The sequence below is a fragment of the Zootoca vivipara genome, chromosome 7 (assembly GCF_963506605.1).
Source record: "Zootoca vivipara chromosome 7, rZooViv1.1, whole genome shotgun sequence".
NCBI classification, from domain to species: domain Eukaryota; kingdom Metazoa; phylum Chordata; class Lepidosauria; order Squamata; family Lacertidae; genus Zootoca; species Zootoca vivipara.
The window spans coordinates 73,133,815-73,277,993 of record NC_083282.1 but is presented as its reverse complement, the minus strand read 5'-3'; positions in this window follow the sequence as shown (position 1 = coordinate 73,277,993).

The following is a 144,179-nucleotide window of genomic DNA, read 5'->3' as shown; positions in this document are numbered from 1 at the left end:
TATCACAATAATTCCCTTAATACAGTCTGATGTTAAACCCTTCATTATTTTCAACAGCCTTGTGCGTTCATTCTGAGTGAGTTTAGGTCCAAATGAAATGTTTCTGTGTGGATTTTACGTCTTTCCTCTTCTTCTTTATAGTCCAAACCTGTAGTCCCAAATTCCCCTATGTAAACTCACATCCTCTCATCACAAACTGGTGTTTCTGCCGAATCAGTCCAGGAGCCTTCCACTGCAGGTAGCTGCCATATCGACACACAGCCCAGATCTAATCCCCAACTATAAGGGGGAGACAGTATAGAGAACCTCCCCCTTGCATCAGAAGTAGCTCCTCCCCAAGCAGTGATGGAAGCGAGGGCTCGGAGGAGGCCAGTCAGGAAGTGGAGAGAGAGTGCCAGGGCTCTGGCAGCATGGGAGAGCCCCGGCTACACAGGAGGGAGGAGAGAGAGGGGGAAAGGGGGGAAAAGGAAAGCATGGAGCGTAGACCCTTTCCTCCGGTTCCGGAATTATGCAGGAGAAAAAAGGGGAGGAGAATCACTGTCCCAAGACTCTTATGTTGGAGGAAATCACGCAGGGGGGCAGTGCCGGATTCTGCATCGGAATGAGCAGACATGTTTTACGCACCTGTCTCACTGTAAATAGAGTGCACTAATAAAAACTGCTTAAAGACAAGCATGGGGAGCGTCGTTACTCTGGAGTAGTCGCAAGAACCCCTGACACCAACCATTTCTGAATTCAACAAACGGTTTGCTATCCAGGATTACTACAAGACTGGTTTATGAATAGGCTGGAGAGGCTGAAATTATGCTGTCAAGGAAATCTCTTTTATACACCTGTTGGGCTCAACATACAGTGCTGTGGCTCAGTGGTTGAGCATTTGCTTGGTCCCAGGTTCAATCCGTGGCATCTCCAGGCAGGACAGGAAACATTCTTTGAAGCCCTAGTGAGCCATTGCCAGCCAGTGTAGACAACATTGAACTCGGTGGACCAATGGTCTAACTCAATACAAGGCAGCTTCCAAACATTTCCATGGTTTACAGTGCTGCATACAGTGACATGGACGAGGGGAAGCATTCAAAATGAAGTGTTGCTATAACTGCACACAATAATGGGTAATTATTAACTAATTATGTGCAGGACTGAGGATAGATCACTTTCATTAACAAGCTAAATGGTGTTTGAATATATGTTTATCAAGGAAATATATACATGTTGCTTTGTTACAGTAACCAGAAGGAACAAAGGTAAGTTACAATATGTGCCTGGGCATGAGAAAAGAATGGTGTAGAGGCAACTTATACCATAGGTCAAACATGGGGTGGGAGAAAAGTTTGCCTTTGGGACACAGGAAGAACTCAGACATCCTAAGTAACAGCCCAAGCAATCCTAATCTGGGCCTAACCTCACCACTGGGGGAATTGGAGCAGGCAATTCACTGTTGCATCTATCAGTTCTTGCTCATAAAAGTTGGGTGGATTTCCCCCCCTGCATCAGGTTCAGGGTGGCCTTGCAGGGCCCCCCCAAATTGGACCCCTCTCCTGTTAATGGTTTGGCTGAGAGACAGTGACTGGTCCTAAGTCACCCATTTAGCTTCATAGCTGAGTAAAGATTTGAACCTTGATAGGGGCGCCAACTTGGGCCCTAAGTTATGGGTGCCCAGTACACATGATGTGATGTCATGACATCATGTTGTGATGTGACATCATGATGTCACATGTCCCACGGCCTCAGAACCTGACTTCCTGTAGCACCAGAAGTCAGTTTCTGGTGTCTTGCAAGGCCTTGGGCAAATCGGGTCCTCCCTGCAAGAGAGGGCACGTGTTGCGGTGGGTCCCAACAACCAGGTCTAGGTGTTGGGGCGGGGACAATTGGAGCAGCCACAACACCCTATTGGTGGTCCATCTGACAGGGTGCAATTGGGCTGAGGGCATGCCAATCAAAGAGTTAGATGGACCACTATTTAAATGCTGCACATGTCCGTAGAGAGCCTTCTTTTCCGGCACAGTGCATTGGAACGCCCGCCCACCTCTCCCTAATTTTAGGGCTTTCACTTGACCTTGCTATGCCATTGTGTGTCGTCTGCCGTTGTTACAGGGGCATGGCAGGAATTTTCCCCACTTGGCTGATTGGCTGTTGCCTTTTGGGTTTCACTTGCCACGTAGCAAATCGTCACAACTTGTAAGGTTGGTGGATAGGCTCTGGTTCATGCTAATAGGGGTGGATTGATCCCTTACCACCCTATCCACAGGTATTCCTCTTAAAGGAATCAATTGGACTTCTGGTTGGTATTCCCCCAAGCGGGGTTGTGCCCTCTCCAGAGTTCTGGGCACACATGGGGGAATCAGGGCCTGGCGGTCGTCAGGACCTCCGCCCCAGGTGTGGACCTGGCTGCTGACTCATGGTGCGCCCTGAGTCAGTGCTACCCTAGGTAGCTTTTGGAACCAGACCTTATGCAACCACTCACTTGATTTGTAATCAATAAAGTTGTGGCCTAAATTCTGCCAAAAACCAAACCAAAAATCTGAGTCATGTCTGAATTTATTTCTAGGGTCTCCACATGCAACATCTCTGAGGTCTCATGAGGCCTTTACGAGGCACTGGAAGTTGTGTTGCTAAGCACCCACAAAAATTTTGTGTGGGTGTTGGGCCCCCAGGACCCTCTATAATTGGTGCCTCTGAACCTTGATCCTCCCAACCCTCTTAAACCACTATGACTGCATTGGTCCTCGTGTACCTGTGTAAATGACTTACTAGTGTGTAAACATAAAGGTAAAGGGACCCCTGACCATCAGGTCCAGTCGTGACCGACTCTGGGGTTGTGCGCTCATCTCGCATTATTGGCCGAGGGAGCCGGCGTATAGCTTCCAGGTCATGTGGCTAGCATGACAAAGCCGCTTCTGGCAAACCAGAGCAGCACATGGAAACGCCGTTTACCTTCCCGCCTGTAGCGGTTCCTATTTATCTACTTGCATTTTGACGTGCTTTCGAACTGCTAGGTTGGCAGGAGCTGGGACCAAGCAATGGGAGCTCACCCCGTCACAGGGATTCGAACCGCTGACCTTCTGATCAGCAAGCCCTAGGCTCAGTGGTTTAACCACAGCGCCACCTGGGTCCCATAGTGTGTAAACATATAACCACATAATAAAGCTAGCTACCTCCACCTGTACCAGCAAGAAGGCTCTTTTAACTTTTGGTAGCTTGGTCAGCTCTATAGCCTTGCAAATGCATCTGAGAAATTCCCCCACATATCAGGTGCAGAGCAGGGGCCCACCCCACCTTCGTTTTTAGCCAGGAGGAAGAGCAAGGATTGGGCGAGACACATTTGGTCCCAGTGTTCAGATGCTTACCACTGTGTCTTAGACCCTTGCTATTGTGAAAGACCTCTTACAGTAGTAAATGTGTCTGGGGTCAAGGAGTGCATATGCCAGGGAGGGAGAACTTCAGGCCCTCCAGATGTTTTTGGACTTCCATCAGTCCCAGTCAGCTTGGCCATCCCAGGGACTTCAACTCCCAGGGACTATGGGAGTAATAGCCTCAGCAATAACTAGAGGGCAACATATTCTCCATCCCTGGTATATGCGTTCATCCATTTATTTAAAAGCATTTCTGAAACCATTTGGTATCTTTTAAAAGAAAAGTCTAAAGCTGTATTCAAAAATAGCATAAAAACCAGTAATACAAGATAATATATTTAAAAGGCAGGAATCCCGAAAAAAACAGGGACTAAACCTATGGGTCAGGGAAAGCCTGGGCAAATAGATTGTTTCCACGAGACATGTGCCCTTCATATTTCTTTAATTAATTACTTTGCCCACCTTTCCATACTCATAAGCTGGCATACGAAGCAATGAAATAATAATAATAAAAAATTGCAACGACAACAGCAGAAAAAGAAACAAAACAAAACAAAACACCCTACCCCAATTCCGGCATAGTACTTAGTTGAGTGGAAAGGGATGGGTTTTGTACCTTCTCTGGAAGGTCAGTTGTGAGTGGGAATGAGGAGCCTCAGGGGGGGAAGTTCACTCCACAGACTTGGGGCAATTAACACCCAGCCTCTGCTTCTTGCCATCATTTTCTTATCTTGGTACTCAAGGCAGGGCCTGAGAAGAGGATCAAAGCTAATATAGGGGACAATACACTGCTTGCTTTCAATACAATTCAGTTCCCCTTAATTTATTGTTCTTTATGGCTTCCTATAAAATGGAGTGTAGGGTTTTCTTTAAAAACAAAACAAAACAAGAGCAAGAACAAAACACCAGCTCTTCAGCAGGAGAAGGTGAATGACCTTTCAAAGGAAGCAGGCCTGCCCCCTTTTCCTCCTGTTCATACCAGGAAGGCTTGAAAAATATGATTCAGTAAAGTTATTGAGTGCTGGGCCTTCCCATTTGTCTTCAAATGGCCCTTAAGCCTCCTTCTTTTCCCCCTCCTATCGAGTTCCATCTCATTGACTTCCTATAAAGACTAATATAGAGCCACAAGCACAGAGGCATGCCTGGAATGTGATACGTGCAACCTTCAAAAGAGGCCACCAAGATCAAAGTTGGAGTCGTTCGGATGACAGGCAACAGGGAGTTGCTGTGAAGAATCGCTTGGTGAAAGTCAAAAGGCCGATACCCAGCAGATACAGGCACACAGTCAGTCGGTGAACGCGAAGCTGGATCTCTCTTCCTCCTCATTCATATACTTTGGTTTGGCACCCACTCTTGAAATATTGGGAAATGCCAGTTTCATGGAAGTAGCAAAGTTTGCCGCTAGTAAGTATTTATTTTTATTGCATTTATATCCCACTTTTTCCTCCAAGGGACATAGCTCTCCCACTCCTCATTTAATCTCCAGGACAACTCTGTAAGGTAGGTTAGGCTGAGAGTCCCATGGCCCCCACAGCCCCTCTACATGTTCGTTCAACACAAGAACCCTGCTTTTGACATCTTCCAACTCAAGTTCCAGAGCCAAAATGACTTCATGACTTTAAAATAAAGAATAAACACACACACACACACACACACACACACACACACACACACACACACACGATTATCAGAAACTTGCAGGCAGTTCCAAGGAGTAGCTGTTTTTAAATTATAAAAATGTTTTGTCACTATTTTTGATTTTACAGCTTTCTCCTTGCAAGCACCGAGTTCCTCCTGGCTTGCGAGATGTTGAACTCGATGCCAAACCAAATATCAACTCTGGGTGGAACTGCTGTAGTCACCTGTGATTTTCACACCTTCTCAAGCTCCCACACTGTCCTCAGCTTTGCTTTCAAACTGCTCTGTGCATTATTAGTTTTTCTTTTTTTAAAAAAAGAAAAAGAAAAATACATATGTGATAAAAACATCTGATGATACAGGTGCCACCATCTGCTCCATCTCCAGCTGCTGCGACTGCTTCTGTATATCAAACCTTTTCTGAATTTTCTGCAAAATCTCTAAAATCAACCAAGAGCATCTGATTAGGAATGCCATCCATTTGCCATGTTTGAACAGATAAAATTCATATAGAGGGTATCTTGGGCTCTGTCCCATGAATACAGAATTACAGAGTTGCAGAGAGGAACTTTGTAAGCCATGCTTGCTTTTCGCCTGCTCTTGAACACTTTTGCCCACAGAGATTGCCCTCTATTGCATGGCTTTTTAGGTGGTTTACCTTACCTCTTGACACATCATTCATCTAGAAGTGTGTTCTCTGAATTGGTTTTTAAATAATAATAATAAGAAATAAAAATAATTTCTGCACCCAGTTGACTCACATGGTTTGCCAAGAAAAGCAGAATCCTATGACTTGCATACATTACGCAAATTGATTCTATTTGCATAATTCCCTCTTTGTTTTGCATAATTTATCTTGCAATTTCTACCGTTTTGCATATTTCATTCTGGTTTTGCTAAGTGTGGGGAAGAGTAAGGAACTATGCAGGCGGGGGCTGAAGCCAGATCCCAGTGGCAGAACAAAAGCTTTGCATTCAGAAGTTCCCATTTTTCAATCCCTAGCATCCCTAGACTGACCTGGATAAGACTGTTGCCTGAAACCTAGATAGGCATGGCCGGTCATGCTGGCAGGTTTTGAGCTAGAGGGAACAATGGCCTGACTTGGTATAAGATCTTATCTTCTTATCACATGGCAGGACAGTTTAAAACAAAGATGCGCTCTCCCAAGTCAATAACTATATTCTCTCTCCAGAAACTAAAATTGTATCTGTTCAGCTCTCTGGCTTTGAAGCTTTCAGCAAGCATTGCTCAAACCCTTCCAAGTATCTCTTTATAGCCATGAGGGCTAGAAACATGTTTTGCATAAGAAGAGAAAGCTGAAGTTCTCCAGAAGCTGAAGACTGCAACCAATACACATTTGTAGCAGGATTTGTAGCAGACATATATCCTTGCACTCTTCTTATACAACCTTGGTTTTTGACCATGTGCTGCTCTGGTTTTCCAGAAGCGGCTTTGTCATGCTGGCCACATGACCTGGAAGCTATACGCCGGCTCCCTCGGCCAATAATGCGAGATGAGCGCACAACCCCAGAGTCGGTCACGACTGGACCTAATGGTCAGGGGTCCCTTTACCTTTACCTTTATCCTATCGCTTAATCACCTCAAGAAGGACAATTTCTTTTTATTTCCTTGGGACCAAACAGCAGTCAGAAACAGGAATGAAGCTGAAGAAAAATCCTCATTGGTAACCTGTAGCATCCAATGCAAAAAGGCACACCCTCTTCTCTCTTCTTTCCTTCCACTACGCACCAATCGGCATAAACTTCACTTTGGAGAGATAGGGGGGAAAAACCACGCCCCACATTGCAGCAGCAGATGCAAGGGTCATTTGTAAGGCTAGCTCTTCCCCAAATTTCCATACAACTCACACAAATCAAGAGGTTTTTTCTCAGATGGAGTAATCTGCCTTTCTCATCCGGCAACTTAATACAGAACAGGCATTGGTAGAAATATAGCAAACTCTGATAGTAATGTGCTACTGGAATCAATATCTTTATCTTCTGTGCTTCCATATAAAGTATCTCGAGACAGACCATTTAAAAGAACGCCATCAAACATAGAAAACCCAGCGCTTGCAGATCTCTGAAAGAAAGAACTCGAGATTGACTTCTTTAATGGCTGGTTGTGACATCACCGAAAATTTTCCAATACAATGAAACAAATCTTGCAGCACATTAAACTAGAAGTGATATCTAAGACAGTGCCTGGGTTTGTGTTGGTGCCTATATATCCAAGGTCAGAGGATTTTATATCCATTGTTAGATGGCAACTGGTAATGGTTCAGAGGTAAGCATTATTTCAATGAGAAAATATGGATGTTGTCAAATGAGCCATTTGGTGATTACACCAAATCAATTTGGTCCTTTGCTAAGAAATGATCATGTAATATTTTCCCAATAGGCTGATCACGATTAGAAGCATAGCCCCCCACATAAACGCCCCTGCTTTAGGGGGAAGAGAAGTAATCACATTCCTGGCTCATGAGGGATGCTTTTATTTAACAATGTACCTATATTTTGTCTTTTTCTTTGACTTGAATATTTGATTTAAGCCACAGAGTTCTTTGGCTAACCACCATCCATTTCAGGAGCATTTGGTGGCTAGACTGATTGATGGGAAAGGCAGGCTTTTAACAGAAGCTGCAAACAGGGACAAGAGGAGGCATTCCACCAACTACTGTATGCATTTTCCAAATGCAACTTAGGGATTCACATCAGAGCTTACTGTATGTTGGCATATGTATTCACCCTTATTTAATTTGCGTAGGCCACATGGCATTACCATTACAAAACACCAATGCTGATGCTTCCTTGTTGTAAATTTGGGTTTACCCAATACAGGGATAATCCAAACCACTAAAGTAGAGGTCACAAATGATTTGTTTTCGTGTTTTGGGGGTGGATGATCAATCAACACTTTCTGCTTACTGCCTACTACTTCCTCAAGGCTTTCATTTCTTTTCTGGCCATGCTCATAACTATTTCTGGTGTGCTACTGAAAGGAGGAGCATAATCTAATCTATCTATCTATCTATCTATCTATCTATCTATCTATCGGTGCTATCTGGGAGGCCAGGGGCCAAGGGCCCCCAAATTTTCAACAAGGGGCTGGGCCTTTCCAAAAACCCACAGCCATCTTGCATGCATACTGCATGACATGCTCAACTTAACCATGCAGTCTGGATGGCATGCTAGCATCACTCACACATGCCCCCAGTGTGTGCATGATATGTCAGCATCTCATGCGACATGCATGACTGATGTCTGCACAATGTGTGCACATGACACCAGCATGCTGCGTGGCATGCTGATGTCATTTGAGCATGTCGTTGCATGGCGCCTGCCCCCTCACTCACGAGGGAAAGGCGGTGTGCTTCTATCTATCTAGCCATCCCTCGACCCACTCACCCATCTCTTTTGATCCCTCATATTTGCACAAAACCAGAGAAAGGCACAAAGAAACCACATTAAAAATTTCTACACCAGATATTGTAGCAATCTGAAAAGTGATCACTGAGAATTTACAGTTGCTTTCATTTCTTTTCCATCCCTGCTCCTGACTCTCTTTTTTTTGCATCCCTATTAGCTCATAGTTTAAATGAATAATAGAAACTCACCCCTCCGTTCATGTCTAGAGGTTATGCCTGGATCTTCCTCTCCTTTCGGCCTGATCTAGTTGAGGTTTGCACACACTGAAAAACTGTTTCACATGTACAAAGATCCTATCATTCCGGTAGGATGGTCACTTGGGCTGCTTATCTTCCTTATTATCAGTTCCCTAGCTCAATTATTTAGAAGTGGAGGTGGGTACCTTGATTTATTATTGCCTAGAGGGAAGACCTGCCAAATCAATCACTGTGGAATCTACTTGTATTTGCTGGATATTATTTAATATTATATTAAGTTACAAAAGCAGGGGATTTTCCTTGCCAGTTGGTTGTAATGCTATTGACTGCCCCGTCAACTAAATCACACCCAGGGCCAAGTTTTCAAAAGCAGCCTAAATTTATGGCTGCCATTTTGCGCAGACAATTTGTAACAAAAGACAAACTCTGATTCTGCATGGGGAAATCAAGCAATTTGAGAGCCCTGGCTTAAGCTGTTTATGAAAGTTGATTGATATATAGCTTAAGCACAACACTAAGGATGGAACTTGAATGGCAACTTACAAATTAGACTCCTGTTTCTCATTCTGTGTCCCCTCAATAATGTGTATGGGACATTCAGAGCATAATGTGATGTCATAGCCACCATTTATTTCACGTACAAATCATGAAGCACCTTGAAGCATTTCAGAGCCTGTCTGTAATATTTTGCCCCATGTGGGACATGAACCCATGACCTTGAGATTAAGGGTGTCATGCTCTACCAACTGAGCTACTCTCACTCATGGCATCACACCATTGTAGAGTTTGAAGATACCCCCAAGATTCATCTATTCTATTCCAAACCTGTGCAAATGCTGAATCACACTAAAGCATCCCTGACAAATAAGTAGATAGGGAAAAAATTAAAACAACAACAACAACAACAATTTATTATTTATACCCCACCCATCTGGCTGGGTTTCCCCAGCCACTCTGGGTGGCTTCCAACAGAAGTATTAAAATACAATAATCTATTAAACATTAAAAGCTTCCCTAAACAGGGCTGCCTTCAGATGTCCTCTAAAAGTCTGATACCGTAGTTGTTTTTCTCTTTGGCATCTGGTGGGAGGGTGTTCCACAGGGCGGGTGCCACTACCGAGAAGGCTGGTTCCCTGTAACTTGGCTTCTCACAGCGAGGGAACCGCCAGAAGGCCCTTGGCACTGGACCTCAGTATCCGGGCAGAATGATGGAGGTGGAGACACTCCTTCAGGTATACTGGACCGAGGCCGTTTAGGGCTTTAAAGGTCAGCACCAACACTACATGCATGCAAAAAATGGCATACTATATACAAAAACTATTCACAACAAATCCAGATACTGACATGGATAGATAAAAAACAAAAAATTCCACTGTAGCAGGTGCTAAAAAAGACATTAAATAAGGCACCTGCCTTTAGTGAGGCATGGTGTGGAATGGAACTCCTGATAAGATGGTATCTACAGATTGCCGCCTCCTACAAAGCACAGTGATTGATTCAGTGTAAAAAGATGAGACATTGTAAAGAGATGAGACAATCTTTGAGGTCGCCATCACACTGTGTAAATAAAGACCCATTCACTTCTTTAACTTTCCATATCCATTTCTTTCTTTGGTGGCAGCTGCTGAAAGTATAGCTAGCCACTGCAGTTGATGTTTATGCAATGCTGCAACTCACCTCCCTATGGATTTTAGAGTTCTAGAAAGCAGTGTTATTCCCAAGGCACAGTTTACAAAAAGAGGAAGTTCCCTGTTTCAATCTGGATTGAGGAATAGGGTCCCTTGCTGGGATGCTGTTTGCTTCATCAAGTTACCTGCCAGAATACTGTGAAAACAATGGAGTGTAGAGGCCAATTCATCACATGAGGCGAAATGACAGTTTGAAGGCTTGGAAGGTCCTACTTTGGCTGCCCATCCTTCTCAGTTGGCTTCCTCTGTCCTTCTCTCCCTCCTCTTCACTCTGTGGTTAACAATTAACCCTCGGTTAATGCACAGGTTTGCTGACGGTGGCAGGAGGAAGTCCCCATGTTGCCATGTTCAGGAAGCTGTCCACAGTCGAAGATAACAATGCCTGCCTGTTCTGTCATTGAGAAGTCAGACTGCCACCTGCCTCCACTGCCTGACGCACAACTGTTCAAAGTCTTCCTTTCAAAAGCTACTCTTTCCAAGGCGATGCGTTGTTCTAATACTTGCTGACACAATGGGCTGTGGATGGGTGGGTGGGAGTCCTTTGAAGCTCATAGAGAGTTTTGATCGCTTTTGATGTCGTTGACACACTCACCGTGCTCATCATTGTTAGCACTAGCGAAGAGGACTCTTGTATCCAAACTCTGTCCCAATCCCCAAATGCTGGAGCCTGATCCAAGCAAACTGGACTCTTGGACATTGGTGTTGAACACTCAAACTGCAATAGATTCAGGTAGGTAGCCGTGTTGGTCTGGCGCAGTAGAAATATAAAAAATAAATAAAAAATTTGCCCAGTAGCACCTTAGAGACCAACTAAGTTTGTTCTTGATATGAGCTTTCGTGTGCATGCACACTTATCTGAAGAAGTGTGCATGCACACGAAAGCTCATACCAAGAACAAACTTAGTTGGTCTCTAAGGTGCTACTGGACTATTTTTTATTTTTTTTTATTTTTTCTAGTCAAACCGTAAGATGCTTTTTACTTCTTTGCCCCTTTATCCTTTACAAACCGGCGAGAAGGGAGATGTTCTCCTTATCGCCAACCTAATTGCAACTCCACTGCGGTATTCCAAATGCACTTTGCACCATAGATGTGTACAGTACAATGGCTTCATATTGACAGTCATTGTGTGAGGACAGCCAGCAGAGGATCCTGTTACAGATCAGAGGGCTGAGTTATCTTTTAACTTTAAAATAATTCCTTTTAGAGATCAGGCCTCCCACAACTGTAACCCACCAATCTGAATGCAGCCCACCAAACTGAAAGCATTTGATTTTCATTATATCCATTGTCTTAATTTAATTTACTCTTGCTTAGTACTGCACAGAATTGTTATGAGGTTTGATTTTTGTTACAAAAAGTGCTATTTCAGAGGCAGGAAATGCTTGCTGAAAAGCCCCACCTTCCACTCTTTTCGACATTTGGGCAGCTGTTTACAGCTGTTGTCCCCTATCTACTTTGGGTAGGAATGTTGGAAAATTCCAATGAAAGCATGAAGAGGAGCAGAAATGGTCATTGTTTGCTTACTTGTCTCATGTCAGGAATGGAAATAAATTCAGCAAATATGATAGCTATTCACGGTTGTCCTTGCTTTCAGTCTTTCAGTAATTGATTACATTTCCCTCTCATTTGCAGTGCATTGCCTTTGCACTGAAATGAATGCAGTGGATCAATTTAATGACAACATAATTAGCAGCCAATGGGAAGCTGCACACGCCTCCACGCTGGAAGGAGCACTGGAAATAGCGTTTGCGCATGCTTGCACCCTGGCCCACCACGGTGTCTGCGGGACCGTGAACTGGCCCAAGCCACAAAAACTTTGCCGACCCCTGCTATGGAGTATTCTTCTCTTTCTCGATATGTTCTCACTGGGGCTGATCCCAATTCATTTTGCTGCCTGAAGGACTAGATGCCATCTCCCCCAATTCCACATATAGAATTCAATTAGACTGGCCATTGAATCTTACTTTCCAGTGACAATTGCACTTCTATGTCAGGTTTTTTGATGGGGTGCCGAACAGGCTGTGTGGCGCACCAGCTCTGTCCTCCAATAGAGGGAAATGCTGCTTCTTAGCATATGCCACCTGAGGCAGTTGCTTCACTTTGCTTAATGGTAGGGCTAATCCCCTGGCTCAAAATATACCTTACTTTCCATTCATCTCAAAGCTCTATAATGAATTCCCTGGGAATCAGTGAAATCCCTCAGGGAGAGCACACAATTCAAAGAATTTGCTTTACTAATTTTCCCCAAGCGCCCTCTTGGAGGGCCCTGACCCTAAAACCACCCCATTTCACTGACACAGCCAGATGGCATGAATCCTATAGTTCCTGACATGACAGCTATATCACTTTTACAGTGCATAATTTTAGGAGATGCCGTGAGATGATGAGAGCCTGGAGGGGGAGCTGGATATGACACCACGATCTCTTTAGCTGCAAGTTTCTCACTTCATTTCTTAAATACCAGACTAATGACTTGCTGGATCTGCCAAAAATTACCCTCCATAAAATCCCAAACATCTTGGCATCTCACAGTTACTGAATAACTTACCGGCACAGTTAAAGTTCTGTGTTAAAGTTCTTATCTGCCAGGCAGGAGCAGGAGGATCACGCCAGTCCAGATTTCTACAGGGCTATTTGACTTTTTCTTTTGCTTGAATAGCCCCCCCCCCAATCTTAAAAGGAAGGCATTTCATGTGTGGTTCCACCTCCTTTGCAGCTGTTCAGATTGAGATAATCTGTAAATCATTTTCATCTAGTGGCGCTCTTGCAAAATATTAGCTAATGCCGAGTAGGAATGGATGCAGACAAATTCATGGAGGGTAAGTCTATCAAAGGCTACTACAGTCATATCTCTGGATACGAATGCTGCAGGTTGCGTATAACACGGGTTACTATCGCGCTGAACCTGAAAGTAACGGAACGGGTTACTTCCGGGTTCAGCGGTTCACGCATGTGCAGAAGCGCCAAATGACGTCATGTGCATGTGCAGAAGCGCCGAATCGTGACCCGCGTGTGCGCAGAAGCACAGGGGCTCCGGAACGGATCCTGTTCGCAACCAGAGGTACCGCTATAGTCATGATGGCTGTGTTCTACTCCCATTGTCTGAAGCAGTATGCCTTTGAATATTTGGCTGTTTAATTGGTGCTAATATTGACGTAGTGAGGAGGAGACTTAAACTTGTTATTAGTTTTTCACCTTTGGTTGGGAAAGTGCTACTGCACTCAGGTTCTTCCTACAGGCTTCCCACAGGCATCTGGTTGGCCACTGTGAGCAAATGATGCTGGACTAGATGGAGTCACTGGATCCAGCAGGACTCTCCTTATGTCAGGGGTCCCCAGACTTACCGAGCGGTGGGCCGGTGCCCGCCGCGCCGACCGCGCGGTGGGCCGGATGGCAGGGGAGTGCGCGCGCAGCGGGCCGGAGGGCGGGGGAGGGCGCGCCCGTGCGCATGCGCACACGCACACGGGCGGGAAAAAAAATCGCCGAAAATCGCTTGTGCGCATGCGTATGGGCCTCCCCCGACCTGGAAGTGCACCAGAAATGACCTCTTCCGGGTCGGGAGAGGCCCGTACGCATGCGCACAAAGGATTTTCGGCGATTTTTTGCCGATTTTTTAGATCGCCGCCGCGCCGCGCGCCGCGAGAGCGGGCGGCGGCAGCGGGCGGCGGGGGTCGTCGCGGGCCGGATTGGAAGGCCGATTGGGCCGCATCCGGCCCGGGGGCCGTAGTTTGGGGACCCCTGCCTTATGTTCTTATGCTTAGGTTATGATTTATTTACATTGCCTGCATTTTTATTGTTGTTTGATGGTTGCAAATCACCTTGAGACTTCACTGTAGAAGGTTATTAATACATAATAATAATAATAATAATAATAATAATAATAATAATAATACAGTAATGTAAGACAATTTCATTGAGTATCCAAACCCTTAAACTTCTTTGAAGTTCTAGGCACCATATTCTTAGGAGTCTTCTGTTTCACCATTCAGACTGGGGGGTGGGGGAGACACTAGGCCCAGTCACTGTGCTTGTCTCCAAATGCAATGCCTTCATGGAAAGCCACAAGGTCTGTCCGTCAGCAAAATGAATTCAGCGACCACTAGTTAATAATTGAACTAACAGGATGAGGACACCCAGGGTCTGTGCTTCAAGAACAACAAGCCTAAGACACAAGAGTGGGAGGGAAATGGGGGGGGGGAAGGCTGGGAGGAGTTCCTTGTGCTATTCGGAAACAAAAGAAACAAGACTGAAAGCAGGAGTGATGGAGCTGCTTGAGCTGATTATGGCTAGATAAGGATCCTAAAATGCTGGCTTGGCGGTTTCTGTTCCTCTGCCAAAATAACAGACAAGGGCATAAAATTTTAGATCAATCAAATGAGCGTTCGAAGACAAGCCAGAGACTTGTGGGTTCCAGGAAGCTTGAGATTTACTGAAAACCACCTTAATCCAGTTCCTTATGTGGGAAGGTAGCATTGGTATCTAGACCAGATATGCCAATAAAGGTTTGAGATTGAGCTACCATCAACATCTAGACCCATGCACTGAAGTAGAATGGAAGAAAAATAACTGAAATGGTGATAATACGTATTCTTTCTGATGGTCCCATTCTTTCTGGCTGGTAGATAAAAATATCATTTCCTTGCAGTGCCCAACCAGAAGCCTCCTGTGAGAAACCCTCAAGCTGGCCATGAGCACAACTGCACTCTGCCCATCTGTGATACCCAGCATTTGCTACCCAGAGGCATAACATATCTGACAGTGAGGCAGAGCATAGCCATTGCAGCTAGCAGCCATTGATAGACTTGCCGTCCTATCCTCTTCTAAAGCCACCCAAGGTGGTGGCCATCACTGCTTCCCTTGGGAACATGTTCCACAGTTCAACTAAGCGCTGCATGGAGAAGTGCTTTCTTTCAATGCAAAATATATACATTCGTTGCCTCTGTAAGATTCCAGATCCAATCTCCAGCTTCTTTCCAACCCTGGAGTGCCACTGTTTGTTGGAGGCCTGGGCAGACCACCAAAGCGACTCACTACAAAGTGTGGCCACATATGGATGTTTACGCCCTCCTGAAACATGGCGTGCCATCCTAGCTTGCCAACTGGTATCTCAACCAGGCACTCAGAATTTCAAAGATGAAATACACAGAAAACAAACTTGTAGCATGCACATACACACAGAGAGAGCTATAAACGCACTATGGGGTTTCTTTTAATTTTCAGTTCAGTCAGAGCTGCAGGGTTGAGCCCCTCTGAAAACGAGGCCAAACAGCAACTTCAAAACATATTTCAACACGAGCGGGTACCTTTTATCCTTTAAATATCCAAATGGCCACTTTTGCAGGCCTGTAGCCTTGGCTCGAACTTCACTTATTTTGCTTCCTTTCATCCCAGCTGCAGCTCTTCAGGATTTATCTCTATGGTTAACTTCCCCTTTCATAATATTAGCACAGTTGAAGCACTTGCTTTTCCTGTTGCAGGCAGTGATTATATAGCAAATTAACCACAAGCTGTTCAGTCCAAGTCCAGCAGTTGGAAAGATGCTCTTCTGAGTAATGGCTTGTGTAGTTGATGCTTTCATCTGTAATTTGCATGTGTAATAAATGCAGAAATTAAAAAGGGGAGGAAAAAACCACCCATATTCCTGGATCTATATATGCAAGAAAGGGCTTGAATGGGAAAGATAGGCTTCAAGAGAGAACACAAGGACCCTAGAAGTTACACAGGCTGCCAGAGGCCAACATAACTTGGTTTCTACCTAAACTGTAACGTACTTGACTATAGATATCTGTTTTCTTTACCTCCCTGCCCAAGCTGACTATGGAGATAAAATGGTGGGTCTATGAAAGATTTTGAAGGCAGACAGTACTCAGCAGGAAGATAGGAAGCTGCCTTATACCAAGTCAGACAATGAGGCTGACTAGCTTAGTACCATCAACACCTACTGGCGGGGGTTCCCCACAGATTCAGGTCTTTCTTTAGTCCTACCTGGAGATGCTAGGGATTGAACCAAGACCTTCTGCTTAAAAAGCTCAGATGCTCTACAGAGGAGCTACAGTCCTTCTCCCACAGTCCACCCAACTTTGGAGGTGACCGGAGTGCACATGTGAAATCACACACATGATGTGCACGTGTGACATCACATGGTGGGAAGAGGCTCCAAGACCTGCCGCAGGTAGGTCCAGCGAGGCCTTCACAGTTTGCTGGCTATTTGAAACAAACATCAATCCGCAGAAAACCCAATTGATTCAGCAGTAAAGCACAGGCTTTCCTAGAGAAAGTGGCGGGACAAAAGAAAAACATCTCAGACACATGCTTAGAAAATACAGGACAAATGGATGCATAGATGAGCCCTTAGTCAATATTTCCATTTAAGTATATACCAAAACCCCAATATCCCTTTCCTGGTCAGTCACCACCAGTTCAGACCACATCAGTGTAAGTACGGTTAGGATTTTGGCTCTTGAAACTTGAAAAGTGACCAATAAACTTATTATGAGAAATGAAAGCTTAGTCAAATCCTATTGCCTTTATGGTTGGCTAAGAGTTTGAGACTTGGAGTCGGACTATTGCATATAAGTGAGGCTTACAAACTGGAGGAAAGAGCTAAAATCAGAAGAAATAAGTTAGGATGGAGAATGCTGCAGAGGAACCAGACTCCAGAGACAAAAGAAACTGAACTGAAAGCAAGGAGGCTGGAAGCTGCACTGCCAATGGACTAAGATAATAATAATAATAATAATAATAATAATAATAATAATAATAATAATAATATATTTATTATTTATACCCCGCCCATCTAGCCGGGTCTCCCCAGCCACTCTGGGCAGCTTCCAACAGAAGAATAAAACACAACAATCTATTAAACATTAAAAGCCTCCCCGAACAGGGCTGCCTTCAGATGTCTTCTAAAAGTCTGGTAGTTGTTTTCCTTTTTGACATCTGTTGGGAGGGCCTCCCACAGGGCAGGCGCCACCACCGATAAGGCCCTCTGCAGATAAATGTGTTTTTGCATGCTCCTCTGATATTTGCTCTTATGGCTAACTGCTAAAACTGTTTTAAAATCTGGTTTTCTCCTAGAAAGAGTAACTGCTGCTTTTCATAACTTTTAGCACAATCTAAATTTGCTGTTGGTTTAGCTTTGTTTTCCACCCCGTGCCCTTTAAAAAAAAAAAAAATCATACCACCCAGTGCTGTGAGTTGGTTAACAGAGGCTATAGGGCTGTTTTAGCAGAGGCAGCAAGGAAATAAAGGCTTCCACTTGGTGTTAGTCATCAGGACGACAGGAGGTGCTACATTAGCTGGTTTGCTTTCCTACCCTCCTTCTCACAGTGCAGGCTACAGCAACAAGATGTACCATCGGGGAGACCTAACTTCTATAGACCTGAGGCAGGAGGCTGACACTTGAAGAATGACACAACTAGCAGCCAATTGCACGAGCTGCAGAAAGCATCTTCCTAAGCCGTACATATAAGGATACTGATTTAGCAGGGTCAGAAACCAGAAAATAAGGACTTGTTCCTGGTAAATAGAGACCATTGGAGGCTATGACTACCACCTCTGAATTCTACTGCCTCGTTGCACTGAAGGTGCAGTTTGCAACTGTAGCAGAATCTGATATTTTCTTGGCATAGGTGATAGTTCAGAAAGGTTTATGGAAGTTGATTGGGTGGCTATGACAGCAGTGTGAGACTATAACAATTGTAGCAAGTTCAGTTGGCGTACCGCAGGTGAGTGTGTACACACACACACACACACACAGGAGGAGGAGGAGGAGGAGGGCGAAAAAGATTGAATCTTACTGGAGACTAGTGAGATTCTATAAACATAATCAAAATGTAATAGAAACTTTTTGGAAATGCTGTTAGAAGGAGAAAGCATCAATCTTCATGGAACTCCACTCAACAGGCTTTCTCCAGCTAATCAATCATGGTCAAGACATGGGCTGTCCCATCTGTCTGTGCAAGGGACCAGGAGGAGATTGCTAAGTCCCTGGGCTGAAGCTACCATCTCAGTGCGAGGCAATTCATCATGCAGGAAGGGGAGGGAAAATAATGTAACACTAATAAAGTAGTCCCCCTCCCCTCCGCACGGTTTCCAATGAATTTTTAGTAAATGAGCCCACACTGTAGGGAGGGAAGGAAGGAGAAGGAAGGAAGCTAGCTGGAGAATGCTGTTTATAAGATGCACATCACTAAACAGCAACAATAACTGTCATCTGCATACAAGTTCTTGTAGCAAAGATTGAACTCGCCACTTCATCAGGTCACATTCAGGCGAGGAACAAATATATACCAAAGAGATCATGTCTTCCCACCATCATCCTGCCACGGACAAGAGGGTGGAAGTATTGAGTGTTTTCAGATGCCAGATTTCTATGGCAAACACCACAGAGTAAACAAACTTGGTGCAATCAGCACACCGCCCCCCCATACAAATAAATCTCAGCTATCTGTCCCTGCTTTCTTTCCTGCTGGGGGGGGGGGGGTCAGCCACTAATAGTATGTGCATATGCAAAGGCTATTTAAACCTTTTTGCTTTTTGCTCCACCAGGCAAAATGCCCATTTCTACTTCCTGGTTCTGGCCCCTTCAGGGGCAGATTTAGGGCAGTGTGACCGGCGCCGCTGTACTGGGCCTAGGGGGCAGCGCAGGGCACTGCAACTATGATGTGGTGGATTGAGCAGAATAGAAGGCGAGAGCTGGGTCGGTGGGGTATGTGTGCCGAAATTTGGGATTGCACAGGGCACCACTGAAATTGGACAGACCAAAGTCTGTCCCTGGTCCTTTCGGCCTGAAGTGGGCAGGCTTCAGGCTTGTGGGATCTGCTTTCTTTTTTTTGGTAGAACACCAAGACCCACCAACCAGAGCCAGGTGCTATGGGGCTTGGCTATGAGGACATGGCCTGATGTGGCTTAGGGTGAACACAATTACCGCCTGCAACTTGTGAACCATGCAGCTGGAAGTCCGCTCCCCTTCCCTGGGGGTCGGGGTTGCGGACCAGCATCCAGCCCCCCCCCCAGTGATCCAGCTGGAGGATGGAAGGACTCCTGGCCACATCATGCCCCCGGCCGTCCAATCGGCACGGCCGGGGACATAGCCAAAGGCTGTTTAAACTGTGGCACAACTTTTCCCTCCTTGCCGGATTTCCCAGCCCACCTGCCCTCTTTTTATGTGTTGCTGTGACAGTGACCTTGCTATGGACATATGTTGGCCACCATATTGATGGGGCAAGGTAGGCATTGGGTAAGGCTTTGTTTATGGGAGGTGAGGTTGTAGCCTCCACCTGCCCCTCCTCGATAAGCGTATCCTGTTAAAGGGATCCAGGGGTGTGGATCCTGTCTGAAGCCTGGTTGTGGGCTAGGGCCATGCCATGACCCATAAGGGACCCTGGGGGGTGCCCCAATCTGACATATGTTATAGGGCTCCCCCTACTAGTGGTTTACCCCTAGTGGGACTCCCTGCAGACGGGCAGAAGTCGGGATATAGTCTGGTTTCACCCAATGGCCAAACCTCTCACATCTGTAATCAATAAAGTTGTGGCCTATTTTATCCCATTAACTTAAAATATTCATGTCTGTGTGTTTATTATATAAGGGAACTATGGGGCCCAGGGCCTTAGCACACAATAAATTGTATGTACAAGAGCAAATATGCATCTGAATTACTCTCTCTCAGCCTGAGTCTGCCCATCTTACAGCTAGAGAAATCTTACAAAATGTTTCGAATACTTGAAAGCACTACACACACACACACACACACACACACACACACACACACACACACACACACTGGTACCTCTACTTATGAATAACTCTACTTACAAATGTTTCTACTTATGAATGGAGCTCCGTCCGCCATCTTGGATGCGGTTTAGATAGAATTTTTTCTACTTACGAATTTTTAGATAGGGTTGCTTCTACTTACGAATTTTTTCTCCCAATGCATTCCTATGGGATTCGATTTACAAAATTTTTCAACTTTACGAATGTGCGTTCGGAACGCATTAAATTCGTAAGTAGAGGTACCACTGCACATACATATATGTAAAGGTAAAGGTAAAGGGACCCCTGACCATTAGGTCCAGTCGTGACCGACTCTGGGGTTGCGCGCTCATCTCGCATTATTGGCCGTGGGAGCCGACGTATAGCTTCCAGGTCATATGGCCAGCATGACAAAGCCGCTTCTGGCAAACCAGAGCAGCACATGGAAACGCCGTTTACCTTCCCGCTGTAGCAGTTCCTATTTATCTACTTGCATTTTGACGTGCTTTCGAACTGCTAGGTTGGCAGGAGCTGGGACCAAGCAACGGGAGCTCACCCCGTCACAGGGATTCGAACCGCTCACCTTCTGATCAGCAAGCCCTAGGCTCAGTGGTTTAACCACAGTGCCACCTGGGTCACCTGGGTCATATATATACAATGACATTAATAAGAGCTTGCTGGACCAGACCAATGGCCCATCTATTCCAGCCTCCTGTTCTCACAGTGGCCTGCCAGCACTGGCATAGCAAGGGGGGTGCGTTAGGGGCGGACCGCCCTGGGTGCCACCCTGGAGGGGGGTGACACTCGGCACTCCCCCATGACTCCCAAGCTGAGCCTCGCCACCTGGTAAAAAGCCTTGCTCGGTGCAGCGGCTGGCTTTCTCGCTCATGGTGCCAGAATTCTCTGCTTGCAGCTGCAGGCGTGAACGGAGGATCCTCTACATGCGGCTGCAGCCGCGAGCAGAGGACCCATCATCCCAGCACCATCCTCACAGCGCTGGAGTGGCGCCGCTGGGAAACTGCTACGTAGTGCGCATGTGCGGCGTACACATACGTAGCAACACCACACATGCATGCTACGTAGCGGTTTGCCGGCAGTGCCGCTCCAGCCCCATACGTATGGTGCCAGGATCCTCTGCTTGCGGCTGCAGCTGCATGTAGAGGATCCTCCGTTCACGGCTGCAGCCGTGAGCAGAGGATCCCGGCACCATCCGTACGGTGGTGGAGTGCCGGCGGCGGCAAACCGCTACGTAGCGCGCATCTGCGGCGTCGCTTTGTACGCCACATGCATCGTACATAGCAACGCCACATATACACGCTATGTAGCGACTCACCGTCCCTGGGTGAACGTTATGTTTGCTGCTCTGGGTGCCCAAGCAGCTTCCTCCGTCACTGCCTGCCAGATGCCTGTTGTATCCAATGCTAGTTCTACTGAGACTAGGCCCGTCATAATTAATGATCATGACTAATTTAGGTCCATTAAATTAAATGGGTCTACTAAGGATAAATAACCAGGATCAGAATCCAGAATCAAACTGTATTCTCAATTCTCAATTGCAGCGTAAGCGCAAACTGTAGACGACCAGTTCACATGAAATATAAAATGATGGTTTGCCTCAGTGCAGGAACGTAGGGAGGGAATTCCTATCCAATGGGAAATGAGAGAGTCTGAAGGGCGTGTTTAATCTCGAAGTTCCTTGAAGGCTTATTCTTGCAGTACTGAACCACAATTCTCTGCTGGGTCAGAATCAAGCCAGAGTCTATTGAAAGGGAATTACAGTGATTGTTGGGTAACAACAAGGTTGTTGGGTAATGTAGTCACTTGCTTCATCTTGAGGACCTGTGCAAAATTATAAAATTTAAATACAGTAATCCATATCTTAGCTTGTGAAATTATTTAACTGCTAACTGGACTAAACTAAACCAACCAGCAAACCAACAACTTGCCCTGCTCTTGCGTATTAGACCTGCAGAAGTCAGTAGTTGAAGCTTTCCACTTCATGGATGGAGAGAAACATCACCACCTGTTAACTGCTGCAGATCAAATGGCTGTTAGAAGCACCACAAAGAACAGAGCCAGTTCAAAAGCAGCCAGCCCTATGTAGACAGACTTGCCAGAACATATCTCTATATAGGTCACTATAAAATGGTGCTGTCAAAAGACTGTGTAGAAAAAAATAATGAAACTGAATGGCATTGCCAGTGAGATGAAAGACTGATAGCGAGCACATCTTGTCCTCACAATATTGTGCTTTCTTCACCCAAAAAGATTATTTTAATCTGCATTGGTTTCCATGGGAGAGTTATGCTGGTACATAGATTTTTCCTACTGATACAAAGCAGAGGGTAAAAGTGTTTCACTTTTTGGATCTTGTCATCTATTTCTATCCCTGCAATAACAGGCAATTTGATTCTCCGGTGAATTATTGTTGACAGTATCTGATGGTATGGATCCCAACATTCAAGTACTGTATAGAATTCGGTGAGACTGGCCGCTGGATCTTATTTCAAGTCCCAGTGATGGAACAGCATCCTTCACCAACCTTGAGGGCAGCAGGCTAGCTTCCCGGGTGCAGAGCAGGCAATGTGTGGCACACACTGTTCTCTCCAACACTTCATGACCATTCTCCACTCTTCAGCATCTGCCGCATGAGACAGAAGCCTCATTCTGTCCAAGAGTAGGCAAAACACTTGTTTTCTGACCCACCATCATCTAGAGCAGTGTTTCTCAACCAGTGTGCCTCCAGATGTTTTGGGACTACAACTCCCATCATCCCTAGCTAGCAAGACCAGTGGTCAGGAATGATGGGAGTTGTAGTCCCAAAACATCTGGAGGCACACTGGTTGAGAAACACTGATCTAGAGAGCATAGGAAGCTGTCTTACACCAAGTTGGGCCATCTAGCTTAGTACCGTATTTACTCGAGTCTAATGCGCCATTGAATCTAATGCGTGCCTCAATTTTCAGAACCTTGAAAGCAAAACAAGTATTTGCTGGTGAAAGTAAATGTCCCTATCGAATCTAATGTGGACCTTAATTTCCATGATGCAATTTGGCCAGAAAAGGTGAGCATTAGATTTGAGTAAATACAATATTATCTACATTGGCTGGCAGCAGCTCCTCGTGATTTCAGGTAGGGGACAGTGTCGGCCTTACCTGGAGATGCTGATGATCAATGCTAGAAATGTTGACATTCTACATACAGAGCAGATCTCACCAGTGAGGATGTGGTGGTTTATGGGGAGGAAGTGGAGCTTGTGGACTTTCCACCTATCTGGCATCACATGCTTAGCTTCAAACATTGCTAGAGGAACATGTTCCTTCAGACCAAACCCTGGATCATTCCAAAACAGGGGGGGGGGGGTCGGTCCAGGAAACTCTTTGGTTCATTCCAGCTTCAACCCTATACATGTTTGCTTGGGAGCAAGTAGCAGGTTTTTGGACTATGATGTGCTTATTGGAATGACAGTCAAAGACAAGTGTATTGCTATCAGCTGGTTTGCTTTGTCATTTCCATGCTTTATATTCTGGTGTTCCTGGATATTGTCTTGCTTTGAAGTTTATAATAAACTGATGGGCCAGGGCAAAAGAAGTATAAAAGGAAACATAATCCTCATGAGTAAGGAGGTGGGGTAGCGTGGGGTGGGGGGAGTCAAGCTGCCGTTCAGATCAAGATGTATCCTGACAGATCAAGTTGGTGAAACCCATTAATTAGCACTTCTGGAAACAGTTGCTAAGTTAATTATTCCTTTTTCAGATGAAAGAAAGCTAATTTCTGGCATTTACATTGACAGTGACGAGCGCTAATGTTTTTAGAGTTGACATCCCTCAAGATAAATGATGTTCTGAAATGCACATCCAAACATTTTGACGGGAAGCAATTGCTGTGAGGATCCTGGAACGCCGAGGAACTTTTCTAAGGCTGCAATCTTATGCACACTTACTCGGGATGTAAGCGTCGTTGAACTGGATGGGGACTTACTTTAGAGTAAAAGGCCCTAATCCCAAATTATATGGCGAGAGACCCATTTGTCATCCCTAAACCCAAGAAAAGGCATGAAAATGTCATGTTATGCATGTCTAGCTCCCTGCCAAACCTGTGAACTTTAAAACTCCAGGCAGAGTTTCAGCTGTTCGTGATTCTGTATGAGGCATGTCACAGGACGCAGCTGCGGGAAAAGGATTGCCTGGTTGACTTCCAGCCTGTGCCAATATGGTCATGTCATTTATTGTGCATTTATTGTAATATGTATATCCTGCTGTTCTATCACAAAGGGCATTCAAGGCAGCCAGCAAGCCAAACATAAACATAAAAGCATATAAAAATAATGTGAATAGCAAGGGGCACAATCTAGCCAAAGGGAAACATTTTTCTAATCCTGCATGCTATTTTTTTTGGGGGGGGAAGGGTGGTTTGTAAATTTAAGTATATGCTGAAGTCTGCAAATCCTATTCACACAGCACACTTCACCTGGGAGTAAACTCTATGAAACTTTATTTCATTAATGAATCTCTTCCTATGAATGTCCCTGTGGAGATGGCAGTACCAAATCAGTGACGCATATCCTTCTGGCTTGTACTCTTTATAAAGACTTGAGGAATGAGCTTATCACCCCTCTTTTATTGTCCATTCCGGGTCGCCCAGCCACTGCCACACTGTCCTTTCTCTTGGCAGATCAAGATGAGCAGGTGACAGCAAAGGTTGCAAGGTTTTTAGCTGAGGCAATTAGTATAATATCCACTACTTGACTATTGATTCAGAACCCTAAAATGTATTTTATATAATCGACTTCTTATTTGTATTTCTATTCTTTGTATGTCGTATTGTTGTTTTATTGCTATGGCTGATGGCTGATGCAAATAAAGATTCATCCATCCATTCATTCATTCTTCCTATGAAGCAGCTCAAAGTGATTTAACAATAAAAGCATCAACCATCAAAACCTACTGTATATGAAACAATTCCATATATAAAAACAGTTTTGAGTCCAATGCAGTAGCCCAGAACAGCAAACTGACACAATGAAGGAGGACAGGATGGCAAACTGATACACAACTTAAAAATGAAAACAAAACAAAAACATTCTGAAACAGTTAAAGCATTCTAAGAACAATTAAAATATCTAAAAGCGGTTATGGTCAGAAGCTTTCCAATAGCAGTTAAAAACAGTTTTGTTTTTTTTAAATCCTCCATCCAATGGTCTTAGCATCCTTCACCCACCCTATACCTGAGTAAACTGGAACATTTTAAAATTCCATCTGAAAGTTAATAATGATGGAGACAGACACACCTTGCTAGGGAGGGCATTGCACAACTGGGGAAGGACCACTGGAAAAGCCCTGTCATGGGTCAGCACCAACCAGGCAGCCACTGGAGGCAGCCATAAGGCCTCATGAACTGACACAAGGTTATTAGGAGTTGTTCAAGATAGCAAAATCTGTGATGGCAAAGACTGGTGACCATATGTTAAAATGAAGGCTGAAGAAAGAGGCATGCCATCCAGTTTGCATAATAGTAACTCTATGGGACCGACTCCCATATGTGCTTAAGATTGTTGCCTAAATAAGTCCTGTTGATGAGGTGGACAAGCTATAAAGCCTCTCCTCATATGACTTTACCCTGGACCGTGCAATGATCATCTGAGGCCTTTCCTCAGGTGCCTCCTCCACCAGAGTTCTGGAGGGTGGCAACATGGAAATGGGGTGTTTTTGCGATGGCTCTCTGTTTGTGGAATGCCCTCCCCAAGGAGGTTCGCCCGGCACCTTCGTTACATATCCTTAGGCGCCAGACGAAAATGCTTCTCTTCAACCAATTGTTCAGCTGATTAACATTCTATGACTTTTAAAAATGTGTTTGTGGGAGCCGAGGTTATTGGTTTGTTTTTGTTTTATTATGTATTTTGTATTCTCATTTCGTATTTTCCTGTTGTGTTCCTGTCTTGGAATCTTTGGATGAAGGGCAGTATACAAATTTTAATAATAATAATAATAATAATAATAATAATAATAATAATAATGCTGAAAATGAATAAAAGCACTAGATCTTGGTTTCAATTCAGGAGTGAGACATTACTGGTATATGAATTTCAATATTAAGCATTTTCTTACCTCAGGCTCCTGTTGTGTGTTTGATATATCTTTCCTGAAATAAAAAGTGTAAGGTGAATTAGTGGAGAATGGAGGTGGGTGGGGATGGAAGCATTTCATTTGTTTTTCAATCAGAGTATGTAGAAGAAGTAAGACATTAGCAAGGTGACCTAAAGGACAGGATAGATGAGGGGATTTGGCCTATGGAAGACAGAATGTTGAAAATGCCAAGACTGGTCCCATAGACAGAAATATTTTTTGGTGGGTGGCCTCTACTCAACTGGAGTGGTGGTGTTATAAGGGCACGAGAAGCAGCAAATTCCTAAATACAAGCAGTCATTGAAAAGCCTTAAATGCAAGTACTGTAGCTGAGTATGACTAACGTCATGGTCTTTATTAAATAGTTTTACTGAAATAAAATAATGGCAACATGCTTATTTCTTATTGAGCTATGGGGCAGATTATTGCCAGCACGTATTTTTCCCTACTCACATCCTCATAAGCCTTATGACACATGTGTGAGAATATATGAGAACACCTCCTCCCTGGAAAACTCAGAAATAGCCTCTCGCTTGCCTGAGAAAGTTAGCCTCCTAGCTGTATTTCTGCCTAAAATTTTGTTTTTGCAAATTGTTACTTAAATGCCCTATTCATTTCCTCAGGCAATTTGCATGGGGTTTGACTTAGCTGTATAACTATGGCTACTAGTGTTGTGCTCAGGCACCAAGATTTGCCATTTGTACATCAAAAAATAAAATAAAATCTGATCTGATCTGCTTGTGATCCATTCTGTTTCATATACTGAGCAGCTCTGTAAAAAAAAAATGAAGCCCTGTCACCTCCATTCACTATAATGGGAGATCTAAAAAGAACGATGACGTTTCTGCCTTTTGGCCAAAGTGGATGGAATTTACAGGCAGAGGAACCCCTCTACAGTGGATTAAGCCTACCAAATTTCAGGCAAACAGGTTGAGGAGCCTTTCGTGGGGAAAGTAACAGGGACTCAGTTTCCTCCATAATCCAGATTCGCTTCATAATTTCGATGAGGTAGCAGGGATTTGTCTTCCGCTCTCTTATCTTAAAGTAACTAAGAGATGGCTGAGTGGTGTGTACTGTTGCTTGTCTGTTTTGAACAACTTTATGTCATGTCTTGCAGGTCTCTGGTATGCCTTAAAATATGAGAGTGTCTGGAACATTGCCTATCATTGGTGCTGGGTCCCCCGGGCCCTGGGTGCCCCATGAAATTCCCCATGAAGGGGCCAGGCACCCACAAATTTCGGCGGCAGGACCATGCATGCCTCATGGCACCCACAGTCCCGGGCACCCACGGTCACAGGGCCAAGCTGGCACTCCTGTTGCCTATGGACTTCTGAAGAGCTCTGTTTAGTTTGTTAAAGCAGAGCAATATAAGAGTTTTAAAAAACAAGACTTATTTTTTATCTTAAAAGAAATCACCTGCTGCTTTGCTTTAACAAAATACAGCAATGTTCTCTTCAGTGCTCTGCAGGCAACATTTTGGACCACACCAGTTTTTGCCCATGGCGCTGTAGAGATATAGGAAAACATATAGAACTATTCTTTACAGAAAAGTGCAAAAAAACTACAGAGTGGCATGAGACTTTGAATGCACTGATGTGGGGATTTTTGTGTTAGTTTTCCTGGTTATAAGGCCAGTGCTTTGGTCTTGGTTTCTAATGTTCCTTTTATACTGTGTTACCTGTTGCATTATGGAGCTGTGGTTAAAAATGAATAAATCAATACACTGCCACGTCCTAAATTTCATTCACACCATTGAATGTGGTGTGACACAACAGCAGACATCAGTGAACATTTTGCTGCCATCCATGAGTTTCCGTTCACCCAGGATTCACCCATAAAAATGGCGGAAAAGAACTGTATGCCAGAATGCCACTTCAGATTATATCACATGGTATGATCCATGAAAACCATGGGAAAATGACAGTGCAAAAGTGTATGGGGTTGTAAATGATTTTTTCTTCTTCTGGAAACAATTAACATGGAAATGAGTGCTAAACCTTTGCAAGATTCAGCAGCGTAGCTAGCCGCTTGGGTGCCTGGTGCAGGGGCGTGTCCTGCATCCGGGGACGGGGCAATCCACCCATGGGGGCAGAGCAAGCCTCTCTGACACTTGCAGCCTCTCTGATGCCCCCCCCCCAGCTGTTGGGCGATGGAGGGAGAGGCAGTAGGCAGACGCAAGTCCCATGCTGTTGTTTCAGACAGCGTGGAACCTGCAGGCACCTAAGCTACCACGTCACTCCTAAAACGTTTTGTGAGCCCTTTTTTAAACACCCACACACCCACACACACACCCTCCTTTTGTCACCCCCACTCAGTGATGACACCCGGGGACAGACACAACCCCCGCACCCCCTTCCTCCGCCACTGGCAAAAGATTCTGCTAGATCACCAGCAGTGGTTTTTAACATTGTATGAAAGATAACCTAAAATTCAGAAAGTATCAGGTACAGAAACATGGAGAAAATTGAATGAGGTGCTGTCTGAATGCAGCCTTTGTGGGGGCCCTGATCCCACTGGATGGGGTATTGACATTCAGGGGAAAGATCCTGAATCACACTGATGCACCTTGTTATTGATCCCACACAAGAGCCAAGACACACCCATAATGGCTACCTCAGGTTGCGAACACTGCGGGTTATGTGTTCTCAGGTTGTGCTCCGCACCGAAATCAGAATTACCGAAACAGGTTACTTCTGGGTTTTGGCACTCGTGCATGCGCAGAAACACAAAATAACATTTTGTGCATGCACAGAAGTGCCAAATCATGTCACGTGTATGCGCAGACGCGGCGCTGCGGATTGCGAATGCAGTGGGTTGTGAATGCGCCTCCCACATGAATCACATTCGCAACCTGAGGTATGACTATATGACTCTAATTTGGTCCCTACCACTGCAAATGCTTGGCAACACCATGCCAAATCTAGATCTACATTCAGATGAGTACTAGATTATCTGCATGCTTAACCCAGCTTGGCAAAAAGACGGTACTACCTTGACAGAACAGAAGCATCAGCCAAAGCATTTCTACATTGAGTCCCAGGAAATTATCAGCCTCTGTAGAAACTCTCCACTTTGCTAAGAACAGGGAGGTGGCACTCCTGAGCTAAGAGTCTTGCTGTGTGCTATGGAATGTAGATGAAACTGCATTCCACTCACACATAATTCCTGCTGTCGTATATAATACTTATTGCTTTGCAAATTGCAAGGATTATTTTCTCTTAACTGCTAGTAGTTTTAGAGGATGTAATTGGAAATAACATATTCTAACTGAATTCCAGAATGAGACACCTTATACGGAAATGCTGTGTGTGTGTGTGTGTGTGTGTGTGTGTGAGAGAGAGAGAGAGAGAGAGAGAGAGAGAGAGAGAGAGAGAGAGGAAGGATCTAAGTGGAAGAATGCTTCCAGGCAACTATTTTCATGTGGACAGCCGATTTTAGTTTTGGCTGCCTTCTCACATTCATCAAAGGTGGTCTTTATTTTTTTAAATAACAGGGTTTTTAAATAATAATAATAATAATAATAATAATAATAATAATCATCTGAGAATAATTCAAAATCCCCCTCTCTCTCATCTGTCTCTTTTGCTTACATCCTAGGAAAACAGGGTCTGCCTTGAACACTCTCTGACCCATCTATTCATGTTTTAAAAGACTGAATCAAGAATTGAAGTAAGCTGGAAAAAACAGACCAATCTCTGGCACAAGACGGTACCCTCAAGTTGATGCTGGATTCAGGGGCATAGGAAGAGGGGGATGATGGGAGCGCGCTGCCCCGGCAGCTGATCCCGGTAGGGTGCCATTGCGGCTGTCCCCATCCCCAGAACGCGCGCCACGCCCATGCGGACGGCGCCCTCTGCCCCTGGAACGCGCGCCAGCCCCGCCCCCGCCTGCTCTCTGCCCCCGGTTCTGGAGCATGAAGCTCCGCCGCTGGCTGGAGTGCAACCCCCATTATTCTTGGCCATTTTTATGCTGACTTGAATTGATGGGAATTGAAGGGCACTCTATTGGCTATCCCTGCAAAATCAGTGCAGGCAATCCTAATGATGAGCTCTGTTCTTGCTAGGGGAGGAGTTGCCAAAGTGATACCCTGCAGATGTTGCTGGACTACAGCTCCAACCATCCCTGACCCTTGGTCATGCTGGATCTGCAACCTTACAAGTTGCTATCTGCAACCTTACAAGTTGTGACCATTTGCTACGTGGCACCAGCCAATCAGCCAAGTGGGGAAAATTCCTGCTGTGCCCCTGTCCCAACGACAGACGACACACGACGGCATAGCAAGGTCAAGCGCACAAGTCCTAAAAGTAGGGAGTGGTAAGCGGGTGTTCCAATGCACGCACCAAAAGAGGAAGCTCTGGGTCACGTGTATAGGTATATATAGGTCCCTTGATCTGTTTAGCCTGCATCCCATTGGCCTGATTGAACCCTGCATCAAGGGACCTACCAACTGGGTGTTGTGGCTAACCAATCATACCCACCCACAACACAGGGTTTGGTTGCCGGGTCTCACCGCTACACGTGCCCTCTTTAAGGGACGACCCAATTTACCATGAAAAAGGCTGCATACAAATAAACGGATGATGGTGATGTGGACTTGGGAACTCACAGCAGTGGTCGGGGAACCTGTGGCCTTTCAGTTAATGTTGGACTCCAATTTCTTTCATCCCTGACTACTGACCAAGCTGTCCGGATCTCATGGAACCTGATGGGAGCTGGAGTTGAAACATCTGGAGGACCACAGGGTCCCCACCCTTGATAGCAGCTAGGACAGGCATCCCCAAACTTTGGCCCTCCAGATGTTTTGGACTACAATTCCCATCTTCCTTGACCACTGGTCCTGTTAGCTAGGGATCATGGGATTTGTAGGCCAAAACATCTGGAGGGCCGCAGTTTGGGGATGCCTGAGCTAGGATGTCAACTGGAAATCAATAAAACCACCTAACAGAATGTTACACATTATAGAACTAAAAAGAAAGAAAATTGGGAAATGGGCATTGCTCAGGTTGACATAATCCACAATACACATTATTATTAATTCTCAATCATGGATTGAGAAATTCCAAGATAACATCCTGTCTTGCTTTCTTTCTTACACTGAAAAGGAAATCAAAACAGCTTAAAATGGGATTAGATGTAAGTAGTTCCAGTAAGGCTGTAAATCTGCTTTTTGCTTCCTTGCATTTATACGAATGTGTGAAATAAAAAAAAAAATTAATACAAATGTGTATATATATATGTGTGTGTGTGCGCGCGTGTGTGTGTTGAGCTTTGTAAATTAGAAAATGCTTTTTTAAAATAAATAAATAAATAAATAAATATTTCAATGTGAAAAAGAGGTAAGGAGCATGAAGACAAGAAGACTGTGTCCAGACCTTCTATGATGATGGATGAGCCTGCTGGGAATATGGGAGGAAGGCCTACCCACTGATTTCATGCTGTTGGAGACATGTGCCCTGAATAGGGCTTACAGTGCTGTGATAACAGCTCTGCAATAAGAACCTCTAAACTCAGATTGCAAAAAAACCAACAACCCCAATACATTTGTGATCATGACTACCATTGATTTTTCAGTGATTCCTCTCTATTGTGAACAATAGAAATGGGTACTATCACACAGTTCCCTTTTTAGGACAAGTCTCTGATTACTTGCCCATGCCCATTTGAAATCAGAACATGTACCAGCCCTGCCCCAGTACATAAGAAAACTGGAAGCTCCTCCTAAGCCATCCGATGATTGGTTTGTCCACCTCAGTATTATCTTCACTAACTGACAGCTGCTGTCTAGGATTTCAGACAGGAGTCCTTCCAAGACCTTCTTTGTGATGCATTCCATCACCGAGCTACAGCTCAGCCTTTATCATCACAACTTGATTTATTGTCATGCACACCAGCTTTCAGAGTAGATGCACACCGGATGGGTACTGCAACTCTAAGCATGTTTAATGTTGCTTACTCACTGGTAAGTGTTGAGGATTGCCACCCTCAGAGGAGCTATTCCAGAGTAGGTGGTTGGAGGATTGCAGCATTATTTACTTTCTCATTAATCTATGACTTCGGCCGAGAGTTAAGTGCTGTGATCCATCATCAGCTAAAGCAAAATCCAGGACATCTATGCCCAGAGAATGAACACACACACACACACACACACACACACACACACACACCCTATATTGCAATGCTGTTGCGATATTATGAAATCCCGTGAAGCAATTTAGCCCGAGTCCTACAACTCGCCACTAAGAGAGCATACTGTAACAAATGACTCAAGGACTGCTGCCAAACAATGCATTTTTATATCTTATTAGGCAAATTAATTGCTGTTAACTACTGAGATAAAGGAGCATCTGCAAAATACTCATCATGTACTATTTTAGCATCGGAAAGGAGGAATGAAATGAAGGCTTGACAAACAGGCCTACACTGTTTATAGCACTGAGAAAGAACCATTTACATCTAGATACAACCTTGATGGCAGAAAGTGAGGAGGAATTAAAGAACCTTTTAATGAGAGTGAAAGAGGAGAGCGCAAAATATGGTCTGAAGCTCAACATAAAAAAAAACCAAGATCATGGCCACTGGTCCCATCACCTCCTGGCAAATAGAAGGGGAAGAAATGGAGGCAGTGAGAGATTTTACTTTCTTGGGCTCCTTGATCACTGCAGATGGTGACAGCAGTCACGAAATTAAAAGACACCTTCTTCTTGGGAGAAATGCAATGACAAACTTAGACAGCATCTTACAAAGCAGAGACATCACCTTGCCGACAAAGGTCCGTATAGTTAAAGCTATGGTTTTCCCAGTAGTGATGTATGGAAGTGAGAGCTGGACCATAAAGAAGGCTGATCGCCAAAGACTTGATGCTTTTGAATTATGGTGCTGGAGGAGATTTTTGAGAGTCCCATGGACTGCAAGAAGATCAAAAATATCCATTCTGAAGGAAATCAGCCCTGAGTGCTCCCTGGAAGGACAGATCCTGAAGCTGAGGCTCCAATACTTTGGCCACCTCATGAGAAGAGAAGACTCCCTGGAAAAGACACTGGTGTTGGGAAAGATTGAGGGCACTAGGAGAAGGGGGTGACAGAGGATGAGATGGTTGGACAGTGTTCTCGAAGTCACCAACATGAGTCTGACCAAACTGCGGGAGGCAGTGGAAGACAGGAGTGCCTGGCGTGCTATTATGGTCCATGGGGTCACGAAGAGTCGGTCACGACTAAACGACTAAACAACACCACCACCTAGATATAGCATACAGTAGGTCCCAGGCTGACCTGCAAACCATTCCACACCAACCATGCCCATCTTCCCCACACCTGATGTTATATTCTATAAAGTTCATAGAAACTATGTATATTTGTATCCAGACAAACATTTTGTGACCAGGGAGGAAAAGGTACTTTAACTGTTGTTGTTGTTGTTGTTGTTGTTGCTGCTGCTGCTGCTGCTGCTGTTGCTGTTGCTGCTGTTGTTGTTGTCAAGCGTTTTGAAAATTTGATTGTGTGTCTTTTTAAAAAGGTTATTATGTACACTGAACCTTTATGTTTAAAATGGATTAAAAGCATTTGAGCACATTTATTGATTGGACAGATTTATAGCCTGCCCTTCAAAACATGTATTTCTTGATTGGCTAATAGTCATAACCACACAAATGTAACGAACGGGTTGTGTAGGTCCTTTTTCTGCCTGTTCCCAAGCACCTGCCACCTAAGGCAGTAGCTTCCTTCTGCTTTATGGAAGAGCTAGCTCTGGAAACTAAATATGCAGTTTTGGCGTCTAGATACTCAACTTTCTTGCCTATGTGAGATGTCAATACACCATGTTTCCCTGCCATGTCATTCATTACTACTAGGAAAATTTTAACTTCTCATGTTCCTGCTTCATTTCCCTTTGTTTTACTGATGTGGGAACACAAGGAATTGGGATCTGGCAGCAGACTTATCGGTATCTTCAGCTGCTGTCACTTCACCATGGCAGGAAGTGGTAGAAGAAGCTTTGTTCTTTATTAAAGAAGAATGCCTTGATGCGGGATTACCAGACCACACCTCCATTTTACCCTTAAACAGAGGTGGCGTCCAAATATCAAACAAGAGATAGAATCTGGTTGCCTTCTGGCTCCTCATTTTGCAGCATGAGCACCACGATTTAAACACGACATTACTATAAATGTAAAAGGATCAGCAGAAGTGGCACAACTACCATTGCCTTCAATGGCTCTAGTTTACACTAAAATCCTTACCCCCCCCCCAAACCCTCTTCTAATTTGGTGTGAGTGGCATGCTATATGGAATTACTTTATTACTTTGATATGAATGGGAAATTATATTCTGTTCCCAGGTAATCTGCTGGCAGGCCACAACTGTGTTGTCAATCACTCATTTTCAGTTCCACCCCCGTAATTATATCCATATGGGGTTTTCCAGAAATGAATGAAAGGAAAATGGGTGGAACAGTATTGACAGCAGTGAATCCACAGCAGTAACCGAAGGAGGAATGACTGCTGCGCCGTGGAGCACAGAGAGAAGGAATGCCATGGTACACCCACATCAGCATAACCGAAAGCCTTCATCTGCCCCAGCTGAAACAAAACAGGTGTCTCCCATATTGTCTCTACAGCCACAGCAGGTGCTACAGCCTTCCAACAGTTTAACTTCACCCTCCCCCGCCAAATGTGCACTCCTCCATTGTCTCCCAAGAGAGACGGATGCCAAAAAAGTATTTGCATTGATGGCTTATTGTAATTAATGCATTGTGGTACACCAGTCCTGTTCTGGTGTTCATAACTGGGGTCAACTGAACATGTGAAGGAGGACAACAGGCATTAATGCACTAGCATCCCCATGCCATCGATAGCTGTAATAATAATAATAATAATAATAATAATAATAATAATAATAATAATAATAATAAATTCATTATTTATACCCCGCCCATCTGGCTGGGTTTCCCCAGCCACTCTGGGCGGCTTCCAACAGAAAAATAAAACACAATAATCTATTAAACATTAAAAGCCTCCCTGAACAGGGCTGCCTTCAGATGTCTTATAAAAGTCTGGTAGTTTTCCTCTTTGACATCTGTTGGGAGGGCGTTCCACAGGGCAGGCGCCACCACCGAGGAGGCCCTCTGCCTAGTTCCCTGCAACTTGGCTTCTCGCAATGAGGGAACTGCCAGAAGGCCCTTGGTGCTGGACCTCAGTGTCCAGGCAGAGCGATGGAGGTGGAGACGCTCCTTCAGGTATACTGGATGTTCCAAGGAAACTGTCTTCAGCAGGTAAATTGTCCTTCACTCACGGAAGATAAGGGTTCTAATGCACAGGGAAGCCTTTGGAAGTACAGAAGGCATCCCCATTGCCCTGAAGTACTGTCAGGCTTCAGGGAATCAGATACCTCCCCTGGTGGCAGCCCAGAATCAGAGAAACTATAAAAGTTCTTTCCAAGCAATTTATTGAATTATTCACAGAGAACGAGGAAGGAATGCAGCCATCCCTAATAATGGTGTCGCTCCAAGTAAAGTCCCACCCCCTATGTCTCCCCTATTCGACGTCACTCCTGCGTCAGTTAATCTGAGCTTTCTGCCTCTGAGCTCTCTGTTCTAGTACCCTCAATGCCTGCCTAGTCCTGGAAGAGGAAGGGAGGGGGTCAGGAATGCTTTCCAAGGACACTGAGTCTGTCAGCTGTCTCTCCCCTGGTGCTTCTTCTTCCTGCTGTTCCTCTTACAATATCCCCCAGCTTCTGCCCTCTGCAGCCTCTGAATTATGCCCTTCTGCAAACCACTGTTCTAAATCTATACTGTCTTCCTGTTCTCGGGAAGGTTCAGGAGAAGGGGGCAGGGCGGGGCGGGGCGGTCCTCACCATTCCTCCTCAGTCCAGCCCCTGACAAGAGCACACAAAGGGAACATGGATGGGATAAAGCAGGCACATTTGTTTAGTTACCTCCAATTACAAAAGCTTGAACAGGTCTTCAGTATCAACTGCATGGTATATATCTTGTTGGGGTTCTGACAGAAGAAAAATCATTTGAAGAATGGTAATAAGATATAAGAGATATATATACAGTGGTGCCTCGCTAGATGAATTTAATCCGTTCCACGGGTCTTTTCTTATAACGAAAAAATTCGTCTAGCGAATCCCATAGGAATGCATTGAATTTTTTTTGGATTTTTTTTTTGCCCATAGGAACGCACTAATTGAATTTCAATGCATTCCTATGGGAAACCGCGATTCACTAGACAAAAATGAATTCGTCTAGCGGGGCAACCTCCGCTAGAAAAAAACTTTCGTTAAGCAAAAATTTCGTTAAGCAGGGCATTCGTTAAGCGAGGCACCACTGTATAAGATACACACACACACATCACAGGATGGTTCACAACATAAAAATACAAAATGAGAACACAAGGTACATAATAAAAACAAACACAAACCAATAATCCCATAAATATATATATAGCTAGCTAAAAGGTATGGCTTTAGTTTTGCCTATGGTTCTCGAGCACATATTACTAGGCATTGACAAGTTAATTAGGCAGCCTTAGCAGTGACCATTCATTATGGCGTTAGAATGTTCTGGTCCATAGATTATTGTCTGGATAATATATGGCTCCTGGGGATACCAAGGTTGGCTCTTTATTTAATTTAGTTATTTAATAAGGTTTATATACCGCTTAATAATTAAAAAAAACCTTAGTAGTTTATATAAAATAGGATAAAAATTAATTAAAAAATAGGGATAAAAGCAGACTTTAAAAATAGCAAAGACAAAATATAGATATAATCAACAGATCTTAGAAACAAATGTGCACAATAAAATCACATGTCTGGGTAGCCATGCCTTAACAAAAACGTTTTAGCAGGCAATTGAAAACAGTACAATGAAGGTTACTGCCTAATATCAATAATGATCTCTGCTCTGCTGAGGTACCTTGCTTGATATGATACCAAATTCAAAACCAGTGCTAAAAGGCTGCCCTTCTAATAGCATGAATGCATATATTGAATGGGCACTAATTTCCTAGCCTTCCAGGCTGGTTTAACAGTCTTCTTTCTTTCCTCATTTAACTCTGTATCCCACCCACCACTTGCTTCAGAAAGCCCCAGGGCAGCTCACAGTGACGAAAAACAATAAAAAACCCTATCGGTGCTATGCAATAAAACTGATTAAAAGTAAAACAACACCCTGCAAAAGTAATATTCACAAATCTGTACTCGCAGCGGATTCCAGCAAAATATTGTTTCCCGCCTGAAGTAAAACCCACCACACCCGGAATGCTCGTTAGGACATTGAGATCTTAACTGACCTCCTGTTTGACATTTAGCAGGGTCACTTGGGGTATATGCTTGTACTGGAAGGCATCACATCCCCAAAACGGCTTGGGCATCAGCATGCTGAGCATAGATCTGAGGGCACTGTGAGAAAGCTGGATAACTTTGGTCTTGGGGGATCCAGGCCTGTTAGATGTACAGATCTGGCAACAAAGTGAGCATCAGCTTTACACCTCAGAAAACAGGCTTTTCAGGCTCTGTCACTTAAAGCTGACATAGGAGGCTTGGCCACTGTCCCAGACTAACCAGCCCAGGAGACTATGGCAAATGGGATCCCCTTGCTAGCCTGTAACATTTATTGAAAGGCCATTAGATTGTGGTGCATTGATTAGCCCACCTGCGGGGAGCTGTCAAACCCTTGAATGTGCTCTGTTTACAGACACCATCGTTCTAATGGGGATTGCATCTCCTTTTGTATAAATTGTATCTTCTCCTAGCGCTGGGCTCGGAAGCAAACAGGAAAGTGCAAGTCGTGAAGGGGTGCAAGTTCTTAAAGGTCATTCCTCTTTTGGCACAGGCAAAAGGGTCACAGTGGAGTTGCCAGACAAAGCTGTGGTATAACAACAACAACAACAACAGCAGCAGCAGCAGCAGCAAAAACAACAACATTTCCCAAACTCTAGTGCCCTCCAGGTGTTTTGGACAACAATTTCATACCCTCCATCAGGGGCGTACCCAGGATCAAAACGGGGGGGGGGGAGGGGCGGGACCAAGGCACGGGAGGGGCCACAAAGTGGGAACGTGAGCGGGGCTACGGAGCCCAGGTGAAACTGACTCTGGTCTCACCTAGGCGCCGCGAAGCTTTTTGCAGTCGGAGGCACCGGGGCTCCGCTGGCAGCACGCAGCCAGGGCGCTCGCTCTGGCCCGCTGGGCTGCCCCCGGTGCACTATGGCCAGGACCCCGGCAGAGCGCGCAGCCGTGGGCGAGAGCGGTGCTGCCGGCGGGGCTGGTGGGCAGAGGCGGAGGCGGAGCACAGCCCGGCGGAGCGCGAGTTCGGCATTCCTGCCTGCCGCGTCGCGCCCTCCAGCTTCCCGTTGCTCTCTCTGGTTCCCCGCCGCGCTTGGCCTCGCCGGAGGGCACGACGGGGAGCTGGAGGGAGGGCACGGCGCGGTGCGGTGCGGTGGACGGGAACGCCGAACTCGCACTCCGCCGGGCTGTGCTCTGCCTCCGCCTTTGCCCACTAGCCCCGCCGGCAGCGCCGCTCTCGCCCACGGCTGCGCCGGCCCTGCTTCTGGGGGGGTCAGCTGCCCCCCTGCCACGTGCTGGGTACGCCCATCCCCTCCATCATTCCTCAGATGGAAATAGAGACATTTTTCACTCACTCCAACTAACCCTCCTGAACCCCCATTTTTGTCATCCCCATGCAGAGCATTTCTTATCAGAAGAAGGGCGAGTGCCTGCACCACCACACCAATGGGACACAGAACACATCCCCTCGACTGCCCTGAGAAAACCCCTTAATCCTGATTTTATTTTATTATTTGGTCTAAGGCTGGCATTTCCAAGTAGAGTTAATACTTTGGAGAGCCATTTCCAGTCCAAGTAGACATGGACTGATAGTTGGACTCATTGGTCCAGAGGTAGCCCAGCCACAAGGCAGATGAAGCTGCTGCTTCAGGCGATAGAAGGCCCCCCAGGCTTCTCCATGGGTGACCCACCTGCCCTGCCACCTCCCCAAATGGGTTCAATCTTGCCCCAAATCTGCAGTGATGGTGGTGCAGATTCTATGCCAGTGGTGGATGGGGCAGGGTGCGTGGCAGCGGCAGAGCAGGCAGCAGGAGCAGGAGCAGGTAGGTGGCGGCAGAAATGGTGGAGGCAGCAGGGCAGAGTGGCATCTCCTGTTTTGTCTCAATTTCTGCCTAAGGGGTATGTTCCCTTCTGGGTGGGTGGGGGGGTCACATCCCAGTGATGGGTGAGGCCAGAGGCAAAAGTAGGTGGAGCAAGGAATGTAAATTTTACCTCTGTAGAGTAGGCTAGTTTCCACACACACTCATACAACCTTCTCTTTCCTTTACCCAGGATGCATTCCAGCCAGGCGAAAACACACCTGGAAAATGTGATGCAGGACTGATGAAAAGTGAAGTCTGGGAGGATGGTGTGTGGCTGGTATGAGGAGAGAGGTTTAGAGGGCCAGAGGATTCCTGTTACCAATACAAGGCATATTTCAACCTTCCTAATGGGATATACTTCAGGGATTTAGGTCTGACATAGTTATGCTTGAAGAAGGTCTTACCAGTACTTTTCTCAGGGAGTATCTTGTGTAGCATATGGTCAGGGCCGTCTTAAGCTCATCAGGCGCCCTGGTGCAGGGATCCCCCGGGTGCCCCCCACTCTTTAAAAATAATAACCTCGACCTCCAGCTCTTCCCCTCCATTAAAAAAAAAGAGGAAAGCTCTTACCTTCCCTGGAGACGCTGGGAGGCTTCCCTGGAGGCGCTCGCCACCTCCCCTGCGCCGGAAGGCCTCGGCTGAGCCGAGAGCCACAGGGCCTGGAAGGTGTCCCGGCCACTCCGTAGTTTTAAGAGAGGGAAAAGGACAGCCCTTTCCCCTCATGGCTCCCCACGCGGAGCCAGCAGGGAGAGCCCCGCTCCTGCAGTCTGGTTGCAGCCCTCCAGCCGGCAGCAGAGGCCATGGGCGCCATGGAGCCAGCGGAGAGAGCCCCAGACTGTGGGAAGGCATCCGAGCCTTCCCGCCAACAGGGATGATCCTGGCGCTGCGTTTCATTGGTAGAGCTGCTGCTATGTGGCGTCGTCTCTACCAATGAAACGCAGCACCGGGGTGAGGGATGACCCAGGCGCTGCAGAGCAGAACAGGGTCCCAGAGCCCCTGCTCCGCTCGCTTACCTCCCTGCTCTCCCCTGAGCAGAGCGGCTGGCGGAGGGAAAAGGGAGGCCACCACGCAGCTCCCCCAGTTGCTGGGGTGCCCCTGAGCGCCCAGGCGTCCTGCGCCACTAGAGTCAATGGGCGGGGCGGCCCTGCACATGCTTGTTTCTGAATGAGATCAGCTGTACTCTCTGAATCATGTTTTCCCCTGTTGAGAAGCTAATTCAAGCTTGACACACGTCGGGTTTGCTGTTTTCATTCTTGGTACTGCTGAGGCAAAGTCAAGCCAAGCCACAAGGGAAAACAGATGCAATATGTAAGCCCTAACGTGAAGTGTAGCAAATGAGTGTGATTGTAAAACAGGGAATAAATTTTTCCCCCAGCTCTCCTAAAATCTGATCTCAGTTACACCAGCATGGCAAGAATAATTCTACAAGTATATATTAAATTCTTCCAGTGGGAAAGGATGTGAAATTCAGCACAAGCTGCCATTTTGGGGTTTTTTTTTGACTAGTGGGCACCTCTGCAATTTTGAGAAAGTATCATGGCTGTGAGTCACAAAACAGCTGCTGTGGGGTGTGGCATAACACAAAATGGCTGCCATAGAGGTGTGGCACCTCTTCTTTGTTCAGATTGGTATTATCTTGGTAGCCTAAAGAACAACTTTTCCATGAAAACTGAGATGATCAGACTGCCGAATTCCCTCCCCGTTACCAAATTTCTGTATTCCCTCCACACTTTGACAGAGCTGCAGAATACACATGGCCCTGCACATGAGATCACAGAATCACAGAGTTCATGCTTTGGGAGGCATCCAATGCATGTAAAGATTTATGCTAGTGAAACAATACTTTCCACAAAATATGCTCTGGAGGGTTGAGGGGGGGGGAGTACCCCAAGGGGCAGGAGAGTGAGAGGAGGGGAAGTCCTTCCCCGCAGCTATAAATCCTTGTGCTAACAGAAGGCGTTCCTAAGCACTACATGGAATACAAGCCTCTAATTTGTTAAGGGTAACTGGTAATTGTAGCTCTGGAAGGGCTAAACTACAGTCCCCAGGATTCTATGGGTAAAAGCATGCTCTCCTAAGAGAATTTCAGGAGGCACCTTTCATACTAACTTTCAAATGTTTCTTTGAAAAAATTATTTGCTACCAGGCTTATGCAGACAATTAAGGAAAAAACATTTTCTGTAACAGTAGCAGTCACCTGGTGTTCTGTTTTAATTTTGTGTGTGGCACATTGCAAACCACTTTGGTATTTTTAATAAATCGAGATATACCAAATATTTTTCTCCCCCTCTCCCTCCCTCTCTCTCTCTCTCTCTCTCTCTCTCTCTCTCTCTCTCTCTCTCTCTCACACACACACACACACACACACACACACTGATGCCAGGCTTGTTAAAAGAGCAGAAGATTGGATAGAAGAAACCACAGCTGCATCCTCTCCATCTTTGCCCATGAATGTAAAAAGCGATGATCTTCAGGATGCAAAATGGCAACCATGGCTAGCGAGCCACTGCTATACTGAATTTATCTTTTTGCATGATATTTCCACACATGATGAAATGTTCTCTTTGGGGAAAGAATGGCTTTTAAATTCCCCCTCTTCTTAAGAGACTAGAGGATAAAGGTTGAAGCTGATTACATTTCCCGGTAACTTGAGCTTCCTATCTGTAACTGAATTGGCTTCTGCTATGCTGAAAGGATCAACCGGGCAGAAAAGAGCAAGGGGAAGAAACATGAGCTTCCAAATGTACTTAGGATGGCCGTACTTTGCAAAGAGAAATCAGAAACTGTTCGAATGCATTTAATATGGTCATAATTCCAGGTCCTATGTATGATCTGTTGCAGCGAGGCAGAAGTGTGCTTAAGTTCTTTGCGGGGAGAAGAATGAAGAAGGGGGCTGGTGGGAAATGAACTGGCTGGTGCGGAACATCTAATTGTTTTAATCATGCTTGATACTAAACTGTGAAAGTGTAATTAACTTAAGAAGTCAGTCAAGAACAATTAATAACTGCAGCGCTACTGGGGTAATTTAAATAGGAGCTGGGAGGACATAAGAATGACCGACACACCAGGTTGCTGGAGATTGCGACGGGTGGGTGGGTAGTTAGCTGACAAAATTTTGGGAGTACTTTTTAGGAGTTAAAAACTTTCATTTCAGTTCAAACTGATAACATGTTTTTGGGTGTGTTTTTTAAAAGTAGACACAGCATGAATTTAACCCCTGATACAGCTACAATTCTATGATCCTATATGGATTCCGATTACATTACTTATTATCTGTGCATACTTTGTACACCAGAGTCAAGTTATCTCATGGGGTCCCCCCCCTCCCACTTAATAATGTAGCACTTTGGAAAAGCAGTTACAACGTATATTTGTTGAACGTGCATTTTTGATAAGTGTCACACTGCAACATGGGACTTGCAGCAATTATAGTGCGGAACAACCGAATGGTTTTGCATCCCAGTGGGAAACAGAAGCCGAAGAGCTGCTGGTGTTAAGTGCATGTCTGAGCAAGAGGCCTGTGGGAGGCCCGTGTGTGAATGGGTCATAAGTACCATATATATATATATCTAACAGCTGAAACTGATGTAGGATGCTTTTATTTGCATGAGCCCTAAAAAATATAATGAGAACACAGATTGGCTAGATAGAGTGTTGCTGCAAAATGAAAGCACGGAACTTCCCAAACAAATGTGCAGCCTTTAATTAAAATATAAGGAAGGACAGCAAACTTTGGGAGGGCGTCTTTGAACATGATGCATTCACAAGAAAGAACATAAAATATGAAAACAGAAGATGGGTCTGTTCAATTAGGCCAATGGCCCATCTAGTCCAATGTCCTGTTCTCATTGCGGCCAACCCAGATATCTATAGGCAGTGCTTTCCCCCCTTAAATAAACGTTTAGGGGTTACTCTCATTTCCCTACTCGTATTGAAATACAGCCCCTCAAGGAGGCCAAACTTAGATTCACAAAATGTTTAGGGGTATGCGTATCCCTGCATCCCCCCAGAAAAAAGCACTGCCTATAAGAAATGTGGAAGCAGGCCCTGGGCTCCCCACTTGGGATTCCAAGCATTCAGAAGCCTGTCTCCATCAATGAAGGTAGAACATAGGCAACATAGCTAGTAGTCATTAAAAGCCTTATCTTTCAAGGCTCTTTTGAAGCTATCCAAGTTGGTCGCCATCACTAATTCTTGTGCGAGAAGCTCCGGCACCTTATTTCTTTAATTACATTTATATACCACCTTTTGGGATGCGGGTGGTGCTGTGGGTTAAACCACAGAGCCTATGGCTTGCCGATCACAAGGATGGCGGTTCGAATCCCCACAACGGGGTGAGCTCCCGTTGCTCAGTCCCAGCTCCTGCCAACCTAGCAGTTCAAAAACATGTCAAAGTGCAAGTAGATAAATAGGTACCGCTACAGCGGGAAGGTAAACAGTGTTTCCGTGTGCTGCTCTGGTTCGCCAGAAGCGGCTTTGTCATGCTGGCCACATGACCTGGAAGTTGTACGCTGGCTCCCTCAGCCAATAACGCGAGATGAGCGCCGCAACCCCAGAGTCGGTCACGACTGGACCTAATAGTCAGGGGTCCCTTTACCTTTACTTTACCACCTTTTACTCCAAGTAGTTCAGGGTGGTGTGCATACTTTATCCTCACAACAACCCTGTGAGGTAGGTTAGGCTGGGAGAAAGTGACGGGCCCAAGGTCACCAGTGAGCTTCATCGCTGAGTGGAGATTTGAACCCAGGCCTTCCAGGTCCTAGCCCATCCCTCTAACCACTACACCATACTGGTTCTCACGACAGAATAGAAGAAAGGTGTATTCACATCGGAAGTACTCAGAAGCAATGTATGGCATCAGGGGCAGCACATACAATCCTCATACTCAAGCCACTGCATCTTCTATTTGTCCTAGCAGGAAGAGGGAGGAATAAGAATTGCAAGTCCCCTTATAACTCTTATTTGCCCCTCCTCTCTCACAAACCTCTTTTCCCACACACCCCACATGCCTCAGTTTCCCCCCCTCTACCTGGATAGGCTGCTGCTTTTGCCTCTTTGCAGTGCTCTGGACCATGAAATGAAACAAAACAGCAAGCCCCAACCACAAGAAAACAGTTCATAACCAAAGCCCTGCCAAATGGAATTCTCCACACCCATCACGGGCTCCACAGAAGCTTCAAAATGTTCCTTCCTTCAGTCACCTGGTCCAGATAATGACTCCTTTACAATTCTGCTCTGAAGTTCAAGAGATGCCATCAAGCTATTCTTGAAAACGGCAGACAGAAACCAAACAAAAACAGATCCCAGATGGAAGAATCTTATACCTTGACACTCTGAATATCTCTGGGGTATGGGTGCAATAGATGACCATTCTTCAAAATGTTATCTATTGCAGCTATAATTTTACATGGAAAGCTTGCCAAATTCTCCATGACTGGTATGCATCCCTTCCTTTGGGGCCTTGACATATATCTGTGGGGTGGCTTAAAGTATACAAAGCACTTCCTTGCACATGTTACATTGCACATAAGTATTGCACATGTATCACCTCATATTCTTATTTTATTTAACAGAATTTACATACCACTTGATTGCAGTAGAAACTCACTGATCAGACTCAGGTCAACCTCACAGGGTTGTTGTTACCAGGTGTTGGACCAGGGTGGGGGCAAAAGAGTTGCTGCACTGAGTTCCTTGAAGGATGGGCACAATATAAATAAACGATTCTCTCTGGGACGAGATATGTCATTTTGATCCTTCTCACATTTTCTAGAGACGTTTCTCAGCAAAAAGTGGGCAGGATTGTTTTCAAACAACAAAGATGCTCTTCTCTGTTGCTGCCTCTTCTCTCCCTCAACCTTTCTCTCTCTCTTTCGCCCCACAATTTTTGATTTTGATTCTCCCTCACTGACAGCTCCTGCCTGGAAGCCTAGGCTGGGGGCTTGGTGGGAGGGAAGACAGGACAGAAGGACGAGGCAAAGTGGAAACATTCTTTGACTAAGTGGGCATTAAATGTAGTCTAACAAGCAAGTGATGCCGTGTGACTGGAGAGAGGCCGAAAGTTAAAAAGAAAGAAAGAAGCTTTTTTCAATATGAGCATTCATGTAGTTTTGACAGCAGCAATTTATCACCACCATGAATGGAGGGCTTTTGCTTCCACCGCTGAAAGGCAGGCTGGTTAAACTTTTACCTGCCTCTCCGAATGGGGTGGATGAAGAAGGGCTGACCACTCAATCCTGTGATGTGCCTTTTTGAGGAGGCAGGCAGGCAAGCAGGGGGGACTGTGGAGGAGGAAGGGCGCTCCGTCCCCGAAACAGCTTGTGCCCATCTGTTCTGGACAGAAAGAAACTGTGACAAGGGGCAAGAGGAGGAGGGGAAGGGGAGCACATTTCCTGAGGCCTGGAATGCTGTTGGCATTCTGTGGGAGGGCAGCAGAAATTGATTGACTATAGATAGCAGCAGTGAACAGAGCTCAATAGGGATGGGTAGAAGGCAGTGAATATCCCTGGAGTTTCAGAAACGTATTTGGCAGGAATATGGCTGGGGATGTGGGCAGAAGGCACATAAATAAGCTTCAGTCAGCTGCATGAAGTTCTGCTTGTGTGCATGTGTGGTGGAAGAAAAATCCAACCATTTGTTAGTTCATTTACAGGTGTACGGTGAAAAAAGGTAAAAGGAAAAGGACCCGTGGATGGTTAAGTCCAGTCAAAGGCGATTATGGGGTTGCGGCGTTCATCTCGCTTTCAGGCCAAGGGAGCCGGCATTTGTCCACAGACAAGGTCATGTGGCTGGCATGACTAAACAGCTTCTGATGCAACGGAACACCATTCCCCCACTCTGGTCCAGAGCACACAGAAACGCTGTTTACCTTCCCGCAGCAGCGCTACTTTTTATCTACTCGCGGGCCACACACTGACTTGTCATGTGGGGAAGGGGAGCGAGGACAAAATTTGATGTCCCCTCCCCAGCCCTCGCTGGGCTTTGGGAAAGAGGGACGAGGCTCTGGCAGGGTCCTAGAGCCTTCTTCCCAAAGCTGGGAAAGCGCCAACTAGCTTTGGGAAGGAGACAAGAGGACTCGAGGATCTTGTCAGAGCCCTCACAACTCCTTCCCAAAGCTCAGCACCTCACTTACCCAGCTTTGGGAAAGCAGTGCAAGGGCTGGGAGGGGTGTCAAATGTTGCTGAGGGCCGCTAAAATGCCTCAAGGGCCACATGGACCATTCTGATTTTAGCCCCTACTTAGCTAAACCCCACTTAGCTTTCCACACCTCCTCCTCCTGCTTTCTCTCAAGATTATACAGCTTTTACAATTAATGATCACTTTTTTATTTTATTGTGACTTGTATTCCTCTTCCTTGTCTGTTCCAGATTTTGACACCCCGCTTTTAAATTCTTCATTTGTCTACGTAATATCAAGCCAAACAATTGACATTTTAGGAATAAATGATATAAACATGATTCTATGAGGAGGATTTTCTTTTTTCTTTTTAATGTGGATGACTGGTTTGCAGATTATATCACTTAAGTTTATTAAGTTTTTTTGTATTTTCCTTTAAATGTTTTATTCTTAGAAACATCTATGGAATATGATTGAGAGGTAGTATAATTTTTTACAAACAAACAAACAAATAACTAGGCTGATTGTTGACATTTTGGAATAAATAAAATTATAACCTCAGAGAGGAGAATTTTGGGGCAACCTTCTGGAAGAGGTTGTAAAGAAAGTGTGAATACAGATCAGTGTATATATTTGTGTAATATTGTATGGCTTTTGCTCTCTTAGGAAGCATCTCACAGACCATCAAGAGTTGGCCTACCCGAGTGTAATTTAGACCAATAAGAGTATTAAACTTTGGCCATGGTTTTCAATATGTAATCTTCAAAAAGATGTTCTGGGTCACCATCATGGCTGAAACGTCATCCTCCTGAACAAGTCACATGAAGACCAGAGGGAGCTGGACACTTTGATCCTTCTGAATCAGTAGCAGAACCCTAAGAGGACCAAGTTTGACTTCCTTATCCTCATAATTTGTCACATCATAGTCCCTGGGGACTATAGCATGGGGTTCCCCAAGCCTGATGCCCTCCAAAACATCAGCCCTAGCAAACACAATGAGCCAGATATTTGCTGTTAACTTAACAAATACTATTATTTATTTTAAGACCTTCCTTGTTAAAAATTTAGAAGAGCATCAGATTATACTGGGAAACCGCTTTGGAAATGTAGATGGCTCTAAATAACGCTCCCCGTGACCCAGCCCTCAAATCCTATGGTGCGTTATAAGTCTGTAGGAAGGTTCCCCCCCCCCCGCCATTAATTGGAGATCTTCAGAGTCTGAAATAGCATTTCTCTTTCCCTTTCCCCATTCTTTATTTCATTATCCCCAGTTCGGTACACATCACTGCAATAGGAAGCAGACTGGTTAGCTACGTTGAGAATTATTTAAATTAGGGAGGGATATATGGGTAGTTAAAGACCCAGTCTTCTATTCTTCTCTAATTATGTATCAAATTGCGGTCAAATTATACCCAAATGTAAAAGTAGGGGTCAACCTTGAATTTTGCAGAGGGAATTGGTAGGAGGGAGGTGGAACAGAACAGGTGGCACTAGTGGACTTGAACTAATGCAATATGAAAGCCAACCACACTATTAAGAAAAGAAAAACCCTCCTTTGATGCCACTTTGTTCTGACAAAGTGTCTCAGGCAGCAATTTTATACAGCCTTACCTGGGAGTAAGCCCCATTAAACTCAACTGGTTTTCCTGCTGAGTAGACATCCATAGGATTACACCGTGAGACTCCCAGGTTGCCTGAGCTTGTTGTTATGTTTCTGTTGTTCTTCTGGCTCTTCAATATAGATGCATGTTTAACAGAAATGAAAGGCATGCAGTGAAACAATATTCGTGCAGAAAAGAGTCGGGGATGTGTGAGTTTTCATCCTTGGTGTCCAATGCATGCATTCAGTGCAAAGGAAATAAATGTATATACTTATCTTATTTTAATTATTAGGAGGGAGAAGAAGAAAATCAGGCACAGGCAATGCCTCTGAAACACAAGAAGAGAAATTTGGGGAAGAATAACGAAGGAGAACTAGGCTACATAGTGGAACTTTTACAGCTGGCTGGCCTAAAGCAATGGCATTGGGAACCTTGGTGAGAATTATTTTTGATATGAGCTGAATGGGTGAAAGTTGGGTTGGGCTGGATCAAGCAACATGTTGGGAGTTCAACACTACATGTGCACCGTATATTTTAAAGCGCCATCCAACTCTGTATCTACACGAGGGAGGCACATATTTCACCTTGTATCTGCACCTATTTTTTTAGCTAGTGTATTTTTGGAGAGTTGAAGTCACAGAGCCCCTAATAATAATAATAATAATAATAATAATAATAATAATAATAATAATAATAATACAGTGGTACTGAAAGTAATGGAAAGTGGATTAATCCATTCCAGACAGGTCCGCGGAGTACTTAAACTGAAAGTACTCAAACCGGAGCATACTTAAACTGAGGTATGACTGTAATAATAATAATAATAATAATAATAATAATAATAATAATAATAATAATAATAATTTATACCCCACTCATCTGGGGTATAAATGGGACATACCTCATCTGGAAATGTGAGAAGTTCAGTAGGTAGCTATGTTGGTCTGACACAGTAGAAATATACAAAAAAAATTAAAAATTGTCCAGTAGCACCTTAGAGACCAACTAAGTTTGTTCTTGGTATGAGCTTTTGTGTGCATGCACACGAAACAAACTTAGTTGGTCTCTAAGGTGCTTCTGGACAATTTTTAAAATATATTTCTATTGAATCATTCCAATTCACCTTGTAATTCAAGGTACACACAGATTCAATGCTAGAGCGAGAGAGCGCATTGCATCGCTGCTGTTGTGTACAATTGTTTGAAATATTGAAGGTTTTGTATAAAATTTGAAAGAGATCATTTCCATCCCTAAATTAACATTTTTACCCTAGATTTGTTTCTCTTTCTTTTCTTCCTAGGGATGTGCGTGGATGTACAACAGAACCAGCTCTCCATTGAATTGAACTTGCCTTACAGCATTGTATGAGGTGCCCTGTGTGTTTCTCAGGTTGCTAAAACTTGCAGAAGCTGCAGTGGAAGATGGACAGGGAGACATGGTGTCTCAAATGAGAAGTTTATATGGCAAAAAAGTGCAATTCACTTGAAGAGCATGGGATGCATCAAAAAGGCTCAGTCTCTTTCGTACAAAATATTGAGCTTTCTTGGGACCTCTGCATCCTACAAACATGCACATGCAATGTTAATAATTTCTTTGCAGAACATGGTGTGATAACAGCAACTCTGAAAGTGGGACAGGCAAACTCTCATCACACTTCTGGGGTGTTCATCATAATGAACTGCTGGTGGTGAGAATTATGTTGATTTATTCCTAGGTGTGGGACATGAACCCAGCTCCTATCTTTCCATTGAATCTCTTTATAGCAAGCTGACATGAAAAGCTTAATGCAATGGACCAAATCTGACATATTTTCCATTTCTACTTGTATCCCTTCAACTTTCTTAGCCTCCTTATTTCTTAATCCTTACCTTGTCTCAAACTTTTGAAATCTTGAACAAAATGGGCAAGCTTTAAAAACGCATTTGTCCAAATTTTGCAGCCTTGCAACACTAAGTGTATGAGCAATGGCCACAGAATCATAAAGTCAGAGAATTGTAGAGTTGGAAGGGACCCCAAGGGTCATCCAGTCCAACCCTCTGCAATGCAGGAATCTCAGCTAAAGCATCCATGACAGATGGCCCTCACAACTCTGCTTAAAAAGCTCCAAGGAAGGAGAGTCCACCACCTCTCTTGGAAGTCTGCTTTGTTCCACTGTCAAAAGAGCTCCTACTGTCAGAAAGTTCTTCCTGTTGCTTAGTCGGAATCACCTTCCTTGTAACTTGAATCCATTGGTTCGGAAGAAGGCCCAGTTGGCACTGATTGGCCAGCCGAGCCCTCTGCCAGGAAGAGGCACACCCAAAAGTCCACTGGACTGGCCAGTCAACCATACCCCTGCCCACCTCGCTGGATTGCTCCAAGGCCCGTGGTCAGACCGCAAAACTGCCCACCATCAAGGTAAGCGGACTATACAAATACCTGCAAAAATGGGAGTAAACTAAGAGAACAGATGTGCTCTTGAAAACATCAGATCCCACACAATCTGCACCTAACAAAGTGGGAGCAACAACAAAATGTTATGGGTACACTCTCTTGAGAGCAAAGGTTGGCTGGAGTACCCCGTGGCATGTTTGCTGCTGTAGGGTCTTGACTAACAGGTACCCAGAGGCAGAAAACAGAAAGTAATGCAGTTTTAATTATGCCTTTGATTTATCAGGTGCAAAACTGATGTGAAATTGTTTTTTGTTTTGTCTTTGGCTAGGTACATATGACCTCCTTCCACCAAGAATCATAGGAACTGTGCTTTACCATTCACAGGGCTGCAATTTTGAACATCTTTAACAAACTACAATTCCCAGGATTATTTGGAGGAAGTCATGTGCTTTAAAAGTCCTTTAAATGTATGGTGTGTACACCACATTTGCCCTCTGGTATACCAAGAGTCAATTTGAGAAGCCTCCTGGTCTTTCAGAATTTGGGGTCTGGGCTTGACTCCCTTTTCTTATGCTACAAAAGCAGAGGTTCCAAAGGGGGAGAGGAAAAAAAAAACATTTGCATCCAATCCACTGAGCATTTTTAACTGCTGAAACTAGTAGACCAAATGAGTTTATTAGATTATCATTGCGGAAGTTAATAAAGAATTAATTTCTCTTCGTGTGACATCCAGAGGCAGTTATTTCAGTGCCCTGTCCATTTACACAAAGCCAAGTATTTGTCAAGTGTCAAACTCAATTCCCATGACCCATGCCTCTTCAATAATTCTAGATTAGGGGTAGCCTTAAATGACATTACAAAAATTTTATTCCAGGATGCATTGACCTCCCGGGACTACTCAGGAATTTCAGGTTCGTGAAGGTTATACAGTCAGCAAAAGCATGCTGGATAAAAGATCTGAAATGAAGGAGACTTCTTACGTGCAGTATATTTTGGGCAGTGGAAAAGATCATATAGGAAGACAAAGACAGAGACTTCTCTTAGGATGTACTGTATTTAGATCTATTTTCCTCCTTGGAAAATGATACAGTTAATGCCATCTGCATTGCAAAAACTCCAGTTGGCTTTATGGAGTTTCTATGTTCTCCGACAAAGCAAATGTATTTATGCAGCATCTCATTCTGGCTCATTCTCTCTTTAGGGGAAAAAGAGAGAAGGCAGAATGAAGCCATCAATATCTGTCATGGGAACTAAGGGCTGTAAAACATCACTACTCTTAAGAGATGGGGGGAATGGGGTTGGAATCCCCCCCCAGATTCCCCCCTCTAAAATGCAGATAAACAATAAGAGTTTTTCTAAGAACTTTTAAAACTTAGCTGTATGCACAGATGAAATATGCTCTACTGATGACTTTAAACCTGGTGGTCAGTAGATTTCTGATAGGGTTAAAGTGGCATTTCCTCTTCCCTACCTCCACTTCTTGGAGCTAGCTCATCTCTTTCTCTGGGATATTCTAGATCGGAGAAAGGGAGACGTCTGCAGCCTGGGGGTCTTATTACCTTCTGGTCATGGGGGCCATATGACAGAGGTGGCCATAATCAGTATCAAAAGTGGGCAGAAAAACTCATGTAAGTTTTGCCGTTGCTGGTTTCAACAGGCACCCACCTCCTCTCTCTATCCTCCATCTAGATGAGGAAGTGGCACTGCCAGTATTCAAGGACACATGATACAGTCAATCAAAAACACTTGGGGCACAGAGGAGGGCCAGTGAGGGATGTGGCTTTCAGAGAGTTCCAAGCAGTGGCGTAGCATGGGGAGGCCCCAGGGGGTCTGTGGCCCTGGGCGCAAAATTCTGAAGGGGAGCAACCATGCTCCCCCATAAAGGTGCCGGCTTCCTAGGGGATTCCCACCCTGGTGAAAGCGGCAGAGCAGCCCAGGCTCAGGGTGAGCAGGAACAGATGGAGGGAGGTGGGCAAGAAGCGACTCCAGCGTGGGCCTCAGCCTGGTGCTCCTCTTCTAGGCATCAGGGGGATTCCATTTACCAAGCTACATGCCGGCCAGCCAGGCTTCCCCTGTGCGGGCAGGCAGGCAGCACCGCGTGGACCAGCTTGGCTCCGGGAGTGGGCACTCCAACGGCATCGGCGGCTTGCCCAGGTGCCAGCAACCCATGCTATGCCACTGGTTCCAAGGGCCACATAGATAGGTCTGTGTTGGTTTGCCCCCTTCTAAGTTTCTTCCAAAGTCACCCACTTCCTTAGCATAAAAAGATACAAACATTTGCTAAGTTAAAAATGATTTACTTGCAGATTCATGTGCTTTTCCATACAGCAGCTAGAAAAATACAGGCAGTTAAACTTAGGTTTCAAAAAGTGATAAATGTTTCTATAGAAGCACAAAGGTGGCTTGCTAAAACCATATGGTCTGGGCTTGGAGCAACCAGCCCAGACATCCTTACTGGTTGCTTTATACAGTGGAAATCCCTTCATGCATTGATTAGAGTTAAGCATATTGGCTCTATGAGGCTGATTTATCCCACAGCCTGGAGAGCTTCATTTGTCTCTTGGGATTGAGGTTCCTCAACCTTGTCCTAGATGGTCACAACTTCAGATAAGTTCTTGTGTGAGTACTGATGTAAGTAAAATAGTCTCAGTGTAGGAAAACAAAAAAGGAGTGGGTGGTTAGGCCAGACTCAGACATATCCACTTGAAAAAATAAGTGGAATAATTATAGGTCCAATTGAAAAGAAGCAGGGTAGCATCCCATCCATCCCATTTGGGCACTGGATGGGAAAGTTTGGCACTAAAGGATTTAGAGTAATGGCAGCATGTTCTTAGTCTGTGTGCTGTATAGACTACTGGCAATTAGAGGTTGTGTGCCTTTGATGTCACCACGGGGCTTATTCAACCCCTCTGTCTGCCATTGGTTTAGCTGCTCTGATGTCAGTGGGGCTTTGAAAGCAGGAATGTCAAGTCTGTCTGTCTTACCACTGGTTTAACTCCCAGCTCTGCACCGGGAGAGCTGTTCATTGTAGGTCTAAGCAAATGAGAGTATGGTAGTAAGAGTGGCTTGAGTCCTTAGGAAATTTGATGCAGAATGAGCAACTTAAAAAGAAATATTATGTAAGGCAGGACCCTGGTTGTTGTTGTTTAGTCATTTAGTCGTGTCTGACTCTTCATGACCCCATGGACCAGAGCATGCCAGGCACTCCAGTCTTCCACTGTCTCGCACAGTTTGGTCAAATTCATGTCCAACCATCTCGTTCTCTGTTGCCCCCTTCTCCTTGTGCCCTCAATCTTTTCCAACATCAGGGTCTTTTCCAGGGAGTCTTCTCTTCTCATGAGGTGGCCAAAGTATTGGAGCCTCAGCTTCAGGATCTATCCTTCCAGCGAGCTACCAGGACCCTGGTAGCACCATCTGATTCATTCCACGCACCCCTCCTGCACTGGGCTCATTCTGAGGCAGAACATACTTACTTATTAAATCTATATACCACACCTTCCTCCAATAGAGCACTGTATCTTCAGAATGCTTAAAAACCCAAGGAGTCTATTAAGATAACATTCCTCAGTCATTGAGCACCCACTTAAGTCAATTGAGGAACAAACCCTTTTCCATCGCAGTACCCTCTCATAGTGGAATAAGTCTAAACACCATTCAGTACCTCATAATGTGCAAGGTAGCAAAATTTCCTTACTATACGGCTCTGTGTATCTCTCTAAGCCTGTTTTGTGGTTTCCCAATCCCTCTGGAACAGATCTGGTGAGGATTGTGGGGGGAGAGAGGAGAGAGAAGAAGTCCTGCTATGCAAGTGGAAATCCTTGTGCTGACAGGACAAGGGAGTTGGATACTGTAAAATAATTTTGCAAACCAACAGTGCCACATAGCTATTTTTGTAGATTCTTTTTCCTGTGCCATATGCTTCCCACAACAGGTAAGCAAAGCTCTCTAGGAAGTTCTTTGCACTCTCTGAATGTTACACATTATATCTCCTCATGGATTTAACATGATTCTTGTAACAGGAAGATGTGGACTTCAATCCCTGCCAAAGAGAGATCCTTGGAACTTTTAATGTGCTCATTTACATGATACTGCTATACATTTAAATGCTTCCATGTGCATACATTGACATTATTTTATTTCAAGGTTATATGAAAATGTGAAATAAGATTGTAATGTGTACGAACAGGTGCTAAGCAACAGACCCCTTCAAGTAGGGTAGTGCTGAATTAAGATTTAAATGGACAATGTCAAGCAATTTTTTTATCGCTATTAATTTTTCATTCCAGCAAATTATTTTCTTTTACTCACACGGATGTTTCTCCTTCTCAGGCAGGTAATATCAGCTTCTCTTGAATTGTGAATGATGTTAACACGGCTGAGATTTTAGGGGTCAATGATATACACTAAAAGTATGTGGGCAAGAATCTTTTATTTGAATATTACAGAGATTTTCTCCCCTGGAACTTCTGGTACTTCTTAGCATCCATAGCAAAATCAAACATGTTTTCAATGTGTTGGATAGTTAGGATGACTAAGAAATGTATGCTCAGGGAAGCCTTCGTAGATCTAAAAGGAGGGAGGGAGTCGGCATGGCAAACTGGGAACATGTGTGAGAGTGGGCGGGTGTTCTGATTGTATTGGCCTAATAATTTATCCAGAGACAAGACTGAAATACACTTTGACTGGTGCAAAGTGATAGTGAGTTTCATGGTGAAAAAGAGCACCACACTGACTTGAGGCCAGACAGACTCAACTATAAAATAATGCGTTGGGACTGTACCCAACTATTGGTTCCCACCAGTGCAAACATTTATGTTTCCACTATGGAACGTCTCCCCCTGTACTCACCTTGTACTGACTCCCCCAATCTGCTCCCGATGGTTTGGAGAACCCCTAGAACAACTTTAGGAGGTGCTGATGGGGAGTGTTAATTGGATACCCACCAATGGATTCAGGGGTGATTGCTTGACAGGGCAGTGCCACAGAGTGGCCCTCCTGACAGTAGTGTCACTGCAGGGTGGTGATGAAATTGGGACTACATGAATGCAGCGACAGAGTCAGTCTGTTGCTTCTGCTGGTGCAGCATCATAGCCCTGTCCCATTCGGGTATGCTACAGCCATTTTCACACAATAATGCTGTTTACCGGAGGTATTATGTACATTTGTTCACACGCTAGCAACATGAGCAGGCACCTCTCTATGCATATACTGCAACAACAACAACAACAACAACAACAACAACACCCCACCCATCTGGCTTGGTTTCCCCAGCCACTCTGGGTGGCTTACAGTACATATAAAAATGTAATAAATTAAACGTCAGACATTAAAAGCTGGTATCCTCATGCATATATTTATGGAGGCACATTGCAGACATTGGAATGAATATGTGCCTAGCTATCCAAAGCCCTTCATATGGTCATTGAATGCACAGAGCACTGATGAACTGAATAGAATATCTGTGTAGAATCAAATGGAGAGCAGCAGGGGATGAGGGATGGGAATGTGCCCAGCAGTTGCACACTGACTTCCATTTGTTGACTGGATCTCCTGAACAGGCTCCAAAAATGTAGAGTATAGATTATCTAGCTACAGCCTCTATAAGCAGAGTTTTTATGCAGATGGGCTGTGCTCAGAAGGCCCAGTCAACACACAGAAGTCAAGGGTGAGGCCAGTGGATTCAATCCCACCCCCTTTGGTCCATTAATTCTGCATGCATTTGTTGTGCAAAAAAAGGACTTCTGCAGGCCTTCTTTGCCAAATGTCTTCAGCAAAAAAAAAAAAAGCTTGCTTCCTCCATGTAACCATTACATAGGCATAGCTGCCAAGTTATCCCTTATTTTAAGGGATTTTCCCTTATGCTGAATAGGCTTCCTCGCGAGAAAAGGGAAAACTTGGCAGCTATGTACATAGGGAACTGCAGGCCTTCTGAAAACAGGCAAAGTGGAACTCACACACTAACCTTTTCCCTTCACCCATGGGAGAGATACAAGGCATTTCACCTTTGTGATTTATAACACAGTTAAGCCTCTCTGTTCTGGTTTCTTTGTCTCTTTTGTCTCACCAGAAAATGATCTGTTAGTGAGTGCCATTTTCTTAAGTGGACAGGAGCATAGAAGTAGATCTAGGGTTCCCTCAAGTTTAACAGATTTTGAAACTGATTCTGGAGATAGGACCTGTGTATGACGGTGGGACTGGAGTTCAGATTTCTGCAATGAGAGTGCCTGGTTGGGATAGGCTTCATTTCCTTCTGCCTCTGGGTGTTAGGTTAGAGCCGATAACTAATGAGGCTCAGCTGTCGGACTTGGCTGATAGCCCGGAACTGGAAGGGAGGCTTGCTTTGATAAAGGAACTGGCTGGGAGGGGTGAGCAAATGGCAGGAATAACTCAAACCTCAGAAGAGAGTTTGTCCGAGTCTGGTCCTAGTTCTTTAAAGTTACAGGAACGTAGGAGGGGAGGGTTACAGGATAAGAGGAAATGGCAATTACAGAGAGAGAGGCAGAGGGCGTTGTTCGAGCGTAGGAATAAAAGGAGGTGGACTCACGCTAGAGAGCTAGATGAGTCATCATCTGATTAACTAGTGGTCTTGAGCAGGAAGTTGCAGTCTTTCTTGTGGTTACTTGCCTTTGTTTTGTCTATTTGGAATAAAACTCACTATTTACACACAGACTGTGTGCTAGCCATTGCTGTTGCTTACAGCATGACTCATCTAACTTGCTGCTGAAGGGGAAGCATGTGGATTTAAGCAAGAATGGAAGAAAAGGGGAAGCAGCAACCGGCTGGGGATTTATCAGTCGGCGCAACAGCAATGGAGATGAAGTTAGAAGATAATACTGAAGCTCTCTGGGCAGAGAACCAAGAGTTGAAGGCAAGATTAGCACGGCTGGAAGGAGTGACCTCAGAACAAGCAAGACAACTCTCTGACTTATCTGGCAGGCAAGTGGCAAAGAATTTTGTTCCCCTTCCCCCACGTTTTAGTGGGAGCGGTGCAGAGTATGATTCATTTCGGGCTTCCTGCTTGTATTATTTAAGGCTTAAGGGAGAAGAATACAGAGATGATGATGCCAGAGTGGCCCTGGTGGTGGGGCTTTTGGAAGGGAAGGCGCGGCAGTGTATTGCCCCTTACCTAATGTCTAATGACCGAGTGCTCACTAACTTATCAGCCTTCTTGAAGCTTCTGGATAGCATGTTCAGGAATCCTGCACAAGAAGCAGAGTGGGAACAGGAGTTCTTGAGCCTTAAGCAAGGAAAGGGAACTGTAGCACAGTTCTGGTCCTCTTTTGTGAGACTTGCTAGACAACTAGGCTGGGAAGGAAAGGCCTTGGTTGGATTGTTTAAGGCGGGACTCAGTGAAGAGATTCGGGTGGAGTTGGCAAAAAATCCTGGGTTGAAGACCTTGGAAGAGGTGGCACAAGTCGCCTTGCAACTAGACCTGAGGTTCCAATCGCTGGACAGGTTGCGTAGGGGCCAAGGAAGGTCAGAGAGCCGCAGGACATTTGTGCCCTTAGAGCTGCCGGATTCACGAAGGGTGGAGGAAGAAGCACCCATGCAACGTAGTTCTATCAGAAGGGGTACAACACCTAGTATTACACACGCTGAGAGAGAGAGAAGGTGGAGAGATCGGTTGTGCCTTATCTGCGGCTCCCCCAATCACATGGCTCGTCAGTGTACTGTAGGAAGAAACCGAGGTGCGCTGTCTGGCACAAATGTAACAACACCTGGAGAGGGCATAGTGGAGCAGTCGGGAAACGAGATGACCCAGCCCGTTCTGGAGGCCTCGGGTTGGGGGAAAAGAGACCCAAAGGGCTTCCACCTGGACCGATCTTACCAGTAATTACAGCATTCGCAATGCTACGACTCCCAGATGGAAGGGGCGAGCGTGTGGAAGTTCTTATTGATTCTGGAGCCTCGACTGATTTTATAGACATGGACTTGGTGAGCAGGTTGGGAATAGAGACACAGTCATTGGAAGAACCTTTAGAAGTTAGAACAATTGATGGTAGAGTGTTGCTGTCTGGCTGTGTGTCAGAGGCCACAATGCCAATTGGTCTAGAACTGCCGGGACACCGAGAGGTCATTGCATTCCATATCACCAGGTTGAACTCCTACCCCGTGGTTTTGGGGATGAGTTGGCTATCCCGTCATGATCCGATGATCTCCTGGGGCCAGAGATCGATGACCTTTTCGTCAGTGTATTGCCGACTACATTGTTTGGGAATCAGGGCGGAGAAGAATGGTGAGGCCAATGGTACGCCAGACTGTGGTCCGCTCACTGGGGAAGAGAGACAAATACCCCCACAGTATAAGTCTTTTAGAGACGTATTCTGCGAGAAGGAGGCAGATCGGTTACCACCGCATCGCCAGTACGATTGCAAAATAGATCTGGTGCCAGGGGCTGAGATACCCGCCAGCCGTATCTACGCTATGTCAGAAGTGGAGTTGGCAGAACTGAGGGAGTTCCTGCGAAAAAATTTGGAACGGGGTTTCATACGGCCTACCAAGACTCCGGGAGGAGCTCCAATTTTCTTTGTGGATAAGAAGAACACTTCTGAGAAAAGACTTGTAGTTGATTACAGGAAGATCAACCAGCGCATGATTCCCAGTCGTTACCCGTTGCCACGAATTGGGGATTTGCTGGAAAGATTACGGTCGGCTAAAATTTTTACAAAACTGGACTTGAGGGGGGCATATAATTTGATACGAGTAAGAGAGGGAGATGAATGGAAGACGGCCTTTAACACCAGGTACGGCACATTTGAATATCTTGTCATGCCGTTTGGACTACAGTCGGGCACGGCCACCTTTCAGGCATTTATTAATTACGTGTTGTCCGACTTGTTGGATCGTTCGGTCCTTGCTTATTTAGATGACCTATTAATCTACTCGGAGAGTCTGGAAGAACACGTACAACATGTGAAGGAAGTGTTAGAGCGTCTAAGAGAACATCGATTGTACGCTAAGTTGGAGAAATGCCACTTTCACGTAACAGAAGTGGAGTTCTTAGGCTATAGAATCACCCCAGAGGGGGTGCACATGGATCCAGCAAAGGTTCAAGCAGTAGTGTCATGGCAAAGACCCAAGACTCGAAAAGATGTACAAAGATTCTTGGGGTTTGCCAATTACTATCGGAAGTTTATACCAAGGTACTCAGGCCTTACAGCACCGATAACAGATTGTTTGAAAGGCAAAAAGGCGTTTAAATGGACTGAGGAAGCCCAAAGGGCGTTTGAGAGACTTAAGAACTTGTTTGTAGAGGAAAGATACTTGGCTCATCCAGACCCGTACAAGCCGATGGTCGTGGAAACCGATGCTTCGGACAAAGCCATTGGGGCGGTGCTTCTCCAGGAAGATGACAAAGGGGAACTGAGACCATGTGCCTTTCACTCAAGGAAATTAAACTCGTCAGAACAAAATTATACTATATGGGAGAGAGAGTTGTTGGCAATAAAGGATGCTCTACAAACTTGGCGACATTTCTTGGAAGGGGCGCAGCATCAGGTGGAGGTACGCACTGATCATAAAAACCTAGAGTACTGGCAGACGGCTCGTCAATTGAACCAACGACAGATTAGGTGGGCGCAATTCTTTGCCAGGTTCAATTTCCGGATTAAGTATGTGTCTAGTGCTCAGAATCAGCGGGCGGACGCATTGTCCCGAAAACCGGAGTATTCCGAAATAGAGACCGGGTTAGAACGGAGATTGATCCTGAGCCCCGAACAACTGCAGCTAGCAACAACGACGGCATTAGAACGGTCAGACTTTCTCCAACAAACGCAGAAGGATGGGTTCGCTCAAGAGAAGAGGAAGGCAATACGTAAGGGGGAAGTCCAAGGGAAGGAGTTTACTGAGAGAGGAGGGCTGCTGTACAAGGGGGAAGCTCTCTATGTGCCAGAGGGAGAGCTTCGTGCGAGGGTGCTGAGACAATGCCATGACAGTCCAACAGCAGGACATTTTGGGCAGTGGAAGACGGAACGTCTGGTATCAAGGGATTTTTGGTGGCCACGGATGCAGGAGGAGGTCAAGGAGTATGTCCGGGCATGTGAAGTGTGCCAACGGTCCAAAAGACCTCGCGAAACACCAGCCGGGCTACTTCAACCACTGCCCACACCACAAGCACCGTGGGAAGGCATTGCTATGGACTTTATCACTGATTTGCCCGAGTCGCAGAAACAGACAGTGGTTTGGGTGGTAGTAGATCTGTTCTCCAAGATGGCACACTTTGTTCCTTGCAAGAAATTACCGTCGGCACAGGAGACCGCGCAACTCTTCATAGAACATGTGTTCAAATTGCATGGATTGCCGCAGAAGATTGTGTCTGATAGGGGAACGCAGTTTACCTCCCAGTTTTGGAGGAGACTGATGCAATTGCTGAAGGTGGAGGTGTGCCTCTCATCGGCTCGGCATCCTCAGACAAACGGAGAGGCCGAACGGACGAACGCGACGTTGCAACAGTACCTACGTTGTTACGTGAATTATCAACAGGATGACTGGGTTGGGAAACTAGCGTTGGCTGAGTTTGCTTATAATAATGCTGTGCATGCTTCTACACAGCAGACGCCATTTTTTGCCTGCCATGGGCGACATCCACGGGTGTTTCCAGGTCAGGGAGATGGACTGGCAGTGCCTGCAGCTGAACAGTTCGCAGAAGAAATGGAAGCGTTGCACAGTATTCTGCGAGAACAGCTAGAAAAAGCGAAGGCTCTGTATAAGGCAGAAGCTGATAAACACCGGCAAGTGGGCAAGGAGATAAGGGTAGGGGACCAAGTTTGGCTATCCACTAAAGATTGGCCGAGCAAGGGACGTTGTAAGAAGTTACTGCCGCAACGGGTAGGGCCATTCGAAGTGTTGGAACAAATAAATCCTGTTTCATATAAGTTACGTTTACCGACTTCAATGAAGATGTATCCGGTGTTCCATCGGTCACTCTTATCGCCAGTAACGCCAAGACACCGGTATCAGAAGAGGAAGGAGCCACCACCTTTGCCCATCTGGGTGGAGGGTGAACCGGAATATGAAGTGGTTCAGCTATTGGACTCTCGTAGAAGGGGCAGGGGGGTACAGTATTTGGTGGCTTGGAAAGGGTACGGACCAGAGGAGAACTCATGGGTGAATGCGAGTGATATACATGCATCTAGGCTGCAGAGAGAGTTTCACCATAGGTACCCTAATAAACCCAAACCCCGGGGTTGGGTAGAGGAGCAGGCAGAACAGGCAGACTGGGAAGCTGAAGTGAATGGTGGGTTTGAAGAGGAGGAAGAAGTAGAAGAGTCGCAACCGGGTTGCAGTTATTGGGGAAGTGAAGAGGGAGAATGGTGGGAGGTATCTCATAACGCCCCAAGTAAGGAAGTGCGGAGGCGGGAGGAAGGAGAGGAGGCCCCTAGAGGGGGGGGATGATGTTAGGTTAGAGCCGATAACTAATGAGGCTCAGCTGTCGGACTTGGCTGATAGCCCGGAACTGGAAGGGAGGCTTGCTTTGATAAAGGAACTGGCTGGGAGGGGTGAGCAAATGGCAGGAATAACTCAAACCTCAGAAGAGAGTTTGTCCGAGTCTGGTCCTAGTTCTTTAAAGTTACAGGAACGTAGGAGGGGAGGGTTACAGGATAAGAGGAAATGGCAATTACAGAGAGAGAGGCAGAGGGCGTTGTTCGAGCGTAGGAATAAAAGGAGGTGGACTCACGCTAGAGAGCTAGATGAGTCATCATCTGATTAACTAGTGGTCTTGAGCAGGAAGTTGCAGTCTTTCTTGTGGTTACTTGCCTTTGTTTTGTCTATTTGGAATAAAACTCACTATTTACACACAGACTGTGTGCTAGCCATTGCTGTTGCTTACAGCGGGTTGGGCCTTGCCACTCCTTGCTGCAGGGCAGCCTGACTCATCATAGAACCATAGAGTTGGAAGGGACCCAAGCCTCATCTAGTCTAACCCCTTGCAATGCAGGAATCCTGCCCACAGCTATCCCTGGGTGGGCTCAAACCAGCAACCTTCTGTTTAACAGCCAGACCCTCCAACCCATTGCACTGGGAGGCTTCTGCATCTTTGCTGCCATTCGCATATCTGAACTGCCAGTGAAATAAACATAAATATTAAAGTAATGATTGTACCAGTGGATGGAAGCATTCCTTTCCAGGTAATCATAGAGCAATGCTTCTCAGAGATAACACCAGTCCCATTTGTAGCAATAAAACAGCTAGCGCATTTGCAAAGCTAAGCAGGGTCCGGTATGGTTTCAGATTGGATGGGACACCGCATGTTGAGATTCCTGCATTGCAGGGAGCTGCAATGCAAGAGGACCCTTTCAACTCTACAATTCTATGATTCTATGAAAACCAGAATGGGTGGGTGACATTTCCTTCATTGTCACTTCCTAATGGAGCACAGCAGGGTGGAAAAAGACATGGATGAGGAGGGCTGACATCTAAGTTGATGCATCTGCAAAGAGGGAAGCCTCTTGAGAGTCGCTGTGTTGTGTTACAGGCCCCCATGGAGCATGTATCCTGTGTAGCAGTTAAACATTAACAAGTTCTAGTTGAGCCTGAAGGCAATGGACAGAATTTGGAAGGCAGATCAATCTGCTTAGGTTGTGTGTGTGTGTGTGTGTGTGTGCGCGCGCACACACACACACACACACATTGGTGAAAATGCTGGAAAAGACTATGGCGAAAGACTAAAAGATCTTAAATATCAAGATCTTTGCTACAGATGGTGTCTTCATCATGGCGTGTCTTTTATTGTTTTTGGCATCCAACTTTTCCATTGCTGTTTGGTCTATGGATTCATCCCAAGTTTGGAATGACCCAATGGAGAATATTTGTCTCTGGTCATCTTCTTCCTGTCTCTAGAGGCTGAGTCTCTGATGAATGGTTCTTATAGCCTGATATAAAAAAAAATTCTACTTAACAGTTTTAGTGTGTTTGTATGGTTCTCCCCCCCCCCCCAGTTAAGATAAATTAGACAAGCTAATGAGACTGATTAGTCCTTAGCTATGACCTTTGGCCTTTAGGATGTACTTTGAGCTAATAGAGAGAATGGGGATTATGAGCTGCGATAATGTGCTTGTGTTGGCCTTTTAAAGGAAAACACATTTATTGCTACTTAGAGGAAATTGATCTAATTGTGCTGGAAGCATTTCTGCAGACAGAACATGGAATTTTTATTAAGTAGGTGACTCAAGTTCAGCCAAGATAGCTGGACTTGAAATAGGACCAAGATATTTTTAAAAGATTTCATATGGAAATCTTCCTTTCCAACTGCTAACGAGCTTCTCTTGATCACTCTTTGATATGATCCTCGCTATGTGGCATATTCTGCTTTGTGTTTCTTTCTTCTGCAGGAAAAGCCAGCTGCCTGGTGACTTTGGCTAATAGGCTTTTAAAATGCAAGCATCATACTAAGAAAATTAACCTTTTAATTCTTCTTTGAGACTGAAAAGCAAAGTCATGCTGTTTTAAAGGAATGCTGAATTAGGAACATAACTGTAACTGGGAATGAGCACATAACATAAGCGGCACACAAAGGAAATGGAGCCAACAAACTATTCTGCAGCCTTATAAGCTATCAGCACCACTTTTTCAAGAGTTCCTGAATTTCCTGATGCGATGGTGGGGGTCACTGGCATTGGCCAGACCCTGCTTTACAGTTGGGTTTATAGAGAATCAATGGTCTCCTGTCTCCAGGGGGAAAGACTCTCTTTACATGGGCACTTCCTGCAAATTACTGTGCTAATTTTGACCTCATTCTACCTGAGGGCACCACACATATGTAGCTGAGCCACAGTCTATTGCTTTGTTGGCAGTGGCAATTAGGAAGATCCCTTTCACTTTCTTCTTCTCACCAGGGATTCCTGAGTCCTTACGGCTTGCTGTTCCTGGCACACAAGGCCTATAACATACCCAGGCATGTCAGCATGTTGGCATTGACGGCTTCATGCTGTGAAGCAATCTATGAACAAACAAACAAACAAACAAACAAATAAGTTTGTTGCTTTGTGATGTCACCTTAATTTATATTTACTCTTTATGGGGATACCATGACACCGAAAAAGTACAATATATCACCCCTCTCATATTGATCAAATAAGAATCTGTTATATGTTTACTCAGCCAACAGCCAATACCCGCAGATTCCAGTTGTGCCACTATAGAAGTATCCAGGTCTGAGAAGGAGACGGCAGTGGGCATGGAGGGGTGTGTGGAGGGAGAGACCACAATTAGGCACAAAGGCAATCAAAAATAAACTATAAAATACATGAATCGGAGAACATTAGGACAAATTAATGGACTACATGAAAAGTGATTCCTTAAGGATATTTTCAAAGTTTTATTAAATGCTTCAAAGCTCCCAAAGGACTTTAATTGCACACAGAGAAGAATGGTCTGGATGGCCGCAATAAATAGTGCTAGGATTTCTTTCAGCATCATGGAGGCAGATGCTGTAACAAGCCGTGCTCAGTAATTTTTCTGGACGCCTTTTTGTTCAAGAACAAATCAGAATTAGGTACATGGTTGTCTGCATCATACAAGGATTTTGCCGTGGAGGGTGTCTCTATGTGTAGAAGATTCAATGTTTCATTTATATGTTCCCTTCTCCAAGCGACGGGATGCTTAGGTAGGGTTGCCATATTTCAAAAAGTGAAAATCTGGGCACAATGCTAGTTCCTCTGCCAACAGAGACAAAATAGATTTTAGATGCCAGCCTGGCGAGTAAGTGTGGTTCAAGGTATATTCCAGATGCTTAAAACAATGAGTTTCTTTTTTATTCCATTCATTTCACAGGATTTATAGACCACTTGATTGTAATTATACCTCCTGCTGTAGACCATGGATGGCTAACAACCAGTTTCCCCCTCCCCAAGTAATAATTTGTTTGGGGAGGCTTTTAATGTTTAATGGATTGTTTTATTTTGCTTTTCTGTTGGAAGCCGCCCAGAGTGGCTGGGGAGACCCAGCCAGATGGGCGGGGTATAAATAATAATAATAATAATAATAATAATAATAATAATGGTAATAATAATTTTGTTATTTATACCCCACCCATCTGGCTGGGTTGGCCCAGAAACTCTGGGGGGCTTCCATACCCAGGTCAAAACAAACTCTCAGCTCACCCACAGAATTCTCACAATGAGAAGATGTGCTATGCCTCCATAGTCAGTTTATGGGAATCACAGGAGGGGAAATAACAACAACAAAATGTGCCAAGAAGTTTTTCTATAGGATAGCTGCTGTGTGTCTCAGCCCCTGTGGCCATCTTAGCTTATGACTTTGCAAATACACATATATATGTGTGATTAGGGCACTGTCAACCAATTATGCAGTGGAAAAAGAAATGGAGATGTAATAGGAGGAGTTTGAGGTCCACTGAAGCCTTTAAGGATCTCTGAAGCAGAGATGGGGATAGTAGCTGAGTGATGGGATCAAAGAAAGTAGAGTTAGACTGACTTTATGTTATCAGGGATGTTTCCTCACTCAGCCGAGATTTGGTTATCTGTTGACATAGATTTTTGTTGTTGTTTAGTCGTTCAGTCAAGTCCGACTCTTCGTGACCCCATGGACCAGAACACGCCAGGCACTCCTGTTTTCCACTGCCTCCTGCAGTTTGGTCAAACTCACGTCAGTAGCTTCGAGAACACTGTCCAACCATCTCATCCTCTGTCGTCCCCATCTCCTTGTGCCCTCAATCTTTCCTAACATCAGGGTCTTTTCCAGGGAGTCTTCTCTTCTCATGAGGTGGGCACAGTATTGGAGCCTCAGCTTCAGGATCTGCCCTTCCAGTGAGCACTCAGGGCTGATTTCCTTCAGAATGGATAGGTTGACATAGATACTCATTCACAAGTATTGCGTCAATCTTCATTCCCTTGATCTGCAACTACTACTACTACTATTACTACTACTACTAGAACAACAACAAAACACACACAGTCATTTCATATAAGCATCAGTGATAAAACCTTTGTTTTGTCCAGGTAAAAGGTCTTTCATATCCCCCCCTTCCCCTTTACTCAACTATATTGAGTCCTCCATGACCTTTAGCTTTAACGTGAGATATTTCAGGAAAGACATTATAAGCCTTCACATTATCTAACCTTCTCCTCTGAGCTTAACTAGGCAGAAGATACCCTCTGGATGGCAGTAAATCAAGTGGACTTACATCAGGCAGGGTTGATGTTGCTTGAAATTCTTGCATCAGTGCTCAAGAGAGGCAGAATGAAAGAATGATATGGGTAAGACCTGGTCAGTGTTCTGGTCCTCAAGGTACCATTTGAGTTGCAAAATTATCACTCAGCATGGATTGAACTGGAGATTTCAAAAGAAGACAGTAGACATTTTTCGGTAAGATACTTGGAGTTGGTTTGAAGCAGAACGTACAAGAGGTTCTCATTCTGACTATCCAGATCTGTTGAGGATTTCAGCCCCTGCAGATTCTGTGCCTGCTTCACATGGTTGAGAGATGGGTCTGAGGTACCATTTCAAGGTGTGAGTGAATGGAGGGGACCAGTGCTCAGTGGTAAAGCACATGCTCTGCACATAGATGGTCTTAGACTTAATCTTCCGCCTCTTTACCATGCAGAGCTATGTGCTCTGATCTTCCTTGCTGAATTGGAGCAAATACTTTAAAGTGAAGTTCTGGTTTTTTCTTTTTCTTTTCCCCCTTTCTCTCTTTTGCTGGTATATCTTTGTTCTTTTAATTTCTTTTTCAACTTTGTATTTTTGTAAGCTCTTACCCCCCCCTTTTTTCATATATATTAAAAAAGATAAGGGACCCCTGACAGTTAAGTCCAGTCGTGAATGACTCTGGGGTTGCGGCGCTCATCTCGCTTTACTGGCCGAGGGAGCCGGCATTTGTCCACAGATAGTTTTTCTGGGTCATGTGGCCAGCATGACTAAGCCGCTTTTGGCAAAACCAGAGCAGTGCACGAAAATGCCGTTTACCTTCCCGCCGGAGCGGTACCTATTTATCTACTTGCACTTTGATGTGCTTTCGAACTGCTAGGTTGGCAGGAGCTGGGACCAAACAACGGGAGCTCACCCCGTCACATGGATTCGAACTGCTGACCTTCCGATTGGCAAGCCCAAGCCTCAGTGGTTTACACCACAGTGCCACCCACTTCATATATATTAATGTAACTTTAATTTCATAATTCATTTAAATGTATTCTTCATTGTATGTATGTAATAAATAATAATACAAAATAAAAAAATAAAAATAAAGGGAAGTCCTGGCAAATATTTTCAATGGAAGGTTAAGGGCAGCCCTGGTAAATGCCAGGTGATTGCTGAGTCATTCCAAAAAAGTGCCATGATGCTTGCTGGTGCTTGTGGTAAGCAAGACTCTGTAAGGGGTACCTAGGCTATGGAGACTACTTTTGCATCATCAATAAAGAAGAAATGCATCACTGCCCTCCAAAATATAAAAATAGGCAGATGTGCATATAATTGTGTGTGTACACACACACTATAGCATTTGATTAATTTGATCCAGTGTCAGTTATTTCCTCTGCATTTTATGATTTTATGATGTTTTAATGATTTTACTGTTCACCATCATTTTTGTATAAGATGGAAGTTAATAAATACTCTTGAATAAAATATGCATGGATGCAAATATGGTGGGAAGGACTATGACCAGGCCAACCTCAAGCCCCTTGCTGCATTCCCTTGTTATGGCTCTTGATATTTAGACCAGTCTCGGGACAGATCCGCACCATACATCCAACATGTATTGAAAGCATGCAACTTCCCCCAAAGAATTGTGGGAACCGTAGTTTGTTAAGGGAATGGTAGCTCTGTAATGGGGCTACTACAGTTCCCAGGATTCTTTTACAGGGTGGCGGTGGGAATTGTGTGCTTTAAACATTTATTGGGGTGATTTAAATACATGGAGTGGATCTGCTCATGGGGATGGGCAGCCCATCAAATGGAGATCTGTCCCTTTGCAAAGTAGGTCACACGATCCCACCTTGTCAGTAAAGTCCGGCATGCTATAACCTTTTAACATTGTCTATGCTTATAGCACACTGGAGCCCTGGGACAGGGAGAGGGGAACTTTGAAAAGATAAATATCTGAAAGCACCAACTGCTGCAGTCATTGCTGGTCTGCCTAAGAGCTTCCTGTGTGCAAGGAGGGATCAATCTGCAGAGACAGGTTTACTGATGGGAAGTAAAAACAAATGTGGTTGCCGCTGGGATCACAAAGAACAGAGCAAACATTGAGCAACTGCTTCCTCTCATGAGTGGCAGAAGCAAGGGCTGCATTGTTAGGCTTAAATCCAGCATTAAACCCCAGCTTTTGTCACAGCAGGAACTACTCCATGGCAGGAACATTCTTCTCAACTGCATGTTCCATTTCGCTGGGATCTTTACACAAAGAGTAAAGGCCAGCGTCACAGACTATGACCCGTTCAGCTCCTAGGATTATGTGGGGTTTATATCTAGCTAGCCAGAAAGTCTAGTTTTCCCACTACCCTTCCCCCCACAAGCTATATGATTGACCATTTATTTATGGACTACTAATAATGATAAAATGAGAAGAACATAAAAATAAACATAATCTGTTGCCATATGGGTTGGATTTTTTGCCCTTAGTGTCCAGTGGCTCTGGTTCTTCCCAGGACCACCTGGAATTTAAGCACTGTTGATCCTAGAAATGGTGTCCTCCCTCAAAGAGGGAGACCTGGAGGACTGACCTACTGTGTTGTGGGTGGGTAAGGTTGGTCAACCACAACACCCAATTGGTAGGTACCTCGAAGTTGGGTTCAATCTGGCCAATGGGGCACAGTCCAAACGGATTGAGGGACCTATATATGCCCATGCATGTGACCCAGAGCTTCCTCTTTCGGTGTGTGCATTCGGAACACCCACCCACCTCTTTTAGGGCTTTTGTGCTTGACCTTGCTTTGCCGTCGTGTGTCGACTGCTGTTGGGACAGGCGCACGGCAGGAATTTTCCCCACTTGGCTGATTGGCTGTTGCCATTTGAGTTTCGCCTGCTGCATAGCAAATCGTCACAACTTGTAAGGTTGCGGATAAGCTTTGGTTCAGGTGATAGGGATTGGAGAACGCTCTCGCCATCCCTATGTGAAGGGTATTCTGTTAAAGGAAACCAGGGACTCAAATGGTTTGGTCAACCCCTGAGAGGGGGTTGTGCCCGTTCCTGAGTCCAGGGGGACATCTGGGTGGCAGACATAGTCTGTTCCCGGCTTTTCGCCTATCCAGGTGTTCCCCCTTGGCTGACCTATGCTGGTGCCCTGGGTCAGCACTACCTGCAATGGTGCAAGGAGCTAGTCAAACCAGAGCCTATGCAACCACTCACTTTCTGTAGTCAATAAAGTTGTGGCCTAAATTCTGCCAAAAACCAAACTAAAATTTGAGTCAAGTGTGAATTTATTCAGGGGGGGGGGAAGATCTCTGGGTCTGAACACACAAAAGGAAGCAACACTAATTTTTAGGTAGCAAGGGGTTCCTGGTAATAAGAGCAAACTACACTTCAGTTGTCTTGTCAAACTAAGATTTTTATTCTCCCCCCCCCTGATTTCACCAAATATAGTCTATCTCCCTCGCTTTCCACCCAACTTCCTCTTCCCCCAAGCTCCCTAATGAATTGAATTCTAGAGCATATACCCAAGTCAGATGTGATAAAGCACTAGGCGTTTCCGCAGTGCCGTAAATGCTAGCATGGCCTCCAACGGGTTAATTCATTACGGTCCATTGTCCAGTCGACTTTGTAGCTGGCAGCAGATTGGAGCCGACTGGAACGGATGAAGTGGGGATGAAAAATGAGCAGAGCCTTGGTTTGCATTAAATATTTAATATTCTCTCAGTGGGAGGTGTCAGGGAAAGGACCATATAATAAATACGACGAGAGACAATTCCATCATTGAACTCGTCTGTTAATGACCTCATTTGCTTTGACAGAAACATTACAAATGCAGGGTCTCTCCCCCCCCCCCCGTTGCTGCCCCAAGCCTGTTCAGGAGACTGCATTCCAATTTTAAAGCTCGGCCCATTCTTCAGCCATGTGGAATTCCACTAATTCTCTCATTTTTTCATGGCTCAAAGAGAGCTGCTCGGGGCAAGGGGGTAAACATCAGCAGCAGAAGTAGGTTCAGGATTGTGCTGGAACGCCCCTTTCTAGTTCTGCTTGTGTACCTACCATTTTGGGCATCGATAGCACAAGAAGTCTACTTAGGCCGCAATTCTCACCATGTCTTCTGAGACACAAGCCCCACTAAATTCGGTGGGGCTTACTCCCAGGTAAGGAACTCCTCTGCAGATTTAGAACAGGGCCAGAAGAGGACTTGATAGTCCCACTTCTATACTCTTGTGAACACAACTCTTGAGGGGTTGTTGGGTGAGTTGGAAGGTTATTGGCAAGGTTCAGGGTCGGAAGAGACAGAGATAGGGGATGATGAGTACATAAAGGATGGAGAGACATGGATGCAGCAGGTAACTAGATCAGCCTCTCTATATTTATTTGTCTGTATCAGGAGTAAATGGTGTGGTGGCATGATGGTGGTCATCTGAGCTCTGCTTGGTCACATTGCTGCTTACCAGGAGGTAGAGAGGAAGGGGTAAGGTGATGGCAGGGTTGGTGCAGGACAAACACATCGGTGGAGTCAGTCTGGCTCTCCTGACAGTGAATTTGTGCTGCACTGACCTTTCTGCCTTTCTGCCCCTTCAGTTTCCTCATAAGCAGCAGTGACACAACATACTGAAAGCCAAGCGAGAATCTGTGTGTGTGCCCAGCACTCCATTTCAAGGGCTTGGGGCAGCTTAGAGCTACTTTAAAATGCATGTTTTACAGGGAAATGTCTGAAATCTGGTGAATCCCAATATTCATGTGCATTTTCTGTATCATAAATATCTTGATATAGACAGAAGACACACCTCAGGTTACTGATCCAAATGCTTCTGAATGACACATCCACAAATGCACAAATTTCCTTCAAATGTTACAGAAATAATTCACAATGGCTATGTAGGCATTCATATTTTGTACAATACACAAAGAAACCTCAAGTGTTTTTGTGATGTCCTGCATGGCCCATTCATTTTTGCTTTTTAAATAATGTTTTTATTTATTTTTCATGGTACAATAGATCCATTTTGAGAAAATGTTGCAACAGTAAACAACAAACAACTTGTCCTGATATAATTACAGATTTTTGTCATGCTATGTAATAAAGTTTCATTTGATTACTCTAAAAGATCACACCACATTTTCCCATGAGTGCAGGGTAGATTCCTGCTACAGTCTAAACAATTTATGTATTCAATAAAGATTTGCCGTATGTTACAAAAGGAATAGGGATTGTGTTTGCCCTTTGTTGCTCTGACCCAGGCATCCCCAAACTGTGGCCCTCCAGATGTTTTGGCCTACAACTCCCATGATCCCTAGCTAACAGGACCAGTGGTCGGGGAAGATGGGAATTGTAGTCCAAAGCACCTGGAGGGCCGAAGTTTGGGGATGCCTGCTCTGACCTGATACAGTCATGTATGTTAATTTCTCAGCCAATGCTATAGTATTGACCATACTCTGATGTACCAAGAATCAATGGTAAGCCAAATGCTAGTTTCCCAACATCTGGCTATCTCCATATGGGCAGCTGTCAATAGAAAGCATGCTCCATTTTTTGACATGCTTTCAGTTTCTGGAAAGAAGCCTGAATGAAGTGTATAGGTGTCTTTTATGACAGTTATGTCATTCATATAAAAGGTGCAGGTTGTCTCCAGGCTGTCACTATGCTCTGGGAGGGATTCAATTGCATACCGGAAATATAGGTTTGCACAATTAAAGTGGATTAAAGTGCTCTGTCATCCTAGTGCAAGAAATACACACACACACACACACACACACACACACACACACACACACACACACAGCAACACTCTTTTTGCAGTTAGGAAAGTAATGGGGAAATACATTGTAAAGTGTGGGATGAATGAATTGTTAAGGTGAGGCATATAAACACCCCACAAGGAAATCAGGATAAATGCTCAATAGCAACCGAACACCATCAAACCTCTGCATATGTTTTCTGCAAACAAATCGGGCTGGATGCTCAATCTATAGGTTATCTGGAGGAGCCTAGTATTACACACTCCAAGGCTTCAGGAGAAAGTGGGCTAGCAATTTAAATAACTCTTAAGTTTTAGAAAACATTTTCTCCCTCATTTATTTTACAGCATCTTCCAACCCCAGAATTAAGCTTGGTTAACTCAAATTTTGAGGTTTCATAAATTCAAAAGTTTGAAATGAGAGTGTGACAAATTTCATCCTTTGTCCCTTTATGAGAAGCAGAGATTTGGTTGGAGACAGAGAAAGAACAAAGCAATCCATGCAGATCAAACAGACAGCAGAAAAGTCAGGAACAAAGAGAAGGAGATGAAAAAGGCCTAAAGCTCTGACTGCACTTCTAGAAAGGGAATCCTCATCCTGTTGCACTGACTATAATTTGTAGTCACGAATGACTGCAGTAACTGCTATAAGAGGGCTTCTGAGGATCTAGTCATCTTCATGGTATTTAATCTCAATGTGCCACTTCTATGGATTTAAGAAGCCATTATGTTCTCTTCCAACCCCTGTTTGTCACATGCAGCACTGTTTCTGTTCCACTGCAGTCCAGTTTCTGATTAAAACTAGCTTATTCATCTCACTGACCACTGTGGCAGAATTTCACAGAATTACGTAACTCCATAGCATTCATTTCAGTGCAAAGGAAGCACAGTGCAAATGCGGGGCAGCGAATACCATCAATTATGAATCATTTGAGCACTGAAAACAACAGCAGCAGCAGCAGATACCAGTTGTATGCGCTAGATTGATTTCCATTCCAGATGTGGGACAGATAGTTCTTTCTGCTCCCATTTCTGACATCCCTTGTCACTTCACACTCCTATGGATATCATCACTGGCTTATGATGTGAACAGTCATAGGCCCAAGTCACACAAAACCCGCACCTCTTTTTCCTGCCCTTTTGTCCCAGTTGTATTGTTAACCTCAACTGGGTTCTTCAAAACAACAGAGCATTCCAAGAATCGAAATGTCATGGAAAACCACATTGTTACCATAACATTTCCACAAGGGGAGATGCTGCTGTGCATTAAAGCACCCACCTGGGGGAAAAACTCAGGTCCTACAAAAGATTTGGGAGACCATCATGTTATATGAGGTACAAGGCATGCTTTTTAACAAAGGGAGGCTGTTCAATAACAAGAAAACAGGGTGATAAAGTATTGGCATAGCTTCCAAGTTATCCCTTTTTAAAAGGGATTTTCCCTTATGCTGAATAGGCTTCCTCGCGAGAAAAGGGAAAACTTGGCAGCTATGAGTATTGGACCCTGCCAATGCAAAAATAGATGTTGAAACAGTGCTATATTGATATACAGTGGTACCTCGGTTTAAGTACACAATTGGTTCCGGAAGTCTGTACTTAACCTGAAGCGTACTTAACCTGAAGCAAACTTTCCCATTGAAAGTAAATTAATCCATTCCAGACGGTCCGCGAAGTACTTAAACTGAAGCGTACTTAACCTGAAGCGAACTTTCCCATTGAAAGTAATGGAAAGTGGATTAATCCGTTCCAGATGGGTCTGCGGAGTATTCAACCTGAAGCGTACTTAACCTGAAGTATGAGTGTAATTGGTTCCGGAAGTCCGTAGTTAACCTGAAGCGAACTTAACCTGAAGCGAACTTTCCCATTGAAAGTAATGGAAAGTGGATTAATCCATTCCAGACGGGTCCGTGGAGTACTTAAACTGAAAGTACTCAAACCGAAGCGTACTTAAACCGAGGTATGACTGTATCACAGAATCCTTAAAACCACAAACACAAAAACACACACACACACACACAACATAAATCCCTTGCTCTTTATAAGGAAGTGAAGGGCTGAAGTCCTTCAGAATCTTGAACAACAGGATAAGAAAACGTGAGGTGGAAATGATCCCTCTTGTTGCCTCCTCTTTGGCAAAAACCCTCCTCTTTCCTCTGCCTGAACTGAGGTACTGAGATGTACAACTAATTTCTATTAATTTAACTCTATTAACGATGAGATATCATCTCTTCACTCTGCAGGAGGACAATCAAAAGGATTTAATGCTATGCTGCTCCTTTCATGACCCTGCAATTTGGGACACAGCCACAGCAAAAACTCCAACCGTCAGCCACCAGCTAGCTTGCAACCTGCCCATGATTCCTCCAGTTTTTCTGGCTGATGGTAACAAGGGGATGCTGCATGTTTATACCCTGCACAGCTTTTGCAAAAGGATGCACATTTCAATCACATTATTGTGCCAGATAAATCAGGATGGCACACACTGCCTTCATGTTATCATCGTAACAACCATGTGAGGCAGAAGAAGTTTAGGGGTCAGTCCTCTCCATTTACTGGGACCTCAGACTCTCTCACTGTTTCATTCCCAAATAGAAATGAATGAGAAATAAATCAAATAAAACAAATTGGAGTTGGGGGGGGCAGAGGCAAGGAATGAATTTTCACACAGAACTCATTTGCTTGGATTCCTGATGTTTTTCATAACTAAAAAGAATTAAATGAATGGGGCTCATTTGTTTCATTTCCCATTCATTTTAAAAATGAATTAACACCTCTGCCCAACTCTCCTTCATCTAAGTCCAGCAGTTTCTACTCCATCATGCTGGCTTCTCCGTGCAGTGGAAGAAGTTTTGGAAATAAACCAATGAGAAAAAAAAGATTTGGGCAGGGGGTGGGTGGGTGGGCAGAGGGAATGAAACATTTGGAGGAAACATTAAAATAAGCCTTTCCATTGAGGCCTGCAGTTGCTGTTTAGGAGCCCCCAGTGCTTTTTTTGGGGGTAAGATTAGGGGGACATTAGCTCTTATGCCCTGGCCAAATGCCCACTTGGGAAATTAATTCGGTTATTGCCTCTGAGGTCTCAGCTGGATATTTTTGTGTTCCTCACATTCCATTCTCTAATCCTGTGTGGTATCACTATGTGCTTCGGAGAAAGCTCCCAGGCTCGGCATTAAGAGGTGGCCACATCTCAGTGGTAGACAACATGATTAACTTTTATATATTGAGCAAAGTATTTTGAACTTAGCTAGCTGTTGTGACCACTAATGAGACCGGGTAAAAGGTGGTTGGATTTTTTTTAAAAAAAATTATCGGGATGGAAGAGAGCTCTCCTGTAAATGTTAGATTCACACCCTTTGCTCAGCGATGGATGACTCTTCGAAGTTTCACTCTGCTCGAAGTTGAAGCTGCCATATGGTGTTCATTTGAAATAACCACACAGTCCTATTCCTTGAAGTGGTTGATCTAGTAAAAAATGAATGGGCATCCATGGGCCACATCTTCTGTTATACAAATGGACAGAGGGAATGTTCCACTCAATGACTTCTATTAGGTATTAGGAGTTACAGCACACTCTGAAAACTCCATTCCATGTGAGTGATGCTGCTCAAGAGCTCTCCTGCAAACAGTAAGTGCAGGCCATCCTCACACTTCCCACACTTCCATGTAAGCAAATGCTGAGTTAAAAGGCTCCACTGAATGAGGTCTGCTTCCCTGTTTGGCTTTGCCCCTTTCGGGCGTTCAGGAAGTCTCCTTTCTTCACACAAGAGTTGCAACTCTCTGGACACCCAGGACTTTTCTCTTAGCCTGTATCTTGCTTTAGAGGAACACCTACCAGCCCCTCTGGTATTACCCTCCTTCATTCCTCCAGAGCTCCTTTTATAGAAAGATCTAAAGCAGGCATCCCCAAACTTCGGCCCCCCAGATGTTTTGAACTACAATTCCCATCATCCCTGACCGCTGGTCCTCTTAGCTAGGGATCATGGGAGTTGTAGGCCAAAACATCTGGAGGGCCGCAGTTTGGGGATGCCTCATCTAAAGGATTTTCAAAGCTGTTCCGCACAGCTGCAGTCAACTCCAGCTGTTTTCTAGCTGCAGCCTCTGTGGAACGGCGCCCTGCTTGAGCTTCTGCATTATATTTGGAAGGAAGTACCACTGCTATTGAGAGATTTATTCTTTTGCATATAGGACTGCAGGATTCATCAGCTTTTTTTCTTTCTTTCTTTTGCATATCAGGCTGCTCTACACTGACAGGAGCAATTCTGGTAATGCCATGTAGTCTAGAGTAATGCCTTAGGTTTTATGCACACCTGCAGGGACAAATAGGGTTGTGATCAGACCCTGATCGTGACTGTTTTGAAAGTGAAGTGGGGAAGTCTCTAGTCTTCACCGGCTTCAGAGAGTAAATGCAGGTAAGAAGCATTAAGAGGTTGGGAAGTGAACTTATGAAATAGTGTAATTATTTTATTTGAAGGTTATTTTGAAAATATTTGGAAAATTACACAAACACACACACACAGCCACACACACACACACAGCCACACACACACACACACACACACACACACACACACACAGCATTCAGTATCTTGCGGGGTGAAAATACTATGGAAAATATTAATGAAAATAACCTGTTGTGCTCCTGAAATTGTATACTGATCTGACATGTAGAGAGGACCTCCTCCATCATTTGCAATACTGTTTTTCAATACAACATCTGAATCCCCACGTTATCCTTTGAACAAGCAATGGTTTCTGTGGTCTAGAACAATTTGTGACCTATCGAATTGAATGGCACACAAGCCACATACTGTGGCCTTTGAAGTATTTGACTGCCCATTCCATCCCCCCCCCCATTCCACAGGGCTAGAATTAACTGAGGTTTCATGAGACTTCTCTGGCTTGGTGGATCACAAGTTGAGCAGGGCAGCACATTACTGTTTTTGAATGACCTCCCCCCCCCGCAAAAACAAAAACAACAATACTCAGTTTCTACAAATGAATTATGAATCCTACTAGTCTGTGAATGATTGCCCTGTTCTTCCTAGAACTCACACAGTGCGTGGATTGCAGATATATGCTTTCAGTTCAGAAAAGAAACACCATTCATTTAGCAAAGCTATTACACAAATTTTAGCTCTGCCAGAATACATCTCAGTGGTCTCACAAAATTAGACTGCATCGTCATATAATTTAATTTCTTGATTTGCCTCTGGCTGGTGGTTTAACGACTGGTTTCTGAAATGTGTGTGTGTGCGCGTACACACACACACACACACACACACGTATGCATTAACATATTTTCTTTTGAAACTGTATGAGGCTTTTCTAAAAAGTAATGGATTTTTCTCCCCTTGCACCCCCCCGCCCCCAAATCTGGGCCAAACGTATTCAAATTGTAACTCAGTTAAGTTAGAAGATCCCTATCGTCTCAGCAGGGAATCCCACCCCTTTATTCCACAAATCAGCATCCTTTTTATTTGACTTTCTGATGTCCAAAGTTAAAGGGATCCTTTTTTCCTTAAGTTTAACTCTGACGCTGATGTTGCATTGCTCTTTGATAGCTAAGAACACAAGGGCTGGTTTCAGGAGCGACTGAAAACTTCATCAGGAAGGGAAAAAAGAGGGAGGAGGAGGGGAACTGGCAGAAAGTGATACTGTTGAAACAACTCTTTGAAATTTTCCAAATGATGTTTGATGTGCCAGTTCCTTAAAGCTGAAGCAATACCTTTAGCATCAAACGTGTCTTTTTAGGGGCCGTGGGCACAAGCAAGGAAGCAAGGAAATGTAATAGCAATTTGTGTGTGTTTGTGATGTGCAAAAGGAATGAGTTTAATATTAGCCTTGTAATGGTTCCGACGGCAACATCTTTTAAAATGTATTTAACAGGATTTAGACGAGATGCTTTAATACCTTTTGCTGGTCTGGGTGAGCACTCTGTTTTTTTATTCCAAAAGAACAGCTGAGAAGAAAGAAAAAGAAAACAACCGACAGATCAAAACAGATGGATTACTTTAAAAAAAATAACCCCCATATATAAAGCAAGAGCTAGAATTAGAACCTCTGTTTGTGGAAGGGCACAGTCGAAGTGTAAATTATAAAGACAAGTTCAAGCCCATCTCTGTTCTTTAGGCTGCTATGCACAACGTCTTTCATATAGGAATGAGGAGTAACGTTATGTCCGCTTACTTTGATTTTTTTCTGCTCAATATGTTAGGCCTCCATTTCGAGGTCATAAGAAGTTCTCACAGGCTCTGAAACTGAGTGAGAGATGAAAGTTCAGCCTTGTTTCTCAGATCTCTCTATTCCTCCCCCCCCTCTGGTGAATGTGACCATTTTGGGCATGTGCTTCCCCTGTGTTAAACTGAAAGTTCAATTAATCCTGCACTAAACATTTTGTGCGCCTGCAAGGGACAGGGCCTTTTTGTGGTGGCACCCTGGCTATGGAGCCACTTTCCCTGGGAGACTTGCCTGGAACAATCTCTGAGGGTTTTTCCCATGCTAGTTTGTTTACTCAAACTTTTTAAATAACTTATCTGGTAAGGGGCTCCCATTTTAATTTTTTTTTAATAACCACAAATCTGTGGTTTCAGTAATTGGGGTTGTGGTGAGCTTTGTTTGGGCACACATTCTTATTATTATTACTATTTATTTATTATTGAATTTATATACTGCCTTATACCCGGAGGTTTCAGGGTGGTTCACAGAATAAAATCAAAATATGAAACCACAAAATAAAAACAACAAGCCAATAACCCCAAATTTTAAAAGGGCATAGGATCTCAATCAAATCAAAGGCCTGGTTGAAAAGGAATGTTTTTGCCTGGTGCCTAAAGGTGTATAATGAAGGCGCCAGCCGAACTTCCTTGGGGAGAGCATTCCACAGACGGGGAGCCACTGCAGAGAAGGCCCTTTCTCATGTTGCCGCATCAGAGCTCTGATATCAGTAGATGCACAAATGAAGTTGCTTTCCACTTCCATGACATGCTTCTGAAACAAGAGTGGCTGGGAAGGAATATATGCCTGTCCTAGTGCAGATCTGTCTATCTATCTTCCCCATTTCATTGGAAACAATGGGAGGGAAATTGTTAAAAACAAACGGAGTAGGAAATCGTAAAGAAGGTAAATTGGGTCCTCCATAACACGAGGGCATGTGTTGCGGTGCGACCTGGCAACCAGACCCAGTGTTGTGGGTGGGAGCGTTTGGATAGCCACAACACCCTATTGGAGGTCCCTCGAAGCTGGGAGCAATCAGACCAATGGTATGCCAGCTAAAGTACATCGAGGGACCTCTATTTAAGCCCATGCACATGTCCCTGGGCTTCCTCTTTTGGGCTCTGCGCATTGGAGCACCCGCCCACCTCTCCCTATATTTAGGGCTTGCGCTTGACCTTCATGTGTCGCCTGTCGTTGGGACAGGGGCACGGCAGGAATTTTCCCCACTTGGCTGATTGGCTGGTGCCATTTGGGTTTCGCCTGCCGCTTAGCAAATCGTTCACAACTTGTAAGGTTGTGGATAGGCTCTGGTTCAAGTTGATGGGGTGGCAGAAGGGTCTCAACATCCCTATGAGTTGGGTATTCCGCTAAAGCAATCCACGAACTCCTGGTTGGTCTTCCCTGTGAGTGAGGGGTTGTGCCCTGAGCCTGAGTTCAGGGGACATCTGGGTGGAGGACTAGCAGGGCCCCTGCTTTCAATTTTCCCAGGTGTTCACCCAAGGCTGACCTATGGTTGGTGCCCAGGGTCAGTGCTGCCTGCATGGGTGCAGGGAGCTAGTCGAACCAGAGCCTATGCAACCACTCACTTGATTGTAATCAATAAAGTTGTGGCCTAAATTCTGCCAAAAACCAAACCAAAGATTTGAGTCTTGTCTGAATTTATTTCGGGGGGTGGTTAAAAAGTCTCCACACGCAAAATGAAGGTCCTACTGCCTTGCTTCCTTGGGCCTCATAGAGTTCTGGATTTGGTTGCTTGTCCACCTTCACTCCCCTTCCCCTGGTTTGGTTTGCTCTACTGATTGTGTACAGCAGCTCAGATGTCCTTTGGTGGTCACCACCCACTTAGCCTCTGATGATGAAGGTGCCCAGAGATGCCCTGCAACTTGACTTATGTTTGAGAGTGACCTCTAGCAAAAGTCCTCTGGTGAGCTCCCTTATATGCTGGATTCCTTCTTCTGCTTGGGTTAGCCCAGTAGTGGCACCACTCACTCACCATTGAGCTTGGAGCTACCATGTTAGTTTTCCCCACACTGTGGAGCGAAGCTTCACTGGGAGCATTGTGAGAAGTTAAAATGGCGGCTCTCAAGGGACCTCAGGAGGCCCTGTTAGGGTGCTGGGGTCCCGGTAGCTATCTATGAGTGCCACATCATGACACTAGAGTGTTAATGGGCCGAACCTAGATCTGTGACTGTCTTTCTGCATTTTTCATAACACTTTGTACGCTGTAATGGAAGACTAACACTTTTTTGACTTCTTAGATGCCTGGGCACCAATGCTACGCAGCAAATTATCATAATAAATATGCTTTCTGATAATAAATATGATTTTTTAAATCTATTTTTTAAAAAAGGCTTCCTGTAATTTACTGGGCTACCCTTTCAAAGTGTTAAACCATTCATAGCTTTATGACTACATATTAATCTGCTCATTTATTGCTTTGTAAGGCTATTTTGACAAAAGTTCATTATCAAGACTGCTAAATGCTTTTAAAGCATTGATTGGAGAAATTATTGCATCATCGTGATAGACACAGTGTGTGAAGATGGATAGCGTGGCCTGGACTGGCTGAAATTTCCCCCCTTTTAATTGGATCGATCCCCAGAATAAACGAAGTTTAATTGAATTTAGAGGAAAATTGAGCAGTTGTTTTCAAGTCTCTGTCAATAGGCATTATTTCAATTACATGATGATGTGCAGTGCAGAGAGTTTGCAAACAGACAAGAGTGGACACAGAGGCTGCCCGCTAAACATGATCTTCACACTGAGTGTGTTTTACTTGACCTTTCCAGGATGGTATCAGTTTCCCAAAAGCAGATCGTTAAGAGAAAACGCCGGCCACTCAAATGATTTTGCTAATGCTGGGATAGCAAGGGAGAGCTGCATTTATGACTGAAGCCGGAAGAAGGAAATGGAATGGAAATGGGCAGCAATTGCTCAGTTGCCCCAGTTTTCTCCCCCAGTCCCTGATTGTAAACTTTTAGCAACTTAAATCTTAGGGCTGTGAACCCGATGTTTGTAAACAACAGCCATTTTGCAAGCAATGCAAGGCAAACACATGAGCAGAGTCATGACCAAACCACATGGCCATGCTATTACAAAACTTAGGCACCACCTTGTAGAGAAGGAGAAATGGAAACCAGAGAGAGAGAGAGAGAGAGAGAGAGAGAGAGAGAGAGAGAGAGAGAGAGAGAGAGAGAAACCATTGCCCATCCAGACGTTATTATCTGCATATCAATTACTGTATGGTAAGGGGACGCAGGTGGCGCTGTGGGTTAAACCACAGAGCCTAGGGCTTGCTGATCAGAAGGTTGGTGGTTCGAATCCCTGCAACAGGGTGAGCTCCTGTTGCTCGGTCCCAGCTCCTGCCAACCTAGCAGTTGAAAGCACGTCAAAGTGCAAGTAGATAAATAGGTAGTGCTCCAGCAGAAAGGTAAACGGCGTTTCCGTGTGCTGCTCTGGTTCACCAGAAGCGGCTGTGTCATGCTGGCCACATGGCCTGGAAGCTGTATGCCAGCTCCCTCGGCCAATAACACGAGATGAGTGCCGCAACCCCAGAGTCAGTCACGACTGGACCTAATGGTCAGGGGTCCCTTTACCTTTACCTACCCAGTTAGTTTTGCCACAACCTGATGATTACTGGTTTCTGGTAACACAGGAGCAGGCTTTTTCATTGGTTTCATTGGTTGCCAGTGTTATGGAATACTCTTCTTGGTGAAATATAAGAGGTCCCATCACTATTGGCATCTTACCGGCTCTGAAAACACACCTCCTGGGCCAACACTTGCTTCCATCTTTTCTTTTCTGTTTTAATTATGATGCTTTTTTACAGGTTTGTGTTATTGTACATTTTAATTATGGGTGTTTAAAATATTTTGATGCAGATATATATTTATATACTCGGTTTTACAACTTAGAAGCTATTTTGGCAGGTAGATCGATTGATTCAACACCTTTATTGGCATATATATAAAATATAAAACAAAGACAAAACATACAAAACATATAGGCCATTAGTATAAATAGTGACTCTACATCATACAGAAATAATGGAGAGCAGGAGGAGGAAAAGGCACACAAGGGATCCCCAGCTATCATTGTTGAAGGCTAGATGTAGGTAGATGATAATGATGAAGATGAAAGGGGGATGACATCACAGAGGCAGGCTCCATCCCTACCTGGCCCTACCATTAGGCAAAGTAAATTAGAAGCTAGGGAGCTGGGAGTGGCAGTATGATATTGGATGGCAAGGATGTGAGAGCTATGCATAAACTGCCCTGCACCCCTAAGCTAGCCTGCTGACCTTACGTGTGGTGGTGGTGGTGGAGGATGCTGTTGCATTGCCGGTGCTGAAGTGAGACTTCTATACATGGAAGGAGAAGTGGTGGATGAAAAGTACCATTTTCTCCTTTGCCCCAGGTAGCAAAATGTCTTTGACTAGCCTTTGGGGCCATCGGTAGTGCCATGTAGAGATGACTGCCTTTAAAAAAAAACCCTCTCTGTGTGTGTTTGTGTGTGAATCCATTAGCATTCATCAAAGAGAATGCCACAGTCACTTCCTTTAGTGCTGGAGACTTCAGCACATAGGCAAATGCCGCCGAGGCCCCATTGTTACAGATTTGTTAGTTATTCGTTTTAACTGCACTGATCCTAATGAATTCATTTGGTATTCATTGCCTGTCACACGCACTTCTGTAAGTCTTCAGCTCTAATTTGGGACAATTAAAATGAAGTGTTAGTGAGCAATATTTCCCCTGCATTGCACAGGCTATAACATCCCCCTCCTGACACACACACACACACACACACACACACACACACACACACACACATATCCCACACAAACAGAGAGGAAAGTGGGGCGCTTGGAGGTTTGCGCGCTACATACTGCTGATGCTTAGGAAGTGATCTTGCAGCATGATATAAGGAGTTTAAGGAATTAATACAGCAGAGATAATATTCATGGGTCAGTGTGCCATGCTGGCCTGTAGATTTGTCTAGATTAGGCCCCGGGAGCAGCTAATTGAAAAAAGTACCTGTATCAGCTTCGCTTTAAAACAATAAGCAGATCTTTGCCTTGAGGGTGAAGTGGACGAAGAAGCTGTGTAAATGTAAGCGAGGCATTTGTCACACACATCACAGTCCCTGTTGTAAATGAGATAATCTTTCATAATTTCTGGGGTGTGTGGGGGGGAAAGCAAATTATTTAAATAACTAAATCCACACATATGTGTAAAGGGAAAAAAATTATGTCCTTTGGAAAGCACAAATGAAACACAATTCCTCAGTGTGTTCCAGTTAATTATCGTTTGCTGTGTGTCTGGCATCAAAGCTTTAGTAGCATGGAGGGGACCATTCCTTCATCACAATACCACTTTCAGGATTCATTTATCTTGTCTTTTAGACTAATTATCCCTGAATTCACCAGTAGGCTGTCACACTTGCATTCTACAATAAATGTAGTTTTAAATCAGCGGCTTACTGTGTTGCAATTGGTACAAGCCACCCTCGCATTGTATCTAACTGGAGCTATTCATCTGTGATCACAACACTAAAGGGAGAACAACAACATTGCCGCTTGTATGAATGATCATGCTTATTTATATGCAAATACGTCTGACAAATCAATAATGTATGATTTAGCTGTTCAGCGTGCATTAGTGGAAGTGCTGGCAGTCCTGGGTGGCCGCCGTAAGCAGAACGCCGGCCACCTCCCTCCCTCCTCCCATTTATACATGTCCCCCCAGACAAGGGTTTGAAAAATGGACTGTGTCCTCCAGAGCCAAATGCCTGCACAGAATGACCTAGAGCCCCTTTGTCAGCCACGTGGTCACTAGAGGTTGGCAAGGTGGCAGTTTTCTGCACTGGGAGAAGGGAGGCGGAGGAGAACGCCAGACTCGGTGGAAAGAAGGCTGCTTGGCATGAAACTTTGGAGCTGAGATGGAACAGGGAATATCCCCTGCCAAGAAGCATCTTGATGATAAATGGCCTGAGATGTCGGCACAACGCTGAGAGCTGTGTGAGTGACAATGACTGCGAAGAGAAACAGCTCAAGTGCCAGGGGAGGGTGGATTAAGTGTGGGAAGAAGGAACAGTTCCTGGCTTTTTGAATCTGCAGCACTTACTTGCTGGTTGGGACCAGACTAAGGATGCATTTGCACATGGCAATTTGTTCTATTTCCCTGTTTCCATGATGCAGTAAAAAGTTGCAAAAGCCACTTCTGGAAAACCAATGGAATGCAATGCAGGTTTAGTGCTGATTTCAATGTTGTTTGATTTGGGGAAAAAAAAATCTGTTTGTAGCCCCCTTAAACTGGAAAATTGTAGGAGTAAGGCCTTGCTAATAACAAGGCCAGTGGAAGTGATGATATTCCAGCTGAACTATTTAAAATTTTAAAAGATGATGCTGTTAAGGTGCTACACCCAATATGCCAGCAAGTTTGGAAAACTCAGCAATGGCCAGAGGATTGGAGAAGATCAGTCTACATCCCAATTCCAAAGAAGGGCAGTGCCAAAGAATGCTCCAACTACCGCACAATTGCGCTCATTTCACACGCTAGCAAGGTTATGCTTAAAATTCTACAAGGCAGGCTTAGGCAGTATGTGGACCGAGAACTCCCAGAAGTGCAAGCTGGATTTCGAAAGGGCAGAGGAACCAGAGACCAAATAGCAAACATACGCTGGATTATGGAGAAAGCTAGAGAGTTCCAGAAAAACGTCTACTTCTGCTTCATTGACTATGCAAAAGCCTTTGACTGTGTCGACCACAGCAAACTATGGCAAGTTCTTAAAGAAATGGGAGTGCCTGATCACCTCATCTGTCTCCTGAGAAATCTCTATGTGGGACAAGAAGCTACAGTTAGAACTGGATATGGAACAACTGATTGGTTCAAAATTGGGAAAGGAGTACGACAAGGTTGTATATTGTCTCCCTGCTTATTTAACTTATATGCAGAATTCATCATGCGAAAGGCTGGACTAGATGAATCCCAAGCCGGAATTAAGATTGCCGGAAGAAATATCAACAACCTCAGATATGCAGATGACACAACCTTGATGGCAGAAAGCGAGGAGGAATTAAAGAACCTTTTAATGAGGGTGAAAGAGGAGAGCGCAAAATATGGTCTGAAGCTCAACATCAAAAAAACCAAGATCATGGCCACTGGTCCCATCACCTCCTGGCAAATAGAAGGGGAAGAAATGGAGGCAGTGAGAGATTTTACTTTCTTGGGCTCCTTGATCACTGCAGATGGTGACAGCAGTCACGAAATTAAAAGACGCCTGCTTCTTGGGAGAAAAGCAATGACAAACCTAGACAGCATCTTAAAAAGCAGAGACATCACTTTGCCGACAAAGGTCCGTATAGTTAAAGCTATGGTTTTCCCAGTAGTGATGTATGGAAGTGAGAGCTGGACCATAAAGAAGGCTGATCGTCGAAGAATTGATGCTTTTGAATTATGGTGCTGGAGGAGACTCTTGAGAGTCCCATGGACTGCTAGAAGATCAAACCTATCTATTCTTAAGGAAATCAGCCCTGAGTGCTCCCTGGAAGGACAGATCGTGAAGCTGAGGCTCCAATACTTTGGCCACCTCATGAGAAGAGAAGAATCCTTGGAAAAGACCCTGATGTTGGGAAAGATTGAGGGCACTAGGAGAAGGGGACGACAGAGGACGAGATGGTTGGACAGTGTTCTCGAAGCTACGAACATGAGTTTGACCAAACTGCGGGAGGCAGTGCAAGACAGGAGTGCCTGGCGTGCTATGGTCCATGGGGTCACGAAGAGTCGGACACGACTAAACGACTAAACAACAACAAGGGCAGTTTATTGGCACATAGTTCTTTCCTGCTGTTTGTGTGTGGGAATCAGAGGGAAACAGAAGCATCCATGTGCAGAAAGGGTAGGGCAGTATTTTTTTTTAATATTGTATTTATTTATATCCCAACTTTTCCCCAGACCCAGACTCAAGGCAGCTTACAGATAAAATAGAAACAGCTAAAAACATTGTGGGGGACACACACCAATAATTATGAAGCAATTAAACACTAATAGAAATAAAACTGTGTGTGTATGTGTAATAAGATACAAACAGCAGCAGTAGCAGCAGAAACAACAACACAGCACCCACCCTTTTCTTTAAAACAGTCCATTCCCAAAAGCCTGTTGGAACAAGAAAGTCTTCACCTGATGATGGAAGGACAAGCCAGTCTCACTTTTCTAGGCAAGGGGTTCTAGAATCAAAGCAGCCACCGAGATGGCCCTCTCTCTACCAACCATACCTGTGAAGGTGGCAAGACTGAGGGAAGGGTTCTGGGAAGGTTAATTCGAACAATGTTTTCCAAATGATGCTTTTTGTTGTCTCACACTAAGCCCACTGGTGGGAATGAAATCAAGCACAACATACTAGTATATCAGACAAAAAGCTACAGTTTCGTGACACAGCAGGTACCGTAGTGTGAAAGGAGCATGAGAGACAGAAACAGGACAGAATCTCTAGCATTATGCTCAGGAAAATTCACACAATATTCCCCACATCTGAATGCAGCCGAAGGCATTTTGCTGCCTGAGGCGGAACAGCAAATTGGATCCCACTCCTGACTCCCAAGTCAAGGTACATACCAGTAGCCAAGACTGGCTTCTTTATTGTAGCTCCAGTTTTCCTGCTGGGGGGTGAAAAAGAGAATCTTCAGGAATAGCCAACCAGAGAGGAGGGGAAAGTATTTTCAATGTGTGGATTTGACTGTGTGTGTGTGTGAGAGTATGAACACTGGTGTAACGTGGAAAAGATGGGGTTACATTGTTTTGGCAACTGAGATACAGTATCTCGCAAGCACCTCCCCCCCAGGTGTACAAATACTGTAGTAATAAATAGCATACATTTTGGTGCCCTTTCATAATGCTCAAAATTAGTGCTGTGGCAAAAATTTAGAAAAAAAAGAAGTTGTATCATAAGATTATCAAAGGGGAGATAAAAATTTGGTGAAATCCTAATGGGTGGGGTTCAGGATTGGAACTTTGGGGGACTTCTCTTACTTTTGAGGTGACCAAGACTATTGGTAGTGCCCTTTCTTTGCCCATATCTGCAAGACTCTTTTGCCCGACGTGGGGCTCAAACCCACAGCCCTGAAATTAAGAGTCTCATGGTCTACCAACTGAGCTATCTCAGGAATTAGAGAAAGAGAGAAAGCAGTACCCTACTGTCAGGGTGTGTGTGTGTGTGTGTGTGTGTGTGTGTGAGAGAGAGAGAGAGAGAGAGATATCACACCCCATTAGAATATAAACCAGTGCTATATACATCTGGCCACCTAACTGTAGAGAATCCAGTGCCTGCAGTTTGTGAACTCATCCAGAGTGCAGCCAAAGCAAAAACAATAATCTTGGCATAAAGGGTGATGGGTAAGGGCTCAGGCAGAAGCAGCAGGGAAGGTGGGGGGGGGAGAGAGATAGAGTAACTTTAATGGCCTGTGTGAATTGTCAAGGAAACCCTCTGCAGACTTCAGCATCTTGGCTCCATCTCCCTCTGACACAGGAGCGACATTTATAGGTCATAACTCTGAGAAGCAGTCGGTCTCCCTGGCACTATTATGCTTAAATGTGAAGAGCTTCATCTGCTGACTATCACAGTGGAAAAGGCAACTTGAGCAGTTAAAGTACCACTTCAGGAGGATCCCTGTGGAGAGAATGAAATGAGTGAGAAAGAGGGAAAGAATAATGAAGCGTTCTCAGGCCTCGGTTCTTTCGCTGGATTAGGTCCCCCACCCCACCCCCAGTTTAACATTCATCTCATTTTTATTTCTGCTCTGTATCTGTGCAGTCAGATGGTATAATTGAATCCACCAATATGTTCATAACTACCTAGAGGCATAGCCCCTCGAAGTTGGCATCCTCCCTTCTGAAGGATAAGGCTACCAGTGGCTACTTGCAATGTTCTCCCTCTGCTGCCGGAGGCTGCATGTTTCTGGATCCCAGTTGCTGGGGATTGCAAGGGGGAGGGGAGAGTGCAGCCACGCTCAGATCTTCTTTGTGGGCTTCCCGTGGACATCTGGTGGACCCCAGCAAGGCCAGGCTGCTGTTTCAGAAATCAAGCTTGGCTTCAAGAAAACTCCAAACTGTGTGTCTAGAATAGATGGTGCAGTTCAGTAGGCCATGGGGGCTTAGGTTGCAGGAAGGAACTAGAAATGATGGAAGCTGTTACTATATGATGTAGTTATGTCTGCCACAAAGGACAGACATAACTGTCCTTTTCTGCTGGCCTGAAAAGGAAATGAGACAAATTCGTGGAGGAGACTACCAGTGGCTTCTACCCACCATGGAGGAGACTACCAGTGGCTTCTACCCACCATGGCTGTATATTACCTCCAGGATCGGAAACAGCATGCTTCTGAAGCACTAGGTGTTGGGGATCCCCAGTGGATGAGTGCTATTGTTTTCATGTCCTACTTGTGGATTTCCCATAGTCATCTGCTACACTATTGATGTGGGGTAACAGAATTATCAACTAAATAGGCATTTGCTCTGATCCAACAACACTCTTCCATCGACGTCCATTTCATTTATCAATTGCTTCCCATGAGGCATCCCAAACGGATCTACAATATAATAAGAACACAGAAAAAAAAACATATATAAAATCTATTTAAACAACTGCATATATGAAAACAAATATATTATACTCTCTCACGCACACGGACACACGTTAAAACACCCACACCCACACAACCACCCCACAACAGGACACAAATAAAATCAGTTCACCTATTGGGATAAAGATCTGCATTTAGGAAGCTTGCTGGAAGAGGAATGTTGAAACAACATGTTCCTTATAGGTTTATCGTGATCGTGTCATGTTTCCTTCTCAGTGGGTGGGTAAAGGGTTAAGCACCCACTCCCATCTGCTATTTTTCTTCTTCACATCATGCCTTCCCTCCAGCTATCTGGAGAAATTCTGCTCTGAGAACCTTATCAGTCTGGCCCTCTGCATGTTTACTCAGAAGAGAGACTCAATGGTTATCCATGGGTCTTACTCCCAGCTAAGTGTCCACAGGGCTGCAACCTCAGTACAGCAGAGCTGAACACTGCCCTATCACATTGGCATGGCAGTGCCATCAAAACACCCTTTTCTTGGTGGTTGATTCCATTCTCTGCTGTGTCCTCTCCACTATAATGTACTAGTCACTACATGGATCAGGATTATCACATTGTGAGTCTCGAAACAAACACATTATGTTCAAATCTTTTGAACTTTAGTTTGTCCCCCTCACAGAGCTACACTTCCCAGCACACTAAAAAAACTACAGGGCCCAGGATTCCTTGGGAGAAAGGAAATCCTTGCAATGTATGTTGTGTACCTCGTATCCTTTGGCACCTTGCTCAGTGGGACTTACTTCTGAGCAGGAATGCACATGTTGCATTGCAAGCCATATTTCCACTATTTTGCCACCTCTACAGCTTGTGCTCTGCCCTGTTTGTGGGGATCAATTAGGCATTTCCATTTTATTTGCTCCCCCTACTTTTATTTTAACCATACTGCCCTGCCCATATGTCAGTTACAGACAATCAAGACTACATATCCCAGCATGCTCAACAAGAGTCCTCCCACTCCTCTCTGTGATCATAGGAAAGGAATTTGTTTCCATTCGTTAATAAAATGCAGCTTCAGACAAGAAGTCCTGCGCAGTTTGTTTTTATTAGTGGTGACAAAGCACCTAGGAATGGGGAAATGTGTATACATTACCCTGGCTTTGGGGAAGGGTTTTGCTGAGCTCATGCATGCGCATAATTTCCCAGCCTTGTGCATATAAACAGATAGGAGGTTCAGCAAAAACCTAAGATTAGGGATCTGGCTTCTGCAGGGTGCTTTGCAGTATGAAATATTAAAAGTGCAATGTCCTTTCCTGTTCATATTTCTTCATATTCACTTCGTCTGCTCAATTGATATGTAAATAAAGCGGGCCACCAGTCTACAAACCGCAGCTACCCTGCATTATTTAAGCATTGGAGGCGATGCTTCATCCGTTATGTGGCTCATTGGTGGAGTCCTGCTGAGTATTTGGCAATAAAGCCTCAGAGTGCCTCATCAGAAACAGCAGTTGGTCCAGGGGAAGTTCATTTATGCATGAAATATTCACAGAGCAACAATGCAAACCTTAAACATCAGTAATTGTTGGGTTTCTATTGCCGCTAACGAGTGTCTCTAAATTATTGTAAAAGATGGGCCAATTTACAAATTACATATATTTGTCATGCTTTTGTACCTTTAGTGAACTAACCGCAATGCTGATAGCAGTTTTCTTTTTCTCAAATGTACATACATTTGCCGAGCCTACAGGCTGCAGAAGGGAAGGGTGGGTGCTGGGCTGCCTTGCGAGGGAAAGGATGGGTAGCACATTAAAAGGTTTGTTGACACTGGTGACTTAGCCGTGAGCAGAGTTGCCACCCGGTCACAGCCAAAATGCCAACCCAGCCACTCAGAGATAATGGAAGATTAATCTCTCGGAAATAAATTATCCTTGCTATCGTGATTCCTTAATTGTATGATTTTTCCTAGGCCCCACTTCTAGTCCTCCTGGATTATAAGTGGTGGAGCTAGGAGGTTTGCTTATTTAATCTGAACGCTTGCTATATACCCTGTTTCTCCGAAAATAAGACGTAGCCATAAAATAAGCCATAGCAGGATTTTTAAGCATTCAAGTAATATAAGCCATATCCTGAAAATAAGCCAGGGGTCCCCAAACTACGGCCCCCGGGCCGGATGCGGCCCAATCGGCCTCCCAATCCGGCCCGTGACGCCCCCCGCCGCCCGCTGCCGCCGCCCGCTCTTACGGTGCGCGGCGCGGCGACGATCTTAAAAATCGGCAAAAAATCGCCGAAAATCCTTTGTGTGCATGCGTATGGGCCTCTCCCGACCCAGAAGAGGTCATTTCCGATGCACTTCCGGGTCGGGGGAGGCCCATACGCATGCGCACAAGCGATTTTCGGCGATTTCCCCCCGCCCGTGTGCGTGTGCGCATGCGCACGGGCGCACAGTCCCCTGCCCTCCGGCCCGCCGCGCGGTCGGTGCGGCGGGCACCGGCCCACTGCGCGGTAAGTCTGGGGACCCCTGAAATAAGCCATAATGATAGGCAGTTTAACCTTGTAGATTAAACTGTACCATACTTAATAAAAAAATAAGACATCCCCTGAAAATAAGCCATAGTGTTGTTGTTTTTTGAGGAAAAATAAATGTAAGACGGTGTCTTATTTTCGGAGAAACACGGTAGCAGTGGTGAAAAACCTTTTAGAGACCAAGTGCCCAAACGGCAAAGTGCCGAAAGTTTTTGAGCTTTGGCTCCCCAAGGTTTTGAGTTGGCTCTCTCTCAGGCTGCTGCAATGGGGAGGACGGAGCAGCCCTGAGGTCTGGTGAGCAGCGGCGGCCAGGAGGAGAGGGAGAGCCCCCACCCCAGCCAGCCAGCCCAACAGCCGCGGCTGCCTGCCTGCCTGCTCCCCGCCTGCGATCCCGGCGTGATCTTCCCCATCTTCCTTCCTCCTTCTGGCAACATTGCCGCAGCTAAGGGGTAGGTAAGGCTGGGTTGGGCCAGGCATGCAGGGAGGCGGCGGGCGCAGGTGCCCTCCTAGCCCAGGCAGGTCAGGCCCATGGGAGGTGAGGGGCCTGCGGAGGATTGGAGCTGGGGGGCAACAGAAGGGAATGGGCAAGGCCTGGCTGGAGAGGGGAGCTGGAAACTAGCACTGAAAAAAGTGCAGGAAAAAAATCACAAGGGTCAAATAACGAATGCTGTTACGCCCAATCAGAAGCAACCACTGCCAATTGAAAAACAGACCAATCACCAGCTACCAGCAAAAAAAAGAAGTTCCAGTTCTGGGTTTAAGCAGTGGATGCACGCAGTAGCATGGGGAGGAGCGGGAGCACAAATGGGGGGGGGACCCTGTGTGGATGGGCTGATGGTGCGTGTGCCAGCAGTGAGGGCTCCGCGTGCCCACTCTGGCACACGTGCCATAGGTTTGCCACCGCTGCTATATACTATATACTGTTTTGGGCCAACACTTGCTTCCTTCTTTTCTGTTCTAAATTTCAGGTGGGAATTCTATTGCCCTCTGGCATAGCGTACTTTTCTACATGTGACAATACTGAATGATGGCAGCAGACGACAACTTCAATTGCTTGTGGGGTAGGCAACAGGAAGTTTCACCATTTGGGATGAACGCTGTTTGTTGAGACGATTTGTAGATCTGCTTGGTGGAGAGAGGGAAAATAGTCATCTGCAGGTTGGTAGGTAGCTATGTATTCATTTATTGAAGTATTTAAAATCCACACTTTTATAAAAGCATAGCAAGGATTATACAAGATTATAATAGCATCAGTAAAAATATCAATAGAAAACCAGCAAATTCTGTTTGGGTAAAATGAAAAAAAGAGAGATCATATTGCAAAGGCCTGTCTAAACAATACAGTTTTCAGGATATGTCTAAAAGAATGTCTAGCCTCTATGGGTAAGACGGCCCTGCGAAAAACAAGAGATCAATTGGGACATGAATTTGTATATGGTTTGCACGCACACACATAGAAGCAATTACTATGATTTCAATAGAAATGCAATACATTTCACCCTAGGTTCTCAGGCATAGCTTGATATTGTTGGTTTGTTTATTTAGTTGTTTGCTTGTTTGTTTATTACTGGAGATGCTGGGTAAAGAATCTGAGATCTTTTACGTGTAACCCATGCACTCTACCTCGGTGCTATGGCTTTGGGTACAGCCAGCTACGACCACAGTCTGATCACAACAACAGACAGAAGGAAACAGCTTGGATTAAGGAGAAAGAGCAAATGAATGAAGTTTTGCAAACAGCATGCAATGGTTATTCAGACATTAATGACAATAAAAGCAAGCTACTCCAAACCCTCCAACTGAGCCTCTCCCCCACTTTTCATTAACAAAATTAATTCTGTTAGCAAGTTCTCAAGCCGTTCTCTTTTTGTTTTTGAGCATTTGCCCTGGCTCCAGGTTTCTATATGACTTGTTTTATGATGTTTTCTTGAAAGTTCAGAAAATTAAATCTTTTCCAGTTTCTGAAATGCACATGATGGATGTGTTTTGGGATTCAAATCAAGGGTAGGAGAAGGCTTCTTTAAATTATTAGCTTGGCTTCTCTCCACCATCCAGCCGCTCTGTTAATTAAACAGCGGACATATGTTAAGGCTGTTTTACAAGCATCTGGAAAGAAAAATTAACATTTTTTTATCACTGTCAGAGTAATTTCTTAACTGTATGTATAAGTGGACAATATGAAAATTGGGTTCATTAAAAAGTTAGGGGAGCTTACATTAATTATAACGCTGGCCTCGTAACATGAGAGATTGGGACCATGACTGTGCTGTGGGTTATCTTGCCTTTTCAACAGGGCAGAGTCTGGCCATATAGATAACAGCCCGGCTAGTTGTGTGATGCACAGCACTGTCGATTCATTCAGAGGGGCTTACTGCAAAATAAGTGTTCAGAGGATTGCAGCCTCAGTGCTAAGCCAGAATTTTGGAAAGTAGTAGAAATAATTAGGCAGTGTCAAGTTTAAATTAAATGTGATTCCCTCTTAAAAAATTACTAAAGAAAACTAAAATGCAATTCACACTAAAATATTTAAATACTTAAATCAGTCAGTCAGTCAATCAAGCAATCATGAAGCAAATAGCAAAAAGCACAGCAACAAACCAACCATAGCTGCCAAGTTTTCCCTTTTCTCGCGAGGAAGCCTATTCAGCATAAGGGAAAATCCCTTTAAAAAAGGGATAACTTGGCAGCTATGAAACCAACTAAAAGCTGCACAGAACACAGTGGATTGATTGATTGATTAAACAGAGCATTCAAAGCCATACATGGCAGAAAGGAAGAAATTGGTGCAAAAACTGAAGCACCCAATAGATTGTAATCAAACAGCCTGAGAGAACAAGAAATGCTTTACCTGGTGCCTTAAACAACCACCTTCAGACACCCAGCCAATCTTTATGAGGAGGGCATTCCATAAGCGTTGTGCCATCGCCAAAAAGACCCTTTCCCGTTTAGCCACCCACCTCACTTCATTAGCTGGAGAAGGGCATCCAAAGAAGATCTCAAGGTCCAGGCAGGCAAGGATGGGCAAAGACAAGTCTTCAGGTGATGCGCCTCCAAGCTTAAAAGATTAAAACCTGCACTTTGAATTGGGCACGGACATGGACTGGAAGCTACTCCCAGCTCATTGTCTGGGACTCACTGCTGGGACTTAAACCATCTCCCCCAGAGGGTTGCTGCAGTGAAGAATGAGAGAATTATTCTATGCCCAAGCAACTGCCTTCACATCCTGCTTGTATGTTTCCCAGAGGCCACTGTTTTGGAGATGAACTAGATGGACTTTCCAATCCAGCAGAGTTTTCCCAATGTGTTTCATCACTAGTGGGTGCACTCTCAAGTGATAACACTATAATGAAATGACGTTAGTAGCCTTCCTTCCCCAAATGACCATCGAAGAAATAAATAGTTAGGAGTGGCACGCCCTGATAGACTGTATGGTGCATTTTCTCATACTGGCATTCTCAAACTGATGTATTAGGCCCATTCATACTTTCCAGAACTCCCCATGTGCGACTGCTAATCATGACAATATGTTATATATCAGCGAGGCGATATCCAATTCCTAATTTTCTTGAGTGATGAGACATACCTGCTTCTCCAGCTGGAGAGAATCATGTTCACAGTCCCTAATGAAAGAACTGAATGGAGCTTAGAGCCTCTGCACAGTATTGCTCTGTAATGGGCTGTGAAATTTCAAGACTTAGTGCCAAATCCTGCTTGACGTGAGTCACACATAGAATCCAACCACAGTCAACAAGGCTGTGCGTGTCAAAAAGAGCGATGACCTAAAGGAGACTGGAGGTAATTTTGACTCTTTTCTGTTGACACCAGGCAACTATTGGCTGTGCCTGAGGAGAGTGCTTATCGCGTCCATCGGCATTATGCGAAGGGAGTAAGATTAAAGAATCATTAAGGGCAATGGTTCTTGGATTCCTTCCCTATACATAGTACCCAAAGAGTTGTAATAAAAAACAACAACAATTGAACACTGTTATGGAACTCTGTGTTAGATGTTCCCTTGCTATATGGAGACCGGAGCCAGCTTGAGACACTTTGCTGAGGGTGTCTGTTGGCTCTGCTGTGCCTCCACAGTTGGAGGCACTAATGCATGGGTAGGCAAATTAGGGCCCGGGGGCCAGATCCAGCAAAATCGCCTTCTAAATCTGGCCCGTGGACAGTCTGGGAATGTTTTGACATGAGTAGAATGTGTCCTTTTATTTAAAATGCACCTCTGGGTTATTTGTGGGGCATAGGAATTCGTTCATTCCACACACACACACACACACACACACACACACACACACACACACACAAATATAGTCCGGCCCCCCACAAGGTCTGAGGGACAGTGGACCAGCCCCCTGCTGAAAAAGTTTGCTGACCCCTGCACTAATGCTTCTGAATACCAGTTGATGGAAACCACAGGAGGGGAGAGTGCTTTTTCTGCTGAAATCCTGCTTGTGGGTTCCCTAAGGGCATTTGGTTGGCCACCGTGACAACAGGATGCTGGATTTAGATGGGTCATCGTCCTGATCCAGCAGGCTCTTCTTATGTCCTTATGGATGGAATTTGTTCCCTGACTTCATAGTACAGCGTAGGAGCAGGTGCAGGATTGGGCCCTACATGAACATAAACATTGACCAAGCTTGGTTAAACACGACGTGTAATGGTGCCCAAGTGCAAGCTGTTAAAATAATGAATGCCCAAAGATAGATTGTTCCATGAATTAATCTAGGGCCCTTGGTGATATCACGAAGCATTGGGGCTCTAGTCTCCCAGTTTGCAATTTCATCAGACGTGCGCTCCCACCCCCACCCACAATACAATCCATCCTTCTCCCTATCCATTACCTTAAATGTGATACTAAATTATCAGAGAAAATCTATGTAAGTCATTTCAACATTTTATGCTTGCAAATTAATGTTTTTTTAAAAGATGTCTTAATCAGAAACGTTTTTTTTTTCATTTAAAGAAATTATTACAAGACTAAAGCTTCAGCCCCTGAGATTTAAGCTGCCATATTAAATTTTGGTTCCCATAGACTGGATTTCTTTTAATAGCAATGTGAATGAGATTCAAGAATCTGAGCCATGCCTCACCTCATAGAGTTAACTGATTAACATGGGTAATTTATTTAATGAAGTGATACTGTGGGCTTTGAGAGGGCTGCTCTCTTCCAATCAACTGCAAAAGTACAGTTATCTATCACTCTGGTGGATTATTCTGAAATTACGGATGTTTATGTGTTATGCTGCCATGACCACAGTGTTTCTTTGAAAAAATATCATTGTACGTTTCTCAGAAGTGTTGCTTTTGCTTTTGTCTTCTCTAGGATGAAGGGCAGCATACCAATTTAATAAATAAATAAATAAATAAATAAATAAATAAATATTATGAGAGTTGTAGTCAATCACTCTCTGGACAGCCCCATGTTGGCTACCCCTACAAGTTTGCAGAGGATCTTTTTAGCATGGAAATGTATCTACAACGATACATGCTCCAATTAGCTTTTAAAGTTTTCTTCTTCTTCACTTATTATCCATAAATTGGTGGTACTGTGAAGCTACTGGTCTGTATTACAACATGCTTTGCAGGGGAGCTTGGCATTTTTAAAGTAATACTACACCTTTGAATTTTAACATGTAAACAGCATTGGAATAATATTACACTGAAAGGCAGGTTATACATTTTTTTTTTTAAAAAAATATTTAACTCTCTTATGTATAAGTTTGGAAAATATATGGGTTGTTTCCCAGCAAAAGCTTACTCTGAAATAAGTACCGGCACCCATAGCTTGTTTCCTTTTGGTGGTCAATGTATCATGAAAACGGTTCTTTGTGGCTCCTGGGGTGTGTCTGTGCCCTAAAGTCTGCAAAGGAGAAAAGCATGGATGTAGCTAATGTGCAATTGCTCTGTAGCGAATGGGTAACATAAGAACATAATGCTGGATCAGACCAAGGCTCCATAGAGTCCAGCATCCTGTTCCAATCTGTACACAACCAGATGCTTGCAGGAAACCCACAAGGCTGGGCATATATGCAATATCCATACTTCAGCGATAGCACAAGCTTTGCATGGAGAAGGTCCAGGGCTTGGTCACTGGTATCTCCAGACAAAGCTGGGAAATACTCCTTTTCTGAAACCCTAGGGTGCTGCTTCCAGTAAATGTAGTCAGCAGGGGCGTAGTGAGCTGCCACGACACCTGGGGTGGCAAATTGCCATGCACCCGGGTGGGCACGGTGTCGCTATGTAACGATGCATTCGTCGTTACGTGGCAGGGTATCGCCGCCCCCTGCGCCTCCAAAGCTGCATGCCTCACCCCAGCTACAAACTCCAGGTGAAAAGCCCGCTCAGTGCGGCGGGATGCTGCACATGAGTTGTTATGTGGCGGGGTATCACCGCTCTCCTGTGTCTCCAAAGCTGCGCGCCTCCAGCTACAAAACTCCAGGTAAAAAGCCCGCTTTTACCTGGAGTTTGTAGCTGGAGCGAAGCGCGCGGCTTTGGAGGAGCTGATCGCGGGGTGGGGGCGTGGCCCCAAGTGACACCCCCTGCAGGGCGGTGCCCGGGGCATACCACCCCGCTTGTTCCGCCCCTGGTAGTCAGTACTGAGCTAGATGGCCTGATTTAGTATACGGCAGTTTTTGAGACCTCTCCTGATGTTGCCCGTCTCCTCCAGCAGCTGATACTCAAGAGGGTTACTGGTACATTTAGCTATCATGTCTAGTAGCCACTCTCTAAATCCCTTTTCAAGCCATCCGAGTGTGAGACATATTGTGGCATTGAACCCATAAGTTAATTGTTGGTTGGGTGAAAAGCACTTTCCTCCTACCTTTCTGGGAATCACAAATGAAGAGAGTCCTCTTGCGCTCAGGTCCTCCTTGCAGGCATCCCTTGGGCATCTAGTTGGTCACTATGGGAACAAGAGGTAGGACTGGATGGGTCTTTGGCCTGATTTAGCAGGCCTCTTATCTTCTTATGGTAATCAGAATGCCTGCAGAAGGCTTAGAATATGTTCATTTCCTCCCTCTAAATTAAAAAGTTCCCAAAGGCCCAGTCTCCTCTTCGTGTGTGAATTCTGTTTGATATATCGTTTTGATTTATTTTGTATTGCACTTAACCTATACTTTTTATATTGTTTTGAGATTCCTTTATCCTCTGTTTATTTCCATATTGTATACTGTATTTATTTTTTCGTACTGGTTTTGTACATGGTTTTGATATACTTTCATATGGTATTAGACCTCTACATTGTACAATGTTCCAACATTCTGTTCCACTGTATTTCTTCCCCCTATGTTCTGTACATCGCTTTGAGATTCTTCCGAATACAAAGCAATTAAAAACTTTTCTAAATAAATAAATAAATATATTCCTTCTCCTGCACCCTCTCCAGCTGTACAAATTCCATCCTGAGATGGGAAATACACAGTATTTCAAATGTTACTGTATTTCAGATTCATAAAAAAGCATTGTGACGCAGGCCATATTGTGGAATGTTCAGTCTCTTCTACAATACAGTAGAGGACAGGAAGAAAGTATGAGATTTTTTTTTTTTGGTATGGCTTAGAAAATACTTTCTCTGTCACACTCTTTGACTTTTTGTGTTAATGAAACCATCCGTCACACCTCTTGATGACAGATGTCTAAATGTCCAAATCGTACACACCATAGAGAAGTATGCGTTTTGACAGCCTGAATCAAGTGTCTTAAGAGACTGAGAGGACTTCAGAAGTGAATGGAATGAACAGATGTTGCAAGCCTTTCCTCCTGATTCAGTCTGCTGCAATGCAGGAGGTAGAAATGTGTTTGGAGGACCATGGGAAATAAAGGGCTGCTTTCTAGCACCCAACACTTGTGAATCCCAGGATAATTTTGATTTTAAGTACACCTTTTATAGATCAATTTGGCTGAATGGTACTACAAGCTAAATGAAGCAAAAGAGCAATTGAAGAATCCTTGCAAACAATATAATGTGTCACTTAAACAGCTATAACCCAGCAAGTGGAAAGTGGAACTCTTGTTGAAAATTGGAAGCTGGCTATAGTTCATATTTAGCCATATTTAGCATTTTGTTTGGCTAAACAAAAGGAAATTTCAATAGCAATACAAGTGCATAGAAAAACCTGCCACACCGACTGAGCAGCGCAGAAACCTCGAGCTCCGAGGTTTCTGGCTGCGTGGAGGAGGGGGGGATTCCGTGGGAGCGACACGGCTCCCCAAAACCCCCCAGATCGAGTGTTCCGGGGGTGTGGATTGCTCAGCAGTGCCCCGGAGCGATTCGTCCGCTGCCCGGTAAGCTCCCTGGAGTCCCGAGAGCCGACGAAGTGGAAGTCGCGGGAGCCATTTTGAGCCCAATGCTACCTCCACAGAGCGAAGCTCCGAGCCGACAGCCTGTAAGTGGAGGATTCTTCCATTTAAAAAGAAGAGATTTGGACTGAGTAAGTGAAAAATTTATGAATCGGACTTAGAAATTGGCTATGGGATGAGACTTAAAAGGGAAGTCGGTCTCCCCATTTGAGTGCTGGATGATGCAGTAAAGTTGTGAAATGCCCAAAAATTGGCTTTAAAATCTTTCCCCAAAGCAGAGTAAGGGGGAGAGTTGAACTGTGTTTGGATCTCTGCAAAGGACTGTGTTTTGACAAGAGGAAACCCCTCTAGAAATTGGAGTCGGGTCAAAGGAAGGATCGGCTAGCCGCCATTATGTCGTCACAATAGAAAGGAATGTGCTTGCTTATTAGAGACTGAGAGCTACCGACAGGGGAAAGAGGACACAATAAAAGTTAAAAAATTTTTTTTGAAGGCTGCTCAGTATTGAATTTAAGATTGAATATTAGGAGGAAGATTAAAGAAATAGAAGTTGGAACCAGTTTGGACGTGACTTTATCCTTTTAAGTTTTGAAAATAAAGACAACAACAACACCATTTCCGGCTCTGTCACACTCATGGAAATGGAGAACAATAACAGGATGGAGGAGAAGGTTCTGGATCTTGAGGAGGAAAATATACTTTGGGACTTAATTTTTTGGGGGAAATGGAAATGAAAGAGGAGATGCTCAACCCTAATGGAAAAACAACAACTCTAGAAGAGAAGATTGCTGAACCAACAGAAATGAACTTTGAATTAGTAGATTTGAACTTTGGAAAATATAAGGAAGAAGAAGAAGAAAAGAAAGAAAGAAAGAAAGAAAGAAAGAAAGAAAGAAAGAAGAAGAAGAAGAAGAAGAAGAAGAAGAAGAAGAAGAAGAAGAAGAAGAAGAGGAAGAAGAGAGGGAAATTACTGTTCCACCGGTGGGAGGGGAGGAACAGGAATTGGTTTTGACTCAAAAGCCCCCTAAAAAGGGAAAATTAGAAAGGTTGCCACCCCAGTGAGAGATGGGGGGAAGGATGCAGGTTGGGGACAGAAAGAAAAGGGGATTGAAGATAAAGAGTTGGGAATGCAGCAGTGGAGGAAGAGGGTTGAGCAAGGGTTGGACTGGGACAGAGTAAGAGTGGGGTGAAGGTGGAATATTGGCTTAATTTTTATTGAATTAAAGACGTTTTATTAAAGACGGTCTGAACCTGAAAAGTTTTAAGGAGCTAGCTGAAATCTCTGGAGACATCGATTCCAAGGGAAGGGGGGTTGAATTATTTCTAAAGATGGGATAACATAAAAAAAAGATATAGAAAATGATGTATGGATATTTTTGTATGGATATTATATGGATATTTCATGATGTAATATAGGAGATGGAATTAAAATGAGAAAGATTTTTGCAAGGATAAATGTTTAAGAATTAAGTTTTCAATTATAAGATATGATGTAAAATTAAGATATTTGGAAACTGCAAAATTTAGTTATCAAAAATGAACTCAAGAGGGTGATGCGAGGAATTCCGCAGTGTTAAGAAATAAGATTTGATATTGGAGAGTGTATTTTCCCCCCCATTTCTTTGGTTTTTTTAAAAATATTTTTCCTTTTTTCCCTTTTTTCTTTTCTTGTATTGTGGTATAAAATCAATAAAAATATTTATATATAAAAAAAGAAAAACCTGCTGCAAGCACAGTTTTAGATGACACCCATGCATTCTGGAAACAAAAGCGACACCTATTCAGTATGTGTGGATGCACATGCATGGCTGCAAAAGCTGAACCCGGTTACAAAAGTTCCACCTGTACTAGGCTGGGAAAGGTTATAGATAAATGGAAGGACATATTCATTGCATACAGATAGCCATAGATTCAGTTGCATAATAAGCTGCTTTTGAGCCAGACACTGGTCCATTACTGGGTCAGAAGAAGAAGAAGAAGAAGAAGAGGAGGAGGAGGAAGAGGAGGAAGAGGAGGAGGATGGACTTGAAATCCCGCTTTTCACTCCCCTGTAGGCAGGCATCCCCAAACTTCAGCCCTCCAGATGTTTTGGACTACAGTTCCCATCATCCCTGACCACTGGTCCTGTTAGCTAGGGATCATGGGAGCTGTAGGCCAAAACATCTGGAGGGCAGCAGTTTGGGGATGCCTGCCTTAAGGAGTCTCAAAGCGGCTAACAATCTCCTTTCCCTTCCTCCCCCACAACAAACACTCTGTGAGGTGAGTGAGGCTGAGAGACTTCAAAGAAGCAGCTGCATGTGGAGGAGGAGTGGGGACGGGAACCCAGTTCACCAGATTACGAGTCTACCACTCTTAACCACTACACCATGCTGGCTCTCATTACTGACAATGGCTCCCCAATGTTTCAATAAGGGGCATTCCTGAAGATGCTAAGGGCTGGACCTGAGACCTTCTGTGGGCAAAACAGATGCTCTGCCACTGAACTATGATTAATATTTCAAGTGGCTCCTTATAAATGGGCAGTTGCATCCAACATGGTGCCATCCAGATACTGAGGATGCAACTCACATCACTGACCATTGACCACACTGGCTGGAGCTGATGGGTGCTGCAGTGCAGCAACACCTGGAGGGCACAATTTTAGCTACCCCACACTTTACTCTGATTTTTACAGGCTATTTCAGGTTACTTAAGGTAAGCAGCCTTCCATCCAGCACTAGACACAACCTCTTCCCTGTCCCCTTCTTTTTTCCTTCAAGGATAATAAAATGTTTCTGTGATGCCTCTTGGAAGTGAGTAAAAATAGCCAGCCATTACTCCAACAGCCTTACTGCTGGTGAAGGGAAAATGTCATCTCTGCGTTTGTTGTCAAGGAATGGAAGAATTGTTTTGGGTCTTTCCCAGTCTTAATTGGAGACATCGGGGATTGAACCTGGGGCATTGTGAATGCAAAACAGATGCTCTGCCACTAAGCTGTATCTGTGTGGCCAAAAGAATGTCAGTTGGGGGACCTGGAGACCTTGTTGTCCGAGATCATAAAGAGCCTTTGTCAACTGGGATAAGCGAGATGGGATTTGAGGTCTGGCAGATGTAACAGTCTTGGAATGTAAGGAATAGAGGAACACAAGAAGCAGGCTTATATTGAGTCAGACCAATGGCCCATCTTTCCCAGTATGGCCTTGTCCAACTGGCAGTAGCATTCTGGGGCTTCTGACTGGAATCTTCCTACCCAGTGCTTTTTTTTTCTGGGAGGAGGGATACGCATACCCCTAAACATTTTGTGAATCTACGTTTGGCCTTATTGAGGGGCATTATTTCAATACGAGTAGGAAAATGAGAGCACCCCTAAACTTTTTTTTTAAAAAAAAGCACTGTTCCTACCCAACCTGAAGTTGCTGAATTCAAGACCTTCTGCATGCATGTTCTAACATTAAGCTCTGACGCTTCCAATTATTTCCATGGCAGTGAAGTATTTTCAGGGTGTGGACTGGCATCATTCACTCAGGCTGGTCATTGGTCACTTTGGGACGGGAAGAACTATTAAAGTCTTCTGGTGTGGTGGATTTAAGGGAGCACAATTAGTTTGGTTGCACTGGGCATGGAGCCCCAGAGTCATTGCAGGAGCCTCCACAACTATTATGTAGCATGGAAGACACAAGGCTGGGGCGCCAAATTTTGCATCCTCCTGCATGATCTCTGTCAGTTGGGGCGAAGCCTCTCATGGGCAGGTGTTGAGTACAGATGTGGTCACATGGAAATAGAATTTCAAAATGAGTTTTAGGGGAAACTACTGGGCTAGGCGCTAAATTTGATCCTGGTGACCCTATTATCTATGATGAGGACTGGGTGTGCTCCCTCCCAACTGTGTCCCAGAAGGCAAATCTTTTACTTTGCTGAAATATGTTAGAACCACTAGAACCAAGGCTGCCTCTATCTGCATACTCCATCTTGAGCTCTGTTTCATGCTAAAGTGTGATGGAATCTCAGTATTGTTTTCTTTATTACCTAGTTCAATGGATCCTTGATTGGAACTTTCTCTCTTACTGGATTCTTTTCGATACCAGCATAATTAAAATAATACAATATATCTAGGGATAATTTCCTTAAAAAGAGTCACCAGAATATAGAGCTAATCACTTTAATATCTGAAGTATTCATCTGCAATCTCAATTTGCTCCGAGTCCAGCAGCTGCATTAGTTGAGATAATTCTGTCAGTGAATGCTGTTTGTACCCAGAACATGCCTACTAAATTTGTTAAAGAATACCCCAGACTAACGCATCATTACACTCACAAAGTCATCTATCTTTTACTTCAGATTAATTCTTTTTTTCCTCTCTCTCTCTTCACCTCCTCCATAAATCCTGGTGCACTTAATTAATTTCAGTTCCAGTGTAAGGTCCATAATACAGAATTGTTCAAGCAAACACAAAATTAATTATTCTATTTACGGCCTTCTCATTGAAAGGAGCATTTCATCTTTCATAATTACATTTTGGAACGTCCAATTATGAATTCAGGCTTCTGCTATTTTGCATAGCGTGATTGTACACAAGTGTCTCAATGCCGATGAGAACCAAGATTTGGGCCTTACATTTTATTCCAATTAGGCTAAAATCACATACAGTTTCAGTCTGTTCTTTTCTTTCTTTATTATTTTTTTAAAAAAACCTTTTTCAGAAGGCTTTCCAGAGAGACTTTATTAGACTCAAGTTATGGAAATGCATGAGCAAAGGTGAGTTCATATTCGTCATCCAAATATCTTTGTTGCTAGCATGAAAAATAAGTATTTGGCTGTTGTTTTAATATCTCCCAGAGTCACAACAACATTGGTCAACTTCTCTTGACTTATACACTATTCTGAAGTGTACATTAGGACAAATATGACATTGCCCCCAACCATTGCCCATGCTAGGTAGGGCAATGAGAATCCAAGAAAATTGAGAGGGCTGTACTTTATCTATCCCTGCATTTAGTCATACATCCACATTGAGCTAGAAGGCTGGCTACAAAGCCTGTATGCTATACAGTATTCCTGATAGAGATTGGTGATTCAATTGATGGCTGTCCTCTGATGTCTAAAGTAGGACACATGGCTACCTTAGCTACAGTGCAATGTAAAGCCAATATAAATGCTATATATTTCCTCAGTAAATTATTTTGGACATGCACATGTACATGCATGCAAATAGATGGAAAATGATACGGTGAGGATTGATTTATGCAACAAAAGGATAGCTAATTAGATCTACAGCCATACAATAGGCAATGATGACAAACCAATCCTACCAAAAATGGGGGGGAAAACAGTAGCCAGCTTTATGCAAAAACATTTCATACCGGAACCATGCCAAAGATGATAGGTGTTTAGAGATACTCGTATTAGGCAAATTTTAAACGAAACCTTTGATGTGCTTGTAAGAATACCCAGCCTTCTAAGGGAACAAGGTATCTTGTGTTGGACTACTTGGGCAATTCCTTCATCAGCTTCTTAGGGTGGAATTCTCTGCAGAGGCCCCAAACGACATGTTTGCATTCCTTCAGAAAGGCTCACACGTGTATACGATGTGTCATCTTACAAATCTCTGCAGAGGAGAGTGAAGCAAGTGGTGTAGTTTTTGTCAGCCAGGTCATGGAGTCTATGCCATTCATTTGGCAACAAGGCCCAATATAGGGCAGCTGCTTGCAATCTAGATGAAGATCAGAGTCTAGTCCCTGGTGAAACAATGAAAAAGCCAGATAAATACATTTTATTGCACTAGCTAGACACTAGCCCTTTTTAGAGATAACACAAATTTAGCCCTATGTGCACTAGGCTTGTGCATGCTTCCCAAGCCCCTCTTCTTTTCCAGGGCAGCTACAAGGAGGAAACCAGGAACTGTCATTTCTTGTTTTAAATAACAGCTTTTATATATATCCATACTTGGGGTGTGGCTGGAGACTGTTTAGTCCCCCCCCCTTATATGCATGTGTGGTTCCCAGGTGGTCACCCACCCACACTGACCCGACTCACATAGCTGCCAAGTTATCCCTTTTTTTAAGGGATTATCCCTTATGCTGAATAGGCTTCCTCACGAGAAAAGGGAAAACTTGGCAGCTATGCCAACTCAGAACTGCTTAGCTTTTGCAAGGCCATGGCTTCATGTGCCTTCAGACAGTAACCTTGTGTTCAGTTTAAGTGCTTTCAACCTACGCTATTTCTTTGTATTTCATAGCCTTCATCAACAATAGTCATTCAATAAGAACATGAGATAAACTCTGCCGAGTCAAGCCAAAGGCCCATTTAATCCAGCATCTTCTTGACACAGTAGCCACCAACCAGATGCGGATGGGAAGCCTGGAAACAGAACCAGAGTGCAACAGTGCTCTCCCCCTTTTGCGATTCCCAACAACTACCTGCAATAGTGGAGAGTAGGGGTGGGAAATCTATAATATGATGATGTTGCAAAGTGGGGAAATGAGCTTAAAATTCTAGTTTGGTCCTATGAATATTGGGTTACAAATAGTCTGGTCTTGCTAAGGGGCTCTATATGAAGAATAAATATAGATAGAAAAGAATTGTTCTCTCTCTCATTTTTATTAAATCTTCTCTTTTACAATTTAGAATATTCATTTAAACATGACTTCCCTTCTCATTCAATAGTTCATTTTGCATATCATAAATCCCTGCATATTCTATATAAACTAAACCATTCAGTGTTCCATTTTTACATAATGTACATTAATACATTATTACAAAACTTATTTATACTGTTGAATTTATCTTAATGCTGTCAGTGTTTTCAAATGACAATTTCCCCCCATATATTCAGTAAGCATTTTCCAATCTTCTATAAACACATGTTCTTCTTGTTCTTTTATTCTATATGTTAAGTCCACAAGCTGCACATATTCCATCAGCTTAAGTTGCCATTCTTCTTTAGTTGGAACCTCCCTTGTTTTCTATTTTTGGGCTAACAAAACACGGGCCACAGTAGTGGCATACATAAGTAACATTTTTTGACACCTGGGAATTTCCGTCTGAATTATCCCTAACAAGAAGAAACTTGAGATGCAAAACAAAAATTCTTTGTTTGTTTTTAAAGTACTTTTAAACTTTTTTTTTCATTATGGATTATTTTCCAATACTTTTACCCTTTTACAGGTCCACCACATATGAAAGAATGTTCCCTCAACCTCATTGCATCTCTCCATTTTTCTACATCTATCTCTTCCAAAATGTTCGTAAGGGTAGTACTTGTACTTTGTCATAGAATGTAAAAGACAACATATTAGAGTCCATTAGAGCTGGTTCTAAATGAAGAGTTGTCCTTGTTACTCATGGCTCTTCTCCCATGGTTCAACAATAGTTCTGAGAGGGAGAGGACCACATCGTTACCTCTGCCACCTGATTAACTTAATTTCATTGATTTGAATGGATTTTCTCCGAGTATGACTTAGTCCAGGCACCCCTAAACTTCGGCCCTCCAGATGTTTTGGACTAAAATTCCCATCTTCCCCAACCACTGGTCCTGTTAGCTAGGGATCATGGGAGTTGTAGGCCAAAACATCTGGAGGGCCGCAGTTTGGGGGTGCCTGACTTAGTCCAATACCCTATGTCTTTATAGCAATGGTGGGGAACCTATGGCTCTGCAGAAGCTATTGGGGAGCAAAACCCATCAGCCCCAGCCAGCATGGCTAATGGTCAGGAATGATAGCAGTTGCTGTCCAGCACCATCTGACCACAGGATCAGCATCCCTGTTACAGCCAGGGCTGTAGCTAGGGGGTGGTGAGGTGGGCCCTCGCCAGGGGCGCAGGCAGTGGGGGGGGGGGCACAAAATCAGCTAAAAATATGTCCGTAAATATAAATATCAATTATTGCCTCATAAGAAATGGCTTTAAATAGAGGGTGAATTGAATGGGTGGGGGTGGAGGTGGGGGTTGGAGGAGAGGCAGAAAGAAGAGCTAATTTGTCCGTGGTTAGGGGGCGCAATCTGGATGGTTCTGCCAGGGGTGCAAGATCACCTAGTTACGGCTCTGGTAACAGCAGCATATCACTTAGGTAGTCCCTTTGTTTCACAATATGCAGATACATAGAAAATACTATAATGCTCTGCCATGTTTCCTTTGCATCAAGAACCATCATTATTTTGTCCAAGAAGATCTCATGATCTGTTCATAAAAAAGACATTTGAAAAAGAAAAGAAAGAGCTACAAAAAAACAACAACCCAATTCTTTAATCAGTGTTCTCAGCATGCCCTCACACATAGCCTGAGTGCCATTTGCTCCAAGTGGATAATTGGTTAATTTTGTCCATGTTGGAATCTTTGCCCTGTTCCACCTGGCAGGTTTGCTTTTATTTACTGATTTGCTGTTAATTGAAGAGGCTGTTGGGGATTTGGAGGTGAACAGGGAGCTTGTAGGTTGGAGCTACCAGAAAATGAACAGAATGGACCTTTGAATGGTTACAATGTAGCCTTGTTAATTTATTAGAAGCAAATGTCACGTCCTCCTGGTCAACAGAAGAGGAGCATTGAAGAGAGGTTTCGCTGATTAGTTCTCTGAACACGTAAGGTGCCTTTACGTTAGCTAGGAAAGATTTAGAGGAGAATAAACCACAAATCAAGTTAGGAAATATTAAGGCAAAGTGTTAGATGCATGAGCCTTGTTCAAAAACGTTACGCGAATGGTGTGTGTGTGTGTGTGTGTGTGTGTGTGTGTGTATTTGTGATGATCCTATGTGTTCATTCCAAGTTCTGAAAGAGCAACCACACATATCAACTGTATGCATGGAGGGTTTTCTCCATGCAGGATCCCTGGAAAAGCACAGCTCCCACTGACATAAAATCCTCAGTGTATACTGTGCTGCCCCCCACCCTACATTGAGTTTATTAATCTATTTTCCTTGCATTTCCAAAAAGCTGAGTGTAGCTTCTTATATTCCTCAGTAACTGCTGAGGGTTCATTTTAATTGGGGAAGGCATATAAATACCCCTTAAGCAAATCAGGAGAAAGGCAAGATATATGCACTTTGCCATTTAAGCTCCCCACAAACAAATCGGAATGAATGCTCAGTAAAGACCGGAAACAATCGAACCTCTGCATAAGATTTGTGCAAGCAAATCAGGATGGAATGCTCAATAAAAATGTCATCTCTGGAGGAGCCCAGAGAGGGCTGATTGAGACTAAGGAATTGTTAACTGGCTTGGATTCTAATCTGAGAAGAATACTCCCTCTCCCCTTAAGGCTTTTATGAACCCTTAGAGTTTGTTTCTGAGCCTGCACCCAGATAACTTTGCCATCATCTCTAATGAAGATATTCCCTACAAGCAGACTAACTAAGCTCAGTGTGCCCTGCCACAAAGTTCATTGCAACGCAAGCATTTTTCAACAGTCTTTCTGGGTGGAAAATAAGACTTAAAGTGAACCAACCCTTGCTCCTCCCAACCAATTTTGAAGAAGTCATGCCTCCAGACTTTGAGAATAACCCATTTCAGCAATTCTGTTCTACTTGTCTATATGACTAATCTCTGTCGTGCACAGGTAGAACTGTGCCTAAGAGCAGTTTGCAAAATTCCAGAGAGAAATGTTGTATTGCTGATTATTATTTTTAAAGCAAACACTGGGTTTTCATGTTTTTAAAAGCTTGTTGTTTGGTTGAGAAATCCCCAATGGGCACCTTATTATTTGTCATATAAGGATAATATTTCAATTACAGGGAACCTGCAGAAGCTACTGAGATATACAAGGAGCTGCATTGGGCTTTTTTGGGGGGGGGATGCCAAGAAATCATAAGAATAGAGTGCCAATATGAAGTACTGCATAATAAATAGTAGTTAAGCAAGAATCGCCTGGCCTTTACGTTTTAACTTGAGAGGAAAGAAGAAACTTGAGATGCAAAACAAATGATAAATACCTGGTACAATGTGTGCTTTGAACCTTGTTGCTCAAGCCGTATCCATATTTGAAAGTCAGTCCCATTGAATAGGAATGGGGCTTTGGGTTGATTCACACCAAAAATCTGCTCAAAATGCAGTGGGTCATATAATTGCTTTACCGCTTCACCATCTCAGGGTTTTCAAGGCACATGGACAAATTTAGCAGGTCACAGCAAAGGATTTCAATGATGGCATCCTAAGACGTCCACCTCCACTGAAAACTCAGGTACAATAAATGTAAACATTGTCTCCCTTACTGGGTGTCCTCAAAATGGTTTCCCCAGTACAACAACAATGGAACCAACAACATTGGTTCCCACTTCAACTTACTACTGATGCTGCTTTTAGGATGATATTTTCCAACAACAGGTGCAAGACGTGAATGACCAGGAGGTGTGGGGGGGTGAGAGAGAACACAACCTTCCAATTAAGGCATTCTGTTTAATTGCATTGGGGAGGGGAGCAGGGCCATGCTTGGTTTCCCCACCACCACCACCACCAACTTCCATTGTATTCCTGTTTTCCCCTTCCGTGTGTTGGAGGGCAAATGTCAGAAACAGGAAGTCTGCTGGACTCACTACAGTTCAGAACCCAGATCACATAGGTTTCTCCACTGAAGATGGAGGTCAGTGAGCATGATTGGAATCAAGTGTGACCAAGCGCTGTAACGGGATGAGAATGCCTTCATAATGGTCACACTTTCTATTGTTCCTGCACCAAATATTCCTTAACAGCCAAAAGAGTACAGAGACCACCTATAGTTGGTACCCCAACAAAGGGGGCGAGGACTTATCTAAGTCCTATGTCGATGTTGAGTTCTTCTAAGCAAGATGCTTCAGGGACTGCACTGATCTTGCTTTACGAAAATATCACTCATTTTGCACCTGTATGAAAATGGGCATCCCGACCATCACCCCAGAGTGGTATCCAGTATCAAAATTAGAGTGGGGAACTTGAAGTCTATGAATATTTGTCTTGTCAATAAGAGTTGTCTATAGACAAAACCCTTTACTTGTCTGCTTTCTCTACCATGTTTCCCTCTTAATTCATTTTCAGTCTTTAATGTACTGTTGTTTAGCTTCCTCTCCCATTAGGCCCTGTAATGTGCTCCGATTGCCTTCAGCTTGACTGCACTTAATAGCCAGCGTAAATAGAACTTAGTGTAGCATGCACTAACATCTCTATCCATTGTCCGGAGATTAAATACATGCCACAAATGGTTTACGCACCATCAGCTCCGAGCCCCAGTTTCATAGCTACCAACCAAAAGAGGATATTAAATTAATTTGCAGGTTGCTTTAGCAAATCCTAACAAAAGGGGGGCGAAAGAAAAGCTGGAGGTCATTATGCATATAATAGCCATCAATCACAGAGAGGGGTGGGAAATGATAATGGCGGGCCATTATAGTTGGACAGGTGTGCACAGGAGTTAGTTCTTCTATGACTGGCACAGGCCAAAGATTAATGGGGTTAACGAGAGAGGAATGCGGCTTACCATTCACATGTGCCTAAGAGCAAGGCAAAAGGGCAGTGGTATGGCATAACATAACATAACATAACATAACATAACATAACATAACATAACATAACATAACATAACATAACATAACATAACAACATAACATAACATAACATAACAACAACACAACATAAAACATAACATAACATAACATAACAGATATGCCTGGTCCAGAGTCCTTGTGCTTAACCCTTTATGATACTTGAACTGGGCTGGGGAGACAGAAACAGGAGAGCACAAAAAGGAGCAGGGGATGAGTAGACTTAGAGAAAGTTACAGTATGAGTCTCCAAAAGCTAAGCAGTATTTTAATCTAGTTTTAAACCCCATGCATGCCTTCTCAAAAGTGAGGCCCACCAGTGTTCAGTGAGGGTTACTCCCAGAAAAGTATGTTTCAGGTATTTATTTATTTATTTAAATATATTTCTTTCACACCTCTGGGGAGGCGAGTCCTCACATGGCCTCTTACAATAAAAATGCTGAAAAGTGGACAAATACACAACAGCAGAGAAGCAACATATGTAGGAAGGAGCATTCTGATCGTTCTAATCTAAAACATTCTTTAAAAGTTAAATATTTATTACTGACAACTTGGGAACCAAAACAAAAAACAAAACAGTGATGTTTTGAAATAAGTGGTTAAAATTTGAATGCTCCACTCTGCCATCTTGATTCAAAATGGCATCCAGTTGTATCCAAACATAGACAAAAACTCATTGTCTCACGAACCTTCCTGCACAATTTGGTTTTATTTTACCCACCCACCTCTTCTAACAGCAAAGAAACCATTCTCCACCTTAGTGGTGAAAATAATCCATGCCACTTTGCCGTATACTCTGCTACATAGCCAGTATCTCTTTAGCTTTCATGCCTATTACTGTAGAATTCTGTCAATGCTTATTCAGGCAAATTTGCCATGCTTCCTGAGTAGCAAGAATTGTCTTACAGCCTGCCTTGCACTTTGAATGTGTGTCGCCTTCCATTTTCCATCCAATCATCTATAGAAAGCTTTCCATAGGTGATCTTTTTTCCATAGATGACCTTTTTCAAAAAATGGCATCCACTTGCCTCAGTGATAATTCCATTGGGCAACCCTGACACTTTAATACAGTTTGCTTGTCCTCTTCCAGATTACAGGGGCCCATAGAGGGTGCCATGACTGAGGGGACACACACACACACCACAATCCTGGAGCAGTACACTGTGTGTTTGCTTGTTTTGTATCTGTTTCTATGTGTGTGTTTCTGTGTGTGTCCATCGTGCTAATGTGTTGTCATTCTTGAAAGCTACATGTTGTTGTTGTTTAAAAAGTTCCTCCTGGGAGGCTGTCTCTTCTGTGTTGGAGGTTGCCACTGCCACTAGATTTGGATTTATGCCCTTTACGCCAAAGCAGCATAAATCCAGTTCTCATTTCAGGGTCTTCTTCTTCTTCTTCTTCTTCTTCTTCTTCTTCTTCTTCTTCTTCTTCTTCTTCTTCTTCTTCTTCTTCGCAAATGGTTTTGTGGGCAAAGGGAGGGCTTGACACGGAGTGGTCTGGGGGAAGTGAAGGCGGCAATAGGAAATAGTGTGGAGGGGACATGTCGGCAATCAATCCCTCTGGCTGACTGTTGCACACTCCGGAACAATAGATGATCACTCTTCATTATAGCAGTCTGAATGTGTGTTACTCTGCTGGTTCCTTTCCTTACATTATCAGATCAATAGAGCCTTAATTGCTGAAGAAAGGGAGTACCGTACACAATCACAACACAATGGTTTAATCACTTGGATGCTTGAAGTTAATTTCAGGCAGTTAATTTTTCACTGATGTTCTCATTCCACCAGGGCTGGCTTGCCTTCTTGAGCCAAACAGGTGGCACACAGGACCTTCAGATAAAGGCAGTTTATTAATAGCTTTTGACAAAATCACTTGGGCCAGTTGCCAGTGGGGGACACATACATGTACACAAACACACACTCAAGGACCAAAAGGGTCTAATACTCTGCCCACTGATGTTTTGTGGAGCTCCGCATTCAGGTTGTGTTGACTCTATTCCCATACCATTAAAAAAGATGTCAAACGGAATCTAAATATTCCCCACAGGAAAATTTCGTCTACCCATTGTGTACCTTAAGATCTGATTCCAATTAGCTGGCTGTAACAGTACGGCAAAGTGCTGCTCAGGGGAAGGGAAGGGAATATATTTGAAGAACCTCCACCCTCCAAACACGTTTTCTTTTCTTTTTTTACTATGTCTCATCACCGCTAAGGGGGGCGGAATAGACATTTTAGGGAAAGAATAGACAGCAAATTGTTGTGTGAAATACTTCCTGTCACCACAAACAAACAAACAAACAAACAAACAAATAATTCCGGACATGCCATTTTGGAAGGAGGAAAAAAAAATCCCTTGTGCTTCAGACCACATATAATTAGAGTTGCACACTGCCCCAATCTCTGAGCAGTGCAAAATTCCAGGGGTTCCAGGTACTTATTCAGGGTTTGTGTTTCCTTTCAGGAATGAGGCACAGTGGGGACTGTGGTGTCTTTGTGATATGCTGCTTTATTTACACATATATACAACCTGAGCCTATGATAGAACAAATCACAAGATTTGTTCTGAGTACCGGAACTCAGTTGAGCTCACAGTCCTTCAATGTAAAAATGTATTCCTGGTTTCCCTACAATTCCTTAATTTCAGCAGACTAATTGGTGCATGTGTCATTTTGTTGCTACTACTGTTAAACAATTGGGAATCAGACGTTCTTGCCCACCTACTGCAAACCACCCAGACATTTACCAATAGATGCAGGCCTACCATCTGCCCACCCCTTGTGTACATGATTGCAATTTTAGCCTTCTACTAGAAATGGGGCGGCAGAGGAGAATTCCTTTATTCATTCATATGCACATTTACATGGGAATAAGTCCCACTGAACTTAATTGGATTTACAGTGGTACCTCTACTTAAAAATAACTCTACTTACGAATTTTTCTACTTACAAACGGAGCTCCGTCCGCTATTTTGGATGCGGTTTAGATAGGATTTTTTCTACTTATGAATTTTTAGATAGGGTTGCTTCGACTTACGAATTTTTTCTCCCAATGCATTCCTATGGGATTCGACAAATTTTTTGGACTTACAAATGTGTGTTCGGAACACATTAAATTCATAAGTAGAGGTACCACTGTACTTCAAAGTAGTCATGCCTAGGATTGCACTGCTGGGCAGAAATCCTCCACACATTTAATAGGGACAGGAATAAACCCAGTTGTTACCCCGACTTACTCCTAAGTAAGCATGGTTAGGATTGAACTGCATGGATTTGCTAGAGCCTTTTGTTTTAGTCTGTATGCCCCCCTCTCCCCAAATTGAGAGAAAGAGTAACCAAGATCAAGAGAGGGTCAGAGAGAAAATAAGTCAGGATGAAAGCTTCTGCTCAAAAGAAGAGGCTTGAAGGGAAACACAATTTCTTTGTTGTGATGCTTTAGGCTAACCATTATTCACCACTTTCCCCCTCATATTGCATCTTTCATGATTTGCTTAAGTGATTTTAAATTGCTTTTGCAATGCAGTTTAACAGAGACTGCAAAAAAGTGACCCCCAAAGTCTATGAAATGAAACAGCCGGCGCAAAGCCATCAAAGGCCTCAACTCTTCCGCAATGAGGTTATGAGCGCCACTACCACTGCTGCTCACGGGGTGCCCTCGGAGTATGAAAGAAAGGAAAGGAAGAAAGCAGCCTTGATTAATGGGCGCAGGCAGAGGAGCATTAATACTTGTGGCTGTGCAGAATGGTTTATGTTAAATCTATACTAGCTTGCATTTGCCACACAAGTGCAATTAAGAGCTGTTGGAAAGAAAACCACACCGATCCGTCCCAGCTATATTTTCATATATCAGCGGTGCAGGGTGCGGAAACAATAATCCTTATAGTTGGCCAGGTGATAGAGGAGGGTTAGACACCAAACTTTATCCAAAAAGAAACACTGTGGAAATTTACTCCTTTAAGATCCAATAAAGCAAAACTTAATCAAAGGCTTTGCTCCGCCTAGAACGGTGACAATCTTTCTTCCTTGAGCTGCTGAATACATTAACCCAGGCATCTGCCAGAGCGTTGGTGGGAGGGTGGAGTGTCAGCATTTGATCTGAATTTGGCATGCAACTTGAAATCAAGTTATTAATACGTTAAGAGTCTCTAGGGGTCAGGTTAATAGTTATAGCAATGCTATATCAATTACATTAAATCAATGCCATTCCCAGTGGACCAGAATTTTCTTGCACAACATGAAAAAATAATTGATGTACAGGCCCCACTCCACATTTCCTTTGAGTAGAGCCAACAGGTGGATGCAAAACAGAGAAAGGTTTACCCCACTCCTAAACAGCATTGGAAGCCACCATTTGGGGAGGATACCACATGGTAAAATAGATTTGCTGTGAGTTGCAACCCTCACTGCAAAGGGATCTCTGCAATGAGGCTTTGAAATGCTTTGAAGGGAATGCACTTCCAAACCAATAATTTCACAGGCTCAGAGCTGCTTATAGCATATTGACCTCCTGTATGTTCCTGGAAATCCACCCCTCAAATGGAAAAAGCTGAGTAGACCTTTTAACCACACCCAAATAAGTTCAGACAAGATTCAAAATTTGGTTTGGTTTTTGGCAGAATTTAGACCACAACTTTATTGATTACAATCAATAGGCTCTGGTTCGACTAGCTCCCTGCACCCTTGCAGGTAGTGCTGACCCAGGACACACCATAGGTCAGCCTTGGGTGAACATCCGGCAAAGTGGAAGGCGGGGTCAAGCCAGTCCACCAGCCAGAAGCCCCCCTTGGACTCTGGCTCAGGGCACAACCCCTCTCAGGGGGTTTACAAGTTGTGATGATTTGCTACACAGCAGGCGAAACCCAAATGGCACCAGCCAATCAGCCAAGTGGGGAAAATTCCTGCCATGCCCCTGTCTCAATGACAGACGACACATGACGGCATAGCAAGGTCATGTGTGCAAGCCCTAAATATAGGGAGAGGGGTGTGTGGGTGTTCTGATGCACTGGCCCAAAAGAGGAAGCTCAGGGACACATGCATGGGCTTAAATAGAGGTTCCTCGATAGAATTTAGCTGGCATCCCATTGGTCTGATTGCACCCAGCATTGAGGGACCTCCAATAGGGTGTTGTGGCCATTCAAACATTCCCACCCACAACACAGGGTTTGGTTGCTGGTCGCACCGCAACACATGCCCTCTTGTTAGGGAGGACCCGATTTAGCATAGGACATGCAGTGACCAACTTTTCTATGACAGCAGTGAGGGATGTGGGGAAAACCAAATTCTTTTTAAAGGAACTAACAGTGCAACTTCAAATTCATTGCATGGAAACCTAGTACCACATCAGGTTTAGTGAACCCATTCAGCCATTCTTCTGAGTCTTCTTATCTCTTCCATTTCCTCTGCTATAAGAAGACACAACAAGTAAAGCCAGAAGGAGCCCTGACAAGAGGAGTTGTACAAGATAAAAGTACTGTTGTGATCAAATGCCATTCTAGTCTCCCAACAGCAGACTGACAGATGCCTGAAGGAGGCTTGAAGGAGCAGGCTCTGAAGTAGGATTGGGCAAATGCATCAGTTTTGGTTACAGGTAGGTACCGTAGCCGTGTTGGTCTGAGTCGAAGCAAAATAAAAAAATTCCTTCAGTAGCACCTTAAAGACCAACTAAGTTTATATTTTGGTATGAGCTTTCGTGTGCATGCACACTTCTTCAGATACCAGTAGTGCATGAAGAAGTGTGCATGCACACGAAAGCTCATACCAAAATATAAACTTAGTTGGTCCTTAAGGTGCTACTGAAGGAATTTTTTTATTTTGCATCAGTTTTGGTTTACGTTCTGTTCTTCACAGTTCCACATCAGTTTGTGAATGTTGAAAAATGGTCTTTTGAATCGAATCGAATTGAATAATTGTAGAGTTGGAACGGGGTATGAGGGTCATCAGGGCCGTCTTAAGCGTATCTGGCGCCGTGGTGTGAAGATCCCTCTGGCGCCCCCCCCCCGCCCCGTTTCCTGGCGCGGCTGTCTGGTGGGCGCAGCGTGGCTGCCGCGGGCACAGCAGTGCAGCAGCCCCCTGCCGGCCTGGCGCCCTGGCGCATTGCGCCACCCAGCCTTGCCTTAGAGCCGGCCCTGAGGGTCATCTAGTCCAACCCTCTGCAATGCAGGATTTTATTTTATTTTGTCCAATGTGGGGCTTGAACCCAGGACCCTAAGAATAAGAATCTCATGCTCTACTGACACCAGCATTTTAAAGCATAGTCCTCCCAATACAGTGGAACCTCGGTTTATGAACACCTCGGTTTACGAATTTTCGGTTTACGAATGCCACGGACCCATCTGGAACGGATTAATTCATTTTCCATTACTTTCAATGGGAAAGTTCGCTTCAGTTTATGAACGCTTCAGTTTATGAACAGACTTCCGGAACCAAATACACCCATGCTTTGGATTAAGTACACTTCAGGTTGAGTACTCCACGGACCCGTCTGGAATGAATTAATCCACTTTCCATTACTTTCAATGGGGAAGTTCACTTCAGTTTATGAACGCTTCAGTTTATGAACAGACCTCTGGAACCAATTGCGTTCATAAACCGAGGTACCACTGTATACACATTTGTACAAAGAAATTTACTTAATATGATGCATTTGTGTATGTTATTTTCACTGATAAATGCATTTTTATGCACAATTCACCCCAGTATATGCATTTTTGTACACATTGCTTGGCCAGAGAACTGCATTGCAAAGTTCAGAGAAGTGTGAATTTCAAAGAATGGTTTCGATTCACATACTGTTTCAGAAAGTGTAAATCGGGTAGGTTTGACTTTAAATGTGGACTGAATTGGATTTTTCTCCCATTCCAAGTGTGAGGGCAACCGGCCTCTCCTATATGGCTCCAGCAATGTTTGTATTTTCATGTTGTGAACCACCTATATCAACAAGCTCAGAGCCATTGAAGGTGTCTGTCAGATAAATAGTGCAAGCATTGAGGTTACATTAAAATCCTCAGCATGAAACCTGAATCCCCCAATATATGGAATTGGTGTGACTGAGGGAAGGAAGGTAAGACAGAGGAAATAATAATAATAATAATAATAATAATAATAATAATAATAATAATAATTTATACCCCGTCCTCCCCAGCCAAAACCGGGCTCAGAGCGGCTAACATCAAATGTATAACACATTAACATAAAATCAGGCAATCAATTAAAATACATCCTAAAATCAGATCAGGATCAGAATAAAATTCAATCAGATGGCAACCTGCAGATTAGGGCTTGGGGATGCTGAGAAGCGATGGATTCCTTTTATAATTTATATCATGAACCTGAAATTTAAGGTGGATAGTAATGTCGATATATTTTTACACTGCTAATATACATAATGCTGAAATTATGCATTGAACATAATGGATTATTTTCCTTAGCAGTACATAAGGAAAAGGGGTTGTGTGTGTGTGTGTGCAAAATACCACACATATACAGACTAGATTCCCCTTTTCAGCACCTCCCTTCTTACGATGAGGTGCTGGAGGGGAAATCAAAGTGAGATGGAGGCATTGCATGCCTTTCTAAAGAAATCTGATTTTGAGGTTTTTGTCGTTACCGTGGCACAATCTACTTTGCTGCAGCTGTGTAATGAGTTCACATCTGTTAGCACCACCTGTTGCTCTGCATTACGCAGATGCAAAGTCTCAATTTTTCTAATTAGCAACAACACCAAGTATATCTTAATTTTCTTTCCCTCTGCCTCAACTAAACGTGATATTAACAAGGTTACACGTCTACATCCTTGGTGTTTAATTGAATAAGATCCAAGATTGGATTAGGCCGCACTGTCCTCTTAATCTGGTGTCTGTCCAGATCTAAAACCAGGTGTTTGTAATGTTATGTGGCAGGCAAGGGGCAGGAGGTGGGGGCATATTACTTTGTTTAGCACAGATATTAGGGGTTGGGAATCCCTTTCTGATTCTCTGGCTTTACTTTAGAGTAAACCATGTTTGTACATATCTGTGCCATTTGTAGAGACCTATAGATGCACACAGGTAGATACTAATCTGTATTTTTGTGAATATCAGAGAATATGCAAGTACATTCTTTCTCCCCCATCTCCTTGAGACATCACAGCAGGCCAACCTATGTCAAAGGGACAGTCTGTTCCACAAATGTGAATCCCTTCTGTACTCATTCTCCTTCATCAGTCCTTCCTTTTGCTTCCTGCTTACTCCTTCCATCCTTCTTCCCTGTGTTCGAAACTTGTTGAAGTTTCTAAAACAATAAGCACCGTAAGGCTGGTCTTCTGGCCGAGAAACCATTCTCCATATGCCAAAGTATCTGCAAACCATTTGTAGTTATTGACTTGAGAAGAGGAAGAACCCTGCACATTTTCACTTCTTTATTGCTTCACAAGATCCTAACTGGAGCGCTAGTGCAGAAAACAGGTATTCAGCTTCAAATTAAGTCCTGTTTTCGGGTCACCTTGCAGGTCTCCATAATTCCCCATGTACCTTGCCATCATGCCTTCCTTAGGCTTTTGCTAGCTTCTGAGAAGCAACAGCAGATGAGGGCTGTTGCCTGCATTTTCTGCTCACGGGCTTCCAAGAGGCAGCTTATTGACCACTGTCAGAAATGGGATATTGGGCTATATGGACCACTGGTCTGACACTACTTCGCACTTTGTGCAATGTGTTTCTTCTCATCCTACAGCAATTTAGATCAGTTGTGCATTTGTGGTGCAAATGATGTGCAACTTACTGCATATCAGCACATATCTGATGCGCACTCAGTCAGTGGATTTGCACTACTGCAGGGTCACGGCATATCTGCCCCCACAATGTGAAAAGGGGCAACACTGTGGCATGTAGCAGCTAGAGTTTGAGAGTTGGAATGGAGACACCCTCAGCCCAGCCCAGGGGGTTGGACTACTAGACCATGGGTAGGCAAACTAAGGCCTGGGGGCCAGATCCGTCCCAATCACCTTCTAAATCTGGCCCACATACGGTCCGGGAATCAGCATGTTTTTACATGATTAGAATGTGTCCTTTTATTTAAAATGCATCTCTGGGTTATTTGTGGGGCCTGCCTGATGTTTTTACATCAGTAGAATGTGTCCTTGGATTTAAAATTCAACTCTGGGTTATTTGTGGGGCATAGGAATTTGTTCATTTTTGTGTGTGTGCAAAATATAGTCCAGCCCCCCACAAGGTCTGAGGGACAGTGGACCGGCCCCCTGCTGAAAAAGTTTTCTGAGCTCTGGACTAGACGATCCTTAAGGTCCCTTCCAGCTCTGCAATTCTATGATTCTGCCTAACATATCTCTGAGAGATGGAGATAATGGGATAATAGGATGTCCTGAGTTCTTGGAGGAAGGATGGGATGCGTATGGGCAGCGACCGATTGATGCATGATCACGCACACGGTGCTGAATCCGGAAGTGACCCAAAAATATCACTAAAACATCACTAAAAGGGCAGAACAGGGGCCAAACAGAGGAAGGGCAGGGTGGAATGGGGGTGGAGCAGTCAGAACACTTACACAGGACCCGCCAATGCGGCTGGGGGTCTGGAAAGTGAGCATTGCCTGTACCTAAGAAAACTGCATGCTGCATAGATATCAGCATCAGTTCTACTGACTGAGGTCACACCCACAGCATATATGTGAAGCACATTCAGCACACATTCAAAGTCCATGACTTCTCACAAAGAACCCCGGGAACTGTAGCTTTTTGGGTTTTTTTTTACCCTTCAGAGATCTACATTTGCCAGCACCCTGAACAAACCACAGTTCCCTGGATTCTCTGGGGGAAGCCATGTGCTTTAATTTTGTGCTGAATGTGCTTTAAATGTATGGTGTGAATGTGACCTGAGCATATCTAATCCCACCCATGCCCCTAAAAAAACCCTTTTGCAGATGAAGAGAGAGGGGAAAAAATATCCCCCCTTAATATCAAACACTCTCCTCTGGCCATCCTTCATTCATATTCCACCTGAATATGCAGAGGGAATTCCTCTGGGATACAACAGCAATTATTTGTGTGATTTAATTGGCATTATCATTTTACTGGCTTGACAGAGACAAATCGCTCGACTGGATAGGAATGCAGTAGTGACAGCACTGCAGAAGGAGAGAGCCTTCCTTCCTACAGCTGGAAAAGGAGATGACTACTAGTGCATCTTAATAATTAGCTGTGTTATAATTAATTGGACTATTTGAGAGCCAGTTTAACAAACAAATGGAGGGCTTGATCGTTCAGTAATTGACAATTTGTTTCCAAGATGGTTCCTCTTTGTACCCGATGCAACACAGAGCCAGCCCCACAGGGCTGGCCTGAGGGGGCATGCAAAACAAATGAGCCCAGGAGACAAAGAAGAAGGAAGGGCTCCTCACCCACCCCAGATTGCAAGGATCCCAAAGACATATTTTTGTCTTGTACAAAAGAGGGATTGCCGCCAGCTTTTTCTTGTAGGTGTAAAGCAGCTGCTGCAAAATTGCACCAAGAGCCCTGCTGGACCAATAGCGACACCAGAGGTGTCTTTCCCATAGGGCCTAGTGGCTCATTGCACCAGGGCGCTAGCCTCTCAGGGGCGCCCCAGCGAGTGGGGGTGTTGCACAACTTTGCCGACGGCCTCCCCTTTCCCTCCACGCTGCCAGATGGTTGGCGGGGTGTGACGAGCCACTAAGCCGTATGGCTTCTCCTCCACTGCCCCCTCCTCTCCCTCGGCTGTGGGAATCCCCTCAGCCGCTGCCCACCGAGCCACTGTTTTCTGAGGGAGCTGCGGGAGCAGCGGTGGTGGGAGCGGCTCCCGAGGGGTCTCCTCCGCATCACCTGCCCGCCGCTCTACCACCTCCACTCCCGCCTTGGGCCGCTGGGCAGCAGTGAGAGCACCGGCAGTGGGCTGTCGTCAGACAGAGGAGGAGGAGGAGGCGCCCCAGAGCCTTGCAAACGAGCGTTGGGTTTCGGCGGTCTGGCTAGTCGTGGCGCAGCCACCACATTGGTGGCGTCTTCTGTGGGTGGCGGCTCCTGGGGCTACGAGGTGGTCTGCAAGTTGAGCCCCGAGTTCTGAATTCTGGGAAAGGGAGGGGAGGCCGGAGGGATCTTTGCGCCACAGTGGCGGATGTGCTCAAGACAGCCCTGAGCAACACACTTCCATACTTCAGCTTTCCTATGCTATGTGTATCTTCAGAATATAATTTGGTGCCCATTGGCAGTGGTGAGGTGGAAGGCAGAGCAGCCAACCATAGGAGGATAGACAGAATCAACTCATTCTACTTTTGTCCCCTCCTTCCCCCTCCTGAGTTCTGCAAGGGCAACACTGACACTTAATGAGGAAACTCACAGCTAGTGCCAATCCTCTTGACTGGCTGTGTAAGTAAGCAGACAGTCAGGTGCGGGGCTGGCTGAAGGCAAACAGGGTCCTCCCAGCTGGTTCCTCCCACTGTTCCTCTGCATCCAGCCAGGCCACGACAACACCAGTCACTGGGGTACCACAATTAGGAGAGTGCGCCTCTGCCCTTTTCCTGCTTGTGGGCTTTGCATATGCATCTGATGGACCAGCGGTGGAAATGGCCAGAGGTAAAAAGTGGATCGGGCAACAAATGTGATGTTTACCTTTGTAAAGTAGGCAACCTTTAAAGCCCTAAATGGCCTCGGTCCAGTATACCTGAAGGAGCGTCTCCACCCCCATCGTTCTGCCCGGACACTGAGGTCCAGTACCAAGAGCCTTTTGGCGGTTCCCTCGTTGCGAGAAGCCAAGTTGCAGGGAACTGGGCAGAGGGCCTTCTCGGTGGTGGCGCCCGCCCTGTGGAATGCCCTCCCATCAGATGTCAAAGAAAAAAACAGCTACCAGATTTTTAGAAGACATCTGAAGGCAGCCCTGTTTAGGGAGGCTTTTGATGTTTAATAGATTATTTTATTTCATTTTTCTGTTGTAAGCCGCCCAGAGTGGCTAGGAAAACCCAGCCAGATGAGCGGGGTATAAATAAATAAATTATTATCATTATCATTATCATTATCATTCAAGTTATGTGGAAGTCTGAGGTCTCTGTACACACTCCTCTCCATCTTGGTGAGCGAGAGGGCACATTCCAGCCAGGCAAAAGCACTCAAGGAGAGGGCAGAACATGGCCATCGAAGGGTGTGACCTGAGGAGAGTCCTGAGGGTCAGAGAGTGAGAGAAGACCAGAGGGTGGACCACATTGGGCCTCTTGGACTGAGGTACCTCTTCCTGTTCTAATCCAGTGCTCTAACCACTTTACCGCTCTGTGCATCGGAAAATTTAAATTAAATAGGAAGGCAACTTACATGGCTTAGCTGAGACGACACTGTGATTCTTCTGTGTTTTGTCATTAAACCACCTTTATCTTTAGGTTCGGGGTACCTGCATGATCCTAGCATCTCCAGAGCTGAAAGGCTAATAAACTGCAGGTTGAATTATTAAATGATAGCAGTACATAATTGGGGCAGTCTCTGGAGCGAATCTTATCGTTGGACGTTCTTGGCATTTGACCCCACGGGTTGCGTTTCCTTCTGTGAATAATGGCCACCTGGAAGATCAGTCCTCGGCAACCAGGGGGAAAAACAAAAACCAGAAACTAAACTAAGATTAAAAATGGAATCAGTGTCTTTTCCTCCCCGCCTCAGCTGGGCTGAGTCCCCACCGTATTGGAAGACACTGGAAACACTTCTGTCAACTGACTGCGTTATTCTCTCTCTCTCCCCCACCCCCTTTTCGTTTAAATGAGATATGAATAATTGATTCATCTCCTGAATAATTAATAGGATATTCAATAATGAAAGTAATTGTTTGGCACATCCCCCATTGATAATCAACCTAATCTTAGCCTTTCAATATGTGAGGAATATGCATATGTAAAGCAGCCAGAGACTTTATTGGCCAATAATATAGCTAATGTGCACTCTAGGAGGTCACCTTGTCCAAATATCTCCCTGAGTCGCTCATGTGGCTTGATACTCTATGGGTTTTGCATGTGTCTATGTGTGTGTCCATGCTGTGTGCATGCCACAAGGGTTTTGATCCTTGTAACAATTCCCCTCAGAACAGGGTTCCTTTTGCACAACAAACAAAAAAAATCTTCAGTCGGCAATTAATGCTTGCAAGTGGTTTTCTCCCTTTCCCTCTTCCAAGTCAATAGTGCACGTATTAAAGAAAGCAAACCCACCTCTGAATTTCCGGGGGATGTTCATTTCAAGAGCGATTAGAGCACAACTCCACAGAGATGACACCAATCCTCTGGCTCTTTACTCGAGGCATAAGCCCCTTTGTGCAGTGTGTGTGTGTTGTGGGGTGGGGAGAACACCCAAATGCAACATTTTCAATATTGCTTTTCTGCTTGATCATAAAGCCTCTTGATCATAAAGCCTAGCTGAGCCTTAGAGACCAAACATCCTGCAAAGGGGGAAACAGTTTCTGCCTAGGAAAGACCTTAGAGAATAAGAGTTACAGACTACAGCATATTAACTATGGGGTAATGCGGGGAGGGGGAAGGACCATAGTTCAGTGGCAGAACCATTGCTTTGTGTGTGGAAGGCCGCAAGTGCAAACCTCAGCATCTCCAGGTATTCATGTCTGAAATCCTGGAGTACATAGATCATTGTGTTAATTCTTCTCAACCTCTCAGCGGCTTTTGATACCATTGACTATGGCATCCTTCTGGAGCAACTGTCTGAACTAGGGGTGGGTGGCACCTCTTTGCGGTGGTTTCAGTCCTACTTGGATGGTCATCCCCAGAGGATATTGCTCATAGGTGCCAACTCCCAGATTGAAAAATCAGGGATCGGCATGGCGTGGCACCGAAAGTCGCGATGCGGCCATTTTGGAACTGGGCAGAGTGGCACCGGAAGTTGCTTCTACGCATGCTCTGCCCATTTCCAAAATAGCTGCAGCGCCGAAATTCGCACTGCGGCCATTTTGGAAATGGGCAGAGCAGCACCGGAAGTTGCTTCTATGCATGCGCTGCCCATTTCCAAAATGGCCGCAGCGCCAGAAATTGCTTCTGCACATCCCCAGAGACTCCAGACATGCGCAGAAGGAGCTTCCCCGGGTCGGTAAGAATCCGGGGGATTTACGGGGTTTTTAAAAATCCAGGCTGCCAGCGGGAAACGGCTGGAAAAACAGGGGGTTTCCTGGGGAATACGGGAGACTTGGCAGCTATGATATTGCTTGAGGAATGCTTTTCAGCCCCATGGAGTCTTCAATGTGGGATTCCACAGGGCTCAATCCTATTCCCCATGTTGTTTGACATCTACATGAAACCGCTGGGTGGGGTATCCATAAATTTGAAGTAGGTTGTCAGCCGTATGCTGGTGACACTCAGCTCTATTTCTCCTTTACATCTGCAGGTGAGGCAGTGGAAGTGCTGGACCAGTGTCTTGCCTCGGTAATGGACTGGATGAGAGCCAACAAACTGAAACTCAATCCAGATAAGACTGAGGAGGCACTGTTACTGGGGGTTTCCCTAGACCAGATGGGTGGGAGGTCGCCTGCTCTTGATGGGGTTACACATCATCTGAAGGAGCAGGTTCATAGCTTGGGGGTACTCCTGGATCCTTTGCTGTCGCTCGAGGCTCAGGCAGCCTCAGTGGCCCAGGGTGCCTTCCATCAGCTTTGGCTGGTGGACCAGCTACGCCCCTGTCTGGACAGGGATAGCCTAACTACTGCTGTCTATGCTCTGGTAACATCAAGGTTGGATTAATGCAATGCGTTATACAAAGGGCTGCCTCTGAAAATGGTTCGGAAACTTCAGTTAGTGCAGAATTCAGCGGCCAGGTTGCTCACCGATCCTGGTCCGACTGCACTGGCTACCAATTAGTTTCTGGGCCCAATTCAAACTGCTGGTTTTGACCTCCAAAGTCTTAAATGGCTCAGGAACGCAATACCTCAAGGACCACCTCTTTCCATATGAACCTACCTGGACCCTGAGAATCAAACAAACAAACAACTATTTGCTGTCATTTTTTCCAAGAATGCTAATTGCTCCACCATCCCTCCAAGCAACCACTAAGATATAAGCCCTACCGACATTTACATCAGTTCCTGGGACCTACAGGTCACACTATTATTATGTGATGAGTTTCTTATTAAATGAAAGGGTAGAAAACTGACAAAAGCATTTCTGTTCAGGACGGAGAATTTCAGACCTTTCAGATGTTGCTGAACTATCGCTCCTATGATTGCTGTCCATTTACTCTGTGGGGCAGGGCTGATGGGAGTTGGGTTGAAAACTCAACAACATCCAGAAAGCCACAGATTCCCTTGCCTTCACAATGCAGGTACTCATTTTGTGCCACTCTAGCTGTATGAACTTTCCACCTTAAGCTGATCTTGTCCTCACCGCTGTGGCATATACAAGCAGGAGAGCTTTGTAGGATGAAAGCATCACACTCGCCATGCAAAGTAAGGATGGGCAAGCAATTCGTTCAGCCACACTTTCTGAGCTGAAATACAACTATTCTTTATATCCCCACTCCTCTGAATTTCCTGATGCAGTTCTGCAACCATGAAAATTAGGGCAAAATTTGTATATTAGGGGGAAAGCTGTGCAAAAATAATATTAAAAATGCATATTAGTAAAAATTGTTTACAAAAAAAATTCTTCATCATAAACCATAAGAAATGGATATCTCCTGGATGTACACCTGTCCCCCTTCAAGCACTCAACTGGAAATGCTCCGAGGAAGGATTCAGGAAGAAGAGGCAGACAGAGGGAGAATTGGATCTAAATTCAATTCTTCGCAAACAAATACCAGTTCCAAGTGGAGATCACTTAATTTTATATGCACAGACATTAGAGGGTCTCATGTATGCTGCCGAGATCTGTTATCTGTCAAGTGAGTCCCTCCCCCACACCCCTCCCTTGCTTGGCCTTAGCTAACATTTACAGTAAATCTCTTGCAGTGACCATTAAATCTGAAGCTGCCTTGAGCGATAGTTTCAATGGGTGTGTTGACAGCCTGAGTGTTAATAATGATGCAAACACTAACCTGTTTATTGATTTGCTTTTTGTACCCTTCAGCCTAACTCACTTCTTCTCACTCTCGGAGGAGAAATCTTAGAATCAGTAATCAGGTGACAGCTCCGGGGCCCTTTTTGTTCCCAGCATTGTCATCTAACCCAAACTCCCGGAGATAAATTACAGGTACCTTATTCTGCCTGTGCCAGCCACTCAATATACTGTTACTCAAAGCGAGATGTAGTATTTGTCACTGGTGCCAGCAGACAGAGGGAGGGGTGGTGGTGGCAACTACTACAGACAGGAAAAGCTTTTAACGTTTGACAAGAGATGCATAGGAGAGTTTTAAATTTAGCCCTTCAGTGAAGGTTGCTGCCTATCCATTAAAGTAGCTTGTCAGAGGTCTGGAGAGGTAGGAACAGGTCTGGAATCCAGACAGCTTTTAAGATGCTTGAGAACCCACAGGGAAACTCACAGTGTGGCTGTGCATAAGAAGAACCCTGCTGGATCTTCTAGTCCAGCAGCCTGTTCTTACAGTGGCCAACCAGTGGCCTACAGGAAGCCAGCAAACAGGGCCTGAGTGCAGCAGCACTCTCCTCCTTTGCTATTCCCAAAGCTAGTGTTCAGAAGCGCACTGGGTTCCAACTGTAACAACAGAACTTCACCTGGCTCTTCTCTCACAATGCACCCTCAAAATCTACTCTGGAAGGTCCTCCAATCCTCTGGAGCAAATTTTGAGGGGGCATGGGGAGGCTTTGGGGGAGAGGAGGCAAAAGTTCCATTGAACAAGTGGACATCTGCTGTGCTGGTGGAACAGCAGCATTGGATACAATGCTCATTGCTTTCAACAGTGAACATAGAACATAGAACATAGGCATTGTGACTAGCGGCCATTTTTATTTGTAGAATTCCAAAATGTGTTGGACGTTATTTTTCTCTCTCTACCCCTTTGCTTCCTTCTCTCCCTGCCTCCTATAGCCACTGACCGTCTTATCCTCCATGAATTTGCCTAATCTTCTTTTAAAGCATTTTGAAATATTTTATCATCCAAGTTAGTGGTCATCACCATACCTTATGGGAAGAAATACCATAGTTTAACTACATGCATTGACTATTTTTTCTTGCTACCCTGTTGTTCTCTTGAATCTCTTGAGTATAAGGCTTTATGAGTTGATATAAGCAAGGTTATATAGCCCAGATTTGTAAGAAGAAAGCTCCACTCTATAACCACCTGCGCTTGAGGACATTTCGGGATATGGCTGGCCAAGCAGCTGTAGGCGTGCCAGATGTGGTACAGGCAACTGAAGTTCATGGCACTCTTGAACAGAAGCAGGAGGACCAGGCCTATACTCATGCCAGCCTCTGATGTGCCACACCTCTAACTCTTCCTTGTCTAAGTAAAACAGGAAAACCGTAGCAGGAAAACCCTATCGAGGCATTGTGGTGGGTGGGATGGGAAGGGAGGCATGTATTCTTGTCAAGAAAATGTTGTCCACTCCACTGCTGTATAGAAAACAAGATGTCCATTTAGAGGCAGTTTATATAAACACAGAGGGCTGGTTCCAACATAGGTTGGAGAATCCTGGTCTGACTCACAGCAGACCTATTGTCTTATTTTTAGAACAAAACCACCAGTGACTTGAAGTCTTGCTCCAGTTTATTTATGATGTAGATTTATATACTGCCCTTCAAATAGTGTTCCAGGGTGGCTTACAGTAGTAAATCAAAAGTACAATAAAACCACTTAGGTAATAGTGAGCCTCCCCAAGAAGAGTGTCTCTGTCCATGACCAGCATCTTGTGAAGGAGCTGTAGCTGGAAGGGAAGCTGAACCCAGGTGTTGTGGAGCTGAGTAAATGAACTGGACACTCAATGGGGAACACTTGATCGACAAAGGGGATTCAGAGGAAACTGAAAGGATTATATCCTCACTGCCTGCTTCTCCTCTTCCTGATCACCTGCAATGATTCTTTCTGAGTGTAAGCCAAAGATGGAGAAACTTTGGCTCTCCAGGTGTTGCTAGACTACAGCTCCCATGATCATCCTTGGCCATTGGCCATGCTGGGAGTTGGATTCCAACAATGTATGGAGCGTTGCAGGTTCGTCACTCCTGGTGTAGACCCTTGTACCCCAAGATACTCTGGGCAATAGAGTCATCTAAAAGTCAGCTGGGAACTCCTGTGCCAGCTCTCAGCTTCTACCGGATTTACTGCCACCTTCATTCTTGAGGCTTCTGTAATGAAGGGTGAGAACTGGGGATCAAGACAGGGCTTAGGCAGCAGTTGGAAGGATTTAAACAAAGGGTGACACATCCATGAACCGAAGCATTTCAGTCTGGTTTGCAGTTTTTGTAGGTTCTTCCAGATCCTCAGTTGTACTGGTTTTTTTCCACGGAGTCCCACGCTGCTGCTTCCTCGGAGGAGACTAGCCAGGGATCTGGGTTAGGTAGGATCCTGACAATTCCGTACTTAGGGGCATCAGTAGTTATTTTCCCCTGTAATCAAACTGACTTAAGTAGAATGTAACAACTGCTAAAGAGACTCTCTTTTTGAGCCAACATCAAGTAGACACTGACCTCCTTCTAATGCTGATAGGTCTGAAAGATTGGCCAGACCACTGCCTATGAACTTCCTAGGTAAAAATCCTGAGCTTTCTGCTTTTGATCTGTGCACACCCCAGCATATGTGGAAAAGGAACATGGGCTCAACCAATTCACTATCACTCAAGTGTCAACACTCAAGTTAAATAGTGTGAGTAATCCAGGAAGAGATATAGAGTAGGTTTAGTGTCCAGATCCAATCAATCAGAAATTATGTAGGACTGTTTGTGTGTTGGACCTCTCTGCATTTTTCTGCACTTGGCCAACCACCAGAGTGGTTGTTGTCCAGATTCAGTGGCCAGGAAACCTCTGGATACATTCTAATTCCTGATGCCTTGTTAGGAGAGCAATTGTTTCAATGACTTTGCGGAGACTCCTCTGATTTAGCCCTCATATTAAGTAGAGTTGTATTTCAGGCATGAAAATGCAGATAATTGCATTCAATCAATACTTCTATCCTTATCAGTCTCCAAAGATACCCAGCCTCTCCTCCCATTACTCCCTGCTCAAAATATAATACACCCATCTTTACTTTCTCTTTTGGCTCTTATCAGAAAGTGGCTGGTTCACAACCCGATCCTCAAAGGCAAGGGTTATTCTCACCTGGGGTGGGGGAGTGCATGGCAGTAACTGTTCTTTTAAGGAACAAATCCAATAACTTCCATATAAATTGTCTGGGAGAGAAAACTTCTTTCCTTTTGGTCTTTGTAGCTGTTTCAGCATTTTTTCCCTGTGGAAGATGAAAAACTTTTGCATTGAGCAAAACACAGATTTATGGTCAATAAAGTGAAGTTTAACAGTTTATAGGAGCTATACATTCTTTTTTTTACAAACTGTTATTAAAAACAGGGTGTTCTCTCCCCCACCAAATTGTGTGGAAGGAATGTACTTCAGGGCCCATTGTGTCAGTATTTCAGAGCTCCAAAGAGACAAGCAGAGCCTTAGGAATAATAGTGGGCCAGAGCAGACTTTTCACTTTCACCACTTGGTGACTGCTGCTCATGCAAACCAGTGAAACTCATAAAATTGTCACTTTTTTATAAGGGTTGCATTGAATGCAGAGAACTGCATTGCAAACTAGAAATCCCACACACATGTAAAAAAATGGGATTCAAAATCCTCTTCAGTTAGCGTAGAAGAGCTATAGTAAAAAATATCAGTAATGATCACATTGTCCTCTGCAAATTTGGTCCATATATATACAGTCAAACCTCGGAACTCGAACGTAATCCATTCCAGAAGACAGTTCGACTTCTGAAAAGTTCGAGTTCTGAAGCACGACAATTGGTTGCAAGGTCTTCTTGCACTCAAGCAGAAGCCACGTCAGACGTTTGAGTTCTGAGGAACGTACGAAAACTGGAACACTTACTTCTGGGTTTTCGGCATTCAGGAACCGAAACGTTCGAGAGCTGAGGTTTGACTGTATATCCACATTGATGTGGTTATTTTCAAGCACAAAATGCTCTATACAGCAAAAACTGCTTAAATTGAGAGAAAGTGGACTGAGGCTACTTGGGGAACTTCATGACCAATTCTGACCTGGTTCTCACTGAATGAACCATTCATCAGGTGGGGATGGAATGAAGCCCTCTCAAAAGATGTGGAGAGCAAGAAATTCATCTGGCTCTTTAAGAAAGGAGTTGCTACTTCCCTTATGAAGTGACCAATAGTTTTCCATTTTTTCTTATTTTTTAAATTTTGTTTTAAAGCCTTGCCCTGCTCATTCTTCCCTGCTACATCTTCCTGAAATGCATTGGGAATGAGGATACCTCCTGATGGATCATGAGGCTCTCTCCATAGGTTCCCACCGGCTGCATTTTCTGGCAAGCCCTAGTAACATATGGAGCAAACCACTCCCATTTTTTTGGGAATAATTTATCCCACGCACAAGAAAACCAAGCCCCATTTTCATAGGAGAGAGTATTTTCAGAACTTTTGGGGAATGGGGAGTTCATTTGATTCCAGGATTAAGAGATAAGAGCCTGTTTTTCCCCCCATGGTGTCTGCTGTGGCAAAAAACTGAGAATACTCTGAGAATATTCTATGGCAGGCACAGCCTAGCCTCCTACCGAGATTGTTTCTGCTCACAGCATACAGGACGCCCTTGAAAAAATGCCTTCAGACAGTATACGTTAAATACAGGTCTATTATCAGCTCAGTCTCTCGGAACACAGTCCTTCCAATTGTGATCAGTGGAATGACTCCCTTTGATCAGTGGTAACATTCTGTGAGACTCCATGCACCTACAAACATATAAACATAAGAAGAGCCTGCTGGATCAGGCCAATGGCCCATCTAGTCCAGCATCCTGTTCTCACAGTTGCCTGTGGGAAACCCATGAGCACGATCCAAGACAAGCACAAGAGCTCTCCTCCCTGCTGTGGTTTCCAGCAACTGGCATATACAGAATCATAGAATTGTAGAGTTGGAAGGGGCCCCCAGGGTCCAACACCCTGCAATGCAGGAATCCTGCCCACAGGCATCTCTGGGTGGGCTCAAACCACCAACCTTCTGGTTAACAGCCAGATGCACTGAGCCATTGTGTCATTGATGGTGGACATTGCTGAGCTTGAACTATTACTCTCATCCACAGCATATAATGAAGAAAGATACCTTTATTGGTTAGCATGGAGACTTAGCTGCCAAGTAACCCATTTTTTGCGGGAAACCCCCGATTTTAATCCGTTCTCCTGAATGGAGAAAAATACCAGAAATCCCCCAGATTTCCTACACATGGGAAGAGCGGCCCCGGAAGTTGCTTCTATGCAACTTCCAGTGTCGCGCCGCTGCTGATCCCACATTTTTCAGCGGGAGACTTGGCAGGTATGCATGGAGAGTCAACACACAACTTAGAAAACAAAAAGTCAACTTTGAACATTTAAAGAGACAGCCTTGAAAATATATTCAGCAGACTAAAAGGCAGTATACTCACAATTGGTTTGGATTTATGATGCAAAGCATCATCCTTGAATGAGCCATTTCTGACTCCACTATCATGAAAACCTCTCCCACCACAGAATGTTTTAAAGGCATTTGAACATTTAGCCAACCAGGGCTTAGATCTACATCAAAATGTATCCCAAAAAAGAGAGGTGTGTGTGTGTGTGTCCCATGACAGTGCCTCGCAGCTCATGCTCCTTCTTCAACCATGTCTGCTGGCATGTTAATTTAATTTAGACTCTAGAAAAAGCCTCCATAATGTTATTGATTATGGTCCCAATCCCACTCTGAGCAAAATCAATGGCAAAATTCTTTTTATAATTTGTACTGTGATAACAGGGATCTCTGTGATCAGTTCCACATACAGGATAGATAGGCTTTATATTCTTAGATTTCCCCACCTTCATTGGTCTTCCTAAGGGTAATTTCATGTAGTATCCCTAACACTTCAATATTTCTCTCTGTGTGTTCTGTCCTCCTTAAACTATCTCAGCTCTACTGTATAATTGGGTATCTTTTTACTGATACAATAATGTACTATTGTCCTACAGACTATTCCATTAAGCTGTTACGTTTGTTGGGGAGAAAATCCTTTACTAAGTAATACACATGATATGGACCAATAGTTCTGCATCATAATCTGTCAATTTAGGGAAGGGAAATCTTTTTTTTTTTTTGGTCTAGTGACCAGACAGAAGATTTTGTGCTGGATTGCATCTGCAGCTCCACACAATGCTTATATTAAGTTTGGAGGATTAAAGCATTGTTTTGTTGCATGCAACTAATGGACCTGAATGCGGATGCATGCTTCTGGTCTTATTAGATGCATCAATCTAAACAGAGATCAGCATCAGCTGCTCATGTGATTTCTTTTATCAGATGAGGACATTTGCTGATAGTTAACACAGTGTGATATGGCTACTCAGCCACACCTATTTATTTGTTATATTTGCATATCCTGTCCTTCTTTCCAAAGGAGCATATGGCAACAAACAAGTGATAAAACATTGAAAACATCTGAAAAGAATTCCAATAGAGATGCAGACTTGGAAAGATATCAGCTCAAAAGTCGGAAGAGAAAGTTCCTCAGTAAGTTCTCCAATCTTTGTTGTTGTCAGAGACTGTGTCAGCCAAATATTCCTAATATTGGAATGCTCAGCCATTTGGGAATGGCTATCATCACCTCCTGGCAAATAGAAGGGGAAGAAATGGAGGCAGCAAGAGATTTTACTTTCTTGGGCTCTATGATCACTACAGACGGTGGCAGCAGTCACAAAATTAAAACATGCCTGCTTCTTGGGAGAAAAGCAATGACAAACCTAGACAGCATCTTAAAAAGCAGAGACATCACCTTGCCGACAAAGGTCCGTATAGTTAAAGCTATGGTTTTCCCAGTAGTGATGTATGGAAGTGAGAACTGGACCATAAAAAAGGCTGATTGCCAAAGAATTGATGCTTTTGAATTATGGTGCTGGAGGAGACTCTTGAGAGTCCCATGGACTGCAAGAAGATCAAACCTATCCATTCTTAAGGAAGTCAGCCCTGAGTGCTCACTGGAAGGACAGATCCTGAAGCTGAGGCTCCAATACTTTGGCCACCTCATGAGAAGAGAAGACTCCCTGGAAAAGACCCTGATATTGGGAAAGATTGAGGGCACAAGGAGAAGGGGACGACAGAGGACGAGATGGTTGGACAGTGTTCTCGAAGCTACAAACATGAGTTTGACCAAACTGCGGGAGGCAGTGGAAGACAGGAGTGCCTGGTGTGTTCTGGTCCATGGGGTCACAAAGAGTCGGACACGACTAAACGACTAAACAACAAAACCATTCCTTTTGGTGCTTATAGAGAGGCATCTGTGTATCTAAAAATCCAGCTCTGGTTTTGGTGCTGAGGCCTTGAGCAATCTGACTTGCATTCTGCAATGCTATGAATACAGGGGAATATACTCCTGAGTAAACCGCCACAGGATTCTACTGCCAAATTCAGTTTCATAGTTTCAATGAACCAGGGGGCCTGCTGAGCACTAAGAAAAACTGAACAAGGCATTTTGAAACCTTCAAGTTTCTCATCTCTGGAAAGTTATATATGCAAATATAGAATTCCGCAAGGCAGTATTTTCCAAAGCAAATGCTGACATTACAGCCAGCTCCTTAAGTACTTGTATAGCTGATTTGTGCTAAACTGCTTTGTCTGACTGGCAAAGCTGTCTCTTTGCCAAAAGTAACAGTTATAAAATTATGACTTGTGCATATATAATGTTTGTGTTTAACAAGATGACAGAAATGCCACCTTAGTAAAAACTGATTGTGGTTACAGCTGCACAATTCACATCAGGCAAGATTTATTGTATTAAGGTTATGCAATCATCTCATCGTAGAGACAAGGCTCGGGTAATAATATGGGAGGCATGTACTTCAATCTGCAATGCTAGATTCATTGCCACTTTCTTATTAGCTTGTGGAAACATTAGACCTGCATTATCCATTTCGCTAGAGCCTCATTCAGCATTTCCACCAGGAAACAGATGCAGAAAAATTGGGTTATACTAAATACGCAATGAGGCAAAATTATCTGAGTAACCATATTGGTGTAAAAATGTGTGCACAAAGATAGGTTTTTGTATGTTGGGGGTGGCTAACCTGTGGCTTTTCTGCTGCTATTGGACTACAACTCCAAGCAGTCCAAGCTGGCATGACAGTAGTGGAGGGCAAGGTTGGGTGGCGGCACTCGCCTAATCTCTGGTCGCTTGTATCACTGCTGCATGCTAGAGGTGGACAGGTCAGCATGGTGCAAACACATTAGGGCAGCCAATCTGTTACACCTGCCATTCCATGTGCACTGTGCTGAACTCCCCTCTCCATTCCAGTCTAGTATGTAGCAGCAATGCAGGCAACTGGCAGTCAGGTGAGCACTATATTAAAATCATGGATTCAGAAGCAAATCTCCCTGCTTTCAGTGAGAGTTACTAATGTTTATTGCTCCACTGGTTTTAAAGGGCTTTCAAGACTTTCTAGAGGACTGTGCCAGGGAAGCTTATTGTGCTTTATTCAATTTGCACGTTGATCTTTGTTAGGCATGAAGTGAAAAATGTAACAGCTCTTGTTTGAGGAAAACAAACGCTTGCATATATTGGCATAGTCTGCATACTGGCATAGACCCTTTGATGCGGCAAAGCTGTCTAGGGACAAGGAAGACTTCAAAAAATACCATCGAGACTGTATGTTGATTATTATGAGACTGACACATACCTACAAATCTGCAACACACACACACACACACACACACACACACACACAATCCCATGCACATTCTACCTCATCAACTGTTCCAAATCCACATCCAGCTTCTCCTCTCTTTTTTCTCCTTTTGAGCACGGTCAGTCCAAGACTTTTACCTAATCCAGTGCTAAGGATTTCCACTTGTGCAAAGGGACTTTCCCTACTCTCCTCCCAATGTGTGCACCCCACACTGTCCCTAAATCTTCTCCAGATGATGCAGAACAGATTTGGGGATGTAAGGGGGGGGGAGATGGGGACTGTCCTATTGCACAAGCAGAAATCCTTGCGCTAACAGAACACTTACATTGGATACATGACCAGGTGATTTTGCTGCCTTAGGTGAAGGCCAAGCTGAATATCACTTCAACATGAGTGACCGGACAATGGCTAGCTTATTTATTACATGAATCTATGGTGCAATCTCCTTTGGAATCCTCTGCCTGTTCTGATTGCCTTACCTAAAACATGTCAGTAGAGTTGGAGAAGGTTCAGAAAAGGGCAACCAAAATTATCAAAGGAATGGAGCAACTCCCAGTTGGGCCTCATTACTTTAGAGAAATCTAAAATATAGTTTAGAGTATATAATGTCAAATTATGTATGGCATGGAGGAAATGGATACAGAAAGGTTTTCCTCCCTTTCTCATTACAGTCAAACCTCGGTTTACGCCTACCTTGGCAAGCGGCCGCTTCGGCGAGCGACTGTCGCGGACCTGGAAGTGTTTACATCCGGGTTCTGTGGCGTCGGATGCACAGACGCGATCTGCGCAGCTTGTGCATGTGCAGAAGCGATCTGCGCAGCGTGTGTGTGTGTGCAGAAGTGCTCTATTGGTGCCTTGCGCACGCGCCGAAGCGTGCCTTCGGCGAGCGACCGCCTCCGCGGAATGGATTGTGGTTGCAAACCGAGGTACCACTGTACATTACAGCATGTGGACAATCAATGAAGCTGAATATTGGAAGGTTCAGAACAGATAGTTCTTCTTTATGCAGCACATAGTTAAGCTAAGGAACTCATTTGCACAGGAGGCAGTGATGGCCAACAACTTGGATAGCTTTAAAAGAGGATTGGACAAATTCATGGACATTCAGGCTATCTGAGGCCTCCCTAGTTGGAGACAGCAATGCTTCTGAATGCCAGTTGCTGCTAAATGCAGGAAGAGAGAGTGCTCTTGTGCTCTGGGGCTGCTTGTGGGTTTCCCACAGACATGATTCTAGACTATTTCTATTTCTATTCCACCCTCCTTCAAGCTCATGAGCTCACAATGAGCCACAATAGAAAGCACAATCAACAGTAACACTGCATTAAATATTCAACTAAAACTGTAACCATCATAGAAAAAATCCAGACCAACGGGAAATCACACAGATCACACAACATATCAGTGTACAGCTGTCTCATTACCTTCATCCCTTGGAAAGGCAAAGAGGTGGGTCTTCCAATGGCGTCGAAAGGCAGCCAACATTGGTGATAGCCGCACCACTGGGGTCTTCATAAACAGAGATGCCATCACAGAGAGATGCATAGCAGAGACTGTGGGGAACACACGGCTCAGCTCTCCAACCCCTCAACACAGCTCCCCACCCATGGCATCTTCTACCTGAGGTGGCTGCCAAATTAAGGCCAGGCCTGCCACCCATCTGAAAACACCCTTATGAAAACATGCCTAGGTTATCCCAGTACTCAAAGAGCCCATAAATTCCTCCTCAGTTCCGTAATCCATCATTGCTTTTGTCTAGATGACGAGCTGTTGCTCCTCTGTTTAAATAGCTGTGGATTTTGCTGTGTGGCTTTCAGGAGTGGGGTGTGTGTGTGCTCAGTTCTGTCAATGATTACAAGAAGGGAAAGTTTAGGAATAGAAATAACACCCGGAATCACCTTACCTCAGCAAATTTGGATGAAAAGACACCTCTGCATTGACAGTTGTGGGTACGTGGGTGTCCTTTTATAAGATGTCCTATGCTGATTGGTCATCCAGTGTTAGAGCAGGGGCCAGGATCCATAGCTGCCAAGTTTTCCCTTTTCTCACGAGGAAGCCTATTCAGCATAAGGGAATTTCCCTTTAAAAAAGGGATAACTTGGCAGCTATGCCAGGATCTGTCAGCTGCATCCAGGAACCAAGTAGGCTAAAAAGACAAAAGACAGTCACATCCTCCCCATCTCATTCTATTGTTTTCATGCCCCGATAGGTGAGGCTGCTTAGTTGTGGAATGCCCTCCTCAGAGAGACTTACCTGGCAGCCACTTTAATGTGTTTTCAGCCCTGGACAAATACCATTTTATTTTCATAGGCCTCTTTAAACTCTGTACTTTTAATCTTTGGTATTATGCTGTGGTTTTGGTTCCAGCTCTGGATTTTTTCCCTAGATTTTTATATTAGGTGGTGTTTCCTAAGATCTTAGACACTTTTTCTGATTCAGGATTACTGTTCTTCATTTTGTAATGATTTAAATATAGAATATTTTTTGAACATGTGGTTGTGTGTGTTTGTATGCTGCCCCCAAAACTATTATTGGGCATCTGTTACACAGATAGATGTAGGAAGTTACTCACTCACTCACTCACTCACTCACTCAATCAATCAATCAATCAATCAGTTTAGCTCTGCTCCTTACCAGATGTACTGTGTCTAAAGTACCAAATTATTAAAGACCCATGTTACAGAGATTAAAATTCCAAATATTGAACATTAAAGTGAGGATGGTAATAAAAAAACACACACACCTGCTTTATGATTTAAAGAAAAGGTATCAAGGAAAGGCAATGGCAAGGAATGTGTTTTCCAGGAATTTGGGAGTCTGCAACATTACATTACATTATTAACTGCATAATTTCCTTTGCATGTGGCTTTTTTTTCTTTAAAAAAAGTTATTAATGCCTGCAAGATACAAGACCAACCTAAATATAGAACATGAATACACAAAACATATAATGACCTACAAAACATTTTTTCTGCGTTTTAAAAAAATGATTCCTATTATATAAGGAATCTGATAGATTGGGGTTAGTTTAGGGCTGCAGCATTCCAACCCAAATCTAAGCATAAATTACAATCTTACAAGTTTTGCTTTGCTTTTAAACATATGGCTGAGGAGAGAAGAATAGATCCAGCATAAATTGAGCTTTGGGGAATAAATGAATATATCTTTTGAAAAACTCAAGAACCTTACATCTAATTATCACTAAATGTGAAGTGTGCAATCACATTTTAGTAGACGGAACTGGCAGGGCTTCCTCCCAACCTCCTTTCTTTTTTTTAATATAACTGACCTTGTCTTTGACATTTTCTTAATTTTCTCACATACAATTTGGAATTCTGTTCCCTTCATTTACTCTCTGGTTTTAATTAGCTACAGTTTTTATGTCACCAACGCTCCATGAATGTGCCTGTGTGCAGCTTTATTTATTTATTTTTGTTCTCTGTACATTGTTGTCTTTTACTGGGGTCTTCTGTACGAAAAGCTTGCAGTCAGCTGATTCCAGCAAATAGAGAGAAATGTAGCACAGCGAGATTAGTGTTTCGTTTCACATCTCCTCCCTGCACATTAGTGCGAGGGGTTCTTGGGGTATGCTTGTACTAGTGCCCGTCCATGGACCTCTTTGAATGTTTTTTAGTTCCTAAATCCTTTTGGTGTGCTGCTCAGCTGGCACATCGAGGCAAGCTTATCCATAAATGAGCCTGCTTTGACATTCACTGTCAAGTAACTAACTATGCACAGAATTGCAGCTTCAGGTTGCAACCCTGAACCCTTAACTGGGGAGCAAATCCCATTGAATTTAGCGGGATTTACTTCTGAGTAAACATGCCTAAAGGTAAAGGGACCCCTGACCATTAGGTCCAGTCGCAGACGACTCTGGGGTTGCCGGCATACAGCTTCCGGGTCATGTGGCCAGCATGACTATGCCACTTCTGGCAAACTAGAGCAGCACACAGAAACACTGTATACCGCCAGAGCGGTACCTATTTATCTACTTGCACTTCATGCTTTCGAGCTGCTAGGTGGGCAGGAGCTGGGACTGAGCAACGGGAGCTCACCCTGTTGCAGGGATTCGTACCAACAACCTTCTGATCGGTAAGCCCTAGGCTCAGTGGTTTAAGCCACAGCGCCACCCGCGTCCTATGCAATCTTAAAATGTTACCACAACTGCTTTCAGCTTAACACAATGGTTAGCTTTCAGTGTGATCCTTCCCACTTCTGCACAGAATTCAATGGAGCTTACTCCCAGGTAAGTAGGGCTAGGAGGGCAGGTTTCACTGAAATTGCAGTATGGGAAAGATTGTGGAATGTGGATTTGAAATTGACGGCGTGTTATGCGATAATAGGAAATTATAGGAAAATGATGATGCCTTCTAGTAAATTAGCAAAAATGAGTAAGTCGAAATCAGATATCTGCTGGAAATGTAAAGAGAAGGAGGGTACCTTTGTCCATATGTGGTGGTCATGTAAGGTTACAAAAGCTTTCTGGGAAATGATTTATAATGAGTTGAAAAAAAGGCTAAATATAACCTTCATTAAAAAAAATACCAGAAGCTTTTCTTTTAGCTATAATTGGTAGAGATGTACCTAAAGAACAGGAAAAAAAACTATTTATGTATGCCACTACAGCTGCCCGAATAATTTATGCTTAGAGATGATAGAATAAAGAGCTCCAAAATGGGAGGACTGGCAATTAAAATTGATGGAATACGGTGAAATGGCAAAACTTACCAGAAGAATAGGAAATCAAGAAGAGAGACCTTTTAACATAGAATGGAGAAAGTTTGTGGACTGTTTGAAGATGTATTGTAAACAACTTAAAACATTAGCAGGATTGATATAAAAATGTGCAGTAAGAATAAGTTAAAGGGAATACAAAAGGAAGATTAGTAAATAGGTTTTTAATTGGATAAAAGATATAAATGAAGTAACCACAAAAAGGAGGGTTGGGGGCTGAGGAGGATGTGGTAGTGTAGACTGATTGTGTAAAGTCTTTTTCCATTCAAATATTGTAAAATGACAAAATAAATTATATAATATATATTTTAAAAGGAGTGCATGTTTTGTTAAATTAAAGGTAATTTTGTTAAATTAAAGGTAACATCTCTGATTCCTTTAAATATCTTGAAAAGACACCTAAGTTGTCAAAGTGAGTTTTTTCATAATAGGCAAAGTGGCTTAAACTTGCTGAATTAACTAATAAATAAATTGATTAAATTAAATCAGCTAAAACTTAGATTTCTTCATGGAATATTTCTGTTAATTTTGAAAAATAACATTAAAAACAAATAATCTAATCGTATGGCACTTTAGTGTTGGCAGGGGCACAATTGGGGCTTAAATGGCAAATGAGAAGAAGCAGTTTACCTCAGGAGAGCAGTAGAAGCACTTTGATCTGAGGCCAGCTTAATAACCTTGTAACTTGCTCTTTCAGGAGACGTTGGAATAACTTGCTCTTTCAGGAGACGTTGGAAGAAGACCCAGTTGGCAGAAGACCCAGCAGTGGAGCCCAAACATCCACCCTGGCCCCTCATTCACTCTTGAATGCTGCTGGAACAATACTACATCATGAAAAGGCTTCATTCCAGAGGCATTCTGGTAGGGGGGAATGGCAGGAAGCCAGTAGGTGGTATTCTCCAGGAGAGGCTTTCCTGCTGCTATTGCCAAAAGCAGTGGCAAAAATGCAATTTATTAAAGTTCCAAGGGCAGGAAAATGAGACAGGAACCTTTAACTCAAAGTGGTAAGTAATACCCTCAGATCTGCAAAATACTCCCTCACTCAAAAGAATCAATGAATTAACCTCCCCCCACCCCAAAAAATCAACCTGTGAACAGCCTGGCAAATTTGAGGGGGTTAATTTCATCCAAACCTTATTAGCAATCATTCAGTGCAGACACATTTCTCCACACAATGCATAATGAACTCATGGAATTCACTACTCCAAAATACAGTGATGGCTTTTAGATTGCTTTTAACAAGAATTAGACAAACTTATGGAGGATGGGTCTGTCAATGGCTATTAGCCAGGGCAGCTAAGTGTACCCTCCATGTTCAAAGGCACCATGCGTCTGAATTCCAATTACTTGGAACAGACAACAAGGGTGAGCTGTTGACTTCATGGCTTTCTTGAAAGCTTCCCAGAGGCTGGCTGGGAGCTGCTGGAAAGGGAATACTTGATTGGATGGATCTTTGGTCCGATCTTGTACATAGAGTTTGCATTCCATTGCTATCCTTCCAGAAAGGAAAACATCATCAACTTCATCTCTCCATGAGATTAAATTCACATTAAGGCTTAAGTCAGTCACTCTTCTCTTTCTTATCTTCCTTCCTTCCTTCCTTCCTTCCTTCCTTCCTTCCTTCCTTCCTTCCTTCCTTCCTTTCTCCCCCCCCTCTCTCACACACAAGCACACACCCCTCTCATGATGATATATATTCATAAGAACATAAACATAACAACAGCCTGCTGGACCAGGCCAGTGGCCCATCTAATCCAGCTTCCTGTTCTTGCAATGGTCACCCAGATGCCTGTGGGAAACCCTCAAGCAAAACATATTATCATAGAATAAACAAACTGCCTAGAAGAAACCTTAAGCATCTAAATATAACATGTTTGGCCTTCATCACTAATTCATTCAAGGTCCACTTTTTAGATGTACTTGACAAAATCCATTTTTTGTTCTGTGGCAACTCTGACAGAGAATATCAATATTTATGCTTAAGCCCTTTATATCATATTCAGTTTTGCAATAGTATGGTGTTGGGATGTTTTCCCTTCATAGAATCATAGAGTTGGAAGAGACCGCAAGGGCCATCCAGTCCAACCCTCTGCCAAGCAGGAAACACCACCAAAGCATTCTTGACATATGCCTGTCAAGCCTCTGCTTAAAGACCTCCAAAGAAGAAGACTCCACCACACTCCTTGGCAGCAAATTCCACTGTCCAACAGCTCTTACTGTCAAGAAGTTCTTCCTAATGTTTAGGTGGAATCTTCTTTCTTGTAGTTTGAATCCATTGCTCTGTGTCCACTTCTCTGGAGCAGCAGAAAACAACATTTCTCCCTCCTCTATATGGCATCCTTTAATATATTTGAACATGGCTATCATATCACCCCTTAACCTTCTCTTCTCCAGGCTAAACATCCCCAGCTCCCTAAGCCGTTCCTCATAAGGCATCATTTCCAGGCCTTTGACCATTTTGGTTGCCATCCTCTGGTCACGTTCCAGCTTGTCAGTATCCTTCTTGAACTGTGGTGCCCAGAACTGGACACAGTACTCCAGGTGAGGTCTGACCAGAGCAGAATACAATTTTTATGGATTGATATTTTTTACTGTTTGATGCAAACTGGAGGCAAGGCAGAAAAAAAACCCCTGGTGGTCTGTAAAGAGTACATTATATCAATATAATAGTGCTAGATGTGCTCACTGACCTTTAAACATGGGTTATGCTCACTGTTCAGTATATGTTCTAGGCACTTATGCCCATGCTACAGGGTGCTCTTCTCAGAGGATGTAAGACCATAATCACTGCATTGTGAGATAATGCCTAAGCTAGCTCTCCACTTAGTGTTTTGTGAATTAACCATCAGCTCAGCTGATGAGGCCTTCTTCCCTTATTTATTTGATGCCACGCAAGAGTACAAGGCAACATCTTTGTTTTCAAACTGGTTGTCGGAAGCTAGTGGTTAAGCAGAAATGAGAAACTGGGAGTGAAAAAAATAAGGGTCTATTCCCAAGAGACCGCAAAACAAATAAACAAAATGAAACTCAGTCCTTCTTTAGGAAGGGCTGTTTTCTTGCATGATGGGGCTGTCCAGAAAGATATGGGCCTGTGGTTTCTTTTCATGGGAGGGGGGGACGATTTACAATTCATCAGAGACGTGGTTCATCTCCCCCCTCCAGTTGATTATCAAAGCAGAGTATACAACTACAATAAAAGCAATAGCTTCCTCATTTGCATACAGCACGCAAAAATAAGCAAATAAAAAGAGTTTAAACAAAATGAACCAGAATTAGAATGGGGTAAACACTTTCCCATGAAATGGATTTTAGGACGGACTCTTGAACTCTTCAACGGCAAGACAGATCCATTTT